At 32.8% G+C, this 122,557-nt stretch overlaps 4 protein-coding genes, 1 long non-coding RNA gene and 22 other non-coding genes across 28 annotated transcripts; 9 read left to right on the forward strand and 18 right to left on the reverse strand.

Annotated features, from left to right (window-relative positions):
• Positions 1-33,116: 33,116 nt before the first annotated feature.
• LOC124457495 lies at positions 33,117-34,095 on the forward strand. Its single transcript, XM_047007734.1, has 4 exons — positions 33,117-33,147; positions 33,218-33,363; positions 33,473-33,664; positions 33,743-34,095. Exons 1-4 carry the CDS (start codon positions 33,137-33,139, stop codon positions 33,892-33,894), a joined length of 501 nt encoding a protein of 166 aa, XP_046863690.1. The 5' UTR covers positions 33,117-33,136; the 3' UTR covers positions 33,895-34,095.
• On the reverse strand, positions 33,668-34,389 carry LOC124457496. Its single transcript, XR_006952629.1, has 2 exons — positions 34,145-34,389; positions 33,668-34,061 (listed from the first exon to the last, which is right to left on the reverse strand). It is a non-coding gene; the product is annotated as an uncharacterized LOC124457496 (long non-coding RNA).
• Positions 34,390-37,920: 3,531 nt separating this feature from the next.
• On the reverse strand, positions 37,921-39,875 carry LOC124458206. 2 transcript variants are annotated; one of them, XM_047008261.1, is made up of 7 exons: positions 39,710-39,875; positions 39,415-39,601; positions 39,224-39,291; positions 38,966-39,137; positions 38,625-38,796; positions 38,361-38,512; positions 37,921-38,289 (listed from the first exon to the last, which is right to left on the reverse strand). In XM_047008261.1, exons 1-7 carry the CDS (start codon positions 39,803-39,805, stop codon positions 37,955-37,957), a joined length of 1,182 nt encoding a protein of 393 aa, XP_046864217.1. In that variant the 5' UTR covers positions 39,806-39,875; the 3' UTR covers positions 37,921-37,954. The 2 variants fall into 2 exon arrangements, with proteins under 2 accessions (XP_046864217.1, XP_046864216.1); XM_047008260.1 differs by having other exon boundaries at positions 39,224-39,601.
• A 4,498-nt stretch (positions 39,876-44,373) lies between these two features.
• On the reverse strand, positions 44,374-44,445 carry Trnah-aug. Its single transcript has one exon. It is a non-coding gene; the product is annotated as a tRNA-His (tRNA).
• A 1,258-nt stretch (positions 44,446-45,703) lies between these two features.
• Trnaq-cug lies at positions 45,704-45,775 on the reverse strand. Its single transcript has one exon. It is a non-coding gene; the product is annotated as a tRNA-Gln (tRNA).
• A 919-nt stretch (positions 45,776-46,694) lies between these two features.
• Trnaq-uug lies at positions 46,695-46,766 on the reverse strand. The gene has a single exon. It is a non-coding gene; the product is annotated as a tRNA-Gln (tRNA).
• Positions 46,767-47,301: 535 nt separating this feature from the next.
• Positions 47,302-47,373, reverse strand: Trnaq-uug. The gene has a single exon. It is a non-coding gene; the product is annotated as a tRNA-Gln (tRNA).
• Positions 47,374-48,256: 883 nt separating this feature from the next.
• On the reverse strand, positions 48,257-48,328 carry Trnaq-cug. The gene has a single exon. It is a non-coding gene; the product is annotated as a tRNA-Gln (tRNA).
• A 920-nt stretch (positions 48,329-49,248) lies between these two features.
• Trnaq-uug lies at positions 49,249-49,320 on the reverse strand. Its single transcript has one exon. It is a non-coding gene; the product is annotated as a tRNA-Gln (tRNA).
• A 533-nt stretch (positions 49,321-49,853) lies between these two features.
• On the reverse strand, positions 49,854-49,925 carry Trnaq-cug. Its single transcript has one exon. It is a non-coding gene; the product is annotated as a tRNA-Gln (tRNA).
• Positions 49,926-50,815: 890 nt separating this feature from the next.
• Trnaq-cug lies at positions 50,816-50,887 on the reverse strand. Its single transcript has one exon. It is a non-coding gene; the product is annotated as a tRNA-Gln (tRNA).
• Positions 50,888-51,804: 917 nt separating this feature from the next.
• Trnaq-uug lies at positions 51,805-51,876 on the reverse strand. Its single transcript has one exon. It is a non-coding gene; the product is annotated as a tRNA-Gln (tRNA).
• A 532-nt stretch (positions 51,877-52,408) lies between these two features.
• Trnaq-cug lies at positions 52,409-52,479 on the reverse strand. The gene has a single exon. It is a non-coding gene; the product is annotated as a tRNA-Gln (tRNA).
• Positions 52,480-53,005: 526 nt separating this feature from the next.
• On the reverse strand, positions 53,006-53,076 carry Trnaq-cug. Its single transcript has one exon. It is a non-coding gene; the product is annotated as a tRNA-Gln (tRNA).
• A 1,513-nt stretch (positions 53,077-54,589) lies between these two features.
• Trnaq-cug lies at positions 54,590-54,660 on the reverse strand. Its single transcript has one exon. It is a non-coding gene; the product is annotated as a tRNA-Gln (tRNA).
• A 2,487-nt stretch (positions 54,661-57,147) lies between these two features.
• On the reverse strand, positions 57,148-58,213 carry LOC124456929. Its single transcript, XM_047007233.1, has 3 exons — positions 57,919-58,213; positions 57,454-57,644; positions 57,148-57,360 (listed from the first exon to the last, which is right to left on the reverse strand). Exons 1-3 carry the CDS (start codon positions 58,088-58,090, stop codon positions 57,148-57,150), a joined length of 576 nt encoding a protein of 191 aa, XP_046863189.1. The 5' UTR covers positions 58,091-58,213.
• Positions 58,214-65,094: 6,881 nt separating this feature from the next.
• Trnaq-cug lies at positions 65,095-65,166 on the reverse strand. The gene has a single exon. It is a non-coding gene; the product is annotated as a tRNA-Gln (tRNA).
• Positions 65,167-65,697: 531 nt separating this feature from the next.
• Positions 65,698-65,769, reverse strand: Trnaq-uug. Its single transcript has one exon. It is a non-coding gene; the product is annotated as a tRNA-Gln (tRNA).
• Positions 65,770-69,306: 3,537 nt separating this feature from the next.
• On the forward strand, positions 69,307-69,379 carry Trnav-aac. Its single transcript has one exon. It is a non-coding gene; the product is annotated as a tRNA-Val (tRNA).
• A 3,757-nt stretch (positions 69,380-73,136) lies between these two features.
• Trnav-aac lies at positions 73,137-73,209 on the forward strand. Its single transcript has one exon. It is a non-coding gene; the product is annotated as a tRNA-Val (tRNA).
• A 5,893-nt stretch (positions 73,210-79,102) lies between these two features.
• Trnav-cac lies at positions 79,103-79,175 on the forward strand. The gene has a single exon. It is a non-coding gene; the product is annotated as a tRNA-Val (tRNA).
• Positions 79,176-81,353: 2,178 nt separating this feature from the next.
• Trnav-aac lies at positions 81,354-81,426 on the forward strand. Its single transcript has one exon. It is a non-coding gene; the product is annotated as a tRNA-Val (tRNA).
• Positions 81,427-87,332: 5,906 nt separating this feature from the next.
• Positions 87,333-87,405, forward strand: Trnav-cac. Its single transcript has one exon. It is a non-coding gene; the product is annotated as a tRNA-Val (tRNA).
• A 3,099-nt stretch (positions 87,406-90,504) lies between these two features.
• Trnav-aac lies at positions 90,505-90,577 on the forward strand. Its single transcript has one exon. It is a non-coding gene; the product is annotated as a tRNA-Val (tRNA).
• Positions 90,578-96,682: 6,105 nt separating this feature from the next.
• On the reverse strand, positions 96,683-97,561 carry LOC124456930 (zinc finger MYM-type protein 1-like). The gene has a single exon (XM_047007234.1). The coding sequence runs from the start codon at positions 97,559-97,561 to the stop codon at positions 96,683-96,685; it is 879 nt and encodes a 292-aa protein (XP_046863190.1).
• Positions 97,562-100,871: 3,310 nt separating this feature from the next.
• On the forward strand, positions 100,872-100,944 carry Trnav-cac. Its single transcript has one exon. It is a non-coding gene; the product is annotated as a tRNA-Val (tRNA).
• A 2,236-nt stretch (positions 100,945-103,180) lies between these two features.
• On the forward strand, positions 103,181-103,253 carry Trnav-aac. Its single transcript has one exon. It is a non-coding gene; the product is annotated as a tRNA-Val (tRNA).
• The last annotated feature ends 19,304 nt before the right edge of the window (positions 103,254-122,557 follow it).

Genomic DNA, 122,557 nt, shown 5'->3' on the forward strand with positions numbered 1-122,557 from the left:
CCCAAGAGGTAAATTAGAACCTGCTGAAATGCCTGATTCTGGTGGGTATTTACTGGGGTATCATCAGATGTGCAAAATGATCTGATTGACTGTTTACAAGACATCATTCAAGTTGCAGTAAATTATGAGATCAGGAATTGTCAGTTCATTAGTACAGACATGCCAAGTCTCACGATTTTATCGTGAGACTCACGATTTTGATGTAAATCTCACGGTCTTACGATTTTTCTCGTATATCTCACGATAAATACAATGGAAATCCTTAAAGAGTCTATAAATTTTTGTAGACAATTATTAGTGTAGCGCCTTTCTGTCAAATCATCAGATAGTATGATCGGATCGTCTCCCTTGATCGCATTGATGAGCCATGCGGCAGCATAATGCATCAAGCTTGGTCATTGCAGGTTTCAGAGTTCAGGGGAGCCTGGGCGCAGCCCAAGCAGGCCACGCTGACGCGTGACGTGCATTTTCGGCGCGTGGTATGGTAATTTACCAAACCAATATGGCGTCCACATCAAAACGATGTGCAGATGAAGTCAAACAGGACGAATCTGACGAGTCAGGCGATGATAGATCTCAAGTTAATCCAGGAGAACTACAAAAACCCAAACGAAAAGGTGCTGCTGTGTACAGGGTACTTTATAAAGCTGAATGGAGTAAGGATTTTCCAGTGCAACGAGTTCCGCACAACAAACATAAATTCCATTGCCTTCCATGTGGTAAAGATGTATCATGTCACCACCAAGGTCTAGCTGATGTAAAGCTTCACTGTGGTAGAGAAATACATAAGAAAAATGTTAGATTATGGAAACAACAGAATACAATTACATTTAGTAATAACCAAGAAACCACACTTTCAAAAAAAGTTATCAAAGCTGAAGTAATCGTTACAAACTTTCTTGTTCAACACAATTTGCCAATAGCAACTGCTGATCATCTTGGACCTCTTTGCAAAGAGATATTTCCTGACAGCACTATCGCATCATCATATTCCTGTGGTAGAACCAAGACTTCTATTATTCTGGATGAAGCTCTTGCTCCTGATTGCCACAAATATATCGTGGAACATTGTAAAACACATCCATATAGAGTTGGCACAGATGGATCAAATGATACAGGCATAGCAAAGATGAACCCTGTAAGCATTAGGATTTTTGATATTAACCAATCCAAGACTGTTACAAACCATTTTTTTGACATGTGCTTGACAGAAGGAGAAATGGAGCTAAAGCTTTCAAAATATTTGAAGCCATAGAAGAGAAGTTCACCAAAGACTTTATGTTATGGTCAAATTGTGTTAGCCTAAGCATTGACAATACGAACACAATGAATGGAGTCAACGATTCTGTAGCTTCACGTCTCCTTAAAAAGAATCCTGAAATTTTTATTGCAGGGTGTCCATGCCATCTAGCACTTATTGCTGCCAGTCATGCTAATGATAGTTTCAGTTGTATTTTAGGACTAAACATCGAAGATGTATGTTTAGATGCTTATTATTGGTTTGATAAAAGCTCCAAGAGGAAAGGCAAACTTCTTGAGTATTTGGAGTTGTGTAACCAAGATTACCAGGCTGTGCTAAAGCACTTGTCTGTCCGATGGTTGTCACTACAAGGATGCATGGAGAGAAGTCTTAAAAAGTTTCCTAGTTTGAAGTCATACTTTTTAAGTGAAAATCGCACTGGTGGTGTACAGCAATTTCAAAGGCTACATGAACGGTTTGATGATCCATTGTTAGAACCTGCTTTGCTTTTCCAAACTGCAGCAATTACACTATTTACAGAATTCAACCTCATTCTACAGAGAGATGAACCAACTATTCATTTGGTAAAGCCAGCAATGGAAAGCCTAGCAAAAAAGCTTGCAAATCAAATTATATTGCCAAGTGTGATGAAAGATGTTGATTCAGCTACAGAACTAAACCTTGATGATGAACATATCTTTAAGGAAAACAAATCAATATTCCTAGGGGGCACCACAAAGTTTACATTCAACAGATTGCTTAACAATGGCACCATTAGTGAAGCTAATTACAAGAAAGTCCACTTGGCTGCTCATTATTTCAAATCTTTAGAATATATACTGAGAAAATTTCCAATTAATAATGTCTTTGGTAATACTGTTTGGGTGAATGTACCATTACAATATCAGGCCAGTTGGGAAAGTGTTGAATTCTTCCTAGAGAAATTTTCATCACTGACCTTGATGGAGAGTATCGATCCTGATAGTCGACATGAAGAATTTGTAGATTATCAGACCATCAGTGATGATTCCATTGGTAATAGTGCATAGGAGCAAGCAAAAGTTGTCGATGGAAACGTGCTGAGGGAAATGAGATTGTTCATCATAGAATTGACATTCTGTGGTGCCACCTTGCCCAACTAAAAGTTCCAGAGGCGGCAGAATCGATTCAAACTCCTACCAAAGATTGCAGAGATTGTTCTTGTTATTCCACATAGTAATGCTGAACAGGAGAGACTTTTAGCATTGTAAACTGCGACCTGTTCTTGAAACAAATTCAGGTTCTGAATTTAACACATTTTAAAACTGTAAAGAAGCTATGGTAGAAGGACAAAAAGGAGGATTTTCAGTTGATAGAATTGGACATAATTTTACATCTAAAATTAAAAAAGCATTAAGTAAAAGACATTTAGTGTTAAAGCATGCAAAAACTGTAAGAGCTATTGGAAAATCAGGAGTACTGGGTTCTAAAGCAAAAAATTTTGTAAATTCCCCTTTAATGTATAAAGCATTTGAAATTGCAAATCAATTTGTTAAAGGTGCATGTAATGATAGTTGCCCCTTATGGGACACCACGAAGCTTGTTGAAGTTAATTATTAGTTCAATAAACAAGTTTACGCGACAGCTCTCGTGCTTTTTGTATTACTTTGCTACATGGTGTCAGAAAATAATTTATCATGGACCACTTAAAACCTCTAGAGCCTCTGATCTTAGATAAAAACACCACAGAAAGATGGCGGAAATGGCAACAAAGATGGGACCTTTACTCGAAAGCAAGCGGTGCCACTTCAAAAGATCAAGACACGCAGTGTGCAATCTTTCTCCACATGATTGGCGAAGATGCCCTAGAGATTTACAATACATTCACCGAAGAAGAAAAAGGTAAAATCGACCCACTTATCGAGAAATTCGAAGAACACTGCTCCCCTAATAAAAATGTCACACGAAAGGTACAAGTTCAACACATGCTCACAAAATGGCCGACCGCTCCACTACTTCCTCGTGGACCTACGAGCCAAAGCCATCAACACCGTCTGAGCAGCGAGACAAGCCATGCACAAGTCAAAAAACAAGAAACAATAATGATAATTTTTCAGATATCCCTGGTGTACTTGCAGTCTTTGACGACATCATCATCGCTGCTAAAGACAAAGAACATGACAAAACCCTCATCAAAGTCCTCGATCATGCCAGAGATCGAAACATCAAGTTCAACAAAGAGAAAATTAAACTACGCGTCAAAGAAGTAAAATATCTGGGCAACATTATAAACGCCAAAGGGTTCCACCCAGATCCAGAAAAAATCAATGCAATCCTAGAGATGCCCAAACCACACAACAAGCAAGATCTACAATGTTTACTAGGTATGGTCAATTTCCTGTCACAATGCATACCCAATCTGTCTGAAATTACAGCCCCATTAAGATCATTGCTTAAGGAAGATATTGCATGGATCTGGCTCGCAGAACATGATGAAGCTGTTACCAAGATAAAGGAAGCACTAACCAGCAGCCCTGTCCTTAAGTTCTTTGACAACGACCAGCCAATAACTCTGCAAGTCGATGCATCGCAAGGGGGCCTTGGAGCTTGTCTGATTCAAAACGAACACCCTGTCATCTATGCATCTAGGTCTCTTAATAATGCAGAAACACAGTATGCACAAATCAAGAAAGAACTTCTCGCCATAGTATTTGCATGCGAACACTTCAACCAATATGTTTATGGACGAGAGATCATAGTAGAAAGCGACCACAAACCACTGGAAGCAATAATGGCTAAGCCACTATGCCAAGCTCCACCCCGGATTCAACACCTCTTAATAAGACTACAGAAGTATCAAGTAACAGTGAAATATGTTCCTGAAAATACATGTTCATAGCTGACACTCTCTCTAGAGCCTATCTCAAGACCGACGGTGAACAACTAGACCTCAATGATCACATCGAAGTCATGGTTCACAGTTTAGTCACCAATATCCCGGCGACATTAGAGAAGATAGCTGAACTCAAAGCTGCTACCAAAGAAGATGAAACCCTTTAAACTCTAAAAGAGACAATCAAGCAAGGTTAGCCAAAACACCGACAATCAGTACCAACATGCATCACACCCTACTGGAATGTAAGATGTGAACTGAGTGAAGCGGAAGGACTCCTATTTAAAGACAACAGACTCATCATCCCATTATCCATGAGGAAAGATATGCTACAATTAATCCATGAAAGCCATCAAGGCATAGAAAAGTGCAAGAATAGAGCTAGATCAGTGATATACTGGCCAGGTATGAATAATGACATCATTACTGTTGTATGAATAATGACATCTAACTGTACCGTTTATGCCACCTTTAGAAGCCAGAACAAAAAGGAACCCATGTTACCACATGAGATACCTGAGCTCCCCTGGCAGAAAGTAGCATCTGATCTATGTGAATACCAAGGTAAAACCTACCTCGTAATTGTAGATTATTTCTCAAAGTACATCGAAGTCAGTCTGTTACCAAATAAAACTGCAAAAACTGTCATCACACACACAAAGTCAATTTTTGCACGTCATGGTATACCACAAGAACTCATATCAGACAACATGCCATTCAACAGCAGAGAATTTAGAGGGTTTGCAGAAAACTGGGGATTCAAAGTCACCACATCTAGTCCCACATACCCACAATCCAATGGGCTTAGCGAAAAAGCTGTGCAGACTGTCAAGAGGATCCTAAAAAAAACCTCAGACCCCTATATTGTCTCCTTGAGTACAGGAACACCCCTGTCACCGGTATGTCATATACACCATCACAACTACTAATGAGTAGAGCAACCAGGTCCAAACTACCTGTATCAAAAGAATTGCTACAACCCAAGCTAGCAACACATGTTACAAAAGAATTGAAGCGATGCCAACAGACAAAACACTATTATGACCAGAACTCCAGACCATTGTCGCCACTCCACGGAGATTGAAGGTATAAGGCTACGTCAGAACAACACTTGGGTCCCAGCCCAAGTACTATACCCACAACAACACCTCGCTCCTACATAGTTGCAACACGAATGGCCAAAAGTATCGGCCAACAGACGACATGTCTTGAAGACTGAGGCAACAGCCGATTTCACCACAACAGCCCTACCTTTGCAAGCATGTGAACACAACCCATCATTGTATGGAGAGTAAACAGATTTGGAGAAAAAAACATAGCTTACTAAAGTGATTGAAACTGCATACTTTATTTGAAACGATTGCTTTTCCATTTGAATAACATTGTAAAATTGTTACCAAATCTCTAAATTTTTTTTCGTAAATGGTATACTCTTGAGCCATTTCTTTTATCTTTTCCTTAAAAACCTATATTGATGTGTCGTCTGAAAGTATATGAAAGCAAATACAAAATATGAAAAAATAAGATGAATATATACCCTACAATTTTATATTTTTACCAAAAAAAAAAATTATTTTACCGAAAAATCAACAATTTTTTTCTTTTTATTCCCATTCCATTTTTGTTATATTAATAAATGGTCTCTTAAAAAATAATTCCTTACAAATATTTTTTTTCTATATATTTTTGTTTATTTATATTCATTTTATGGTTTTTGAGGTATGATTTATAGTTTAAAATAATATGGGGCGCCAAATTGGACTTTATTCTAAACTTACAATACAACTTAACATACTAAAATTATACATGGCAAACTTTATATACTTATCTAAAAATATATGCGAAACTTTTCATATACGTTCAAACTTCTTGTATCGTGTCGTCAAAATTTATAGCGTTCAATTTTCATATACGGTATGGCGAAATTTTACATCGTGTTCCAATTTTTATACGATATGGCGAACTTTTTACATCGTGTTCCAATTTTCATATACGGTATGGCGAACTTTTTACATCGTATTCCAATTTTCATATACGGTATGGCGAACTTTTTACATCGTGTTCCAATTTTCATATACGGTATGGCGAACTTTTTACATCGTATTCCAATTTTCATATACGGTATGGCGAACTTTTTACATCGTGTTGCATAATGCTTTGCGATCCCACTCTGGATTTCATATGAATTTAAATATATTAGTGCCCAGGTCCCAGGTTTTTAAAGAAGTGTATTGTTTTGATTTTGACGCCGCCATATTGACAACATGTTTGCATTCGACATCGTGCTATCTCGACTTTAAACTTAATAATTCAATCAAAATAAACTCTCACTACATGGCTGAAAATACTGGAAACTTTCGGGCTGCTTTATCAAATCTTGCTCAGGAGGCGCTTAATCTTCTGGATAATTTCCATGATAGAAATACTTTGACAATTTCGCTGCTTTAGAAGAATCATATCATTTTACTCTTGTTGTTACGTCATATCTGTTTATGAAAGTACAAATTCAAGATAGCAAAAGCGTTTTGATTGTTGCTTAATAAGTTGTTTTTATTTTAATGTATTTACTTGGAAATTGAAAGAGTTTCCAATGTTTCAAATGTATTCCCTAACATAGATGGCAAACTTAATTTTTGTTGCCAATTCTTACTGTAATAGTCGACATTGTTTGACAAATTGTTGAAATTAGTCTGGCATATCTATGTATATTATTACATGAATATTACAGAGCAATCTTACACATAGTTACTGTGTGACTTGATATATACTTCAATTGCATTGACATGCGTGATCATCAGGGGCGGATTATCTGGGGGTGGCAGGGAACTTTTCATTTTAAAAGCAATTATATATTTTATACCACCACCATTTTCAATCGAGTATTACCATGTGCGTTTTCATGAAAACATTTAAGTTGAAATTAATTACTAAGTGCATGCTCAGACAAAAATCATAAAAAATTTTTTTACAAAGGTAATAACATTTTCTTTATGCTAGTGGTTCACTCTTCTAAAAATTCTTAAAACATTGCGTTAATGGCATTCACAACATGCATGTACGTGTGAACTTTGTCAAATAAGTTGTTGTTTTGACTTGCTAAAGCTGCAATATAGGCAAACTGATCTTCAGTTAAATTTAGTGTTGTTTCAGGTACAACCACATCAGCTACATTTTCAATTACATCACGTGCTTCTATTTCATATGATTCAACTTCATTGCTTGATAGTACATTGTCTAAAGTTGAGTTGCTTTGTGTTTCACATCTTACAATGCTTTCTGACCAAAGTTGCAAAGGCGATAGCCCTCCTTCAGTACTGATTCCATGGTGATTCCATTGATTAACAAACTCTTGTGAGGACTGATTAACGACTGTGACAAAAACAAGCTGTAGTTCAAGGAGATGTACCTCATTGGCAGGATCAAGAAGACCTGAATGTTCCATCATGTTAAATTGATCAATATAAGCCTTTAGAACACCAGTAGTAACATCTCTAGGAAGCCTTTCAACTCGTTGGTTGTGAACAGAAGCACCTGTGATGATACTTCCCCTGTTTGTTCCACGGCACTCCAACATCATTCGAGCAACACCCACGTTTTCAAGTCCATGATCACATCTCACTCTTGAAGGTAATCCATATGAACAACATGCATCTTGGAATAATTCTAAAACTGTGTTTGCTTCGTTGTTAGTTGCACAGCTTAAATATGGTATCAACCTGGAGTAGCCATCAATGGATGTACCACCATTCGCCAGCAAATCATTTTATGGTTCCCATCGATATGCCAAAGAGCTTTTTTACAACCCACATTGTAATTTCTTCTGCGAATTGCTCCCCCGCCAACGAAGTGCTGTTCCAACTGGATCCAATTCACGCATTAATGTCCTCACACGTGACCGTTGGACCCTTATATTTCGGCTCCTCAGTGCACCTACCATACGTGTTTGACCTATTCCTGGAGTAACACTCATTATCTCTTGCATTGTTTCTCTAAGTTCAATGTCACTTATGGTAGACCAAGATTCTTCTACATCAATTTGAAACTCTACACGTCTTCGTTGTAATGTTTTGTTGAGATACCCAATAATTCAGCGATTCTAGTCCAAGAAAAGTGCAATCCCTTAGACATTCTACTAATCTCTTAGATATTTCGAGTCGCGGTTGACCTCTTGTGCCTGTGTACCTTCTATGGCAATTGTAGGTTGGAGTATAAGGTATCTGATTCTGAAGGTCGTTGATAAGGTTCTGAAAGAAACTCTGAAGTCGACTTAAATAGAAGGATAACTGGTGCATGTCATTATAAAACTTCGCCATATCAAAATCATCCATAAGATTTAATGCTCTCTGTTTTAACGTGAATACAGTGTCTCCAGCATCTGAAAGTCGCTCATATGCGCTCTAAACCGTCGATATTGTCAAAAATAGGTGTTCTGAAATGATAAAATGCTCTGCTTCAGCAATAATTGCTTTAGTTCTCTAAAAGAATGAATCAGGGGTGGATCCAGCAATTTTCGTGCCTGATGCAGTACTGCGAGCGCTAAAGGCGCGAGTCCTCTAGGGTCGGGGCATGCTCCCCGAAAATTTGAATTTTAGACCCTCGAAATGTGATTTCCGCATTTTGACGTTAAAATTTGCAAAACCTTGGCTTTACTTAGTTAATTAAGTTTTAAGTAAATTTCAATAATTTAAAATGAAAATTTTCACTATTAAACAATTTCATCTTTATTATCAGCTTTCTCAAGTTTCATACCTTCTCAACAACTTTCAATCACGAGGGTATCATTCCAATACACGAGTGATTTTAAAGGAGAAGCATGGCATATTTTTTGTGAAAAGCAAAGAAACTATTTCACAGCACAAAAATAATCATGAGCCTTCTTATATCAAACAAATGAAGCAAACGTTTTTGACCACATTCTTCTAACAGTAGTAAAAGTGATGTGAAAAGAAGGCAAGGACAACTAATGACGTTATTCTCCTATTTGCATTGATATTTCATAATACCACTCCTCCAACAGCAGCAGGAAAAGGAACGTAGATATAGCATAGAAATGTTCACGATGTAATCGTCGTACTAAAGGCAGGCAACAAGTAATAAGAAATGTTATTCTTCTTATTTCGTTGATAATATCACTCCTCCAACAACAACAGAAAAAGATACGTAGATATAGCAAAGAAATGTTCAAGATGTAATCATCGTACCAAAGGCAGGCAACAAGTGATGATAAATGTCATTCTTCTTCTTTCATTGACAATATCACTCCTCCAACAACAACAGAGAAAAGATACGTAGATATAGCAAAGAAATGTTCAAGATGTAATCATCGTACCAAAGGCAGGCAACAAGTGATGATAAATGTCATTCTTCTTCTTTCATTGACAATATCACTCCTCCAACAACAGCAGGAAAAGATACGTAGATATAGCAAAGAAATGTTCAAGATGTAATCATCGTATTAAAGGCAGGCAACAAGTAATAATAAATGTTATTCTTTTTTTTTCGTTGGTAATACCACTCCTATAATCCAATGCATTGTAAATCACAGCATAGGCATCAAGAATTCCGTCAAGAGATTTTATTCCCTCTACCTAACAAGTTGTGGATGGTGACTTCAACTTTTGAATTTTAAGCCATATTCGATCATTTTTTCGCTAAGATACTGCGAAACCCAACATGTTTTTTACTGGCAAAAGTGAGCAAGCTTTGGCAACCACCAAGATTAGCCGATGACTGGATTAGAAAAGCCAAAGTTATCAATCATCATTTATAACATCACGCAAGATAATTCTCCTTGGATGTTTTTTTGCAAATAAATCGATAACCTCGTCAATATCAAGCGGGATTTCGCGATGGACATTTAACATAGCTAAAGCACTTAATCGACTTTCTGACATGGAATTTCGCAAATATGTTTTAAGTCGTCTTAGGGTAGAAACGGATCGTTCACATGTACAAGTAGTTACTGGAATTGTTGCGAATATTAGAAAACCAGTTAATATGTTAGGAAAAGTGGCCTTGTCTGCAAACTTCAAAACATCGCCGAGGTTAGACGGCAAGCTATCTTTAGATAAACGACATTTTTCAAACCACATTTCAAGCTCGGTGGGAAGAAGACGAGGCTGGGGCAGGTCGTCTTTATATTTGTTAAGAAACTGAGAAAATCTTTCTTTCCATCCCTCTGGATTCTACAAAACATTTTTTGGCATTCCATATGTGGCATCCAAAATGTTTAAGTTTCTTTCAGAAAAGCGTTTTTAATTTCGAAATAAGATGATCCAGGAAAGGAATGGACACAACCCTACGATAATACTCCAAAATGGACTCTGCTGGAGTATTGGGTCTGTGACTCTGTAAACGAGTTGTTCGTGGCTTAGAAGGAAGAGTACCAACAGCTTCAGCAAGGTCAGCAGCATTCTTGAACCACGTTTCATGCTTTCTTTCAATATCAGATCGGAACCTCTCCAACATAACGAACAAAGAGAAACCTTTTCACGAGCTGCATTTGCATCTAGACTAGAATCTTGTAACTGAACAGTAAGTGGTCTGGTTATCTCCAGAAAGCCGGAAACAATTACAAGGACCAAAATAAACTGAAAATTGACGATGCTGTGATAGAGACCGTTAGCTTTTTCAGTTGATCCGTCATTCCAGTGCCCGTCAACATTATCCTTGATTTCGTCTAAACATTGAACAATAGCCGGAAAGCTTCGATAAAATTTAATAAACCGTCAATCCTTGCCACCCACCTGGTCTTACAAACGTCGATAATAACTTTGTGACGGCAGTTGGGCAGTTCTTTCTTAATTATCTTCTTTAGCAAATCAAAACGTTTTGGGGAAAATCGAAAGAACTCGGACGTCACACGAACTGCATCCATCATATTTCGTACGAACTGTTCTTTACAAGATGATGCAATACAAAGATTAAGAATATGCGAATTACAATGCACATACACTGCTTTCTCTTGAATAGCCATTATTCGGGCTGCTGCACCAGAATATTTACCGGCCATGTTCCCTGCTCCATCATAGCCTTGACCACGACAATAATCAATTGACAATTTTAAACGTTTAAGGTGTTTTAAAATTGCATTAGCTACTGCTTCACCAGATAGGCCCTCTGTGCATGGAATAAATCCAAGGAAATCTTCACGAATTAAGAACTGCTTGTCCACAAAGCGAATAACCAAAGACATCTGTTCGATATTTGCACAATCTGTGGCTTCATCCATCAAGATAGAAAAATACTTTGCATGTTTAACCTCTTCAACTATTCTAGATGATAGCATGTCTGCACAAATTTCGATCAACTGATTCTGTGTTGTCTTTGATCTATAAGTCGCATTACGTGGAGCAGCGTCGAGATAATCATTTAAAGAAGAATTTCCACACCTGGCACCATATTTTAAAATTTCTTGGAAGTTACCAGTGTTCACATTGGCCTGTTCAATGAATTTAGAATCATCTCTGTGTCCTCTTAATGCGATGTTTTGCCGACCACAAAGTAAAATAGCATCAACTATAGGTCGCAATCTTTCCCTGTTTTTCTTGATTTGATCATGTCGAATTGAATTAAGCTGACAATCGATGGGCACAGACCTTTGCTCCATTGCCTCTTTAAAATGAGAGAAACGAATGGTGGCTGTTTTGTGTACTTGCGATTTCTTATTATGATCACGAAATCGCTGCAAAGCTACGTTCCATGTTTTAAAAGGTTCTTTAAATAGTTGTTTTAGTTTAGAAGCATTGTGAGTGGACTGGCCCCAAAAGAACACAATTTAAACAGAAAGCACCATCAACTCTGGCAGAGTATGCTAACCACGAAAATTCGGTCATGTTTAACCAGTCATATTGAAACTTTCTTCGACCACTACCTTTAATGATGGTTACAGGGAAATCGTAAGTTGACTCGGGTTTCCAGAGATTACAAATCAAAGCGTATTTATCTTGGTCAGTCAAAGGAGCAGACAAATTCACGAAGTTTGAAATATCGTAGCGATATCCAGTAACAACATCTAAAGCATGGGAGTTTGAAGTGTTTGAGGATACTATTTCCACTACAGAAGGCACAATTCTCCTTTCGAACAGTGTTTTAGTGGTGGGCTCCTCCAATATCTTTCTTCTTTTTGTCATGACTTGGTCAAGAGAAGTTTGCTTGAACTTTTTTTTTGAACTGGCTGGTTTGACACTTATTTGTGTTTCCTTATGTGGTGAGACATCTTGGAAAGCTGACAGGGACTCGTTAGCGTTTTAATGAAACTGGTGGACAAGATTTCAGGAAAATACATATTTAGGAGATAAGGAGTAAAAATAGTGCTTCATCACTAATGCAAATGTTGGATTTTTGCGACAGAGAGGTACATAATGATTGTTTGCTTTTGGGGCATTCTTCTTTTCTAAATAGTCCACTGGTTGAAATGCACAACGAAAGATGTGTATTTTGTCAGTCTCTTTTGCCAATTCAAACATCTCCCTTGGTTGGATAGTGCAATTAAACATAATTGAAAGAGAATCCATAACATCAGAAGAAGAAATGGGATAATAAGACTCAATAGGAAGTCTGATGACGCTTGACAATGACATCAAACACAGGAAAGATGAATAAACTTGATCATTAGCATTTCTACAAAGTTCTTCAAAAATAGCCTTTTCTGATCTTTTTATCAAAACATTCAAGTGCAGCATCAGATAGACACATAGCAAATGCATTTTCCTTACAACTAAACGCACCTTGCTTATGCTGCTGTTCAATCAAAGGATGGGAAGAATAATAAGGTATATTCATAAACAATTCTATGCTTGTAAGGCATCAAAGAGTGGTGGCTAAGGTTTCATCACCACACATTGCAATGGAGCATGAATTATAAAGACAATTACCATCACCAGAAGTCCTATATTTTGATATAACAATGGAATAAGTGCAAATTATCAAATGACATAGAAATAAAACATTATGTTTTACAGAGTTTATAAGTTATGACAGCAATACATTAACTGCAATTATTTTTACAGGGAAGACACATGATATGTATCTGCATCAAAATTACGTCCTTTAAATCTATGCCTGCATTATAAATATAACCACAATCATTACTTAGATTAAAATATCAGCATTTATCTAAATAACCTATCCATATAATAGAAGCCGTAAAGACATAAGCAAATCCAGGAATGAGTCATTTCACATTAAAACTTAAATTTCAAATGCTCTTGGGTTTGTCCATACCACCACCACATATGTGGGAAGTGACAAACAAATGTATTTAAATACAAATGATACAAACCACACAATATAAATAATATTAAATACAACATTAAAGGCATGTGCATTAAGAAGTCATAGAGCCTTTGAGTCTGCAGATTACAGATCTACTGTGCAAATTTATTTGCAAAATTGACACAATAACAATTTATTTGCACAGTTGCATACAGTACATCACAAAGTCTAGTCAATTATAAAATTTGTCGAATTTTTCTAGTGAAATCCAGTGTGGCACGTATTACTTATTAACTTACTAACTTTATTGGGAAGTGATTTATGCAGCGTAATTCCTGACTTCGAGGGAACTGCAGTTTTGAAAATTGACATATATGAACATGCTGTATGTCGCCCACTCTCGTTTTACTCAGTTTGGCTGCAATAATTCTCTCGCATTCTTGCCGAGTGATGAAATCCCACTCATTCTTGCCTTTTCGTCATAGGAAGGCGGTTTATTCAACAAACTGCGCAGTTGCTTTAACGTATCGTAAGATGACATTTTGAATGTTTCCAAATTAGCACAATTAAGTTGTCCATACACAAAAATTAAGTCATAAAAAGCAAATTACGCAATTGTATCGAACTGTTGCCACTGTCACTGTTGCTGTGATTTGTGATATGATTGGTTAAGCAACGCTCGACTGTTGCCACAATTAGCAATGTGATTGGGTTAGCACGTCTGGCTGTAGCCAAAGCTCGCTAAATTAAGCAACAAACTGTTGCCGAAATTAAATGAGATATGATCTTCGCACTTAGCTGGACAATTTAAGCAATCGTCTCAAGACCTGAAAAAATCAGGTGACTCAACGGGATTCGAACCCATGACCTCTGCGGTGCCGGTGCAGTGCTCTGACCACTGAGCTATGAAGTCACACAGTGGTGAGCAGGTCAATATTGTTGGGCTCATGTTTTCTCGTGAAATGAATGTTACATGAATGTTTTTATGCAGTGCGGTGTTTGAAATTAAATGAGATATGATCTTCGCACTTAGCTGGACAATTTAAGCAATGTCTCAAGACCTGAAAAATCAGGTGACTCAAGGATTGAACCCATGACCTCTGCGGTGCCGGTGCAGTGCTCTGACCACTGAGCTATGAAGTCACACAGTGGTGAGCAGGTCAATATTGTTGGGCTCATGTTTTCTCGTGAAATGAAATTTCTCGAAAAAAACATTCATGTAACATTCATTTCACGAGAAAACATGAGCCCAACATGACCTGCTAATACTCAGTCAATCAAGTCTACCTGCTTAAATTGTCCAGTCGATCATATCTCTTCAAACACCGCACTGCATAAAAACATTCAAACTGTTGCCGATTTCATCATAATCCATTCAGTGTGATTTTGAACGATGCGATCGCGTTTAGATGATTTATAGGCACATACTTCATGTTAGTCTTTGTATAACCTTAATTTAACGAAGTACAACTTGCACTACGCATGAATGCCAAATTGCGAACCCGATAAATCGTTTTATGCGATTTTTATGAGACTGATATTTTTTGCAAAATTCTGACTGTTGCCTTTGCAACGTTTGCAACAGTCTAAATCCGCCCTGTGAATAAAGACTGTGTTCGAGCCTCCAATGCCTCCTAAACCCGCCATTTTGAATTTGAGAAAAAGCATAAATCTGTAAACGAAGGGAGATCGCAAAGCATTATGCAACACGATGTAAAAAGTTCGCCATACCGTATATGAAAATTGGAACGCTATAAATTTTGACGATACGATACAAGAAGTTTCGAACGTATATGAAAAGTTTCGCATATATTTTTTAGATTTGTCTCGAAGTATATAAAGTTTGCCATGTATAATTTTAGTATGTTATGTTGTATTGTAAGTTTAGAATAAAGTCCAATTTGGCGCCCCATAAAATAAAATTATAAATTTTTTTTTGATCGGTAATTGTCAATTCGTTAGTCTGATAAAAAGTCAACAATAGAATTTTCAGAAGTTCTTTTAAAAACTTTTTCATGAAGTTGAAACAATTCCGTTAAAATAACAATGAATTATGTCAATCCCATTCATCATCACCACCAAAGCAGATAATTTCTGAAAAAGTGCTCATAGTTCAAGTGCTTGAAATGATGCAAGGTCAACAAATACCTCGCCATGTTTTTCTTTGCCCAGTTTTCGCGCTTTTAAAGCCAGAAAAGAAAAGGACAGGCAAAGTTCATTCTCAAACAGAAGTGCAAATAAAAAGAGAAGAATTGAAAAGAAAGATGAAAGGGATTCATTTTGGACTCACAGCACACAGACCCAAAGGAAATTTTTTGGTTTCATGCAGACACCAAACAACACAGTTCATTGACAACCCTCCATTTTCATGTGTAACAATTACAATCCTAGAAGCATTTTTGTAGTAGGATATAGTTTGATATTGGCATGTAAATAGGCAAAGGAAAATTGTAAAAATGGAAGAAACTCGTACCTTCTTGATTAAACAATGATGACAATGCATTCCATGCATTCACTTTTATATTACGATTGTTGTAATTGGGATCACTGGTATCCCACAAGCATTTTATATTCTCTTAAGCAGCTTGAGACAGCTGCAGGAGAAATTTTTGGAGAAGGACAGAGAATTGTACATGGTGTTTGTAGGTTTGGAGAAGGCGTTTGATAGAGTTCGAGAAAGGTGATCGATACGAGCTGCGTAAGAAAGGTGTGACAGAATATGGTTCGGGCAGTTATGGAGACTTATGAAGGTGTAGAGGCGGTGGTTATGGAGGAAGGTGTTAGATCTGGTGTTTTTGAGGTAAAAGTTGGTGTTCATCAAGGTTCAGTCTTGTCGCCGTTACTGTTTGCTTGTGTGATGGATGTACTGACAGAGGAAGTGAGAAGAAAAGAAGGATGCTGGTGTTTATTGTATGCAGATGACATTGTCTTGGTGGCGGAGTCGAAGCAGAAAGTCATGGAATGGTACCGAGAATGGAAAACAACAATAGAAGTCAAGGGACTGAAAGTGAATGAGGCAAAGACGAAGGGCATGAGATGCTCGAGGCAGGTGGAGGTGAAGGACAGTGATAAATGGCCATGTGGTGTGTGTGGGAAAAGAGTTGGAGTGAATTCAATAATGTGTGGGAAATGCAGTAAGTGGGTTCATGGAAGGATGTTCAGGTGTCCGTGGTGCATTGACAAGAGTAACTGATTTTGAGTGCAGGACGTGTCGAAGTGGTGGGCGAGTCGCGATTGAACGGTTTGAACTGGGTGACGTAAGTTTGGAAGGTGTATCGGAGTTTAAATATCTGGGCGATGTGTTAAATGATGGTGGAGGGTGCGAGCAAGCGGTGAGGAACAGAGTTCAAGCAGCGTGGTGGAGTTTAGAAGTTGTCGGGAATGTTGTGCGGAAAGTTGACCGTTGAAGCAGAAGGGAGAATTGTACAAGGCATGTGTTAGAAGTGTTTTGGGATATGGAGCAGAGTGTTGGGTGCGAAAGCAGAGGACCTGAGAAGATTGGCGTCGACGGAAAGGAGAATGCTTAGGATGATGTGTGGTCTAACGTTGAAGGATAGGATTGAAGTGAAGAGATTAGAAAGAGTTGGCGTTGAGTGTATCGAGAATTGGGTAAGGCGCCAGCGTTTGAGGTGGTTTGGGCATGTGGAAAGGAGGGAAGAAAGTGCTGAAATTCGTAGAACGTTGCATATGAATGTTGATGAAGCCCGCAAACGAGGTACACCGAGAAAGAGATGGATGGATGCTGTGAACAGTGATATGAAGGCGATGGGTATAACGAGAGATATGGCGAGAGATAGAGACGTTTAGCGTAGAAAAGTTCATGGACCGGTCAACCCCCCTGGCGGGGATTAATACAGGCCGGTATACAAATGTTGTTTGTTGTTGTTTGTTTGAATGCTTGGAGAAACATTTCTTTGTCAAAGGTATTGCCTTCCACAGAAAAATTAAACTTTTAAGACTGACTGTCCACTTCTGATGAGTGTGAAAGCTCTGTAATAATTAAGTCAACTTCTGTTGTTTCTTCGTTACTAGTAGCCATGTTGAAATCATTAATATGAACTGCTAGGTTGGCCATGTGCAGTGTTTGCTCATCTCTGATATTTGATTGGCTAAAATTTTGACGATCGTAAAGCGCTTGACGAAAAGTTAAAACAGTTTAAACTTTTGTCAGAATCAAAATCATCAAATATTTCGTCTGAACGAAAAGCTTTTTGCCTCTGCGCATGTGTCGTCGCGAAAATTTAAGACGATCGTCACAAAAATCGTCTAGTGGAGATGCGCCTTTATATTTTATATAATTATAATATGCATTACAAAATTTCATTCCATTACCCTCTAATACATGTCCATAATCTTTATACAAATTATTTTTATTTTCTTCATTGAAATTCATTATTTTTTTCAAATTTTAAGTCCAGAAGTATATCTAGTTCTCTTAATTAATAATATAGTTATCTGAATCATCATACTCCAATTTAAATAATATATAATTTGAAAATGGAATCAAGGCGCTTTTTCATATTCCATTATTTGCATTGATTGTAAATTAAAATTAGCACTAGCATCTAAATTAGATAATCCACAATTTAAATTTTAAAAAAAAATTTGTATAATAATAAAAAAAATGAAAAATTGTTTGGTTTGCTATCGAATTCCTTATACTGTTTGGTAAACAATTTTGCACATTAGTTACTTCACCAAGTTCTGGGTTTTTTTTTTGTACATTTCTATTTCTCGTGAAAGGAATGTCGTATGAATGTTTTATGCAGTGCGGACATGAAAGTTAATTTCAAACACCACACTGCATAAAACATTTCTACTTGTAAAGTCATTAAAATTATATGGAATTGCTGAATAAATATTTGATTTAATACCTCCTATTTTGAAGTTTTTTGGTTTTACACTCTTTATTCGATATAAAAATTATTATTTTTATTAATTCCTGTTAAATTAAATGGATATAATATATTGTTCTCTGTCGTAAAAAAATTTCAAAATGAAGTATCATTATATTGCCGTATTTTAATAGGACGTAATTTAAATTTCCATTTTTTAATCAATTTGACATTCCAACGTTATGTTTCCAGAATCAAATGGAACATAATTATAAAATTAAATTAGACTTACCTGGATGTCGAAGTTTGATTGGAATTCTATCTTGGTCATCAGTCTGGAACAAAGGAGTCACATGAGATGCGCATGCGCATTTGCTGATCAGTTTTCAACGTGAGTAGTGCAGGAAAAAAATTTTAGTAAGATATGGGACCGGGGTATATTGGGCATGTCACTCTTTGTTCGGACTGATGACCAAGATAGAATTGCAATCAAACTTCGACTTCCAGGTAAGTCTTGTTTAATTTTATAATTCTATCTTGTCATCCGTCCTTGTCACGAAGGAATCCCAAATCCCATCACAATTGACAACATTAAAAGAACAGCATGAAGCAATTAAGTACGTCCTAGAAAAAATTTCTTATGACCAACAGAAATGGCTGATTTGCATTGACTTAAAAATGATCAGCTTCTTACTTGGTCAACAGTGTGGATTTAACAAATACCCATGCTTTTTATGCCTCTGGGATAGTAAGGATCATACTCATCTTTACGTGAAAAAAGAATGGCCAGTACGTGAAGAGCTTGCAATTTGTAGAGCAAAAAATATGATAAACAAGCCTCTAGTTAACAGGGGATGTATTTTATTTCCTCTACTGCACATAAAGCTCGGTTTGATAAAGCAATTCACAAAGCTTTGGATAAAGATGGACGGTGTTTTCAGTTTCTGTGTAAAACCTTCCCAATTTGTCAACTGAAAAATTGAAAGCTGGTATTTTGATGGTCCTCAAATTAGGCAGCTGATCAAAACTCTCCGTGTTTGAGGAGACCATGAATCCTGTTGAGCAACAAGCGTGGAATTGCTTTGTTCAGGTCGTGATGAATTTCCTAGGCAACACAAAAGGAGAGAACTATAAAGATCTAGTAGCAAACATGTTAGTGGCCTTTAGGAACCTTGGCTGCAATATGAGCATAAAAATGCACTACCTGCACATGCACATGGACAGCTATTCCGAAATTCTTGGCTCTTTAAGCAATGAGCAAGGAGAGCGCTTTCACCAGGATATAAGAGAAATGGAATCACTTCGAGTTTTTTCCTCAATTTGTTTCCAAAAAAATAAAATATAATGCTTATAAAACTCATGATTTATTTTTTATTGATCTATTGAATCGATAGTTATAAAATTTTTATAAGGACATTTTTTCCAAATGAATTCTGAAAAAAATGTTCATTTTCCAAAACATCGATTCTTGCTTTATATGCTTGATTTAAAGTAATTAGTTCATAATTTTTTTTTTGTAATTCATTAAATCTTGGGACTAAAAGATGATTTTGTGTTGTATTGCTGACCTCGAAGAAGAAAGTCCAGATCGGGATTTTTGCATGTTTTATATTGATTCTCTTTACCATACTACGTTGCGATTTGCTGAAGTATTCGAGCTTGAAGATGCTGTTCTGCAGTTAAACTCAAATGCAAAAGAACTTTTAAATGTCGATGTTCATCATGATATTAATCCATCTTCTTCATTGAACTACCCTCAAGTTTACAGTGGCACACCAGGGCTACCAATGTATGAAGTAAACGAAGATTGACTTTTAGACTACACTTTACATTATAATCATGAGAATAGATCCAAAGTTAATTGATGTATGTTAAAGTCAAAATCTAATTTAATGTTCCAATTCACTAAGGTAAACCAAGAATTTCCACCCACATTTACACAAACTTACGCATGTCATGAAACAGATCAGCAGCAAGTGATTGTTCCAGAAACCAACATTCCATTCAATGAAATAGATCTTAATGAGCTGCAAAGAACCATTAATCCTTTAAGGCCTTCTTATCATAATGGTGCTGACATATACATTGAGGTGCTTCAGTTTGTAAATATCAGACTGCACCAGGAAGATGAGTGACATTGTGAAGTCACAAAACAAGAAAAGTTACTTGACCTGTTGTTCATTGGTGTCAATTCAGATAATACAAAAGAAGATATGTACAGCAAGGAAGGCTACAAATTTTTCATTATGTTGATTATTCAAACATTTTAGCAGAAAACGATTTTTAGCACATAAAGCTCATGCACTGCCAGATCAAAATTGAATGAAACATTAACATATTCACTTTAACTGTAAAAATGATATCCAAAACAAAGAATAATTTCAATTTTGTGCATCATCCATAATAGCTGTAACAAGCTATGTTATTGCTGAAAGACATGTCTTCTTGAACCAAATTGCAAAGCTCTATCTAGTTTAGCTTTCAGTTCATCAAAGTTTTCATAACATGGAAGAACTAACAAATGAAAACAAGTTCTACTTTCTGGCAGCAGATTACAATCTTATAAGACTTACTGTCAACTTTGAGATGCAGGATTGCACCATTTGCAGACAGTAAATCATACCCAGTACAAAAGACAACAGATCTTTAAGATTTGCCCTAGGAAAGGACAGGTATTAAAGTATTAATATAACTAGTACCTCAAACAGTGAAACATTTAACTTTTTTTTTGAGAAAGCAAAGGTCCAATTTAAAAGCAAGAAAATATTTCTGACATTGATATTGTTCTAACAGGTAAAGTTACTGCTGCTCCAACATATAATATATAGTCAGTTGTGCAAATATTAAAAAAGCAAACCATATTCACATATACATAGACCGACTACAACAACTTACAACCTTCCCTGCATCTTTCTACCAAAACACTTACCACTTGTTGTCCCATCAATTAGATCAATGTATAGTTTCTAAAACAATATCAGTTGATTACAATGAAGGCTTTTTTCTTCAATTTCAATAATTCTTTTTAAGTCGTCTTTATTAATAGGAGAAGCTATTGATTGTGGAAAAAGTTGTGGTTGAACAAAATCTTTGAGTTTCTTCAGGAAATCAACCAGTCCAAACTCATTCATTCCATCAGCTAGATCTTGCAACTCTGATTTTCTATGGGTAATGACAGCATGTAACATGATTTGCTGGCAATAAAATGATGATTTGCACCAGAGAATGATGTATCTAAAATTGAAACTTCATCTTTGCACTGAGTTAAAACATCTTTCAATGCATTTCCAGGAGCTTCATCTTTGCTAAGGCTGTTCAACTATGTCATAAAACACATGATTAGCTCAAACAAAATACTGAAAAGCAATACTCAGGTGCAATAAAACTTTTCAAACCTCATTCATTGCAATCCTCAGGTCAATGTCAGTTATATCCACAACTTCTATTAAAGGCATCTCATCTTTGTTACATACCAAATAATCAACAATTACTTCAGAATATCCAAATAGTGGTGATTCAGCATGTAGGAAAGAATGTGCAGTCATTCTTCCAATGCACTTATAGAAGCCTGTACTTCTCAAAAGTGAGTTGGCTACAGGAACTTTATGGTCATTTTCTCCTTAAAAAAGAAGAGTTTTGTGCCTTTCTTCACCATTCAGTGGAAAACCATCAAGAATCATTTTCATTACTAGGCTGAAAAATTCTCGCATTAGACCACTGCCAACTGGTGGGCCCCCAGTTTTGTTACGAATGTCCCGACTAATAATAAAATGGCCGCTTTTGGTTCAATTGCTCGTAACAAAAGGAGTAAAACTTTGTGGAGAAGTTGTTATCAATTCTTAAGATATTTAATGTACATGTAATTTTGATATAAACGTTATAAATGTTTAAGTGTATACATGTAACACCCTTCAACTTAAAAAAAAAGAAAGATTAAAAAGCTTTCTTTAAGATATTAATGTTCTAAGGTCGTGAGAGACAATCAGCAATGAGGTTGTCTCTACCTTTAATGTGTTTGATAACAAGGTTGAATTCGGATAATAATAGACTCCAACGGAGCAAACGTTGATTCTTGTTCTTCATTTTACTGATGCAAACGAGAGGGTTGTGATCGCTAAAACTTTGAGAGGATTTCCACATGAAGAAACATAGACATCAAAGTGTTGTAGGGCCAAGATTAGAGCTAAACATTCCTTTTCAATTGTGGTGTAATTTTGTTGATGAGTATTAAATTTTCTTGAAAAATAACATACTGGGTGATCAACACCATCCTTGTCTTCTTGTATAACAAAACTGCTCCTGCTGCAACATCACTTGCATCAATAGCTAGTTTGAAGTCGGGCGTTGAAAATCTGGAGCGGACAAAACCGGGAATGTTGTAATAGGGCTTTTAACTTGTCAAAAGCATTCTGGCATGAGGTTGTCCAAGTAAAATTGACATTTTCAGTAGCAAATTGGTCAATAGTTCAGTTATTATTGAAAAGGTTGTGCAAAATTTTCGATAATATCCAGCCACACCGAGAAAACCATTAAGTGTTTCTTTGAAGTAGGCTGAGGAGATTTGGAGATCGCTTCGACCTTAGCATTGACTGGTTTTACTTGACCTTGTCGTACTATATGTCCAAAATGTTTCACATGACCACATCCAAATTCGCTTTTCGCAAGATTGATGGTGAGACAAGCCTCACATAACTTTCGAAAAAACTGCTGCATTATTTTCAGAAGTTCTTCCCATGTATCACTATAGATAATTACATCATCAATATATGCTTCACATCCTTTGATGTCCATTATGATGTGATTAATCAAACGTTAGAATGTCGCTGGAGAGTTTTTTATACCAAATGGCATGACTTTATGCTGAAAAAGTCCCTTGGGTGTAACGAATGCAGATATTTCTTTTGCTCTGTCGCTCAATGGTATCTGCCAAAATCCTTTTAGAAGATCGAATTTGAAAACAAACTTTGCATTACCAATTTTGTCAACACAATCATCCATACGTGGAATGGGAAAGGTATTGGTTTTAGTAACAGTGTTTACTTTTCTATAATCTGTGCACATTCCATAAGTGCTATCAGGTTTCGAACAAAATACATGGTGAACACCAGCTGCTGTGGCTGGGTTCAATTATATCGTCTTTCGAGTAGATAGTCCATTTCTTTATTGAGGTATTTTTCTTTTGTGGGGTTAAGGCAGTATGGGTCCTGTTTTATAGGTACTGCATCGCCTACATACACATCGTGTACAATAAGCTGACTTCGGGAGGGCACATCAGGAAATAACTTGAGATGTTGCTTGAGGAGATTTTCTATATCAGCTTTCTGTGTTGGATTAAGATGAGTGAGTTTGGAAAGAATATTCTTCAAGATTTCAGAGTTGCTCAGCTTACTCGCAGTGTCAGTTAAAGTTAAAAGTTCTTCCTCAGATACATTACTTACTACACTTCCTACATTCTCTTTCCTTTCTCTTTTCCTATCGAAATAAGGCTTTAACATATTTACATGGCATAACTGATTTTTCTTACGTCTATCTGGAGTTATGATGACATAATTCAAATCACTCACTTTCTTCTCAATAAAGGCTGAGACACACTGTCGCTGTCGCTATGTCGTTACCGCGCAGCGACGGATTGCGCGGTTACAAAGCCGTGTCGCTTTGTCGTTTCAACACAGCCAGCGAATTCGCTGGAGCACATGAAATCGCTGTGTCACTAGGACAAAATTTTAAAATGGCGTCACTAGAAGAAGCACTTATAAATTCTTTTCGCGTATCCTGCTCTTTACGACATGTCTTTAAAAGACTATAAAGATGAAAAATTGAAGGCAAATATCTGGCAAAAGATAGCCGAAGAAATGCGTGCAATCGGTTTTGATTTCTCAGGTAAATCGTCATTTCAAAACATGTTTTCTTATCTCACAATATTTTTTGTCAGTATCGTCTGACCCAGTCAAATAAATATTTATTTTTCTCTTATTAAGCAAACGAACTAAAAGGTAAATTGAAAAATTTGCGAGACACATATAGGCGATGCAAAAAGAAGCATGATGCAGCTATCAAATCTGGTGCTCCTGCTTCCTCAACACCAAACTGGGAGTTTCGGTCTATTATGACCTGGCTGGATGATTATGCAAAACGACGCCAGTATGTAATTTTTTGAAATTACACTATGACTTTCTAATAACAATGTAGGCAAAAATAAGCTATTTCTATGAGTAATTGATCATTTTATTCATAGGACAATCTTGAATGTTGTTATCCCTGTGGAAGACCAACTTACGTCTTCTCAAATCCAGGAAGACTCTGAGGAGATAGCTGAGAGTGTGCTTGCTGACAGACCATCAAGCCAATCAACAAATTTGTCCAGCACATCTGAAATTGTATGATGCAAGAAGAGGAAGGCTGAAGACATGTCACCATATCAAACAAAGTTGATTGGGTATCTTGAAACTCTTCACAAAAAACAAGTTAAAGAGCCAGAGAGTCAAGATGAATATGACTTTTTCGAAAAGAGTGTTGCTGAGCAAATTAGGAAGCTACCTACTCCATATGCTAGGGCTAAAGCCAAGAAAGACATTCAGGATGTTCTTTTTAAGCTGGAGTTTCCAGAAAATTAGTTTGATGTTTTTAAGTGTTTCTGTTACAATCATTATTTTCAAATAAAAAACTAACAAAATAAACCGACTCTTTTCCAAATATTCTATTTATGATTATGATGTACGAAGGACATAATCCACTTGCCAAGATAACTCTCCTTCCGATGACATAAAATAACATGCAAAATCTTCTCTTACTCTAAGAGCTGCTTTTGTTTGGTTTCTAGAGCTCTGAGCAATGGGTTGAAGAGTAGCTTTTTCCATCTCAGCTTTCCAACTCCCTTCATTTATTTGGCCATTTTCATCCACTGTATCTGTCAAGCCAGGAGGTGTGTAACTTGCTGCAGATTGCTTTCGCAGAAAGTTGTGAAGAACACATATAGCTTTAGCCAATTTGGCCACGTTGTTTGGCTCAGCAACAATAGCAGTTTTCAAGATTCTCCACTTGGAAACCATGATGCCTACAAATATTGACATAATCAAATTATGAAGTATTGATATATACAACAATGTTTTTATTTGAGTTTACCAAATGTATTTTCAATTGTCCTTCTAGCTCTTGATAATCTGTAATTGAATACTTTTTGCTACACAGTCCAAAGATTTACCAGGATATGGTCGCATAATCCATGTCTTCAATGGAAAAGCCTCATCCCCAACAATGCAATATGGCATCTTCTTGCCATCATTTATCAGAGGTCTGGGGTCTGGTAACTGGACTTTTCCTTAAAAATTGCACTTTATGTATATATACAAAATATATATGTTTTGCATTTTAAGATCAATTACATGTGCATACCATTTAGGAATGCTGATCCAAATGTTGTATTTTCGAAGACTCCAGAGTCACTCCACCGCCAGATTCTCCAACATCAACATACACAAACTGATAATGGGCATCACACATTGCCATCAGCACAATGGAATGAAACTTTTTGTAATTGAAGAAGGCTGAGCCAGAGTTTCTAGGAGCCTGAATTGCAATATGTTTCCCATCCAAAGCACCAATACAATTTGGAAAATTCCAGACAGTAGAGAACCTATTTCAATTGAAAACTAGGTCACAAACAGTAAAGAAACTTTGTTTCAAGCTCAGGAACTCACTCCGTGCAATAAATCAACATGATAATGAGATAGAAACTCACCCTTGCTCAATACCCTGCCATTCTAATACACTCGATGGTGCTTCTAAATACATTGGCACAAGTACAGACCACAAAACCTCACATGTATCGTATATTATGCTCCGAACTGTACTTAAACCACGACGATATGCAAAGGCCACTGACTGAGGCGAATCTCCTGTTGTTAGTCTACGCAAAGTGATGGCTAGCCTTTCTCCTGGTGAAACTGACTGCCGCAAATGAGTATTTTGCCTTCTTAATGAAGGACCAACTAAGCTCAAAAGGAAATCAAAGGTCATTTGATTCATTCTGAAGTAAATAAAGAATTGTTCTTCGTCATTCCTCAATTCTTGAACCAAGTTTCCAAAGTCACCTTGTTCGCGTTGTCGTCGGTTGATATCTCTCACCCAGCAGCGCCTCTTACGAACTACCCGTCGGTTTTGTTTGTTTTCTTCCTCGTCCAACTCGTTTAAAACAATTGCTATTAATATGTCTCGTAAGTTCTGGTTCGACGCCATACTGAAATGAACCGCCAAATTCGTATTTCCCGCTAAAATTCTCTCTAGGGGGACTGGTACGTGCTTAAAATCAAGTCGCTTTGCCTGTTGCGCTAGCGACAGTGTGTCTGTTATCATTTTTCGTGTCGCTTCGTCGCTCTGTCGTTTCACCGACCAAGCGACAGCGACAGTGTGTCTCGGGCTTAGCATACGCACCATAATATCTAGCCAGAAGAGGTGTTCCTGGTGTTTTCAGTAACGCAAGTACTTTGTCGCCAACCTTGAAATTCTGTGTAGTTGAATTTTTATTATATTTTTCTTTCATGCAATTTCGCATGCAGTGGTCAACTTATTTCGGAAATCTGAAACATAAGTTAATAAATTCGTTGGATTATTTTCCTCAGTTAAGAGTTTCTCCTTGAGAAGTTTGAGTGGTACTCTGACCGTGTGTCCAAAAACAAGTTCAAATGGGGTGAAATCTAACGATTCCTGGACAGAATCACGAGCTGCAAACAGAAAGAAATGAACACCTTCATCCCAAACTTTTTCTTTATCTTGGCAATACATGCGAATCATATTTTTAAGTGTTTGATGAGAACGTTCTAACGCTCCTTGACTTTCCGGATGATAGGCACTGGATTTGAATTGCGTTATATTTAATTCATGCATGACTTGTTGGAATAAGCCAGACATGAAATTTGAGCCTTGATCTGACTGGATTGATTTTGGAAGTCCAACAAGCGTAAAAAATTTGGTCAAAGCTTTTACGATAGTTTTAGCTCGAATATTTCGCAAAGGAATCGCTTCTGGAAATCTAGTGGAGGTGCAGATGATAGTCAATAGATATTCATTTCCCTTTTTGGTTTTTGGTAGTGGTTCTACGCAATCAATGAGAACTTGACTAAAAGGTTCTTCAAATGCTGGAATTGGCTGTAGAGGTGCTTTTGGAATAGTTTGATTTGGTTTACCCACTACTTCACAGACATGGCAAGTCTTACAAAACTCTGCAACATCCTTCCTTAGTCCTGGCCAATAAAAATGTGTAATGATTTCATTATAAGTCTTATTTATCTCTAAATGTCCTGAAAGTGGGGTTTCATGCACTAGACTAAGAATATCATGATGATTTGCTTGAGGTGCAACTATCTGATATTGATATGCCCATTCATTGTTTACCGAAGTGTGCGGTCGCAATTTCTTCATAAATACACCATTCCTAATATAATAACAAATGGGATCGCTTTTGATGTCTGCTTCTTCCGAAGCCTTGTGATAAAGTGTTGAAATGTTGGGGTCATTTTGTTGTTTCTCGATAAGATCTGACTTAGATATACTGCCTTGCTCTATAAATCTAATTTTTGAAGGTTTTTGGTTTTCAAAAGAAACGTGTTTTCTTTTTGCATGTCATTATTTTCCGTGTTTTTAAGACTTTTATCTTGTTGTTTTTTTAAAGCTCTTGTTATTGCACATGAAGGATATAAATCAGGGACTACTTGCTCAGTGAGGTTGGATTGTTGTGTGAAAACTGGTTTGTTGCTTAAAACGGGACCTGCTTGTACCTATTCCCCTGCCAAATCGTTGCCTAGTAATAGATGAATTCCAGCAAAGGCCAAGGTGTTGATAACACCTATCACAACATCACCTTTTTCTAAGATCAGATTGCAATTTAATATTGTGTAAGGGGATTGATTCGTATTCAGTGGAACTTATGCCACGAATCAACTCATTCTTTCCTGAGTTTGACTGTTCAGAAAATGAAGAAGTATTGCCCAATATTACTGATTGTGAAGCTCCTGTATCTCGGAGTATTTTAATTGGAACATAAACTGGTTGACGGTTGGAGTTAATTGTGACATTATCATCATGAATAAAAGGTTTAAAACTTTTCATATCACTGTCACTGAAATCTTTGTGCTTGGTTGCTATGATATGGTGTAGTGTTTCATGCAATAATGCTTTTTTCGGATTCTCCTGTGCATTTTTACGAGTGGCTTTGTGTACAGATTTATTTGTGTTGTATATATTTTGATCGGATCTTGAAACAATTCCCTTCAGTTTTGATGGTGGTCTGTTCGATTTCAACAAATAACATTCATATTTTGTGTGTCCTTTTCATTTGCAATAATTGCAAATTACTTGTCGAAATGGGGAATTACGGGTGAATATTGCTTTCCTTGGTATTACATGCTTTGGAAATTTTGTTTTGTTTGACTTCCATTGCCTTGTAAGTTTTGTCTGCTTTGTGCGTAATTGTTCCCAAACCGCGATGAAAATCGTGACGAATGTGTTTGTTTTCCATCAAGTGTGTTTTGAGTGTTTCTTTGTGAAAATAGATGTGGGTTAATTTTAACTGCAAATTAATGAGTAAGCGAAAAATTATCAGCAAGATGGGCTGCTTCACTAAGTGTCTTAGGATATTGCTCTTTAAGGAAAATTCGTGTTTTAGAGTGGATACAATTTTTGAATTCTTCCATTAAAATTAACTGCTGTAAAGTTTTAAAATCTTGAACTTTTTCCGATGCTAACCATCGATCGAAAAGTTGAGCTTTTTGTTCAGCAAATTCTAAGTGAGTAATATATATATTTTTGCTAGTAGCACGCATCTTTTACGAAGTCATAATCGCATCTTTTACGAAGTCATAATCAGCAGAATCAATTACAGATATTTGAGAAAAAATTTCTCCAGCTTTTCCTATCAAAACGCTTTGTAAAAGCATGGTCCAACTTTCTTTGGGCCATTTACAATTTTCGGCGACGTTTTCAAAATGCAAAAAGTACTTGTCTGCTTCCGATTCCGGGAACGGTGGAACCATTCTCACATGCTTGGTTATGTCAAAATTTGTTCTGGAATGTTCAGCGTGTGTATTTGTGGCTTGAAGTTTTAATTTTTCTAGTTCTATCTCCTGTTCTCTTAACTTAAACCACAGAATAGATACATACAGAAGCGCCACTCAGCAAAAAATCTGTCGCCTACTTGTACCCAGTTCTTAAGTGCGCATCTTTTGCATCCGCCATTACTCCAGCCAGATAAACTGGCCAGAATGTATATAGATTAGTATTATGGAGAGTTGTTTTTCATAAAATTGATGGGTTTTGATTCACATATGGACAACAATTTTAATGCCTTTAAGCAGGATATAAAGGAAATAAGGTAAGAAATAGTTTTAATAAAATATACGTTCGTCAATCGTATTCTACGGGTATTATAAGTTTCTTTCATTGAATTGTATTGGTTACGAGATCAATGTTTTTACAACGAGTATGCTATTGAAAGGCAATTTGTTGAGTCATGCTCATAAACCACAAAAAACATGTTAAGGAAATAGTATGTGCATAGTTTAGTTTATCAATGTATCCGTTCCCACACGGATAAGAGCCAAGGAACAGTTATTGACGTTAGTTAAATTTCCTTATGTACCATATATAGCTTAAAGTGCCTATGACATGTTTTCGAAACGATGATATTATAATAGTTTAGATGATTTCAAGAACATTTGCAATATATTTTATAATTGAAAAATTTCATCTTTGTGGAGTTTGAGCACCTTAAAGTTGCGGATTTTGAACATTTCTTCATATTGACCGTGAGAGTAAAAAGACTGGTAATTAATAATGACAAATGGCCAGTGTGACGTCACATCGGGAACGCATTTCTGCTATTCTATAACGTTAGTATTATAGCAAACACTAAAAGATATATTTTTTAAGAAGTTTGCTAAAAAAATTTTCCGGTAAGATGCCACACAGATGCTTCGTGTTTGGATGTTCAAACACATCAAATTCGAAGAAGGGGATTGCTCTCCATAGAATCCCATTTGTGAATGATACCAGACCAGAAGCTAAGAAACGTAGAAAAGCTTGGGTTGATTTTGTCAAAAGAAAACGAAAAATTGGGTAACTTCTGTCTTCCGAAGTTTGCTCTAAGCATTTTAAAGAGGATGACTTTGTGTGTCGCTTTACTGGTGAGATGGGAGTGAGTAATTGGATACACCACTGCTTGTAGCTCCCACACTTAAGAGGGATAATATTGGCATATGTGTCTGGCCTTCAAAGCTTAATGAAACAGAAACCGTGTTATCAGAACGAGATCGTCGTCGCATTGTGAGTTTTACATATAAAAAAATCTATTTAAGGTTCTCATTTCATTTATGTGTTGCTAACTTAGGAAGTAATTTCACAAAACTATTGATATAGGTATTTCACGCTCGGTGTGCAAATTACGAAGAGTGCAGCGTGAGTCAAGAAGGAAGCAATTTCCAAAATATAGAATCTTCTCAGCCTTGCACTTCTTTAAATAATGTATCTGCTGAAAATACAGATGAATGTATGCAAACAGACACTATGACTTTCATTGATGAAACTGATAACAGTTTTCATGGACCACTCAAAGATCCTGGCAAATCAGCACATGTAAGTTTGATTAGCTCACTTTGAATGAAATTGAAATGAATAGAGTTACGTCTTCCAACAATGACAATATTTCTTTGCCGAGCAATTTACCCTACATTAATAACTGCTTAGCAAATACACTGATTGGGCTATTATCAATGCTGTTTCATTAGAGCAGTTTACCACAAGTGTAAATTCAAGTTCCCCTCTTAAGAAATATTTAATATTCAAACTAAAAGTATTTTGTAAAAATATTATTATACACCTTGTACTTTAAAATTAAGAAAGTGTGGTTTATTTGAAGGAGTGGGTAAATGCAAATGACAAGTGGATCCAGACATTGCCACTGAAATGTCAAAACTGTGTGAAACTGACTAGCAAGCTGCTCCAAATGAAGAGAAAGATGCTGTTTTATAAAGCTCAAATGAGATTTGGTATGCTATTGTATAATGTAATCAATATTAGGTGAAAAATAGAATAAATTGTATCAGTTAGGGAATACTGATCAAATTTAATGAGCTAATATATAAACTCAAATGATTATGTAAATTGGCGAATTAAGTTATTTTTCAGATCATGTTCCAGAAAATAACATCTATGATTCTGCTCATCATTCTGATATAATTGATGAAGATAATGCGGAGCACATGGATAGTGACTCTGGGGATCAAGAATCACAAGATTCCAATACAGATGAGGAAACTGAGGATGAACTTTCAGCAAATGTAACATCAAGTGAAGAAGGCAGTGATACAGATTATTCAGATGGAAAATGGTAAAACTCTTTATGTTACTACATGCTAGATAGCAGTCCTCATTGATATATGATAAGGGTTGTTTCTGTTGCAGTGTTTATGCAGCAAGTGATAGCAACCTAAGGAAGCAACCAAAATACATAGTTTTTCTGTCACAACTAATGAAACTGTTTGAGGTTTGCCCATCCTGTAAAGTGCCTGACGTCCTTATGGAAATGAAAGAATTTGGAACAATGATTCAAGTAGAGACAACTTGCAACAATGTCCATTGCAAACAACGGAGTAGTATTTGGTCTAGCCAACCCAACATTAGGATTGCAACGTCAACAATTCCTGCTGGAAACCTACTTCTTTCATTTGGAATTTTGAGTGGAGGTGGATCTGCCAGCAAAACTTTAAAAATATTCCAGCACATGGGATTGCGGTGCATTTCATTGCGATCTTTTTTCCGACATCAAAATGTATGTGTGCAGTTTTTTCAAATATGAATGCAAAAATTTGCATCCATTGTTTGTTAATGAACATGTGCTTTTTCTAGGATTAATTTTTTCATAGGTTTCTAATTTTTTTCAGACCAAGCTGTTTCCAAGCATTCATTTACATTGGAAAAAGTACAAAGAATCATGGAATTCAACATTAAAGAAAATGCAAGACATAGTTCTTGCTGGTGATGGGCGCCATGACAGTATGGGCCATAGTGCAAAATACTGTGCATACAGTATGTTCTGCTGCAATGGACCCATAAGTAAAATTGTAGATTTTTGTTTAGTGCAGGTATGTAAAAGTAATTTAAGAATACCTTTTCCAAAGCACTGATCATTTTTTTATATTGTTTAATTTTTTACGACTCTTAGAGAAATGAAGCTGGTAGCAGCCCAGCAATGGAGTATCTGGCATTCACAAAGGCATTGGAAGGGCTTTTACAGGATGGTTTGAGTGTGTCAACCTTTATTTCAGATCGTCACACTTCTATTTCAAAACACATGAAGGAGAAGCTTCCTAAAATAACCCACTACATTGACTTGTGGCACTTGGCAAAGAGTAAGTAATAACTGTGTTTATAATTTTATGTGTCTGGCTTAGCTTTAAAGATATGTGCATTTTTTTCTTGTTTTAAATCAGAAGTCAATAAAATTCTTAAAAAAATTGGGACAGAAAAAGATTGTCAGGAGCTCCTTCCTTGGGTGAAGCCATGCGTGAATCATTTGTATTGGAGTGCAATGTCAACGGAAGATGGTAATGGACAGGTCATATGGGCTAAGTTTTCATCATTCTTGGAACATATGGCCAATGTTCATTCCAATTTCTCCAATCCAATTTTTAATGCATGTGCTCATAGTGATGACATTGAGGAAAGGATGTGGCTTGATAAAGGTATGACCTTAAAACAATGAACATGATCACTGCTTAAAATGCTTTTGACATCTTAATGCAAAATGTTTTTGTATAAATTTTCTAGAATCAGTTGTGTATGAGAAAACACAAGCTGCTCTATTGAATAGCACGCTAAAAGGGTATTTCTCAAGCATCACCACTTTTACAGACCAGCTGCTTGGAAGGTTTTCACTCAGTGTTAAACCATTTCTCCAAAATGATTTCATACTCATTTGCAGGAATGTATTGCAGGTATGCAAATAAATTAAGAGTACATAAATGGTAAATACATAACTTTATTCTTTGAGTTTTTCCTGTCTAGACACATTTTGGCTGTTTTGCATTTCAATGATAACTTGAGGAGGGATGAGCTGGTGATGAAAGGCAAGAAACAACTTAAAGTGGTATATCCAAAATTTAAAAATGGTGAAGCTACTGTGAGAAGTGTCAGAGTTCATCAAAATTTTGGTGAGATATGATTTCAAATACTACTCAAGTAAATAAATACAGTTGTAGTAGAGTTTTAGAGGTGTTAAAAATGCAATTTCTGTTCCAAAAATTGTGCATCTTTGTCTAGATTATATTAATGAACTTTATAAAACAATGATGAGTGCTACCAAAGAACAATTTCAAAAGGCATCTGAAGAACTGTCAAATATGTCTCCTGCACCAATGCATACCATGTTTGTTAGACAATCAAAAGCAGAGGCAATTAAAAAAAAGATCAATCGTCAAAAAATGGTAGTTGAAAATGTACCACCCACCAACGGTATGACTAAAACATACTTTATTAATTACTTACAGTTATGATGTCTAATATTACAATCTCAAAATTATAATATTTTAGTCCCATTAACAATGTCAGAAAATACCATTAATATAACAAGAACTCGTCCACACTGTCGAACTTGTGGGAAACCAATGAAAGGTCACCAACAGGTCCTGGACTGTCCACAAAACAAGAATCAAAATGAGGGTGAATCATTGGCATATAAGTAGTAAATTATTTATCCTCAAATTCTTCATCATCATAACCCTGAAAATCTTTTCCCACAAATCGAGTCCTTATTGCATGATAGGCACAAGCAGGTAGTGGTATCCGTTTATTCCCTAAGTAGCCATGCACCAGCTGGGTAAATTCTCGATATGCAACACTTCTCAAATATCTAAATTTGCAAAATAAATCTTTGTCATAAGTTATTACATGAAACAATTTAATTGAACTAAATGAAAGCATACAGGTATGTACCTGTTCTCATCATCATGCTTCACATATTTTCTTCCATCTATTTTTCTGAATTTTGGGCCTGACATTCTTAATGACCAAATATCCAGACACACTGAATTGAATGCTGGATGAAGTGTAATGCATTTTGGGACAATTTTCAATTCATCCAGCACCATTTCATTCTTTAAGGACTCTATGCATTCGTCGAGCTCTTGGCAACATTGACTTTCTTTCTCATTTTGAAGCAGATTAGTTCTGCACTTACCACAAATGCACCTACAAATACAAAGTAGCATTTGTTCATGTTGCAATATAACTACTAGTTTAAATTGACAATGCTAACAAAAAACGCAGCACAATAATCGCTGACTTTGTGTGAAGTGAATTATGGCCCGTAACTTGTAAATATTTTAAAAAGGAATAAATACACTCACCACTGCTCCAAAGTCACACGATTGTTGAATCTACTACGCAGAGTTTCCAACAAATTTTGACGTTCACGTAATCCGTCATGATAATTTTGAACCCATTCTTCATCAGCAACAGGTTCATCTTGATAAGGCAGCATTTGTGATTCAATAGACTGTTCAGAGACATCAAGAGAGTCACTTTGATTATCCGTGGTAATCAAACTTTCTTCAGATTCCATCATGTAGTTTAACATTGAATCATTATCTGATTCATTTTGTGTTTCAATGGAATCAGAAGAGCTCGAGGCCATTTTTAATATTCCTGATGCACAATTTAAAACACTTTTGTTCGACTCAAGTTGTAATAAATTTCGAATCCGTAGTATTATATACTATAATGTGTTTTCTTTGTTCGGGAAAAGCGTGTTCCCGATGTGACGTCAGATCCGGCGTTTTTCCAAGTTCTCGCCCTAGGTCTTTTGACATCACGGACAAGCAATAAATAACCAACTTAGAGCCATCCAAAATTCACGAAGATGAAATTTTTCAATTATAAAATATATTGCAAATGTTCTTAAAATCATCTAAACTATTATAATATTGCGTTTTTGAAAACATGTCATAGGCACTTTAAACAGAGGAACTACTCCTACCAATAATAATATTTGTTGTTTGTAATAAAGACTATAAATACTGCTCTGTAAAATAATGAAAATCAGTTCTATCATTAAGTTCACTCGTGGTTGTTACTGAAGGTATAGAGTATACTAAGAAAGAGATATGGCGAATAACTCGAACTCAACATAATTTCCCTGTAGATTTGTCGTTTAGGACTAATAAAGGTATTTTTTAATGTATTTTGCCTTATTATTTTTCTTTTTATTTTCTACAAGAGATTTTCTTAATAGAATGGTCAATGATATATAACTAAATAGCAGAAATTACACGACCTACTGTACACGAAGAATGCTGTTGTGATGAAGACGCAGCTATTTTAGAATATGGATGACTATCTTTATAAAACATTAAAGTACTTTGATGTTTGAATTCAAGTTTTTTGACTTGTTATTTTGCATTGCATCTGCATCATTGTAAATGAAACTTTGTAATTTCATCTTGTTTGTTAAATCTGTATATGTTTAACAATAAAGTTGTTTTTTAACTCATTTTTTAATAGAAAACTTGGAAAGTTTTTGCTGTGCAAATTTGCATGTTTAATTAGTAACCAGGACCATCATTCATTTTGTGCTGGAAAGCTATACAGTTATTGCAAGGTTTTTATGTGCTACTCTCTGTGTGTCATTCATACACATATATTTCATGGCAAAAGAGAAGAAACTAAAAGGTGGATCAAGAACTCATTGTGCTGCCATCAACTGCACACAAAGCAAACAAACTTGTCCTGATTTAAGTTTTTTTCGTTTTCCAAAGGATATGGAGAGGTAAGGGTATTTTTTGTTTGCAAGTCTTATGGATGTTTTATTTAATGCGGCATGGGCAATAAAGTTTTTAAGCATTTCTTTGTATTTTAGATCAAAGGAATGAGTAAACAATTGTCGTCGTGAAGATCTTTTGGGCAAAAGTGCAGAATATCTTTACAAGAATTGAAAACTGTGTGCAGATCATTTTGAGGACTGCATGTTCACCAGCATGGAAAAGAAGAGATTAAATCCTCAGAGTAAGCCAACTCTATTCAAAATTCCCAATCCTCCACCCCAAATTGGGAAAAAACGAAGGGCAATTGAAAGAAAAGAAATTCAATATGTTCCATCAGGTAAATAAGTAATTTTTCACATTTTATTTTCCAATAGATTTCAAGTAAGTTTAAATAAAACAATGAAACACTATTTTTACAAAAAAATGAGGAAAAGAATTCTTAAAAATTATTCACATAATTCACTTGGCAAGCAACATAGAATGAAGTAGAATTGCGACAACCCCACACCAATACAGTTCACAAGAGCATTTCGAAAGTTGTTTTTTAGTGCGTTTCTTAGTTGTTTTTTAGCACGCATTGAAGGCGGCTACGCAACAGTGCACAAAGCAGATGATAACTTTGCAAGCTGGCTTGATGAGACACACATGGAGGTGTGACCATACGAAACTACTACTAGTGCGCTTCTTACATCATCAAAAGCCAACTGTGCTAAAGATATGGATGCCCTCTTGGTTCAATGCACAACAGCAAATATATCAAAGCCAAAACATGTAGAGAACGTGCCACAATCCCATCCGAGAATTCTTTCAATTGGACCAGCAGATTATAGAGAACAGAATGTGACTTCTAACATCATTCAAGATAATGCTGTAGCTTATGTTGCTGGCTACTTGCTGAAAAAATCATTCAAGATGCACAGCTGTGATGAATGCAAGAGAATTTTGACATCAAATGATTTTGACAGTGATCAACAGCTTTTCTGCTAGTTCAAAGCATATGATAGTAAGAATTTTGGTGGGTTGAATGTCCCAGCTAGAAGATACCTGGAATACATAAAGACACTGGAAGATACTTTCGTCAATTGCTTTTCTGCTACAACGAAAAATTCCAACGTTGGGGCAAATATATTAAAAGTCCTCCAGGCAATTCCACCAGTTGATGTATGTACAGAGTTCCCACATGATTATTTGTTAAAGCTTTTTGTCGGAATGCGTATCTATTACGCGATCAAATTTGCAAATCGTGACTTTACCACCACCAAAAGGAAATGTCGGAAATATATAAAAGTCAAACATCTTTAAACTAAACGAAATTGAAGAATTTAATGCAGAGCAATTTTATTCACAGTCCAAGAAAAAACATAGACAAATAAACTGACCCTTACCTCCAGAACTTTGATGAACAGCCAGGACAGACGACATGTCGTCCGTATTCAAGTTCTACTTTGAATTTTTTTACAAACACTCAAACACTTATTTTTCAAATATGATATCGAATTGACTGGTAAGACATAGAAGACTCGCTGCGATTTACTGTCTCTACTCGAAAAACGCAAAAAACTGCCAATGTGCCGAACTATTTTAGTTTTTGGTTAAAAACTTGTCCTTGGCACTATAAATTACATTGCGATCTGGCTGCATTTATCTGGCCTGAAACATGGCCGCTGTGTAAAGTTCCCGGATGCTGGGGACACGAACATCAAAGGTTCCGACATCGAGTGGCGCTTCAAGAAAACAGTCCGTTAGGTGATGACGAACTTGCAGTCATACAAAAAATATACCGTCATGTTGCGTATTGAAGATGTTCGAGATGGATTTTCCATATTCTTGGCAAGAAATGTCGAAGGCCATTTCCATCTTGCATGTACAAATGCATACGAGGGAAGTATTGGTCATCTGATGCACTTTACACTCATTTCAAATATGCCAAGTAAATTGAAATTGGATTTGAGGTATTTGCGATTTCAAGGCTTTTAAATTTTCATCATATATTGTTGCATTTCATGGTTTGGCAACCACAACTTTCCGTACATGGACGATTCTTATTCCTACAATAACATTGGCTTGTAGCACATTTTCCCTTGCAAAGACATACTTTGTCATTTATTTTATCGTCGGGCAAAGCAGGCGTTGTAAATCTACTGTGTCTGCGAAGAATGACTTCATTTTTTGGCTGCCTTTGCTTCCCACACAAGTATGTTTCCACAAGTGAGGGAGGTTCTTTCGTAAGCAATGTTTTTGCATTCTCCAATGCTATTTTTGTGGTGTTGAAATCTTTGCGAAGTCTCAGACACTCAGTCAGAACATCTTGCACATAATCTGAAAATTTTAAATGTATTTTGCATTAACATTTTGTCATTAATGATTCTAATTTGTCTATTAATTCTTACTGTAGGTAGGACAGTCGCTTATTGGTTTGGCCACAGCTTTTTCTCCTTTGTGAGCTTTAGGGTATGCAACTGACCATCTTTTATCACCTTTTTGTGTTGTTGCTTGGGGTCTATTAGCATTTTCATTATAATGTAAATTTGCACAAAATAACCTGAAAAATTCACAATGGGTAACTGTATAGGCTAGAATAACACATTACTCTTTATTGGTCAAAGCAACCCTTTTTTAAAGTAAAATATGTGAGAAAAAATGCATGTTTTCACCTGGCCATGATTGAGTGATATGGATAGTATGTATTTTTTGATGCAAAAAGATTATCAAGTGAATGCTTTGCCTCCAAGCCTGATGTTTGTTGGTGACTTGACAACTTTCTAACTGCACTTATCAATCTTGGTCTTGAAATAAGTTCAGTTAGTTTCTTATGAGCTGCACTACCTTAAAAAGTATAAAGAGGTCAGTCTTATGAATAGATTGATAGGAAGCAAGATTATAATATACATGCAAATGCTTGAGACCTGTTAAAGAACAGGTGCCCGTGCACTTATTTTTTGTGTATAGTGATGAAGTCTCCATGAATGAATTGGAGCTAGATACTACCCTTTACCTTTTTTTAACCATTGCCGTTTAGTAGCTTCATGCAAGCATTTGGTAAACACCTTGTTGTCTTCATGAGTATGAATATCAGCAATGTGATTTGCCAAACTTTTCCACTTTTCTTCTTTTTCAATTTCAGTGCTGCTGGAGCTTGCCACCCAATACAAATGATTTATGATGGACTGTTAGATAAAGTTTAAGATATAGCTACAAGTATCACTCATACTTCTCTGGAATGGCATGATATACATTTTTTAAATGTAGTTACCCCAATCCAAGGCTTAATTGCACAAAATTTCTTCTTTTTTGCAAGTTTAAGTAACCTCTTTTTCTCTCCTAAAAGGTTCAATTTAAATACATCATACTTAATCACATGATTCACAATTCCAGTGATTTGATCCACAACTGATGCACTTATATTTGAGTGATTAATACTTGCAAACAGAGAATTAGCTGCACCTTTGGCCACATGCCAAACATCATAAACATGTTCTATTTCTGGCTTCTCCTTAGCCATGTAAGATGTAACTTGGATGTGTCTGTCAGTCACAAGCTTGGTAATTTTAACATCACCATTTTCGAGGTATGCAAGTTGACGCTTGATGGATTCTAGCTCCATGGCGTTGGAATTCTTGACTTCAGTGCTCTGAGTATTGATAAAGTATAGAGAAATATCATACGAAAGAAGACTATATTATATCAACGGAATATTTTCAGACGATCATTATAATATGTTAATAACCTCTGTCATTACCTTTATGATCTGTGTATCAAGTATGACATTGTTATCGACGTCCAAAGAACTCCCGGAACCAAACAACCCGCTGTGACCTGGGCTATCTACTCGCATATCTGACGCAATACAGCAAGTTTGTCCTTTTAGTTTTTGTAACAATCTCTTTTTCTCACCACCCCAAACATTGAACATGGCAGGTATAACATACGCCGATTGCAATGTTGAAAATTCACGACGTGTGAAACATTTTATTTTCAATGCACTGAGAAGTCGAAGAACCTTAGCCCACTTGCGGTCTTGGGTTTATTTAATGTGGGTATAGCATCACCCTTTAGCATGGCTTTCTTTTTCCCCGAAAAGTTAATTGAATTTAGAAAAGATGGCGAACAGGATGGTATATAGGCATCGTTCTCAAAATGCAGAGAGCAAATAGTCGAGTTCTTTGTAGGTTTGTAACCCTTTCTTTTACAAAATTCAATCCAAATTTTTTCTCGTTTTTTTTCATCTGTATTTTTTACGCCGTTTGGGAAAGTGAAAAAATGAATAGAATTGTCAGAATTATTTTTGCTGTTACTGTAACATCCATATACTGCGCAGTACATGATCGCTGAAATCTTTCGCACAATCTGCCTTCTGCAATACGACTCTAATTCATCAAATTTGTATGACCAGTTCATACACCAATAACAACAACTTTTCCGAACTCCCGAACCAACGCTTGCAAGCTATATTTATGTATAATTTTCGGAAGTGGTTTTTGGGCGTCCACATATGACGCACAAGTTTACCATCCCGTTTCTACCTACATCCTACCGCAATGACGCATTGCGGTGAGGAAGTGTTCTCTTAACATGACTATACTATTTTACATCAACATAATATCCGTTATATCTTATAATCTATAATATGACACAGTCACACACTACACAACATAACATTACAATTTACAACAAAATCTGCTGTCTACAAAAATACAATTCTTAAAACTTTCTTCTATTTGTAATCATCTCTCAGACTTTGGCGAATATGTTTCATGAAGCTTTAGCTGTCATATTTGTTGATGTTTTTAATCGTCTACGATTTCCTACGAGTGGAAATGAACATGGACACGAACAAGCTCTGATACAACCATACAAAATGTATACTGAATATATAAATATATAACTTATTTTTCTTTATTTATTTCATTATATATATTGCATGTACATGATGTAAAAAAAAGTGTGAAAAAACGTTTTTTTAAGAATAATTCACAATGACTTCATCAAAACACATATAAAAGTATATTGTGTTACCAGATATGCCTCCCAGTTGTGACGTCATTGCATAAATCTGCATATCACATTATATTCAAAACAAATCAAAATGGCCGCGGAACTTTTAAATTGGAGTCAGAAAAACCTTTGTTACATGAAGACAAAAACTTTGGTTGAACTAACAAAGGTATATTATAAGTCTATGCGATATTTCCCGTTAATTAAGCCTAACTTAAAATATACGTCCCATGTCCTTTAACCCACACAAGACAAAGCATGTTTTGTCCGTTTTGTGGAAAGGAGTTGCTCGAATCTTATGCTTTTTGCGCAAATTGTGGCAAAAAATCAAACTATCTGGACTGCAAGTTTATCAGAGAAACCGCTTCATGAAAAGGAACGTATTCCGGTTACTTTCAATTATTTTAAGAAAAGAAAAGAAGATGAAAGAGCGAGGCACTTCAGACCATCGACTAGTGGCAGTGGCTACAAAGGGAAAGCAAAAAGGGCAAAAAGCACTGATGAAGATCTTAATGAAACTGTTTGGATAAATGTCGGCATTATGCTTTATGATCGTGAAAAATTAAAGATTCAGCGTGGGAAATCTTTAGTTCTATCCATACAAATATCTGCTAATGCTGAAAGCTTATTACAGGCAGCTCTAAACAAACATATGGCACATTCAAAAAATATAATTAAGCCTATGACGAAGTATGTGATGCTATACTCAGATGCATCAAAAGTAGCAAAGCTAAAAGAGAGTGAGGAAGATTTTGTTTTGCATAAATACAAGGAAGAATGTAATAAGCCATATCACAGAATTAATTTCTTCCTTTGCCCTGACATTGACTATTCTCTATCAAAATTAAAAGGATGCTTGAAGGATGATAACAGTAGCAGTGATGATACAGATGACGTTGAAGTAAGTAAAGAACAGTCTTACAAGTTAAACAACAACCATAGTGATCGTGAAAATAACTCAGTACCCATCCTAGTGAATGATGAACAGTATTTCAATGATAATGTAAATAGCAGTAACAATGTTGAGGATGTTGAACACTAACCAAAAGCCATAGTGATGGTGAAAATGTGCCAATAACATACAGTAATGATATGCTAGCAATGAAGTCACCGCCTATACCAATACATGATAATCAGCATGGGGGTGAAAAACTAAACAGTTTGACTTATGGTACTTTAAGTGAAATGTTTCCACAAATAAATGATCAAATTATACAAGAGGCTTTGCATAACAGTGAAAATGATTTCGAAATGGCTATAGCTTATATTCTTGAACTACAAAATCAGGAAACAACAGCACATCAAGTGTATGCTTCATTTGGATTCTGTAATAACATTAATGATGATACAGATTTTCAAGATAATGAAGCATCTCTATCTGATAACACGCAGGTTACAAAACCTGAGGAAAGGCAAGAAAGCATAACTACCAAGGAGTCTCTTTCTGGCATTGTCAAGAAATTTTCAAAAGATAAGATAAAAATTGATTCTACTCTTAGGATCAAGGTATGTTTTTCACCATGTGCCCAATTCATTCAACTTATTAAAATATTGTATGCACATTTATTGAACCTTATTTGATAATTTTTATCACCAGATGTTGGGCTTTAATGTGTTAAATCAAGGCATAAATTTTATTTGACCAGAATGGTCTAAGATATGAATATTACAGTTGTGATAGAAAGTTAATTATGTCTTAAAATTTAACATGACAGTGTCTTCTTTAATACATTATGCAGTTAAGATTGAAATATGTTCAAAAACCCATTTATTGTGTGCAGTAGTGCTTATGTAACATGCATGAATTGCTTACATCTTAATCATGTTAACGAGTGATAACTTTCCCGCGTAAAGTTTACTAACAGGTCGTTGATTGGGTGATGATGTAATTTAATTATGTTAATTATTTTAGAGGTGATATAAACACATTGACATTGTTGATTTATAGATGTAGAAGCACATATATTTTACTTTTGTATTTTGTTCATTAAACGTTTAAGCATATATCGCTTTCGTCTGCTCGGTGGGTGAATGTTTAATAGGTTATGGGCCCAGGACGTGTATGATTGAATAAAACGTGTATTTATGTCCTGTTGGTGAATATTTAAACGAAATACATCCAGATCGAAATGGCGACCGAGATAACGAGGATTGATAAACTGAATGGCAGTAACTATCAATCATGGAAATACAATGTAAAACTGGTGCTTATGTAAAACAGCTGAGGAAAAGCACTTTCGTTTTTTTGTAGTTCAGTAATATAACACCCTTTTCCTGAATTGCTTTATTGCTATAAATACTAACAATACAATTACTCAAAAGATTCTCTCTATTAGGACACTCATTCTAAAAATGTGAAAAAGGTGAAATTTTAAATCAGTTATATTAGTTCTTTATTACATATGGTTCTGCTGAGATTTGAACTCACATTTTTGGATTCAAAGTCCAAAGTGCTTACCATTACACTACAGTGCCTTACAATTGCTTCAGTTAAATTTTATTAATCAAATTTTTTATTTCTAAAGACTTTGACTTTGATTACCTTTTTTAGGGTTTTCATGTCATCTTATATTATTAGACAAATAAGATAAATATAGGGTAATTTCAGAATATTTTGTTTGTTTTTTTTTGTAAAATTAACTATTCGTTGTTGACGAATTTTTCTTTTTTTTAACAATTTATGTATAAAGTATTGTAACAGCTTAAAATCACTATTGATAATGCACATTAAATGAATTTAATTTTTTTTTAAATAAACATGTTTCAAAATTTCATGATGTTATCTAAAATCATGATGTTAACTATTGCAAATTTGTTGAAAAATTTTATTACATATGTTAAAAAGCATTTTAGTTTATTCCAAGTTTAATAATATAACACTTGTTTCCTGAATGGCTTTATTGCTACAAAACTAACAATACAATTACTCAAAATTTCTCTCTATTAGGACACTCATTCTAAAAATGTGAAAAAGGTGAAATTTTAAATCAGTTATTGTAGATTATTTTATTTGTTTTTTTTTCTAAAAATTAACTATTCGTTGTAGACGAATTTTTCTTTTTTTAAAAATTTAAATATAAAGCATTGGAACAGTGTAAAAGCACTATTGATAATGCACATTTAATGAATACAAGGTTTCTTAAAATAAACATATTTCAAAACTTCATGATGTTATCTAAAATCATGGTGTTAACTATTGCAAATTTCTTAAAAAATCTTATTACAGCTGATAAAAAGCACTTTCGCTTTTTACAAGTTTAGTAATATAACACTTGTTTCCTGAAAGGTTTTATTGCTACAAAACTAACAATACAATTACTCAAAATTTCTCTCTATTAGGGGACACTCATTCTAAAAATGTGAAAAAGGTGACATTTTAAATCAGTTATTTTAGTTCTTTATTACAAATGATTCTGCTGAGATTTGAACTCACGTTCTTGGATTCATAGTCCAAAGTGCTTACCATTACACTACAGAGCCTTACAGAAGCTTCAGTTAAATTTTATTAATCAAATTTTTTATTTCTAAAGACTTTGACTTTGATTACCTCTTTTAGGGTTTTGATGTCCTCTTATATTATTAGATAAATATAGAGTAATTTCAGATTATTTTGTTTGTTTATTTTGTAAAATTAACTATTCATTGTTGACGAATTTTTCTTTTTTTTAAAAAATTTATATATAAAGCATTGTAACAGCGTAAAATCACTATTGATAATGCACATTAAATGAATTTAATTTTTTTTTAAATAACATGTTTCAAAATTTCATGATGTTATCTGAAATGATGTTAACTATTGCAAATTTGTTCAAAAATTTTATTACATATGTTAAAAAGCATTTTAGTTTTTTCCAAGTTCAATAATGTAACACTTCTTTCCTGAATGGCTTTATTGCTATAAAAACTAACAATACAATTACTCAAAAGATCCTCTCTATTAGGACACTCATTCTAAAAATGTGAAAAAGGTGAAATTTTAAATCAGTTATTGTAGATTATTTTGTTAGTTTTTTTTAGTAAAAATTAACTATTCATTGCACACAAATTTTTCTTTTTTTAAAAAATTTAAATATAAAGCATTGTAACAGCGTAAAAGCACGATTGATAATGCACATTTAATGAATACAAGGTTTTTTAAACATATAACAAGGTTTAACATATATAACATATATATATAACATATATACATGTATGTATATATGTTATACATGTATACATGTATACATGTTATATGTATACATGTATACATGTATGTATACATATATAACATATGTAACATATATACATAACATAACATACATAACATAACATATATACATAACATAACATAACATAACATATATACATAACATAATATATGTAACATATATACATGTATGTATATATGTTATACATGTATACATGTATACATGTTATATGTATACATGTATACATGTATGTATACATATATAACATATATACAAGGTTTTTAATAAACATATTTCAAAACTTCATGATGTTATATGAAATCATTATGTAAACTATTGCAAATTTCTTAAAAAATTTTATTACAGCTGATAAAAAGCTCTTTCGTTTTTTTCTAGTTTAGTAATATAACACTCGTTTCCTGAATGGCTTTCTTGCTATTATTACTAACAATACAATTACTCAAAAGATTCTCTCTATTAGGACACTCATTCTAAAAATGTGAAAAGGGTGAAATTTTAAATCAGTTATTTTAGTTCTTCTTTATTACATATGGTTCTGCTGAGATTTGAACTCAGATTCTTGGATTCAGAGTCCAAAGTGCTTACCATTACACTACAGAGTCTTACAGAAGCTTCAGTTAAATTTTATTAATCAAATTATTTATTTCTAAAGACTTTGACTTTGATTACCTCTTAGGGTTTTGATGTCCTCTTATATTATTAGATAAATATAGAGTAATTTCAGATTATTATTATTTTTTTTTAAATTAACTATTCATTGTTGACAATTTTTTTTTTAAAAAAAAAATTATATATAAAGCATTGTAACAGCTTAAAATCACTATTGATAATGCACATTAAATGAATTTAATTTTTTTTTTAATAAAAATGTTTCAAAATTTCATGATGTTATCTGAAATCATGATGTTAACTATTGCAAATTTGTTGAAAAATTTTATTACATATGTTAAAATGCATTTTAGTTTTTCCCAAGTTCAATAATATAACACTTGTTTCCTGAATGAATTTATTGCTATAAAAACTAACAATACAATTACTCAAAAGATCCTGTCTATTAGGACTCACATTCTAAAAATGTGAAAAAGGTGAAATTTTAAATCAGTTATTGTAGATTATTTTGTTTGTTTTTTTTTCTTGTAAAAATTAACTATTCGTTCTAGACGAATTTTTCTTTTTTTTAAAAATTGAAATATAAAGCATTGGAGCAGTGTAAAAGCACGATTGATAATGCACATTTAATGAATTCAAGGTTTTTTAAAATATGCATATTTCAAAACTTCATGATGTTATCTGAAATCATGATGTTAACTATTGCAAATTTGTTGAAAAATTATATTACAGATGATAAAAAGCATTTTAGTTTTTTCCAAGTTTTTTAATATAACACTTGTTTCCTAAATGGCTTTATTGCTACAAAAGTAACAATACAATTACTCAAAATTTCTCTCTATTAGGACACTCATTCTAAAAATGTGAAAAAGGTGAAATTTTAAATCAGTTATTTTAGTTCTTTATTACATATGGTTCTGCTGAGATTTGAACTCAGATTCTTGGATTCAAAGTCCAAAGTGCTAACCATTACACTACAGAGCCTTACAGAAGCTTCAGTTAAATTTTATTAATCAAATTTTTTATTTCTAAAGACTTTGACTTTGATTACCTTTTTTTGGGTTTTGATGTCATCTTATATTATTAGATAAATATAAAGTAATTTTAGATTATTTTGTTCGTTTTTTTTGTAAAAATTAACTATTCGTTGTTAACAAATTTTTCTTCTTTTTAAAAATTTATATATAAACCATTGTAACAGCGTAAAAGCACGATTGATAATGCCATTTAATGAATACAATTTTTTTTAAATAAACATATTTCAAAACTTCATTATCTTATCTGAAATCATGATCTTGACTATTGCAAATTTCTTAAAAAATTTTATTACAGCTGACGAAAAGCACTTTCGTTTTTTTCTAGTTTATAGTAATATAACACTTGTTTCCTGAATGGCTTTCTTGCTATAAATACTAACAATACAATTACTCATAAGATTCTCTCTATTAGGACATTCATTCTAAAAATGTGAAAAGGGTGAAATTTTAAATCAGTTATTTTAGTTCTTCTTTATTACATATGGTTCTGCTGAGATTTGAACTCAGATTCTTGGATTCAAAGTCCAAAGTGCTAACCATTACACTACAGAGCCTTACAGAAGCTTCAGTTAAATTTTATTAATCAAATTTTTTATTTCTAAAGACTTTGACTTTGATTACCTTTTTTTGGGTTTTGATGTCATCTTATATTATTAGATAAATATAGAGTAATTTCAGATTATTATTTTTTTAAATTAACTATTCATTGTTGACGAATTTTTCTTTTTTTAAAAAATTTATATATAAAGCATTGTAACAGCGTAAAATCACTAATTTTAAATAAACATGTTTCAAAATTTCATGATGTTATCTAAAATCATGATGTTAACTATTGCAAATTTGTTGAAAAATTTTTTTACAGATGATAAAAAGCATTTTAGTTTTTTCCAAGTTTAGTAATATAACACGTGTTTCCTGAATGGCTTTATTGCTACAAAACTAACAATACAATTACTCAAAATTTCTCTCTATTAGGACACTCATTCTAAAAATGTGAAAAAGGTGAAATTTTAAATCAGTTATTGTAGATTATTTTATTTGTTTTTTTCTAAAATTAACTATTCGTTGTAGACGAATTTTTCTTTTTTTTAAAAATTTAAATATAAAGCATTGGAACAGTGTAAAAGCACTATTGATAATGCACATTTAATGAATACAAGGTTTCTTAAAATAAACATATTTCAAAACTTCATGATGTTATCTAAAATCATGGTGTTAACTATTGCAAATTTCTTAAAAAATTTTATTACAGCAGATAAAAAGCTCTTTCGTTTTTTTCTAGTTTAGTAATATAACACTCGTTTCCTGAATGGCTTTCTTGCTATAAATACTAACAATACAATTACTCAAAAGATTCTCTCTATTAGGACACTCATTCTAAAAATGTGAAAAGGGTGAAATTTTAAATCAGTTATTTTAGTTCTTCTTTATTACATATGGTTCTGCTGAGATTTGAACTCAGATTCTTGGATTCAGAGTCCAAAGTGCTTACCATTACACTACAGAGCCTTACAGAAGCTTCAGTTAAATTTTATTAATCAAATTATTTATTTCTAAAGACTTTGACTTTGATTACCTCTTAGGGTTTTGATGTCCTCTTATATTATTAGATAAATATAGAGTAATTTCAGATTATTATTATTTTTTTTTAAATTAACTATTCATTGTTGACAAATTTTTTTTTTTAAAAAAAATTTTATATAAAGCATTGTAACAGCTTAAAATCACTATTGATAATGCACATTAAATGAATTTAATTTTTTTTTTAATAAACATGTTTCAAAATTTCATGATGTTATCTGAAATCATGATGTTAACTATTGCAAATTTGTTGAAAAATTTTATTACATATGTTAAAAAGCATTTTAGTTTTTCCCAAGTTCAATAATATAACACTTGTTTCCTGAATGACTTTATTGCTATAAAAACTAACAATACAATTACTCAAAAGATCCTGTCTATTAGGACTCACATTCTAAAAATGTGAAAAAGGTGAAATTTTAAATCAGTTATTGTAGATTATTTTGTTTGTTTTTTTTTTCTTGTAAAAATTAACTATTCGTTCTAGACGAATTTTTCTTTTTTTTAAAAATTGAAATATAAAGCATTGGAGCCGTGTAAAAGCACGATTGATAATGCACATTTAATGAATTCAAGGTTTTTTAAAATATGCATATTTCAAAACTTCATGATGTTATCTGAAATCATGATGTTAACTATTGCAAATTTGTTGAAAAATTATATTACAGATGATAAAAAGCATTTTAGTTTTTTCCAAGTTTTTTAATATAACACTTGTTTCCTAAATGGCTTTATTGCTACAAAAGTAACAATACAATTACTCAAAATTTCTCTCTATTAGGACACTCATTCTAAAAATGTGAAAAAGGTGAAATTTTAAATCAGTTATTTTAGTTCTTTATTACATATGGTTCTGCTGAGATTTGAACTCAGATTCTTGGATTCAAAGTCCAAAGTGCTAACCATTACACTACAGAGCCTTACAGAAGCTTCAGTTAAATTTTATTAATCAAATTTTTTATTTCTAAAGACTTTGACTTTGATTACCTTTTTTTGGGTTTTGATGTCATCTTATATTATTAGATAAATATAAAGTAATTTTAGATTATTTTGTTCGTTTTTTTTGTAAAAATTAACTATTCGTTGTTAACAAATTTTTCTTCTTTTTAAAAATTTATATATAAACCATTGTAACAGCGTAAAAGCACGATTGATAATGCCATTTAATGAATACAATTTTTTTTAAATAAACATATTTCAAAACTTCATTATCTTATCTGAAATCATGATGTTGACTATTGCAAATTTCTTAAAAAATTTTATTACAGCTGAGGAAAAGCACTTTCGTTTTTTTCTAGTTTAGTAATATAACACTTGTTTCCTGAATGGCTTTCTTGCTATAAATACTGACAATACAATTACTCATAAGATTCTCTCTATTAGGACACTCATTCTAAAAATGTGAAAAGGGTGAAATTTTAAATCAGTTATTTTAGTTCTTCTTTATTACATATGGTTCTGCTGAGATTTGAACTCAGATTCTTGGATTCAGAGTCCAAAGTGCTTACCATTACACTACAGAGCCTTACAGAAGCTTCAGTAAAATTTTATTAATCAAATTTTCTATTTCTAAAGACTTTGACTTTGATTACCTCTTTTAGGGTTTTGATGTCCTCTTATATTATTAGATAAATATAGAGTAATTTCAGATTATTATTTTTTTTTTAAAATTAACTATTCATTGTTGACGAATTTTTCTTTTTTTAAAAAATTTATATATAAAGCATTGTAACAGCGTAAAATCACTAATTTTAAATAAACATGTTTCAAAATTTCATGATGTTATCTAAAATCATGATGTTAACTATTGCAAATTTGTTGAAAAATTTTATTACAGATGATAAAAAGCATTTTAGTTTTTTCCAAGTTTAGTAATATAACACGTGTTTCCTGAATGGCTTTATTGCTACAAAACTAACAATACAATTACTCAAAATTTCTCTCTATTAGGACACTCATTCTAAAAATGTGAAAAAGGTGAAATTTTAAATCAGTTATTGTAGATTATTTTATTTGTTTTTTTTTCTAAAAATTAACTATTCGTTGTAGACGAATTTTTCTTTTTTTTAAAAATTTAAATATAAAGCATTGGAACAGTGTAAAAGCACTATTGATAATGCACATTTAATGAATACAAGGTTTCTTAAAATAAACATATTTCAAAACTTCATGATGTTATCTAAAATCATGGTGTTAACTATTGCAAATTTCTTAAAAAATTTTATTACAGCAGATAAAAAGCTCTTTCGTTTTTTTCTAGTTTAGTAATATAACACTCGTTTCCTGAATGGCTTTCTTGCTATAAATACTAACAATACAATTACTCAAAAGATTCTCTCTATTAGGACACTCATTCTAAAAATGTGAAAAGGGTGAAATTTTAAATCAGTTGTTTTAGTTCTTCTTTATTACATATGGTTCTGCTGAGATTTGAACTCAGATTCTTGGATTCAGAGTCCAAAGTGCTTACCATTACACTACAGAGCCTTACAGAAGCTTCAGTTAAATTTTATTAATCAAATTATTTATTTCTAAAGACTTTGACTTTGATTACCTCTTAGGGTTTTGATGTCCTCTTATATTATTAGATAAATATAGAGTAATTTCAGATTATTATTATTTTTTTTTAAATTAACTATTCATTGTTGACAAATTTTTTTTTTAAAAAAAAATTTTATATAAAGCATTGTAACAGCTTAAAATCACTATTGATAATGCACATTAAATAAATTTAATTTTTTTTTTAATAAACATGTTTCAAAATTTCATGATGTTATCTGAAATCATGATGTTAACTATTGCAAATTTGTTGAAAAATTTTATTACATATGTTAAAAAGCATTTTAGTTTTTCCCAAGTTCAATAATATAACACTTGTTTCCTGAATGACTTTATTGCTATAAAAACTAACAATACAATTACTCAAAAGATCCTGTCTATTAGGACTCACATTCTAAAAATGTGAAAAAGGTGAAATTTTAAATCAGTTATTGTAGATTACTTTGTTTGTTGTTTTTTTTCTTGTAAAAATTAACTATTCGTTCTAGACGAATTTTTCTTTTTTTTAAAAATTGAAATATAAAGCATTGGAGCAGTGTAAAAGCACGATTGATAATGCACATTTAATGAATTCAAGGTTTTTTAAAATATGCATATTTCAAAACTTCATGATGTTATCTGAAATCATGATGTTAACTATTGCAAATTTGTTGAAAAATTATATTACAGATGATAAAAGCATTTTAGTTTTTCCAAGTTTTTATATAACACTTGTTTCCTAAATGGCTTTATTGCTACAAAAGTAACAATACAATTACTCAAAATTTCTCTCTATTAGGACACTCATTCTAAAAATGTGAAAAAGGTGAAATTTTAAATCAGTTATTTTAGTTCTTTATTACATATGGTTCTGCTGAGATTTGAACTCAGATTCTTGGATTCAAAGTCCAAAGTGCTAACCATTACACTACAGAGCCTTACAGAAGCTTCAGTTAAATTTTATTAATCAAATTTTTTATTTCTAAAGACTTTGACTTTGATTACCTTTTTTTGGGTTTTTAAGTCATCTTATATTATTAGATAAATATAAAGTAATTTTAGATTATTTTGTTCGTTTTTTTTGTAAAAATTAACCATTCGTTGTTGACAAATTTTTCTTCTTTTTAAAAATTTATATATAAAGCATTGTAACAGCGTAAAAGCACGATTGATAATGCCATTTAATGAATACAATTTTTTTTAAATAAACATATTTCAAAACTTCATTATCTTATCTAAAATCATGATGTTGACTATTGCAAATTTCTTAAAAAATTTTATTACAGCTGAGGAAAAGCACTTTCGTTTTTTTCTAGTTTAGTAATATAACACTTGTTTCCTGAATGGCTTTCTTGCTATAAATACTAACAATACAATTACTCATAAGATTCTCTCTATTAGGACACTCATTCTAAAATGTGAAAAGGGTGAAATTTTAATTCAGTTATTTTAGTTCTTCTTTATTACATATGGTTCTGCTGAGATTTGAACTCAGATTCTTGGATTCAGAGTCCAAAGTGCTTACCATTACACTACAGAGCGTTACACAAACTTCAGCTAAATTTTATTAATCAGATTTTTTATGTCTAAAGACTTTGACTTTGATTACCTCTTTAAGAATTTTGATGTCCTCTTATATTATTAGATAAATATAGAGTAATTTCAGATTATTATTATTTTTTAAATTAACTATTCATTGTTGACAAATTTTTCTTTTTTAAAAAATTTATATGTAAAGCATTGTAACAGCGTAAAAGCACTATTAATAATGCACATTTAATGAATACAATTTTTTTTAAAATAAACATATTTCAAAACTTCATGATGTTATCTGAAATCATGATGTTCACTATTGCAAATTTCTTAAAAAATTTTATTACAGCTGAAGAAAAGCACTTTCGTTTTTTTCTAGTTTAGTAATATAACACTTGTTTCCTGAATGGCTTTCTTGCTATAAATACTAACAATACAATTACTCATAAGATTCTCTCTATTAGGACACTCATTCTAAAAATGTGAAAAGGGTGAAATTTTAATTCAGTTATTTTAGTTCTTCTTTATTACATATGGTTCTGCTGAGATTTGAACTCAGATTCTTGGATTCAGAGTCCAAAGTGCTTACCATTACACTACAGAGCGTTACACAAACTTCAGCTAAATTTTATTAATCAGATTTTTTATGTCTAAAGACTTTGACTTTGATTACCTCTTTAAGGATTTTGATGTCCTCTTATATTATTAGATAAATATAGAGTAATTTCAGATTATTATTATTTTTAAATTAACTATTCATTGTTGACAATTTTTTTTTTTTAAAAATTTATATGTAAAGCATTGTAACAGCTAAAAGCACTATTAATAATGCACATTTAATGAATACAATTTTTTAAAATAAACATATTTCAAAACTTCATGATGTTATCTGAAATCATGATGTTCACTATTGCAAATTTCTTAAAAAATTTTATTACAGCTGAAGAAAAGCACTTTCGTTTTTTTCTAGTTTAGTAATATAACACCCTTTTCCTGAATTGCTTTATTGGTATAAATACTAACAATACAAATACTTAAAAGATTCTCTCTATTAGGACACTCATTCTAAAAATGTGAAAAGGTGAAACTTTAAATCAGTTATTGTAGATTATTTTGTTTGTTTTTTTGTAAAATTAACTATTCATAGTAGATGAATTTTTCTTTTTTTAAAAATTTAAATATAAAGCATTGGAACAGTGTAAAAGCTCGATTGATAATGCACATTTAATGAATACAAGGTTTTTTACAATAAACATATTTCAAAACTTCATGATGTTATCTGAAATCATTATGTTAACTATTGCAAATTTCTTAAAAAAATTTATTACAGCTGATAAAAAGCTCTTTTGTTTTTATCTAGTTTAGTAATATAGCACTTGTTTCCTGAATGGCTTTATTGCTACAAAAACTAACAATACGTTTACTCAAAAGATTCTCTCTATTAGGACACTCATTCTAAAAATGTGAAAAAGGTGAAATTTTAAATCAGTTATTTTAGTTCTTCTTTATTACATGATTCTGCTTAGATTTGAACTCAGATTCTTGGATTCAAAGTCGAAAGTGCTTACCATTACACTACAGAGCCTTACAGAAGCTTCAGTTAAATTTTATTAATCAAATTTTTTATTTCTAAAGACTTTGACTTTGATTACCTTTTTTTGGGTTTTTAAGTCATCTTATATTATTAGATAAATATAAAGTAATTTTAGATTATTTTGTTCGTTTTTTTTGTAAAAATTAACCATTCGTTGTTGACAAATTTTTCTTCTTTTTAAAAATTTATATATAAAGCATTGTAACAGCGTAAAAGCACGATTGATAATGCCATTTAATGAATACAATTTTTTTTAAATAAACATATTTCAAAACTTCATTATCTTATCTAAAATCATGATGTTGACTATTGCAAATTTCTTAAAAAATTTTATTACAGCTGAGGAAAAGCACTTTCGTTTTTTTCTAGTTTAGTAATATAACACTTGTTTCCTGAATGGCTTTCTTGCTATAAATACTAACAATACAATTACTCATAAGATTCTCTCTATTAGGACACTCATTCTAAAAATGTGAAAAGGGTGAAATTTTAATTCAGTTATTTTAGTTCTTCTTTATTACATATGGTTCTGCTGAGATTTGAACTCAGATTCTTGGATTCAGAGTCCAAAGTGCTTACCATTACACTACAGAGCGTTACACAAACTTCAGCTAAATTTTATTAATCAGATTTTTTATGTCTAAAGACTTTGACTTTGATTACCTCTTTAAGGATTTTGATGTCCTCTTATATTATTAGATAAATATAGAGTAATTTCAGATTATTATTTTTTAAATTAACTATTCATTGTTGACAAATTTTTCTTTTTTAAAAAATTTATATGTAAAGCATTGTAACAGCGTAAAAGCACTATTAATAATGCACATTTAATGAATACAATTTTTTTTAAAATAAACATATTTCAAAACTTCATGATGTTATCTGAAATCATGATGTTCACTATTGCAAATTTCTTAAAAAATTTTATTACAGCTGAAGAAAAGCACTTTCGTTTTTTTCTAGTTTAGTAATATAACACCCTTTTCCTGAATTGCTTTATTGGTATAAATACTAACAATACAAATACTTAAAAGATTCTCTCTATTAGGACACTCATTCTAAAAATGTGAAAAAGGTGAAACTTTAAATCAGTTATTGTAGATTATTTTGTTTGTTTTTTTTTGTAAAAATTAACTATTCATAGTAGATGAATTTTTCTTTTTTTAAAAATTTAAATATAAAGCATTGGAACAGTGTAAAAGCTCGATTGATAATGCACATTTAATGAATACAAGTTTTTTTACAATAAACATATTTCAAAACTTCATGATGTTATCTGAAATCATTATGTTAACTATTGCAAATTTCTTAAAAAAATTTATTACAGCTGATAAAAAGCTCTTTTGTTTTTATCTAGTTTAGTAATATAGCACTTGTTTCCTGAATGGCTTTATTGCTACAAAAACTAACAATACGTTTACTCAAAAGATTCTCTCTATTAGGACACTCATTCTAAAAATGTGAAAAAGGTGAAATTTTAAATCAGTTATTTTAGTTCTTCTTTATTACATATGATTCTGCTTAGATTTGAACTCAGATTCTTGGATTCAAAGTCGAAAGTGCTTACCATTACACTACAGTGCCTTACAGATGCTTCAGTTGAATTTTATTAATCAAATTTTTTATTTCTAAAGACTTTGATTACCTTTTTTAGGGTTTTCATGTCATCTTATATTATTAGATAAATATAAAGTAATTTTAGATTATTTTGTTCGTTTGTTTTGTAAAAATTAACTATTCGTTGTTGACAAATTTTTCTTCTTTTAAAAATTTATATATAAAGCATTGTAACAGCGTAAAAGCACAATTGATAATGCCATTTAATGAATACAATTTTTTTTAAATAAACATACTTCAAAACTTCATTATGTTATCTGAAATCATGATGTTGACTATTGCAAATTTCTTAAAAAATTTTATTACAGCTGAGGAAAAGCACTTTCGTTTTTTTCTAGTTTAGTAATATAACACTTGTTTCCTGAATGGCTTTCTTGCTACAAATACTAACAATACAATTACTCATAAGATTCTCTCTATTAGGACACTCATTCTAAAAATGTGAAAAGGGTGAAATTTTAAATCAGTTAGTTTAGTTCTTCTTTATTACATATGGTTCTGCTTAGATTTGAACTCAGATTCTTGGATTCAGAGTCCAAAGTGCTTACCATTACACTACAGAGCCTTACAGAAGCTTCAGTTAAATTTTATTAATCAAATTTTTTATTTCTAAAGACTTTGACTTTGATTACCTCTTTTAGGGTTTTGATGTCCTCTTATATTATTAGATAAATATAGAGTAATTTCAGATTATTTTGTTTGTTTTTTTTTGTAATATGAACTATTCGTTGTTGACGAATTTTTCTTTTTGAAAAAATTTATATGTAAAGCATTGTAACAGCGTAAAAGCACTATTAATAATGCACATTTAATGAATACAATTTTTTTTAAAATAAACATATTTCAAAACTTCATGATGTTATCTGAAATCATGATGTTCACTATTGCAAATTTCTTAAAAAATTTTATTACAGCTGAGGAAAAGCACTTTCATTTTTTTCTAGTTTAGTAATATAACACCCTTTTCCTGAATTGCTTTATTGGTATAAATACTAACAATACAAATACTTAAAAGATTCTCTCTATTAGGACACTCATTCTAAAAATGTGAAAAAGGTGAAACTTTAAATCAGTTATTGTAGATTATTTTGTTTGTTTTTTTTGTAAAATTAACTATTCATAGTAGATGAATTTTTCTTTTTTTAAAAATTTAAATATAAAGCATTGGAACAGTGTAAAAGCTCGATTGATAATGCACATTTAATGAATACAAGGTTTTTTACAATAAACATATTTCAAAACTTCATGATGTTATCTGAAATCATTATGTTAACTATTGCAAATTTCTTAAAAAAATTTATTACAGCTGATAAAAAGCTCTTTTGTTTTTATCTAGTTTAGTAATATAGCACTTGTTTCCTGAATGGCTTTATTGCTACAAAAACTAACAATACGTTTACTCAAAAGATTCTCTCTATTAGGACACTCATTCTAAAAATGTGAAAAAGGTGAAATTTTAAATCAGTTATTTTAGTTCTTCTTTATTACATATGATTTTGCTTAGATTTGAACTCAGTGCTTTTGTGGCTCTTGATTCCTTGTCTGAGACATTAATTGGGCGCTTTGTGGAAGATGTGGTTGAAACATTTTGATCTAGTTCATTGTTATCATCTTTTTGTTCTTGCTCTTCTTCAAGAAAAGTAGAGTTGCTAGTGTTGCTATTTTTACTTGATCTCTCCTATATAAAAGAGAAAAATAAATTACTTCAAAGTAAACCCTAAACATACATGTTGCATTAGCTCAAACTAAGTTCTCAAACAAGACAACATACTTTATCAAGATTGCAGCGAGATGATCTACATTCCACATGATCTTTTAAAAACAAAAGCAGTGTCAAATATTGCCATTTGGACTTTGGTGTGACATCATCTGTGGCAGAACCACTTTTGGGTTTGGTGCCTTTGGCAATTTCTTTGCAGAACTGACTTCTAAGGTTTTTGATTTTGCAAGAAACATCCATTGCTATAAAGCGGAAAATACATGAGACATATTTTCCCTTTCAAACAGGCTGAAAAACTGAATGTAATAAAACAGTGGCTGACTGCTGAAAGCCTGAAACATGTTGAAATAAATTGTCATTCTGCAATAGTTGGAAAATCGTTTATAACAATAGAAATCAGCCCTATTCTTTATTATCGTCATTTAAATGCACATAAATTTTTACTTCATAAGTATTACAACGTAATGGGATTCGGTATACTTATCAATCTGAATTCAGTAAAAAATGCTTACTCACCACTCATTTCTAAAGCATTCGCTATCTCCGCAATTGCATTCCTCCTAGCCACTCTATCATGATAGTCAGGGAGCGTTGTATTATACAATACTGGTTTAGCCTCCCACAACTCTGCCAAACGTTCAACTTTATCCCTTGTCCATTCGACCGCCATCTTGTTTTTCTGTCTCATACCACGTGACTTTAATTGTGATATTTAATTGGCCGAAAGTTTTTTGTCCCGGAGACTTGTCTCTGGAATTAGAACACGTTTCTATTTCGGAGACCTAATCTCAAAAAATCTCCGAAACAAAAAGTGTCCGAAACCTAGATGACACATTGCGAAACTTTGTGTCGGAGACCAGGTCTCGAAACAAAGTCTCAGAGACCACGTCGTGTGTCACAGGCTTTACACGCTCTGCTCTCGGGCATCGAGCACTGTTTTATACGGAAAATCATAAATTATAAACTTCCTATTACGCTCCAAGATAAATTTTTGTTGAGCACTCTACGATAATCCGCAATGGAGAAATTCAACTTCAACTACAGCATCAAGAACATTCCTCTACCATCACCGAATGAATACTTACAACGACTTATTGAAAAATCTGAGACCTTCCTTCGTAATATGCGCTGGAAAGCTTACTTCTTCCTTAACCCGAATACTACCACCGATTATAAAGATACCTATGGCTTCAAGACAGGGGCGGATCTAGAGTATGTCAAATCCGTCGCGCGACTGATGTTTGAAATTCAAAAATTACCTATTCATATTAATTAAAAATTCATTAATTATTCTTACTTTATTATCGCATTTACTTCGTAATAAAAATCCAGCTTTATTTATTATTGAAAACTAATGACTAATGCGATGAATATCTCCTTGGTAACCAGATCAGTTGAATTTTAATTGACCTGGAAAAACCGACTGATAAGCGGGGTGGCTTGACTGGTTCGACTTATAAAGGAGTCTATGAACGCCAGAAACGCTATTTTATTGGTCAATGGCCAGATCAGTGGACAGTCTGGAATAATCTCGACCGATAATAGGGTGGCCGGACCTATAAGGAGTCCAATTGCTATCTTACAATTGGTTCATTTGAATTTTTGTCTTACTGTGATTGGTTTGACCGATTTCGACTGATAGCCAACTGAACTAACATAGTCAAGCTCAATGTCTGAATTAAATGTTTGATCGTTCATAGTAATTTTCTGAAGCATGATAGAAACTAAACTACAATCAGATGGAATTTATGGAAATCTTTTACAAATTCATATATTGACATGAATGCTGCTTTCCAAACTGGGAATTTTTTCAAGAGGGTGAAAAATTTATGGATGAATTGTAAATGCTTGGCAAAGACGATCTCGCGAGCGACATTTCAGTCATTGATGTTCAAAAGAAAGCCAACATTGTTTTGAGTTTTATCAGCAGAAATTTACATCGAAAATCGTAAGTAAAAGACAAGTGAAGTGTATGCATGAATGCAATATATCAAAGTCAATTTATGCGAGTGTGTGATGCAATTTATGTTAATATGGCGTATGGTAAGCAGATTGATGCTTCTAAAATTGTTGTTGCCGAAGGACTTTTAGCTATGATTTCTTTAATGCTTGGGGAATCGTGGCGTTATATGGCAGCGAAATCCTACATTTCTGCAAATATATTTCAATGGACAAAAAAATCTGTAGCCATAAGGTGCCATACTATTATTTACTTTATCATAAACAAATGTTTGTGGCTTTTCAGTTTATGATCATTGATCATTCAATCATTGGACAGTTATACTACATATTGTTTAAGATTTGAGAAAACTAACATTGATTACATGAGAAGCTGTTTACTATAACCTGTGATTTTGAGTCTTATGATCCATGAAGCTTTTTTATTTTGACAATTTGACTGGAATGGTATTAAACCTGAGTATTTCACATACATGAAATGTTGTCCCATGTCACATATTGTCCCCTTTTCTAACTGAACACCTCATGTAGAGATGTAAAGGTGTGTTAATCTACGGCTCATACCAGATTGTTGCCATAAATTCCAAAGGGCTATTGATGTATGAAAAGCATTTTCTATAAAGTAAAAATGTCTTCCTATGTATGCAGATAAACCTTGAAATTTGGCAAGACAGCAAAGTATTTTTCATGATCACTAGGTAATTTTTCTGATGATCATTATAATTTCTAAACTAAATTATTTTAGATTTACATTTAAACAAGCTTTGATCATATGAAAAGATATTTATCACAACCAGTAAGCATGACACATAAACCATTTTTAACATTCATGTAATTATATAATTAAAGACATGTTGGTTACATTCTGTTTGTATTTGATAATACAATGCTACTAGTGATTGCTATATAGCACACCTTGCAGAAGATAATAGTCTAGTGAAATGCCTAATAAACATTTATGGCATTAAGCTAACCTTAACTGCAAATTTTCACTCTGATAATTTTTGCTTAATCTTTGGCAGAAAAAAATTTTGAGTTTTTCTCAAAGGGTGAATTTGCTGGCACTGATGTGGAGATGGGTAAAGAGTTACAATAAACTTGCATGGTTTGAAGTCTGAGCTTTTCTATATCTATGAACTGTCACTTGTAGTACTAAATTTCTAACTTAACTTATTACATAGAGGTTTGAATGGGGGTCTCTAGGGGGGTCTATGCCTGACAACTTGGTAGAAATTTTAAAGAATATATCTGTTTTTGAATAGCGTTATTGTAAAATAAATCTTACGTTCCTAGACATGCTAATGAGCCATATATTTGGCATGATAATGAGCCTAAATATTTGGCAAAACATTCAAGTATTGTTCACTTTATTTTTTTTTTGAAAAAAAACGTAAGAAAAATGTGTTGTTTTTACGCAAAAACGATGCCCACAAAATACATTTTGTATTGCTCTAAAATGCTGAAAATGGCATTTTCAAGACTCTGAAATTCAAAATTTCTCAGGGGAGAATGCCTCAGACCCCCCCAGGTGCGGAGCGCCTTCGACGTTTTATGACTGATGTTTGAAAAATCCTAGATCCGCCCCTGCTTCAAGAGTAGTAAAAACCCTCCACCGATCGACGACCTAAAAGATTTCGAGAAAGACATGACGAAAATGATACAATCGATAAAGTTTAAAGACGTGAACAGCACATTCCTTAACAAAATGAAAGACCACACCACTACCATGAAACACGAAACGAAGCTACTAATCGCTGCCGACAAAACAAAAATATCACATCACGACTGGGTATATCTGACAGAGTAGAAGCCACTGCCCATAAAAATGCATTCATAACACTCAAAGACCATAAACCAAACTTTACGTACAAACCAGCCTGCCGACTTATCAACCCAACAAAATCTGAAGTTGGTAAAATTAGCAAGAAAATACTCGACAGAATTAACAACAACATCATAAAAACAACCTCATACAACCAATGGAAAAACTCATCATCTGTGATCCAGTGGTTCAAATCTATCAAACACAAAAAAAACGTCACCTTCATATCCTTCGACATCGTAGACTTTTATCCATCCATTAATCAAGACCTACTAAACAAAGCACTGGATTTTGCCTCAACCTACGACAACATCACAAATGCCGAAAAAAACATCATTATACACACTAAGAATTCATTCCTTATACACAACCAACAACCCTGGCAAAAGAAATATAACTCAACATTCGACGTCACAATGGGTAGCTTCGACGGAGCTGAGACATGCGAACTCGTAGGAAGCTACCTCCTTTCTCAACTACAAAACACCACAACAGACATAGGACTTTATCGAGACGACGGACTTGCCATTTCAAACACCACACCACGAGAAACAGAGAACATTAAAAAGGAAATATGTCGGATATTCAACAACAATGGACTACGCATAACTATCGAACCAAACAAAAAAATCATCGACTTTCTTGACATCACCTTCAATCTTAACAATTTTTCATATCGCCCTCACACAAAACCCAACACTTCTCTGCAATACGTCCACAGCGAAAGCAACCATCCACCAACCATAACGAAGAACATACCCGACGCCATCAACAAACGTCTATCTTCACTATCATCCGACAAAGCATCATTTGGCCAAATAACTGCACCATACCAAAAAGCACTCGACGAAAACGGATACCGATACACACTAAAATTCGACTCAGACGCTACTACCAAACGGAAAAACAGACTTCGACAAAATATACTTTGGTACAACCCTCCATTCAGCAAAAACGTCTACACGAACATTGGCCACAAATTCCTTTCATTAATCGACAAACACTTCCCCATAGACCATAAACTCAGGAAAATATTCAACCGTAACACCATCAAACTCAGCTACAGCTGCATGAACAATATCGAACAAATAATCAACAACCATAACAAACATATACTGAGAACATCAGACAAAACTAACGACAACACCGCGAACAAAAAGACACTTACAAAACATGCAACTGCCGACAAAAACAAAACTGCCCACTTAACGGAAACTGCCTGCAGTCATCCGTTGTTTACCAAGCTATTGTAAAACGCAAAGACAATAACACAACTGAGACGTACATTGGACTTACAGAAAACGAATTTAAGACTAGACATAGAAATCACACTGCCTCTTTCCGCCACAAAAAACTACGAAACTCGACCGAGCTCAGTAAGCACATTTGGACCCTTAAAGACAGCAATATCGACCACGACATCTCATGGAACATCATCACACACAGCAAACCATACAACAGCACCAGTAAAAGATGCGACCTTTGCCTTAAAGAAAAATTCTTCATCCTCTACCAACCATCCAAATTATCCCTCAATAAACGCAACGAACTTGTTTCCTCTTGTCGCCATAGATCCAAAACACTCCTATGTAATTTGTAACCATACACCTTAATTAATACTCTAACTTCCGTCATCTAACTTGAAACTATACACCTTGATTAATACACTATCTTCCGTCATCTAACTTGAAACTATACACCTTGATTAATACACTAACTTCCGTCATCTTGTATATATATTTTAAGCATTTAAGTATTTTATTCATTAAATCCCCTGAAGAGTGAGCAATCACGAAACAGGCTTGTTGGGATGAATCTGTAGTTTTGTGATTTTTCTCTACACCACTACACATATTTACGCTCTGCTCTCGGGCATCGAGCACTGTTTTATACGGAAAATCATAAATTATAAACTTCCTATATGTATATATATCTATATATATATATATATATATCCTGTGGTGACTCTACAATATATATATACATAAAAGATAAAAGTTTCTCCTGATTTTAAGTGATTTTTATTGAGCTTTCGACTCGTTGCTTCGAGCCTTCATCAGAATGAGCATATTTATTTACACGTGCTTTTAGCTTGGAGACATTTAGAGCGTCTAATTGGATTAGTGGGTGGATTAATGTGATTGGATGTGGTGAAATGCGTTACACTACAGAGCCTTACAGAAGCTTCAGTTAAATTTTATTAATGAAATTTTTTATTTCTAAAGACTTTGACTTTGATTGCCTTTTGTTGGGTTTTGATGTCATCTTATATTATTAGATAAATATAAAGTAATTTTAGATTATTTTGTTCGTTTTTTTTGTAAAAATTAACTATTCGTTGTTGACAAATTTTTCTTTTTTAAAAAATTTATATATAAGGCATTGTAACAGTGTAAAAGAATTATTAATAATGCACATTTAATGAATACAATTTTTTTTTGAAATAAACATATTTCAAAACTTCATGATGTTATCTGAAATCATGATGTTCACTATTGCAAATTTCTTAAAAAATTTTATTACAGCTGATAAAAAGCTCTTTCGTTTTTTTCTAGTTTAGTAATATAACACTCGTTTCCTGAATGGCTTTCTTGCTATTATTACTAACAATACAATTACTCAAAAGATTCTCTCTATTAGGACACTCATTCTAAAAATGTGAAAAGGGTGAAATTTTAAATCAGTTATTTTAGTTCTTCTTTATTACATATGGTTCTTCTGAGATTTGAACTCAGATTCTTGGATTCAGAGTCAAAGTGCTTACCACTACACTACACAGCCTTACAGAAGCTTCAGTTAAATTTTATTAATCAAATATTTTATTTCTATAGACTCTGACTTTGATTACCTCCTTTACGGCTTTGATGTCCTCTTATATTATTAGATAAATATAGAGTAATTTCAGATTATTATTATTTTTTTTTAAATTAACTATTCATTGTTGACGAATTTTTCTTTTTTAAAAAAATTTATTTATAAAGCATTGTAACCGCTTAAAATCACTATTGATAATGAACATTAAATGAATTTAATTTTTTTTAAATAAACATGTTTCAAAATTTCATGATGTTATCTGAAATCATGATGTTAACTATTGCAAATTTGTTGAAAAATTATATTACAGATGATAAAAAGCATTTTAGTTTTTTCCAAGTTTTTTAATATAACACTTGTTTCCTAAATGGCTTTATTGCTACAAAAGTAACAATACAATTACTCAAAATTTCTCTCTATTAGGACACTCATTCTAAAAATGTGAAAAAGGTGAAATTTTAAGTCAGTTATTTTAGTTCTTTATTACATATGGTTCTGCTGAGATTTGAACTCAGATTCTTGGATTCAAAGTCGAAAGTGCTAACCATTACACTACAGAGCCTTACAGAAGCTTCGGTTAAATTTTATTAATCAAATTTTTTATTTCTAAAGACTTTGACTTTGATTACCTTTTTTAGGGTTTTGATGTCATCTTATATTATTAGATAAATATAAAGTAATTTTAGATTATTTTGTTCGTTTTTTTTTGTAAAAATTAACTATTCGTTGTTGACAAATTTTTCTTTTTTAAAAAACTTATATATAAAGCATTGTAACAGTGTAAAAGCACTATTAATAATGCACATTTAATGAATACAAATTTTTTTGAAATAAACATATTTCAAAACTTCATGATGTTATCTGAAATCATGATGTTCACTATTGCAAATTTCTTAAAAAATTTTATTACAGCAGATAAAAAGCTCTTTCGTTTTTTTCTAGTTTAGTAATATAACACTCATTTCCTGAATGGCTTTCTTGCTATAAATACTAACAATACAATTACTCAAAAGATTCTCTCTATTAGGACACTCATTCTAAAAATGTGAAAAGGGTGAAATTTTAAATCAGTTATTTTAGTTCTTCTTTATTACATATGGTTCTGCTGAGATTTGAACTCAGATTCTTGGATTCAGAGTCCAAAGTGCTTACCATTACACTACAGAGCCTTACAGGAGCTTCAGCTAAATTTTATTAATCAAATTTTTTATTTTTAAAGACTTTGACTTTGATTACTTCTTTTAGGGTTTTGATGTCCTCTTATATTATTAGATAAATATAGAGTAATTTCAGATAATTTGTTTGTTTTTTTTTGTAATATTAACTAGTCATTGTTGACAAATTTTTCTTTTTTAAAAAAATTTATATATACAGCATTGTAACAGCGTAAAATCACTATTGATAATGCACATTAAATGAATTTAATTTTTTTTTAAATAAACATGTTTCAAAATTTCATGATGTTATCTGAAATGATGTTAACTATTGCAAATTTGTTGAAAAATTTTATTACATATGTTAAAAAGCATTTTAGTTTTTCCCAAGTTCAATAATATAACACTTGTTTCCTGAATGGCTTTATTGCTACAGAAACTAACAATACAATTACCCAAAAGATTCTCTGTATTAGGACACTCATTCTAAAAATGTGAAAAAGGTGAAATTTTAAATCAGTTATTTTAGTTCTTCTTTATTACATATGGTTCTGCCGAGATTTGAACTCAGATTCTTGGATTCAAAGTCCAAAGTGCTTACCATTACACTACAGAGCCTTACAGAAGCTTCAGTTAAATTTTATTAATGAAATTTTTTATTTCTAAAGACTTTGACTTTGATTGCCTTTTGTTGGGTTTTGATGTCATCTTATATTATTAGATAAATATAAAGTAATTTTAGATTATTTTGTTCGTTTTTTTTGTAAAAATTAACTATTCGTTGTTGACAAATTTTTCTTTTTTAAAAAATTTATATATAAGGCATTGTAACAGTGTAAAAGCACTATTAATAATGCACATTTAATGAATACAAATTTTTTTGAAATAAACATATTTCAAAACTTCATGATGTTATCTGAAATCATGATGTTCACTATTGCAAATTTCTTAAAAAATTTTATTACAGCTGAGGAAAAGCACTTTCGTTTTTTTCTAGTTTAGTAATATAACACCGTTTTCCTGAATTGCTTTATTGGTAAAAATACTAACAATACAATTACTCAAAAGATTCTCTCTATTAGGACACTCATTCTAAAAATGTGAAAAGGGTGAAATTTTAAATCAGTTATTTTAGTTCTTCTTTATTACATATGGTTCTTCTGAGATTTGAACTCAGATTCTTGGATTCAGAGTCGAAAGTGCTTACCACTACACTACACAGCCTTACAGAAGCTTCAGTTAAATTTTATTAATCAAATATTTTATTTCTATAGACTCTGACTTTGATTACCTCCTTTACGGCTTTGATGTCCTCTTATATTATTAGATAAATATAGAGTAATTTCAGATTATTATTATTTTTTTTTAAATTAACTATTCATTGTTGACGAATTTTTCTTTTTTAAAAAAATTTATTTATAAAGCATTGTAACCGCTTAAAATCACTATTGATAATGAACATTAAATGAATTTAATTTTTTTTAAATAAACATGTTTCAAAATTTCATGATGTTATCTGAAATCATGATGTTAACTATTGCAAATTTGTTGAAAAATTATATTACAGATGATAAAAAGCATTTTAGTTTTTTCCAAGTTTTTTAATATAACACTTGTTTCCTAAATGGCTTTATTGCTACAAAAGTAACAATACAATTACTCAAAATTTCTCTTTATTAGGACACTCATTCTAAAAATGTGGAAAAGGTGAAATTTTAAGTCAGTTATTTTAGTTCTTTATTACATATGGTTCTGCTGAGATTTGAACTCAGATTCTTGGATTCAAAGTCGAAAGTGCTAACCATTACACTACAGAGCCTTACAGAAGCTTCGGTTAAATTTTATTAATCAAATTTTTTATTTCTAAAGACTTTGACTTTGATTACCTTTTTTAGGGTTTTGATGTCATCTTATATTATTAGATAAATATAAAGTAATTTTAGATTATTTTGTTCGTTTTTTTTTGTAAAAATTAACTATTCGTTGTTGACAAATTTTTCTTTTTTAAAAAATTTATATATAAAGCATTGTAACAGTGTAAAAGCACTATTAATAATGCACATTTAATGAATACAAATTTTTTTGAAATAAACATATTTCAAAACTTCATGATGTTATCTGAAATCATGATGTTCACTATTGCAAATTTCTTAAAAAATTTTATTACAGCTGAGGAAAAGCACTTTCGTTTTTTTCTAGTTTAGTAATATAACCGTTTTCCTGAATTGCTTTATTGGTAAAAATACTAACAATACAATTACTCAAAAGATTCTCTCTATTAGGACACTCATTCTAAAAATGTGAAAAGGGTGAAATTTTATATCAGTTATTTTAGTTCTTCTTTATTACATATGGTTCTTCTGAGATTTGAACTCAGATTCTTGGATTCAGAGTCGAAAGTGCTTACCACTACACTACACAGCCTTACAGAAGCTTCAGTTAAATTTTATTAATCAAATATTTTATTTCTATAGACTCTGACTTTGATTACCTCTTTTACGGCTTTGATGTCCTCTTATATTATTAGATAAATATAGAGTAATTTCAGATTATTATTATTTTTCTTTTAAATTAACTATTCATTGTTGACGAGTTTTTCTTTTTTAAAAAAATTTATTTATAAAGCATTGTAACCGCTTAAAATCACTATTGATAATGAACATTAAATGAATTTAATTTTTTTTTAAATAAACATGTTTCAAAATTTCATGATGTTATCTGAAATCATGAGGTTAACTATTGCAAATTTGTTGAAAAATTTTATTACATATGTTAAAAAGCATTTTAGTTTTTCCCAAGTTCAATAATATAACACTTGTTTCCTCAATGACTTTATTGCTATAAAAACTAACAATACAATTACTCAAAAGATCCTGTCTATTAGGACTCACATTCTAAAAATGTGAAAAAGGTGAAATTTTAAATTAGTTATTGTAGATTATTTTGTTTGTTTTTTTTTTCTTGTAAAAATTAACTATTTGTTTGAGTTTAATATTTCCTTTTTTAAAGTTTAAATATAAAGCATTGGAACAGTGTAAAAGCACAATTGATAATGCACATTTAATGAATACAAGGTTTTTTAAAATAAACATATTTCAAAACTTCATGATGTTATCTGAAATCATTATGTTAACTATTGCAAATTTCTTAAAAAATTTTATTACAGCTGATAAAAAGCTCTTTTGTTTTTTTCAAGTTTAGTATTATAGCACTTGTTTCCTGAATGGCTTTATTGCTACAAAAACTAACAATACGTTTACTAAGCTTTTAAAATGAGTATTTGTTTATTTTTGGAGCTTAAAATTTATTTTATATTTGACATAGTGTTTATGGCGTGTTACAAAATGAGAATGAAATCAAACAAATATATTACACAATTTAATATGAAAATAAAATTTTACGTTACTTGGAAATCATTTATAAATGATTAATTTGTCTTCACTTAAACATTGACAAAATCCATTAATAGATTGAGTTGCATTATTACGTGAATACAATATATCTTCATTAAGGAAAAAATGTTACGTCTATTTATATCTTTTAAACAATGTACTGTTAATTTATTGTTGTAGCTACAAACTTTAATGAGAAATAAATTTTACAAGTGAACATTTTAACTTCTCAGCATATAACAGACTAACCACACTTCAAATCTGATTTTTCTGTACACTTGTTGTTCTTTGTGAAGCTTAAATCCTTTAAGTGTTGGAAAACATACAATTTTAATTCTGTTGCTTTTGCATTATAAGTGATGTCACAGGTGTCTTACATGTCAAAGATTGTCACTGCATTGTGATTAAGTCAAGTATATTTCAATTTGTTCATTTATTTATAACTTAAATGATGACATATGTATTGTATTTGCATAAAACTTAAAAAAACATTTTGCTCTATTTATTGTTTAATAAAGAAAAAACATTGAATTTATTTTTATACATTATTGTATGAATTATACATAAATAGTGACATGTGTTTTACTTTTGTATTAAAAAATTGGCTAAAGTTTTTAAAACTGATTGGAAATAACTAAAATACATGTGATATCACATAAAGAAGAAGAAACTCTGTATTAAATTATATTCTTTCTAAAATATATTTGCAACATTAATAACTCTTATATGATACGTTTCTTTTTTAGTAGATAAAAATACAGTTGTTTCTGTGGTGTAGTGGTTATCACATGTGTTTAACATGCACAAGGCCCTCAAATCGATCCTGAGCAGAAACAATGTATAACAAATGCAAGTAATTTGTAATAATAAGAACAGAACTAATGGCCATTCCGAAGATTGACAAACTAATTCTAAATAATTACTGAATTCATGCCAAATAGAACAAGAACAATTTACCCTTTAATTTAAATTATGAATGTAAATTAAAATAATGAGTTTATAAATAATTTTCCAATTGTTTTTGCCCATTTTGTAAGTCAAAACTAATTTAGGTATAAATTTTATGTGATTTAATGTTAGAGAAAGTTTTTGTTGCATGTTAGAAAAGCAGAAACCAAATAAGCTAAGATATTACATAATTTCATATGGAAAGAAATATTGATGTTATTCGTCAAACACTTAAAAATGATTCTATTTGTTTTATATAAACATTGACAAATCCGATAGTAGCTTTAGCAATTTTATTAAGTAAATATCACATATATTCGAGAAATGAAAAAAACATTTAGTCCATATTTAAATATTAATCAGTGTACTTTTAATTTATGGCTGTAACTACAAATTTGAGGAGGAAAAAGTTATGGAATTAGACAATTTTAATGAAATAACCAAGCATTTAATCTAATAACTGCATTTTAAAACTTATTTTTCAGTATACATAGTGCTCTTAATTAATCTTACTTCTTTTAAGTATGGGAAAACATACATCTTTGAATATAATTTTTCTATATTTGAACGGCTATCACCACGGGCGGATTTGGAGTATGTCAAATCTGTCGTGTGACTGATGTTTCAAATTCAAAAATTACCTATTCATATTAATTAAAAATTCATTAAATATTCTTACTTTGTTATCCCATTTACTTCGTGATAAGAGTCCAGCTTTATTTATTATTGAAAACTAATGACTAATCCAATGAATATCTCGTTGGTAACCAGATCAGTTGAATTTTAATTGACCTGGAATAACCGACTGATAAGCGTGGTGGCTTGAATGGTTTGAATGATAAAGGCGTCTATGAACGCCAAAAACGCTTATTTTATTGGTCAATGGCCAGGTCAGTGGACAGTCTGGAATGGTCTCGACCGATAAGAGGGGTGGCGAACGTATGAGGGAGTCCAATTGCTATCTTACAATTGGTTCATTTGAATTTTTGTTTTATTGTGATTGGTTTGACGGATTTCGACGGATAGCCAACTGAACTGACAAAGACAAGCTCACTGTCTGAATTGAATGTTTGATCGTTTCATAGTAATATTTGTAAACATGATAGGAACTAAACTACAATTAGATGAAATTTATGGAAATCTTTTACAAATTCATATATTGACATGAATGCTGCTCTCGAAACTGCAAATTTTTTCAAGAGAGTGAAAAATTTATGGATAAATTGTAAATGCTTGGCAAAGACGATCTCGCGAGCGACATTTGAGTCATTGATGTTCAAAAGAAAGGCAAAATTGTTTTGAGTTTTATCAGCAGAAATTTACATCCAAAATTGTAAGTAAAGGACAAGTGAACTGTATGCATGAATGTAATATATCAAAGTCAATTTAAGCGAATATATGATGCGATTTATGTCAATATGGCGTATGCTAAGGAGATTGATGATTCTAAAATTGTTGTTGCCGACGGACGTTTAGGTATGATTTCTTTAGTGATTTCTTTGATTACATGAGAAGCTGTTTACTATAACATGTGATTTTGAGTCTTCTGATCCATGAAGCTTTTTATTTTGACAATTTGACTGGAATGGTATTAAACCTGAGTATTTCACATACATGAAATGTTGTCCCATGTCACATATTGTCCCCTTTTCTAACTGAACACCTCATGTAGAGATGTAAAGGTGTGTTAATCTACGGCTCATACCAGATTGTTTGCCATAAATTCCAAAGGGCTATTGATGTATGATAAGCATTTTCTATAAAGTAAAAATGTCTTCCTATGTATGCAGATGAACCTTGAAATTTGGCAAAACAGCAAAGTATTTTTCATAATCACTAGGTAATTTTTCTGATGATCATTATAATTTCTAAACTAAATTATTTCAGATTTACATTTAAACAAGCTTTGATCATATGAAAAGATATTTATCATAACCAGTAAGCATGACACATGAACCAATTTTAACATTCATGTAATTATATAATTAGACATGTTGGTTACATTCTGTTTGTATTTGCAAATACAATGCAACTAGTGATTGTTAAATAGAACGCCTTGCAGAAAATAATAGTCTAGTGAAAGGCCTAATAAACATGCAAACTGTTTTCAGTGCATTGTTATTAAGTCAAGCATATTAAAATTTGTTCATTTATTTATAACTTAAATTATGACATAAGTTATGTCTTTGCACAAAATCTGGAAAAAAACATATTCCATTTATAGTTTGTTGAAAAAGTAGTTTTAAATTATTTTTGTATGCATATTTGTATATAGTATATATAAGTTATGAGATGTATTTTGTACTTGCAAATAAAATGACTAAAAAGTTTGAAAGCTTATTGTAGATATTTAAACATAGGTAATATTACAATTAAAAAGAAACTTAGTATAAAATAATGTTAACTCTAAAATATATGTGCGAAATGAAATATTTTTATGTTATTTATTTCTTTTTTAATAGGTAATATAAAACACTCCAAGAAGTCATTTATGTGGTGTAGCAGTTATCCCATGTGTGTTTAACATGAAAAAGCCTTCAGTTGTATATTGAGAAAAAAACAACTTATAGCAAGTTTTGTACTTTTGGTCATTGCAAGTAATTTGGATTGAATGAAACATGACTTATGCCAATAGAGAACACTGACAGTTTAATATTAAATAAATATGAATTAATGGCAATGCAAAAAATTGCACTGTACTATTGAATTTATATTATAATATTATTTGAATATTATGCATATATAAATAGCTTTTAAGATGATTATTTGTTTGTTTTTTGAGCTTAAAACTTTTTTTACATTGTTTGACATAGTTTTTATGACGTGTTACAAAATGAGAATGAAATCAAACAAATATATTACACAATTTAATATGAAAATAAAATTTTACGTTACTTGGAAATCATTTATAAATGATTAATTTGTCTTCACTTAAACATTGACAAAATCCATTAATAGATTGAGTTGCATTATTACGTGAATACCATATATCTTCATTAAGGAAAAAATGTTAAGTCCATTTATATCTTTTAAAAAATGTACTGTTAATTTATTGTTGTAGCTACCAACTTCAATGAGAAATAAATTTTAGAAGTGAACATTTTAACTTCTCAGCATATAACAGAGTAACGACACTTCAAATCTGATTTTTTCTGTACACATATTGTTCTTTGTGAAGCTCAAATCCTTTAAGTGGTGGAAAACATACAATTTAATTATGTTGCTTGTGCATTATTAGTGATGTCACAGATGTCTTACATGTCAAAGATTGTCACTGCATTGTGATTAAGTCAAGTATATTTCAATTTGTTCATTTATTTATAACTTAAATGATGACATATGTATTGTATTTGCATAAAACTTAAAAAAACATTTTGCTCTATTTATTGTTTAATAAAGAAAAAACATTGAATTTATTTTTATACATTATTGTATGAATTATACATAAATAGTGAAATGTGTTTTATTTTGTATTACAAAATTGGCTAAAAGTTTTTAAAACTGATTGGAAATAACTAAAATACATGTGATATCACATAAAGAAGAAGAAACTCTGTATTAAATTATATTCTTTCTAAAATATATTTGCAACATTAATAACTCTTATATGATACGTTTCTTTTTTTAGTAGATAAAAATACAGTTGTTTCTGTGGTGTAGTGGTTATCACATGTGTTTAACATGCACAAGGCCCTCAGTTCGATCCTGAGCAGAAACAATGTATAACAAATGCAAGTAATTTGTAATAATAAAAACAAAACTAATGGTCATTCCGAAGATTGACAAACTAATTCTAAATAATTACTGAATTCATACCAAATAGAACAAGAACAATTTACCCTTTAATTTAAATTATGAATGTAAATTAAACTAATGAGTTTATAAATAATTTTCCAATTGTTTTTTGCCCATTTTGTAACTCAAAACTAATTTAGCTAAATTTTATGTGATTTAATGTTGGAGAAAGTTTTTGTTGCATGTTAGAAAAGCAGAAACCAAATAAGCTAAGATATTACACAATTTCATATGGAAAGAAATATTGATGTTATTCGTCAATCACTTAAAAATGATTCTATTTGTTTTATATAAACATTGACAAATCCGATAGTAGCTTTAGCAAATTTAATAAGTAAATATCACATATATTCGAGAAATGAAAAAAACATTTAGTCCATATTTAAATATTAATCAGTGTACTTTTAATTTATGGCTGTAACTACAAATTTGAGGAGGAAAAAGTTATGGAATTAGACAATTTTAATGAAATAACCAAGCATTTAATCTAACAACTGCATTTTAAAACTTATTTTTCAGTATACATAGTGTGCTCTTAATTAATCTTACTTCTTTTAAGTATGGGAAAACATACATCTTTGAATATAATTTTTCTATATTTGAACGGCTATCACCACGGGCGGATTTGGAGTATGTCAAATCTGTCGTGTGACTGATGTTTCAAATTCAAAAATTACCTATTCATATTAATTAAAAATTCATTAAATATTCTTACTTTGTTATCCCATTTACTTCGTGATAAGAGTCCAGCTTTATTTATTATTGAAAACTAATGACTAATCCAATGAATATCTCGTTGGTAACCAGATCAGTTGAATTTTAATTGACCTGGAATAACCGACTGATAAGCGTGGTGGCTTGAATGGTTTGAATGATAAAGGCGTCTATGAACGCCAAAAACGCTTATTTTATTGGTCAATGGCCAGGTCAGTGGACAGTCTGGAATGGTCTCGACCGATAAGAGGGGTGGCGAACGTATGAGGGAGTCCAATTGCTATCTTACAATTGGTTCATTTGAATTTTTGTTTTATTGTGATTGGTTTGACGGATTTCGACGGATAGCCAACTGAACTGACAAAGACAAGCTCACTGTCTGAATTGAATGTTTGATCGTTTCATAGTAATATTTGTAAACATGATAGGAACTAAACTACAATTAGATGAAATTTATGGAAATCTTTTACAAATTCATATATTGACATGAATGCTGCTCTCGAAACTGCAAATTTTTTCAAGAGAGTGAAAAATTTATGGATAAATTGTAAATGCTTGGCAAAGACGATCTCGCGAGCGACATTTGAGTCATTGATGTTCAAAAGAAAGGCAAAATTGTTTTGAGTTTTATCAGCAGAAATTTACATCCAAAATTGTAAGTAAAGGACAAGTGAACTGTATGCATGAATGTAATATATCAAAGTCAATTTAAGCGAATATATGATGCGATTTATGTCAATATGGCGTATGCTAAGCAGATTGATGATTCTAAAATTGTTGTTGCCGACGGACGTTTAGGTATGATTTCTTTAGTGATTTCTTTGATTACATGAGAAGCTGTTTACTATAACATGTGATTTTGAGTCTTCTGATCCATGAAGCTTTTTATTTTGACAATTTGACTGGAATGGTATTAAACCTGAGTATTTCACATACATGAAATGTTGTCCCATGTCACATATTGTCCCTTTTCTAACTGAACACCTCATGTAGAGATGTAAAGGTGTGTTAATCTACGGCTCATACCAGATTGTTTGCCATAAATTCCAAAGGGCTATTGATGTATGAAAAGCATTTTCTATAAAGTAAAAATGTCTTCCTATGTATGCAGATGAATCTTGAAATTTGGCAAAACAGCAAAGTATTTTTCATAATCACTAGGTAATTTTTCTGATGATCATTATAATTTCTAAATTATTTCAGATTTACATTTAAACAAGCTTTGATCATATGAAAAGATATTTATCATAACCAGTAAGCATGACACATGAACCAATTTTAACATTCATGTAATTATATAATTAAAGACATGATGGTTACATTCTGTTTGTATTTGCAAATACAATGCAACTAGTGATTGTTAAATAGAACGCCTTGCAGAAAATAATAGTCTAGTGACAGGCCTAATAAACATGCAAACTGTTTTCAGTGCATTGTTATTAAGTCAAGCATATTAAAATTTGTTCATTTATTTATAACTTAAATTATGACATAAGTTATGTCTTTGCACAAAATCTGGAAAAAAACATATTCCATTTATAGTTTGTTAAAAAAGTAATTTTAAATTATTTTTGTATGCATATTTGTAAATAGTATATATAAGTTATGAGATGTATTTTGTACTTGCAAGTAAAATGACTAAAAAGTTTTAAAGCTTATTGTAGATATTTAAACATAGGTAATATTACAATTAAAAAGAAACTTGGTATAAAATAATGTTAACTCTAAAATATATGTGCGAAATGAAATATTTTTATGTTATTTCTTTTTTAATAGGTAATATAAAACACTCCAAGAAGTCATTTATGTGGTGTAGCAGTTATCCCATGTGTGTTTAACATGAAAAAGCCTTCAGTTGTATACTGAGAAAAAACTAGGTCATTTCGGTTTGCCATCTAGAGTTCGAAGTGACCACGGTTTGGAGAATCTGGAAGTTGCTCATTTTATGCTCGAGAATCGAGGCTTAGGAAGAGGGAGCATTATAACTGGTAGTTATGTGCATAACACCAGGGTCGAAAGGCTTCATCGAGATACATATTCTGGTGTTCTCAGCTTTTTGGCAAAGGCATTCTGTGAGTTAGAGGATTCTAGAGAGTTCGATCCTTTAAATGAAATCCATATTTTTGCCTTACATTTTGTTTACATCCACGGATAAACAAATGTTTAAAGAGTTCATTTCACAATGGCAAAACCATCCCTTGTCTTCAGAGAACAACATGACACCATTGCAGCTCTTTACCTCTGGTGTTCTGCTGAATATAAATTCAGAATACTCAGGAATCGATGGCGTTATGAATAAGGCTGAAATACAAAACTAAGGAATTGATATAGATGCGCCACTACCGAATTGACGAGAGCCATTATCAAGTTAATATTCCTCCTATATCGATCAATATGACAGCAGAACAAAGATCATTCCTTGAAGAAAACTGTGATCGTTAAGTTGGGAATGGAAAAGAAACTTTTATGTTATGTTGTTAGTTATTGTTGTCATTCAACATTTAAAAGCTAAATAAACTAAGTAAAACAACAGGAAAATCACTTTTATTAACACCACATGTTCACGAAACTCTCGTTATGCAACTTGCAAAAAGAAAAGGCTTAGCACCCCAAATCTTTCACACAGAAAACTGTAATTAAGAGTTCTTAAGAAAGTATTTTAGCCAAGTATCCATATTAGGCTGTTACAAAGACCAGGCTGCGAGTGAAGAATGTTTGTGAATTCTTCTACAAGCTCGTTGTATGTTTGGTACGTTGACAACAACTCCAATAGCGGTCCACACGTATGAGCTACAATGCCACGCAAATGACCATCGTTGGAATTGAACGACAATGTGATCTTTGCGACAGTAATAATATCGCTGCCAGTGACAAACTGGAGAAACCCTGCCAACATGTTATCATCTAATGATTTGATGAATCTATTGAGATGTTCCACACAGGTGCGCTCTGCCTCTGATTTTGGATCAGCTTCTATAAGCTTGATAATACGTTTGGATGATGCTCTCTTTTCAGAGTAGATGCTGGAGAAGCTTGAAAAACTACTGAATTGATTAAAGCCACTCAACAATTGCAACTCTTTGCTCCAACAATTAGCAACGAAGCGGGGATTTTGGATTAGCTCTTGATGGGCCAATTCTTCAAAAATAACGTGAATGTTTTCTTTCGATGGATTTCTGTAGCAATGATAGCTGCTCAGAAGCTCCATGACGTCATCGTCTTTTGGACTAAGTTCATTCTCCAGACATTTCATCATTATATCTTTTTCATCCTTTGAAATGTACTCTTTGAATGAATCAAGCAAGGAATCAGCTGTTAACTTGTCGTCAGCAAATATGCAGCTTGCAATAAATAAGAGGAAAATATCTTTCTTCCTTATAGCAATAAACTAAAATTCTTGAAACGGATCGCCACTCAATAATTTGGTAATCATGGCGAATGCACGGAAATTTTTCTGATGCACCAATAGACAGTGCAACAGAAAATTTTCGCCAGAAAAGGCTTAAAACTTCCCGTGTAACTCCTGCGCCTTTCCCATCTTCTAGAACTCCGTTATTCCCCATGAAAACAAACACCAAAACGAATTTGTGAATTTTGTGATCTTCAAATTCAGATATTAGAGATTTCACTATGTCACTTCTTTTCACCACGATTTCACGTATGGGAACAGTTTCCGACTGGTTTTGAACATCAATTACTTCATCTAAATAAAATTTAAATATGAGGGTGAAAAAATTGAGCAGTGTTTAAAAAATAAGCATTATGCTTAAGTTTACTACCAGTGCCAGCAGAAATGTTTTCCTGGACAATTATCTCATCTTCACAAATTGAAGCATTGGGTAGGTGTTCTGTACTTGGTTCGTTTTGATTGTCTAAATCAAATAAATACGCACTTATGTCAAGAAAAAACTTAACATCAATTTGTGCGTCATATCTAATTTGCAGGTACAATATCATTGCGTCGTGAAAAATGTATTGCATAGTTCAAACTTTCTTATATTCATTTTACTTTCTTAAACAAGCAATAGAACTTCAAACAAAGAAGCAACAAAGCAACAAGCAAGTACACTGTAGTCTGTAGCCAATACCTTGAAAATCACCAGTGTAGCTTTCTTGTAAAATTTTATCATCACTTTCATCATCAATAGAATTGTATTCTTCCAACAATCGCACGTAAACACAGCCCTGCACTGCCATTTTTAATACTAACACACCGGTCAATTCAACCCCACTTGCAAATTTGGGTGAGATAAGTTCTCCATAGCATGCCTACAGTTATATCGATTGAAGTAAATTCTCATAACATTTTAACAGACAAAGCACAAAAAACAGTTTATTGTAAAATTGCACTAACAAAATAGAACAAATTCATAAGAAACATATTGTTTAACGTACTTTTACTATAATTTGTCAAATGGAAATTCTGAAACCACTAGCCCTTTTTTTTCAATTCAACACGATTCTGGTAAGTTGGCACTCTGGAGGTTTGGGGATCTGGAATTATGACAACATCTTTGTAAGCAATAGATTTATTGGCTGGCCTTCCTCGCTTTACCAAGGATGATACGAATCGAGTGGGTGTGCGTCGTCTTTTTGACAAACTTTGACCGCCAACTGATCGTGAACGATGTGGCATACCATTCCTTAGAGTTGGGAAACGCTGCGAAAGTTCTTCCCGTAACAGTGAAACTGAGTTGTAAGAATTCCTCGACGTAGTAGTTTGAGGTGACGATGATGACAGTGAAGCAAGACATTGAATATCAGTAGTATTAAGCGTCTGCAAAGTACGCAAAGCTTCTGCAGCACGCTGAACGGTCGATGAAGTAACATTTTCCTCCGCCATTTTGCTGTTGTGAAATATGAAATTTCATATTAATTCACAGTAAACAAAGTTTCCCAATTGGAAGCAACATTCGAGAAGTGCAAACAAATAAATTCGGAAAGTGTGAATAAATAAATTCCAAGTGAGAATAAATAAATTCCAAGTGAGAATAAATAAATTGATCTACTAATAAACTAATTAACAGAATAATGACATGATCGGCTAGTCAATAATAACTCTTATACGATTTGCTCCTTTTTTAGTAGAAAACAATACAGTCGTTTCTGTGGTGTAGTGGTTATCACATGTGTTTCACATGCACAAGGCCCTCAGTTCGATCCTGAGCAGAAACAATGTATAGCAAATTTTTGGACTTTTGCACAATGCAAGTAATTTGAATTAATAGAAACAGAACTAAATGGCAATGCAAACGATTGACAAACAAATTTTAATTAATTATTGAATTTATGCCAATGCAGAACAAGGACAATTTAACATTTAATTTAAATTATGGATGAAAATAAAAATAATCGATTTATAAATAATTTTCCAAATGTTTTTTTTTTGTATATTTTGTAACTCAAAACTCATTTAGGTATAAATTTTGTGTGATTTAATGTTGTACAATGTTTTTGTTGGTTGTTAGAAAAGCAGAAACCAAATAAGCTAAGATATTACACAATTTCAAATTTGGCAAAACAGCAAAGTATTTTTCATAATCACTAGGTAATTTTTCTGATGATCATTATAATTTCTAAACTAAATTATTTCAGATTTACATTTAAACAAGCTTTGATCATATGAAAAGATATTTATCATAACCAGTAAGCATGACACATGAACCAATTTTAACATTCATGTAATTATATAATTAAAGACATGTTGGTTACATTCTGTTTGTATTTGCAAATACAATGCAACTAGTGATTGTTAAATAGAACGCCTTGCAGAAAATAATAGTCTAGTGAAAGGCCTAATAAACATGCAAACTGTTTTCAGTGCATTGTTATTAAGTCAAGCATATTAAAATTTGTTCATTTATTTATAACTTAAATTATGACATAAGTTATGTCTTTGCACAAAATCTGGAAAAAAACATATTCCATTTATAGTTTGTTAAAAAAGTAGTTTTAAATTATTTTTGTATGCATATTTGTATATAGTATATATAAGATATGAGATGTATTTTGTACTTGCAAATAAAATGACTAAAAAGTTTGAAAGCTTATTGTAGATATTTAAACATAGGTAATATTACAATTAAAAAGAAACTTAGTATAAAATAATGTTAACTCTAAAATATATGTGCGAAATGAAATATTTTTATGTTATTTATTTCTTTTTTAATAGGTAATATAAAACACTCCAAGAAGTCATTTATGTGGTGTAGCAGTTATCCCATGTGTGTTTAACATGAAAAAGCCTTCAGTTGTATATTGAGAAAAAACAACTTATAGCAAGTTTTGTACTTTTGGTCAATGCAGTAATTTGGATTGAATGAAACATGACTTATGCCAATAGAGAACACTGACAGTTTAATATTAAATAAATATGAATTAATGGCAATGCAAAAAATTGCACTGTACTATTGAATTTATATTATAATATTATTTGAATATTATGCATATATAAATAGCTTTTAAGATGATTATTTGTTTGTTTTTTGAGCTTAAAACTTTTTTTACATTGTTTGACATAGTTTTTATGACGTGTTACAAAATGAGAATGAAATCAAACAAATATATTACACAATTTAATATGAAAATAAAATTTTACGTTACTTGGAAATCATTTATAAATGATTAATTTGTCTTCACTTAAACATTGACAAAATCCATTAATAGATTGAGTTGCATTATTACGTGAATACCATATATCTTCATTAAGGAAAAAATGTTAAGTCCATTTATATCTTTTAAAAAATGTACTGTTAATTTATTGTTGTAGCTACCAACTTCAATGAGAAATAAATTTTAGAAGTGAACATTTTAACTTCTCAGCATATAACAGAGTAACGACACTTCAAATCTGATTTTTTCTGTACACATATTGTTCTTTGTGAAGCTCAAATCCTTTAAGTGGTGGAAAACATACAATTTAATTATGTTGCTTGTGCATTATTAGTGATGTCACAGATGTCTTACATGTCAAAGATTGTCACTGCATTGTGATTAAGTCAAGTATATTTCAATTTGTTCATTTATTTATAACTTAAATGATGACATATGTATTGTATTTGCATAAAACTTAAAAAAACATTTTGCTCTATTTATTGTTTAATAAAGAAAAAACATTGAATTTATTTTTATACATTATTGTATGAATTATACATAAATAGTGAAATGTGTTTTATTTTTGTATTACAAAATTGGCTAAAAGTTTTTAAAACTGATTGGAAATAACTAAAATACATGTGATATCACATAAAGAAGAAGAAACTCTGTATTAAATTATATTCTTTCTAAAATATATTTGCAACATTAATAACTCTTATATGATACGTTTCTTTTTTAGTAGATAAAAATACAGTTGTTTCTGTGGTGTAGTGGTTATCACATGTGTTTAACATGCACAAGGCCCTCAGTTCGATCCTGAGCAGAAACAATGTATAACAAATGCAAGTAATTTGTAATAATAAAAACAAAACTAATGGTCATTCCGAAGATTGACAAACTAATTCTAAATAATTACTGAATTCATACCAAATAGAACAAGAACAATTTACCCTTTAATTTAAATTATGAATGTAAATTAAACTAATGAGTTTATAAATAATTTTCCAATTGTTTTTTGCCCATTTTGTAACTCAAAACTAATTTAGCTAAATTTTATGTGATTTAATGTTGGAGAAAGTTTTTGTTGCATGTTAGAAAAGCAGAAACCAAATAAGCTAAGATATTACACAATTTCATATGGAAAGAAATATTGATGTTATTCGTCAATCACTTAAAATGATTCTATTTGTTTTATATAAACATTGACAAATCCGATAGTAGCTTTAGCAAATTTAATAAGTAAATATCACATATATTCGAGAAATGAAAAAAACATTTAGTCCATATTTAAATATTAATCAGTGTACTTTTAATTTATGGCTGTAACTACAAATTTGAGGAGGAAAAAGTTATGGAATTAGACAATTTTAATGAAATAACCAAGCATTTAATCTAACAACTGCATTTTAAAACTTATTTTTCAGTATACATAGTGTGCTCTTAATTAATCTTACTTCTTTTAAGTATGGGAAAACATACATCTTTGAATATAATTTTTCTATATTTGAACGGCTATCACCACGGGCGGATTTGGAGTATGTCAAATCTGTCGTGTGACTGATGTTTCAAATTCAAAAATTACCTATTCATATTAATTAAAAATTCATTAAATATTCTTACTTTGTTATCCCATTTACTTCGTGATAAGAGTCCAGCTTTATTTATTATTGAAAACTAATGACTAATCCAATGAATATCTCGTTGGTAACCAGATCAGTTGAATTTTAATTGACCTGGAATAACCGACTGATAAGCGTGGTGGCTTGAATGGTTTGAATGATAAAGGCGTCTATGAACGCCAAAACGCTTATTTTATTGGTCAATGGCCAGGTCAGTGGACAGTCTGGAATGGTCTCGACCGATAAGAGGGTGGCGAACGTATGAGGGAGTCCAATTGCTATCTTACAATTGGTTCATTTGAATTTTGTTTTATTGTGATTGGTTTGACGGATTTCGACGGATAGCCAACTGAACTGACAAAGACAAGCTCACTGTCTGAATTGAATGTTTGATCGTTTCATAGTAATATTTGTAAACATGATAGGAACTAAACTACAATTAGATGAAATTTATGGAAATCTTTTACAAATTCATATATTGACATGAATGCTGCTCTCGAAACTGCAAATTTTTTCAAGAGAGTGAAAAATTTATGGATAAATTGTAAATGCTTGGCAAAGACGATCTCATGGCGACATTTGAGTCATTGATGTTCAAAAGAAAGGCAAAATTGTTTTGAGTTTTATCAGCAGAAATTTACATCCAAAATTGTAAGTAAAGGACAAGTGAACTGTATGCATGAATGTAATATATCAAAGTCAATTTAAGCGAATATATGATGCGATTTATGTCAATATGGCGTATGCTAAGCAGATTGATGATTCTAAAATTGTTGTTGCCGACGGACGTTTAGGTATGATTTCTTTAGTGATTTCTTTGATTACATGAGAAGCTGTTTACTATAACATGTGATTTTGAGTCTTCTGATCCATGAAGCTTTTTATTTTGACAATTTGACTGGAATGGTATTAAACCTGAGTATTTCACATACATGAAATGTTGTCCCATGTCACATATTGTCCCCTTTTCTAACTGAACACCTCATGTAGAGATGTAAAGGTGTGTTAATCTACGGCTCATACCAGATTGTTTGCCATAAATTCCAAAGGGCTATTGATGTATGAAAAGCATTTTCTATAAAGTAAAAATGTCTTCCTATGTATGCAGATGAATCTTGAAATTTGGCAAAACAGCAAAGTATTTTTCATAATCACTAGGTAATTTTTCTGATGATCATTATAATTTCTAAATTATTTCAGATTTACATTTAAACAAGCTTTGATCATATGAAAAGATATTTATCATAACCAGTAAGCATGACACATGAACCAATTTTAACATTCATGTAATTATATAATTAAAGACATGATGGTTACATTCTGTTTGTATTTGCAAATACAATGCAACTAGTGATTGTTAAATAGAACGCTTTGCAGAAAATAATAGTCTAGTGACAGGCCTAATAAACATGCAAACTGTTTTCAGTGCATTGTTATTAAGTCAAGCATATTAAAATTTGTTCATTTATTTATAACTTAAATTATGACATAAGTTATGTCTTTGCACAAAATCTGGAAAAAAACATATTCCATTTATAGTTTGTTAAAAAAGTAATTTTAAATTATTTTTGTATGCATATTTGTAAATAGTATATATAAGTTATGAGATGTATTTTGTACTTGCAAGTAAAATGACTAAAAAGTTTTAAAGCTTATTGTAGATATTTAAACATAGGTAATATTACAATTAAAAAGAAACTTAGTATAAAATAATGTTAACTCTAAAATATATGTGAAATGAAATATTTTTATGTTATTTCTTTTTTAATAGGTAATATAAAACACTCCAAGAAGTCATTTATGTGGTGTAGCAGTTATCCCATGTGTGTTTAACATGAAAAAGCCTTCAGTTGTATACTGAGAAAAAACTAGGTCATTTCGGTTTGCCATCTAGAGTTCGAAGTGACCACGGTTTGGAGAATCTGGAAGTTGCTCATTTTATGCTCGAGAATCGAGGCTTAGGAAGAGGGAGCATTATAACTGGTAGTTATGTGCATAACACCAGGGTCGAAAGGCTTCATCGAGATACATATTCTGGTGTTCTCAGCTTTTTGGCAAAGGCATTCTGTGAGTTAGAGGATTCTAGAGAGTTCGATCCTTTAAATGAAATCCATATTTTTGCCTTACATTTTGTTTACATCCACGGATAAACAAATGTTTAAAAGAGTTCATTTCACAATGGCAAAACCATCCCTTGTCTTCAGAGAACAACATGACACCATTGCAGCTCTTTACCTCTGGTGTTCTGCTGAATATAAATTCAGAATACTCAGGAATCGATGGCGTTATGAATAAGGCTGAAATACAAAACTAAGGAATTGATATAGATGCGCCACTACCGAATTGACGAGAGCCATTATCAAGTTAATATTCCTCCTATATCGATCAATATGACAGCAGAACAAAGATCATTCCTTGAAGAAAACTGTGATCGTTAAGTTGGGAATGGAAAAGAAACTTTTATGTTATGTTGTTAGTTATTGTTGTCATTCAACATTTAAAAGCTAAATAAACTAAGTAAAAACAACAGGAAAATCACTTTTATTAACACCACATGTTCACGAAACTCTCGTTATGCAACTTGCAAAAAGAAAAGGCTTAGCACCCCAAATCTTTCACACAGAAAACTGTAATTAAGAGTTCTTAAGAAAGTATTTTAGCCAAGTATCCATATTAGGCTGTTACAAAAGACCAGGCTGCCGAGTTTCGAAGAATGTTTGTGAATTCTTCTACAAGCTCGTTGTATGTTTGGTACGTTGACAACAACTCCAATAGCGGTCCACACGTATGAGCTACAATGCCACGCAAATGACCATCGTTGGAATTGAACGACAATGTGATCTTTGCGACAGTAATAATATCGCTGCCAGTGACAAACTGGAGAAACCCTGCCAACATGTTATCATCTAATGATTTGATGAATCTATTGAGATGTTCCACACAGGTGCGCTCTGCCTCTGATTTTGGATCAGCTTCTATAAGCTTGATAATACGTTTGGATGATGCTCTCTTTTCAGAGTAGATGCTGGAGAAGCTTGAAAAACTACTGAATTGATTAAAGCCACTCAACAATTGCAACTCTTTGCTCCAACAATTAGCAACGAAGCGGGGATTTTGGATTAGCTCTTGATGGGCCAATTCTTCAAAAATAACGTGAATGTTTTCTTTCGATGGATTTCTGTAGCAATGATAGCTGCTCAGAAGCTCCATGACGTCATCGTCTTTTGGACTAAGTTCATTCTCCAGACATTTCATCATTATATCTTTTTCATCCTTTGAAATGTACTCTTTGAATGAATCAAGCAAGGAATCAGCTGTTAACTTGTCGTCAGCAAATATGCAGCTTGCAATAAATACCTTTGATAAAAAAGAGGAAAATATCTTTCTTCCTTATAGCAATAAACTAAAATTCTTGAAACGGATCGCCACTCAATAATTTGGTAATCATGGCGAATGCACGGAAATTTTTCTGATGCACCAATAGACAGTGCAACAGAAAATTTTCGCCAGAAAAGGCTTAAAACTTCCCGTGTAACTCCTGCGCCTTTCCCATCTTCTAGAACTCCGTTATTCCCCATGAAAACAAACACCAAAACGAATTTGTGAATTTTGTGATCTTCAAATTCAGATATTAGAGATTTCACTATGTCACTTCTTTTCACCACGATTTCACGTATGGGAACAGTTTCCGACTGGTTTTGAACATCAATTACTTCATCTAAATAAAATTTAAATATGAGGGTGAAAAAATTGAGCAGTGTTTAAAAAATAAGCATTATGCTTAAGTTTACTACCAGTGCCAGCAGAAATGTTTTCCTGGACAATTATCTCATCTTCACAAATTGAAGCATTGGGTAGGTGTTCTGTACTTGGTTCGTTTTGATTGTCTAAATCAAATAAATACGCACTTATGTCAAGAAAAAACTTAACATCAATTTGTGCGTCATATCTAATTTGCAGGTACAATATCATTGCGTCGTGAAAAATGTATTGCATAGTTCAAACTTTCTTATATTCATTTTACTTTCTTAAACAAGCAATAGAACTTCAAACAAAGAAGCAACAAAGCAACAAGCAAGTACACTGTAGTCTGTAGCCAATACCTTGAAAATCACCAGTGTAGCTTTCTTGTAAAATTTTATCATCACTTTCATCATCAATAGAATTGTATTCTTCCAACAATCGCACGTAAACACAGCCCTGCACTGCCATTTTTAATACTAACACACGGTCAATTCAACCCCACTTGCAAATTTGGGTGAGATAAGTTCTCCATAGCATGCCTACAGTTATATCGATTGAAGTAAATTCTCATAACATTTTAACAGACAAAGCACAAAAAACAGTTTATTGTAAAATTGCACTAACAAAATAGAACAAATTCATAAGAAACATATTGTTTAACGTACTTTTACTATAATTTGTCAAATGGAAATTCTGAAACCACTAGCCCTTTTTTTTCAATTCAACACGATTCTGGTAAGTTGGCACTCTGGAGGTTTGGGGATCTGGAATTATGACAACATCTTTGTAAGCAATAGATTTATTGGCTGGCCTTCCTCGCTTTACCAAGGATGATACGAATCGAGTGGGTGTGCGTCGTCTTTTTGACAAACTTTGACCGCCAACTGATCGTGAACGATGTGGCATACCATTCCTTAGAGTTGGGAAACGCTGCGAAAGTTCTTCCCGTAACAGTGAAACTGAGTTGTAAGAATTCCTCGACGTAGTAGTTTGAGGTGACGATGATGACAGTGAAGCAAGACATTGAATATCAGTAGTATTAAGCGTCTGCAAAGTACGCAAAGCTTCTGCAGCACGCTGAACGGTCGATGAAGTAACATTTTCCTCCGCCATTTTGCTGTTGTGAAATATGAAATTTCATATTAATTCACAGTAAACAAAGTTTCCCAATTGGAAGCAACATTCGAGAAGTGCAAACAAATAAATTCGGAAAGTGTGAATAAATAAATTCCAAGTGAGAATAAATAAATTCCAAGTGAGAATAAATAAATTGATCTACTAATAAACTAATTAACAGAATAATGACATGATCGGCTAGTCAATAATAACTCTTATACGATTTGCTCCTTTTTTAGTAGAAAACAATACAGTCGTTTCTGTGGTGTAGTGGTTATCACATGTGTTTCACATGCACAAGGCCCTCAGTTCGATCCTGAGCAGAAACAATGTATAGCAAATTTTTGGACTTTTGCACAATGCAAGTAATTTGAATTAATAGAAACAGAACTAAATGGCAATGCAAACGATTGACAAACAAATTTTAATTAATTATTGAATTTATGCCAATGCAGAACAAGGACAATTTAACATTTAATTTAAATTATGGATGAAAATAAAATAATCGATTTATAAATAATTTTCCAAATGTTTTTTTTTTGTATATTTTGTAACTCAAAACTCATTTAGGTATAAATTTTGTGTGATTTAATGTTGTACAATGTTTTTGTTGGTTGTTAGAAAAGCAGAAACCAAATAAGCTAAGATATTACACAATTTCATATGCAAAGAAATATTTAGGTTATTCGTCAATCACTTAAAAATGATTATATTTTCTTTATATTAACATTGACAAACCCAATAGTAGATTTAGTTTTATTATAAAGTGAGTATCATATATTCGACAAAAGAAAAAAACATTTAGACCTTATATAATAATTAAGCAGCGTACTTTTACTTTATCATTCTAACTACTAAATTGAAGAAGAAAAAAGTTATAGAATCAGACAATTTAATTGACATAACATGCATTTAATGGAGTAATTGCAATTCATAACTGATTTTTCAGTATACATAGTGCTCTTAGTTAATCTTACTTCTTTAAAGTAAGGGAAAACATACATCTTTGAATATATTATTTCTATATTTAAACGGCTGTCACCACGGGCGTTTATGATAAAGAGTCAAAACATATTTAAATTGTTTGTTTTATTTCTAACTTAAATTATGACATATGTATTGTATTTGCAAAAAATCTGGATAAAACACATATTCCAATTATAGTTTGTTAAAGAAAGTAGTTTTAATTTATTTTTGTATGCATATTTGTATATAGTATATAAAGTTATGACATGTATTTTATACTTGCAAAGAAATGAGCTGAAAATTTTAAAGCTTGTTGTAGATATTTAAAACATTGGTAATAATTAAGAAGAAATAATGTTAACTCTAAAATATATGTGAAAAATGAATTGTTCTTATATTATTTTTCTTTTTTAATAGGCAATATAAAACACCCCAAGAAGTCATTTATGTGGTGTAATGGTTGTTTTGCATGTGTGGTTTACATGAAAAATGCCTTCAGCTGTATACTGAGAAAAAACAACTTATGGCAAGTTTTTGTACTTTTGGTCAATGAAAGTAATTTGGATTGAATGAAACATGACTTATGCCAATAGAGAACACTTACAGTTTAATATTAAATAAATATGAATTAATGGCAATGCAGAAAAATGGCAGTGTAGTATTTAATATATACTTTATAATTTCTAAACTAAATTATTTCAGATTTACATTTAAACGAGCTTTGATCATATGAAAAGATATTTATCATAACCAGTAAGCATGACACATGAACCAATGTTAACATTCATGTAATTATATAATTAAAGACATGTTGGTTACATTCTGTTTGTATTTGCAAATACAATGCAACTAGTGATTGTTAAATAGAACGCCTTGCAGAAAGTAATAGTCTAGTGAAAGGCCTAATAAACATGCAAACTGTTTTCAGTGCATTGTTATTAAGTCAAGCATATTAAAATTTGTTCATTTATTTATAACTTAAATTATGACATAAGTTATGTCTTTGCGCAAAATCTGGAAAAAAACATATTCCATTTATAGTTTGTTAAAAAAGTAGTTTTAAATTATTTTTGTATGCATATTTCTATATAGTATATATAAGATATGAGATGTATTTTGTACTTGCAAATAAAATAACTAAAAAGTTTGAAAGCTTATTGTAGATATTTAAACATAGGTAATATTACAATTAAAAAGAAACTTAGTATAAAATAATGTTAACTCTAAAATATATGTGCGAAATGAAATATTTTAATGTTATTTATTTCTTTTTTAATAGGTAATATAAAACACTCCAAGAAGTCATTTATGTGGTGTAGCAGTTATCCCATGTGTGTTTAACATGAAAAAGCCTTCAGTTGTATATTGAGAAAAAACAACTTATAGCAAGTTTTTGTACTTTTGGTCAATGCGAGTAATTTGGATTGAATGAAACATGACTTATGCCAATAGAGAACACTGACAGTTTAATATTAAATAAATATGAATTAATGGCAATGCAAAAAATTGCACTGTACTATTGAATTTATATTATAATATTATTTGAATATTATGCATATATAAATAGCTTTTAAGATGATTATTTGTTTGTTTTTTGAGCTTAAAACTTTTTTTACATTGTTTGACATAGTTTTTATGACGTGTTACAAAATGAGAATGAAATCAAACAAATATATTACACAATTTAATATGAAAATAAAATTTTACGTTACTTGGAAATCATTTATAAATGATTAATTTGTCTTCACTTAAACATTGACAAAATCCATTAATAGATTGAGTTGCATTATTATGTGAATACCATATATCTTCATTAAGGAAAAAATGTTAAGTCCATTTATATCTTTTAAAAAATGTACTGTTAATTTATTGTTGTAGCTACCAACTTCAATGAGAAATAAATTTTAGAAGTGAACATTTTAACTTCTCAGCATATAACAGAGTAACGACACTTCAAATCTGATTTTTTCTGTACACATATTGTTCTTTGTGAAGCTCAAATCCTTTAAGTGGTGGAAAACATACAATTTAATTATGTTGCTTGTGCATTATAAGTGATGTCACAGATGTCTTACATGTCAAAGATTGTCACTGCATTGTGATTAAGTCAAGTATATTTCAATTTGTTCATTTATTTATAACTTAAATGATGACATATGTATTGTATTTGCATAAAACTTAAAAAAACATTTTGCTCTATTTATTGTTTAATAAAGAAAAAACATTGAATTTATTTTTATACATTATTGTATGAATTATACATAAATAGTGAAATGTGTTTTATTTTTGTATTAAAAAATTGGCTAAAAGTTTTTAAAACTGATTGGAAATAACTAAAATACATGTGATATCACATAAAGAAGAAGAAACTCTGTATTAAATTATATTCTTTCTAAAATATATTTGCAACATTAATAACTCTTATATGATACGTTTCTTTTTTACTAGATAAAAATACAGTTGTTTCTGTGGTGTAGTGGTTATCACATGTGTTTAACATGCACAAGGCCCTCAGTTCGATCCTGAGCAGAAACAATGTATAACAAATGCAAGTAATTTGTAATAATAAAAACAAAACTAATGGTCATTCCGAAGATTGACAAACTAATTCTAAATAATTACTGAATTCATACCAAATAGAACAAGAACAATTTACCCTTTAATTTAAATTATGAATGTAAATTAAACTAATGAGTTTATAAATAATTTTCCAATTGTTTTTTGCCCATTTTGTAACTCAAAACTAATTTAGCTAAATTTTATGTGATTTAATGTTGGAGAAAGTTTTTGTTGCATGTTAGAAAAGCAGAAACCAAATAAGCTAAGATATTACACAATTTCATATGGAAAGAAATATTGATGTTATTCGTCAATCACTTAAAAATGATTCTATTTGTTTTATATAAACATTGACAAATCCGATAGTAGCTTTAGCAAATTTAATAAGTAAATATCACATATATTCGAGAAATGAAAAAAACATTTAGTCCATATTTAAATATTAATCAGTGTACTTTTAATTTATGGCTGTAACTACAAATTTGAGGAGGAAAAAGTTATGGAATTAGACAATTTTAATGAAATAACCAAGCATTTAATCTAACAACTGCATTTTAAAACTTATTTTTCAGTATACATAGTGTGCTCTTAATTAATCTTACTTCTTTTAAGTATGGGAAAACATACATCTTTGAATATAATTTTTCTATATTTGTATGTCAAATCTGTCGTGTGACTGATGTTTCAAATTCAAAAATTACCTATTCATATTAATTAAAAATTCATTAAATATTATTACTTTGTTATCCCATTTACTTCGTGATAAGAGTCCAGCTTTATTTATTATTGAAAACTAATGACTAATGCAATGAATATCTCGTTGGTAACCAGATCAGTTGAATTTTAATTGACCTGGAATAACCGACTGATAAGCGTGGTGGCTTGAATGGTTTGAATGATAAAGGCGTCTATGAACGCCAAAAACGCTTATTTTATTGGTCAATGGCCAGGTCAGTGGACAGTCTGGAATGGTCTCGACCGATAAGAGGGGTGGCGGACGTATGAGGGAGTCCAATTGCTATCTTACAATTGGTTCATTTGAATTTTTGTTTTATTGTGATTGGTTTGACGGATTTCGACGGATAGCCAACTGAACTGACAAAGACAAGCTCACTGTCTGAATTGAATGTTTGATCGTTTCATAGTAATATTTGTAAACATGATAGAAACTAAACTACAATTAGATGAAATTTATGGAAATCTTTTACAAATTCATATATTGACATGAATGCTGCTCTCGAAACTGCAAATTTTTTCAAGAGAGTGAAAAATTTATGGATAAATTGTAAATGCTTGGCAGGATCTCAGCGACATTTGAGTCATTGATGTTCAAAAGAAAGGCAAAATTGTTTTGAGTTTTATCAGCAGAAATTTACATCCAAAATTGTAAGTAAAGGACAAGTGAACTGTATGCATGAATGTAATATATCAAAGTCAATTTAAGCGAATATATGATGCGATTTATGTCAATATGGGTATGCTAAGCAGATTGATGATTCTAAAATTGTTGTTGCCGACGGACGTTTAGGTATGATTTCTTTAGTGATTTCTTTGATTACATGAGAAGCTGTTTACTATAACATGTGATTTTGAGTCTTCTGATCCATGAAGCTTTTTATTTTGACAATTTGACTGGAATGGTATTAAACCTGAGTATTTCACATACATGAAATGTTGTCCCATGTCACATATTGTCCCCTTTTCTAACTGAACACCTCATGTAGAGATGTAAAGGTGTGTTAATCTATGGCTCATACCAGATTGTTTGCCATAAATTCCAAAGGGCTATTGATGTATGAAAAGCATTTTCTATAAAGTAAAAATGTCTTCCTATGTATGCAGATGAACCTTGAAATTTGGCAAAACAGCAAAGTATTTTTCATAATCACTAGGTAATTTTTCTGATGATCATTATAATTTCTAAACTAAATTATTTCAGATTTACATTTAAACAAGCTTTGATCATATGAAAAGATATTTATCATAACCAGTAAGCATGACACATGAACCAATTTTAACATTCATGTAATTATATAATTAAAGACATGTTGGTTACATTCTGTTTGTATTTGCAAATACAATGCAACTAGTGATTGTTAAATAGAACGCCTTGCAGAAAATAATAGTCTAGTGAAAGGCCTAATAAACATGCAAACTGTTTTCAGTGCATTGTTATTAAGTCAAGCATATTAAAATTTGTTCATTTATTTATAACTTAAATTATGACATAAGTTATGTCTTTGCACAAAATCTGGAAAAAAACATATTCCATTTATAGTTTGTTAAAAAAGTAGTTTTAAATTATTTTTGTATGCATATTTGTATATAGTATATATAAGTTATGAGGTGTATTTTGTACTTGCAAATAAAATGACTAAAAAGTTTGAAAGCTTATTGTAGATATTTAAACATACGTAATATTACAATTAAAAAGAAACTTAGTATAAAATAATGTTAACTCTAAAATATATGTGCGAAATGAAATATTTTTATGTTATTTATTTCTTTTTTAATAGGTAATATAAAACACTCCAAGAAGTCATTTATGTGGTGTAGCAGTTATCCCATGTGTGTTTAACATGAAAAAGCCTTCAGTTGTATACTGAGAAAAAACTAGGTCATTTCGGTTTGCCATCTAGAGTTCGAAGTGACCACGGTTTGGAGAATATGGAAGTTGCTCATTTTATGCTCGAGAATCGAGGCTTGGGAAGAGGGAGCATTATAACTGGTAGTTCTGTGCATAACACCAGGGTCGAAAGGCTTCATCGAGATATATATTCTGGTGTTCTCAGCTTTTTGGCAAAGGCATTCTGTGAGTTAGAGGATTCTGGAGAGTTTGATCCTTTAAATGAAATCCATATTTTTGGATCAGCTTCTATAAGCTTGATAATACGTTTGGATGATGCTCTCTTTTCAGAGTAGATGCTGGAGAAGCTTGAAAAACTACTGAATTGATTAAAGCCACTCAACTCTTTGCTCCAACAATTAGCAACGAAGCGGGGATTTTGGATTAGCTCTTGATGGGCCAATTCTTCAAAAATAACGTGAATGTTTTCTTTCGTTGGATTTCTGTAGCAATAGGGAGTTTTAGCAGAGCCTACAAGTACGACTACGAGTACGATTCACGTCAATTTGGCGCGAAAACATTGTTGCGACAACAAAAACACGTAGCCGTCATCAATCTGAGTACGATGTTTTGTAAAAAATTCGTAGTCGCGACTACGATGTCTTTTTAAGCAAAGAAAGTAGGTATATTTCTTCATTCTGTAAGAAATTAGTTTACAGTACTATTTTCGAGCATCCAGGCTTTAATTTAGAACCCTTTTTGAGCGCAGATGTACATTAAAAAGAAAAATATGACCTGCAAAACTTTCATGTATTTCGTACGCAAAGTGAAAGGTAAACAACAATAAAATAGTACAAATATATCGTACATAAAACTTAAAATAGTGAAGATTTTTCAGTCTAAAGAGTCCTATACTCTCGCAAAACCAGTATTATCGATTCTTTGATATCATTATTGACAAATAGAGCCGTAGCTGCTTCGCAAACGTCGGTGTTTTACACAATAAATAGGCTCGTTCTATTGTTTACAACTAAAGCAAAATTTTGACGAAGCGACAACGACAACAAACTTCCTCGTGCCATTCCCTTACACGGTCAAATTTCGTACTCGTTCTCGTAGTCGTACTCTTGCTAAAACTCCCTAATGATAGCTGCTCAGAAGCTCCAAGACGTCATCGTCTTTTGGACTAAGTTCATTCTCCAGACATTTCATCATTATATCTTTTTCATCCTTTGAAATGTACTCTTTGAATGAATCAAGCAAGGAATCAGCTGTTACCTTGTCGTCTGCAAATATGCAGCTTGCAATAAATACTTTTGATAAAAAAGAGGAAAATATCTTTCTTCCTTATAGCCATAAACTAAAATTCTTGAAACGGATCGCCACTCAATAATTTGGTAATCATGGCGAATGCACGGAAATTTTTCTGATGCACCAATAGACTGTGCAACAGAAAATTTTCGCCAGAAAAGGCTTAAAACTTCCCGTGTAACTCCTGCGCCTTTCCCATCTTCTAGAACTCCGTTATTCCCCATGAAAACAAACACCAAAACGAATTTGTGAATTTTGTGATCTTCAAATTCAGATATTAGAGATTTCACTATGTCACTTCTTTTCACCACGATTTCACGTATGGGAACAGTTTCCGACTGGTTTTGAACATCAATTACTTCATCTAAATAAAATTTAAATATGAGGGTGAAAAAATTGAGCAGTGTTTAAAAAATAAGCATTATGCTTAAGTTTACTACCAGTGCCAGCAGAAATGTTTTCCTGGACAATTATCTCATCTTCACAAATTGAAGCATTGGGTAGGTGTTCTGTACTTGGTTTGTTTTGATTGTCTAAATCAAATAAATACGCACTTATGTCAAGAAAAAACTTAACATCAATTTGTGCGTCATATCTAATTTGCAGGTACAATATCATTGCATCGTGAAAAATGTATTGCATAGTTCAAACTTTCTTATACTCATTTTACTTTCTTAAACAAACAATAAAACTTCAAACAAAGAAGCAACAAAGCAACAAGCAAGTACACTGTAGTCTGTAGCAGTGGCGGATACAGGCCAATCGTTTACCTCCCTCAAAGTAGCATTACTATGAGTGCTCGTTTTAGTACCGCAGCGCGGTAACAGGGGGCGGCGCTTAAAAGAAGCAGTGGCAAAACAAGGATGTCGGATTAAAGAAGCACTTAATATAATCAATAATTCTGACTGTTTCGCTCAATATCAGAGCTCATCAGCATGCCTAGGCATGCTTCTAAAAAGCAGCCAGACATGGACAGTCAACTTGACTGCCATTTAGTTAAATGTTTGCGAAACTTTGCCTTAATGATGCTATTATTTTAAGTTTCTTGTTTTCATGTTTGATGTTTGATTGTTGTTAATAATGACTATACGAACTTTAATCTTGTGTTATCCATAGCAAATCTGTCGATAACTTCTGACGTTTTGGGCACAATTTCTTGACGAACTCTCATCATGGCCAAACCGTTTAGACGCTCTGAAACCATCGTACTTCGCTTATAATTTTTCAATTCGCGCAAAACTGAGAAAGAGCGTTCGCATTCGCAAGATGTGATAGTAAGGGTTCCAAGAATACGAAGAATAATTTTGATGTTTTCAAAGCCTTCAAATTTTAAAGCTTTTAAAGTTGCTGAAATTGAGTCTGGAATGGTTCCTTCGTAATCAACCCAATAAGTTTCCCAAAGCAAAATCTCTGAGTCCAAAGCCAATGGATTGGGTAGGTCATCGTGATAAAAATTGGAAACAACTTTGAATTTTTCTTTCCAATTCATGCCATTGTTAAGAAGAGAAATCATTTTATATGGTACAATGCTAAGCCCATTGTACACATTAACGCTATCAGTATTGAAACGAGCTTTCAACGCAGAGTTTGGCAGATGAAGCAAAGCCAAGGACAGTGGTCAACAAGTGGAATAGAAAAAATTCTTTTATAGTACTCAGATGTAGTTTTATAGGGGACATTAGCTCGTGTTGTCTGTCTTCCCACTGTCCTTGGCTTTGCTTCATCAATATCTAATTCTCGAGCCAGTGCGAGAGACTCTTCAGACCATGTATCGTGATACTTATCAATGGAATTCCTAACATTAACAACAAAAGTTTTCAACGATGTAATAAGATGTAAACCATCCATAATGTCAATACTCTTCCCTTGAAGAAGCTGAGTAACACCAATTGTAGAATCAAACACATTTCTACAAATAACCAGGGCAACAACAAAATCAAACTTTTCCAAAAGATCAAGAAGTTCAGAGGCATCCGAAGAAACATTGAGACTGTGATCTTTATCTACATTTTTCTTCATTTCTCTCAACGTTTTAAAAAACAGGAATAAGAAGCTGCTGGAAAGTATCTAAGCCGTCGATTCTCTCAACCCACCTAGTTCGACACACATCTATTAATTTCTTTTTCCTACCGGCTGATAAAGAACCATGAAGGTCAATATTCTTTTCTAAAGGTATTTGTCGTGTAGGGGAAATATTAAAAAAATCAGAAACTTTTTTTAACTCTATTGAGCATCGATTTTACATCCATTATATTAATAGACTCACAAATCGCTAAATTTAATCTGTGGCTGTAGCAATGGGTAAAAAGAGCCTTATCATTCAAACGACGCAAATGAGCAGCCATCCCATTAATATGACCAGCAACAGCACCTGCCCCATCATATCCCTGTCCTCTACAATCAGCAATAGAAAGACCAAGGTTGCCTAAAGCATCAAGAACAACCTTAGCAAGCTGCTCACCTTTTAAGCCCCATTTACAAGGAAGAAATACAACAAACTCCTCCCTAATATCCATATTTTGGTCGATAAAGCATAAAACAAGAGACATCTGTTCAGTATTTGAGATGTCTCGAGCCTCATCAGCAATTACAGAGTAGAACCTGCTTGCTTTTAAGTCAGAAATGATTTTATCTGTTATTTCTTCACCACAGCATTTAATAAGCTTGTTCTGGGAAGTTTTAGAAATGTACGTCTGATTCCTACCACATGAATTCAGATGGTTCTCTAACACCTTGTCCCCAGCACGCACTCTAAAATTAAGAAGTTCAACAAAATTCCCAACACCACCTACAGAAAAATTACCAGTTTCAGGATGATAGTGCCCATCATCACGATGACCTCTAAAGGCTAAGCCCAAACGACCACATGTTAAGACCGTATCGGTAATTGAACTTAATTTAGCCCGGTTACCTTCAACTTCTTTCTTAACCTTAGAATCAATAATAACATTAATGCCTTTTGTTTTACCAGACATGTTAGATTTGAAGGCAGAATAAACTGGAAAAGTAGAAGCATGCAAACCATTCAAACCATGAAAACTCATTTTGCCATCACTCTCTTTGCCATCATGACGTTTTAGCATTTTGGATGCATCTGTCCAACGACGAAGTGGCTGAGAGAATAGGTTGGAAATTTTGAGGCCTTATCTTTAAAATTATCACCAAAAGGACACATGGCAAACAAAAACCCCCATCCAAGGATGGAGAATAACGTAACCATTCATACCTTTCTAACCAATCATAACGAAAAGATCTTCCATTCGTTTTTGGGAATTCAAAATTTTCATCTGGTCTATAAACATTTACTATGCGATTGTAAATTTCCCCATCGCTCATGCCTTTTCTTTTTTCTCTGAAAGTTGCAACATCAAAATTAAGGGGAATATGACAGTCAACAAGAGAAGAAGCCTCACTAAATGACACTATTTTATCAGAAGGGGGTTTTTTGTAGCAAGTTGCATCAAGAGAAGAAGACTTGTCAATTTGTCAATAGATAAGGTGCTAAGGCTAGACTTATCAGTTTTAAAATTACTGTTAGAAGGTTTATCAATGCAAGACAGCTGGAAGAATCGCTTAATATCTTGGTGTTCTTGTAGAGAAGAGTTGTCAGGATGCTTGCGCTTTTTGTTACACACTTTATGTTTTCATTTTTGTTGAGCAAAGAAGAGGAACATAATGGTTTGGCAAAAGCTCGCCAGACTTAACCTTGCCTTCATAGCAGAATAATATGTGAACAGCAACATCCTTCACAATTGCTTCATTTGCCAAGCGAGGGTTTACATGTCTATTAAAAGTAATTTGGGTCTTATGTCCCCACAATCTGGATAATAAGTAAATATTTCATTACCAATAACTGATGATAAGCCCAGAATACACAAGAAAGGTGACCAGGTACCATCATAACAATTTAAAATAGCTTCTTGCTTAATTAAATCCTCATTCTTTAAGCGGAATCTAAACATGAGGCCAATACTGATAATGGCAAAAGATTAACAAGACTAAGGTCATGGTGCTCAGTCACTGCCAAAGAAAATGCAGGATGTTTATTGTAAAAATCACAATGAAGGTATAGCTCAAGGGAAGTCAGTATTCTTAAAATACTTACTAAGCTGTTGTCTCCTACAAGCAGCAAAGATACTGAGCTGTAAAGACAATTCCCTGATGCTTGAGATCTACAAGGTTCAAAATAATCCCTCTTTAGTTTAAATTTCTTTTGTGTTGTACTAAACAGCGTAACTTTAAATATTAAACATCCAATAATGTTATATTACGTATTTAAAAACAGCTAAGCACATGTAACATTGCCATATAAAGTTATTCATTCAGATTCTTAATTTTCCTTACATAAATAGTATACCAGTATTTCAGTTAAATTTATAAGTTATTATTTGCTTATTTAATTATTCGAATAAAATACAAACTTCGATTGGTAAACGAAGGATTTCTGCACTGGCAAGTAATGCAAAATATAATTACAAAACATCAGATATTGACAAGCTTATTAAAAATTCAGATAAAGCATCGTAATCGGACAGAAGTAGAATAAAAGCTAAATTGAACAGCCATATCAACACATCGTTACCTGAATGCAGTGTAGATCTTTCCCTGCGATTTCATACTGCTTGGAATATATGTCTCAGCGACAATATGCCGGTACAGTGAATTGCCCAGTTTTGATCGAAGCAAGTAAGATGAACATCTTGGCTTTGAATTCAACTGCCCGCGTAGCTCGTTGTACAGAAGCAACAGAGCTTCTTTGTTGTTGCTGTTCATTGCCTCTTGGGCTTCTAGAAAACAATCTCTATCCATTTTCAGAAGAAATTGCGTGCGGTAAATGTTAACTAAACTAGTATCTCGAAAGTCGAAAGTCGAAAATAGTGAGGTACGCTTGCTGTACTTGAGGGAGTTGATAAAATGCACCAATAAAATGCACTGTTAGAATAAACATGGAACATCGTAACCAATCATAGACATTATTCCAAACAAAGTTCAAGGTCAAAAACCAGCTAGTGCCTCAAAATATTCTCCTTATGCCTCAAAATTTTCCTTGGTACTTCAAAATTTCCTCAAGTCCTTCAGAAACCATGGTAACTGCAAGTTTTAGCCAATCAAAATGCTCATTCAAGCTTGGGTACCTCAGTAGCCGCTGACAAGTACCTCAAAAAAATCGCTTTGCTTCAAAAAGCAAACTATAAAAACTGGAATCAGATTTGAGTATTTTGCGATCACATACTGAACGCTGATCGCAAATAGTAACTTAACTCAGTTAACTGGACTAAAACCTATGATCTCAATTATTACGTAATTCCTTGAAAATTTTATGTACCTCGCGTGAGGGTCTTGAGGTACCCTAGATCCGCCACTGGTCTGTAGCCAATACCTTGAAAATCACCCATGTAGCTTTCTTGTAACATTTCATCATCACTTTCATCATCAATAGAATTGTATTCTTCCAACAATCGCACGTAAACACAGCCCTGCACTGCCATTTTTAATACTAACACACCGGTCAATTCAACCCCACTTGCAAATTTGGGTGAGATAAGTTCTCCATAGCATGCCTACAGTTATATCGATTAAAGTAAATTCTCATAACATTTTAACAGACAAAGCACAAAAAACAGTTTATTGTAAAATTGCACTAACAAAATAGAACAAATTCATAAGAAACATATTGTTTAACGTACTTTTACTATAATTTGTCAAATGGAAATTCTGAAACCACTAGCCCTTTTTTTTCAATTCAACACGATTCTTGTAAGTTGGCACTCTGGAGGTTTGGGGATCTGGAATTATGACAACATCTTTGTAAGCAATAGATCTATTTGCTGGCCTTCCTCGCTTTACCAAGAATGATACGAATCGAGTGGGTGTGCGTCGTCTTTTTGACAAACTTTGACCGCCAACTGATCGTGAACGATGTGGCATACCATTCCTCAGAGTTGGGAAACGCTGCGAAAGTTCTTCTCGTAACAGTGAAACTGAGTTGTAAGAATTCCTCGACGTAGTAGTTTGAGGTGACGATGATGACAGTGAAGCAAGACATTGAATATCAGTAGTATTAAGCGTCTGCAAAGTACGCAAAGCTTCTGCAGCACGCTGAACGGTCGATGAAGTAACATTTTCCTCTGCCATTTTGCTGTTGTGAATTATAAAATTTCATATTATTTCACAGTAAACAAAGTTTCCCAAATGGAAGCAACATTCGAGAAGTGCGAACAAATAAATTCGGAAAGTGTGAATAAATAAATTCCAAGTGAGAATAAATAAATTCCAAGTGAGAATAAATAAATTGATCTACTAATAAACTAATTAACAGAATAATGACATGATCGGCTAGTCAATAATAACTCTTATACGATTTGCTCCTTTTTTAGTAGAAACAATACAGTCGTTTCTGTGGTGTAGTGGTTATCACATGTGTTTCACATGCACAAGGCCCTCAGTTCGATCCTGAGCAGAAACAATGTATAGCAAATTTTTGGACTTTTGTACAATGCAAGTAATTTGAATTAATAGAAACAGAACTAAATGGCAATGCAAAAGATTGACAAACAAATTTTAATTAATTATTGAATTTATGCCAATGCAGAACAAGGACAATTTAACATTTAATTTAAATTATGGATGAAAATAAAAATAATCGATTTATAAATAATTTTCCAAATGTTTTTTTTTTGTATATTTTGTAACTCAAAACTCATTTAGGTATAAATTTTATGTGATTTAATGTTGTACAATGTTTTTGTTGGTTGTTAGAAAAGCAGAAACCAAATAAGCTAAGATATTACACAATTTCATATGCAAAGAAATATTTAGGTTATTCGTCAATCACTTAAAAATGATTATATTTTCTTTATATTAACATTGACAAACCCAATAGTAGATTTAGTTTTATTATAAAGTGAGTATCACATATATTCGACAAAAGAAAAAAACATTTAGACCTTATATAATAATTAAGCAGCGTACTTTTACTTTATCATTCTAACTACTAAATTGAAGAAGAAAAAAGTTATAGAATCAGACAATTTAATTGACATAATATGCATTTAATGGAGTAATTGCATTTCATAACTGATTTTCAGTATGCATAGTGCTCTTAGTTAATCTTACTTCTTTCAAGTAAGGGAAAACATACATCTTTGAATATATTATTTCTATATTTAAACGGCTGTCACCACGGGCGTTTATGATAAAGAGTCAAAACATCTATAGTTAAATTGTTTGTTTTATTTCTAACTTAAATTATGACATATGTATTGTATTTGCAAAAAATCTGGATAAAACACATATTCCAATTATAGTTTGTTAAAGAAAGTAGTTTTAATTTATTTTTGTATGCATATTTGTATATAGTATATAAAGTTATGACATGTATTTTATACTTGCAAAGAAATGAGCTGAAAATTTTAAAGCTTGTTGTAGATATTTAAAACATTGGTAATAATTAAGAAGAAATAATGTTAACTCTAAAATATATGTGAAAAATGAATTGTTCTTATATTATTTTTCTTTTTTAATAGGCAATATAAAAAGAAGTCATTTATGTGGTGTAATGGTTTTTTGCATGTGTGGTTTACATGAAAAACGCCTTCAGCTGTATACTGAGAAAAAACAACTTATAGCAAGTTTTTGTACTTTTGGTCAATGCAAGTAATTTGGATTGAATGAAACATGACTTATGCCAATAGAGAACACTTACAGTTTAATATTAAATAAATATGAATCAATGGCAATGCAGAAAAATGGCAGTGTAGTATTTAATATATATTATAATATTATTTGAAGATTATGCATTTACAAATAGCTTTTAAAATGAGTATTTGTTTATTTTTTGAGCTTAAAAGTTATTTTATATTGTTTGACATAGTGTTCATGGCGTCTTACAAAATGAGAATGAAATCAAACAAGTATATTACACAATTTAATACATAAATAAAATTTTACGTTACTTGGAAATCGTTTATAAATGATTAATTTGTCTTCACTTAAACATTGACAAAATCCATTAATAGATTGAGTTGCATTATTACATGAATACCATATATCTTCATTAAGGAAAAAATGTTAAGTCCATTTATATCTTTTAAACAATGTACTGTTAATTTATTGTTGTAGCTACAAACTTTAATGAGAAATAAATTTTAGAAGTGAACATTTTAACTTCTCAGCATATAACAGAGTAACCACAATTCAAATCTGATTTTTTCTGTACACATGTTGTTCTTTGTGAAGCTCAAATCCTTTAAGTGTTGGAAAACATACAATTTTAATTGTGTTGCTTTTGCATTATAAGTGATGTCACAGGTGTCTTACATGTCAAAGATTGTCACTGCATTGTGATTAAGTCAAGTATATTTAAATTTGTTCATTTATTTATAACTTAAATGATGACATATGTATTGTATTTGCATAAAACTTAAAAAAGCATTTTGCTCCATTTATTGTTTAATAAAGAAAAAACATTGAATTTATTTTTATACATTATTGTATGAATTATACATAAATAGTGACATGTGTTTTACTTTTGTATTAAAAAATTGGATAAAAATTTTTAAAACTGATTGGAAATAACTAAAATACATGTGATATCACATAAAGAAGAAACTCTGTATTAAATTATATTCTTTCTAAAATATATTTGCAACATTAATAACTCTTATATGATACATTTCTTTTTTAGTAGATAAAAATCAGTTGTTTCTGTGGTGTAGTGGTTATCACATGTGTTTAACATGCACAAGGCCCTCAGTTCAATCCTGAGCAGAAACAATGTATAACAAATGCAAGTAATTTGTAATAATAAAAACAGAACATTCTGTCCATCTAACTCTCATAAATAGTGGTAGCTTACGATTTAATTCGCATAGGGTGTTCATATGGTCCAGCTCGCTTTCATATTCTGGCCACATAGTAGCAAGGGTTCTGTTTGCCACTTCCAGATGTCGAGTTAACTCCAACAAACTTGGTCCATCTGCTTGCTTCAATAGTGCCAAATTCATCAACTTTAGAACATGAGCCTTTGCAATTATGCGCGGTTTGCCAAAATTTTCTTACAATGTGTTCTTCGAGATATTATAACGTTCCTGGGCAGGTATGTTAACACAACTCTCAATACCATCACATGCTTTACCAGTGCAATGTATTAGGAGTTGAAGTCTAGTAGAATTATCTGGATTGTCCTTTTCTAAGCAAGTCTCAAAATTATGCATGAAGGAGGCATAATTTAATGCATCACCCTCAAAGTGCATATATTTGATTTTTGGCATGGAAACTACTTGTCTCAAGGCTTTTACTATCTCGTCTCCTCCTCCTCCTTCCTTAAATTGGATCTGTTCGGCCTTTTGTTAAATTAAGTTTGTCATAGGAGCTGATTGTGATTCGCCTTCCGACGATCTTACAGTCTGATCTGGATTAGTTTGAGTTTTCTGCGTTGGTACCTCCGACTGTTTTATTTGTGGTTCGGAATGATCTACTTCAATGATTTTCTCAAAGTCCCCTACATTCCCTGGCTGGGAGAGCATGCCTTTTGTTTGTACTAGCGAACTTTTCAGAACATACGCCTTTGCAAACGGTGACAGGTTTTTGTTAGTTTTGATACCGCTACCGCTGTGGTCTTACCGTGGTCTTCTTTGAGTTTGATCTCTGCTTCTTCGCAGCAAGTGTTAAGGCTCACCAACGCTCGCTCTTCTTCCATTTTGGCTTCCATAGTTCATGTTGTTTCGCTAACTGATCTCTCTTCAGCTGTGCATGGGCTAACTTTTCTTTCCTTCTGGACACTGTTGAAGACTTGGAACTATGGCTCCTTGACTTACTTGCTGAGCTTCTACTTGTTATTAATGAAGGCGAACTAACCTCTTCTTCTCTTTGCTTTGCTTCTAATTCGGCATTCCTTTGCCAAGATCTGACCATTTCGTCCAGATGCACCTTTTTTGCCATCTGTTCTTTGTAGCTACGACTTGCTATTTCTCTTTCTTCATCCTGGACGATTAATTCAAGGTATTCTTCGTGAATGTCAACAAACGCCTTCCAATTATCATCATATTGTTTTTTGCATCTCTTGATTTCGTCCAATGTTGCACCAGCGTGAATGCCTTCTTGTAACCATCCCTGATTGGTTATTAAAGTGTTTAGTAACCCGATACGAGTCGTAAACAAAACGTTGATTGTTTCGTTTCCGGTCTTTCCTATATTTGATTCCGATGTTGGAGTATTTAGTTCGTTGTCAAATGCTGTAAAACGTACGTGTCCGAAGCCACTCTCAGATCTTGTTTTCTGTTCGACAATCAGCTCATCTTGCAACACTATTGGCAAAGATTTTACTGACATAATCGAACTCCCAAAATAGAAATAACTTCGCAAGCTGCCCTAGCAATTGTCAATCATTCCAAATAATAATCCCAATGTTTTGTTGCAATATCCCGTCCGAATAAGCAAAAATATTCAGATTGCTGTTTCCTTTGAGCAGTAAGATATGTTGTCTGTAACGAGCGAACATAAATGAAAAACACCGTCCCTGACGCGAGAATATAGTTGAGATACACAATTATAGATGAGATTCACCTTTCCTGACAAGCGAATATAGATGAAATACACGAATATAGATGAGATTCACCGTCCCTGACAAGAAAATATAGATGAAATACACGAATATAGATGAGATTCACCGTCCCTGACAAGCAAATATAGATGAAATACACGAATATAGATGAGATTCACCGTCCCTGACAAGCGAATATGGATGAAATATACCGTCCCTGACGCCCGAATATATTGTTTACATATTAACAATCGTGGTGTTTAGGTCCTTAACTGTTACTATCAAGTCGTCATACAACTTGGGAATAAACCAAATTACAATTTTATTATTTTGAAATTACTGTCTTTAATTTGCTTTAAGGACCGTTTGGTCCCACGTACAAGATTCAACTACAACAATTTGTCTTTTTCTGTTATTAAACAACAAACCCTTTTAAACGTCACTTCCTGCTCCCCATTCCGTCCAAAGCAGCAATTCATACGGTAGCCACACAAGGTGTTGATTAAATGAAAAGGAATTTCATAAATAAATTATCTCTAATATGCCATTTTTAAAAGTGCTCATACATAGATGAAACTACAAAAGTCTGATATTTATCATCTTGACTAAAAACTTCACATACTTGGTTTCATGCTGAATCTTTTTTTGAACTTATGACTAACACAAGTACTTTAACACAGTATATTTACAAAAAAGCCTCAAGGAAGTATCCAACCTAAAAATAGTTTAAACACCATTTTTTGAATTGCACTTTAAAATACCCTTTATGTATCAACAAGCCCCTTCATGGAGAAAGAAGTCTTTAAAGTATCCCTTATCATTTTGGCATCCTTTGTTACATTTTGCCCAGTGACTGCACAGATAAGGGTAGACTCAGATGTACCATGTTGTCTCCAATGACCATTCTTCACACGTTCATCACTAGATTCTGTGTCTAACAAGCCATTTTGACAGTACATATTTTTTGATGAAGACTTGCTTAGGTAATTGTGAAGAACCAGAGCTGCCACAACCAAGGATTCAACTGAACTTGGATTCAAGTGCAAAAAGGTTCTAAATAATCTCCACTTGTTTGCAAGTATCCCAAAGAGATTTTCAGAAATTATTAGCCCAGCTGTGTCTGTAATTGTAGACTTTTTTGTCAACATTAAGACCAGTCTGAGCATATGGCTTCATCCTGTTTTTCTTTAAAGCAAAGTTATCATCACCAACAAAAACATGAGGGACTTCAGCTACTCCAAATGGTAGACACGTTGGTGGAGGTAAAGAAATACTTCCTTCTTTTAGTCCTTGAGACAAGCTACACTTGTCCCAGACTCCATCAGAAATTCTTCCATTTGTACCCACATCTGTATAAATGCAGTCATAGTCAGGGCCAACTAGGGCCATGAGAACAATTAAATTGGTGTGCTTGTAATTATATAATAAGACCAAGCATTACCAGGAGGCTGGATAACAATGTGCTTACCATCAATAGCACCTACACAATTTAGAAAGTGCCGACGCAGTTCAAATTGATCCAATATGTTGGACCCTTCTTCATCAGTGGATAGAAACTTTAGACAAATTGGGCCAACACACTTCATTCACTATATATGAGATAGCAGATTTGGAGATACGGAATTGAAAGCTCATAGATCTATATGACTTGCCAGTTGCAAGAAAGCAAATGGTTAATGTCAGTTGTTCTACAGCCTTTATGACCTTATGACCACCAGTATGTTGATAACAGGTTATATCTAACAGCTCCTAAACGATATTGTTGAAATATCTTTTCTGTTCCCTTCTCCTTATCCAGCTCCTGGTCTTTCCTCGTTTACCTTCTTTTCCCCTTCATCTTCTAACAATTAAACAACCAATACAGCGCCACACACTATCTTAATTTACGACGTTTGGTGTTACATTCTGCCATAATGCAAAAATTTGGCTTTTACATAAAACTTGTTTTTCGATATTTTATGCCGTTTGGCCACCCTTTAAAACATATTGATGTTTTGTCGTAAAACATGTTGTAACATGTTTTAAGGAAAAACATTTACTGTTTGGACAGGGCTTTAGGTTTTGTTTCGATTACTGACTTATGTGGTCATTTTGGGAAATACTTTTTTTTGTTGTTGAAAACTTGAAATTTCAGACTCTAAGTCGGATCAGAAGTTGAATGTTTCTCAGTATGATTTTGAGGACGATTTAAACGCTTAATGATCACCAGTTTATATATCGGAGACAAGACAAGCTGTAGAAGCAACAAGCATTGTAGTTCAAAAAGCTTTGCCAGCATCTAACTCATCTCAAACTGAAGTAAGCTTTTTTCCATTTGTTTAGTCTTATGTAATATGAATGTTTGAATATATTCCGTACATTGACTTAGTATTTCTGCTTTTCAGTTTTGCAAATGTAAAAATAGTTGCAGCAAACGAAGCAGGAGAAAACAAAAACGTTGTCCATGCCAAGACGAAGACTTGAAATGTTCAGATGGCTTTTTTGTAAAAATAATGTAAAAATAATGCACATCAACTTGAGGAAGGACTTAATAGTAATACTGGAAAAAAGTGCATTTCAGCATCATGAAATTGCTGTGGTGAAGCCAAGAAAAAGCTTACTGTAAGTCATCTATACCATTTGTTTGTGTGATATAAGTAATTATAAATTATACATAACATAGTAATACAGTGCATATTTTATAAATGGTTGAATATTTGTAGGATTTTATTGTAACACTGACAAATGACCAGAAGAATAAATAGCTGCTCGAGCTTCTTGCCATGGGGAAGGGTAGTTTTGGCTGCTGAAAATTTTGTGGAGTTTGGTGGAAACAACACTGCTGTTTCTTATACAAGTATGAGACTGCCTTGTGTATATGTGGAGTATGCAGATCTATGCCAACTGAGGAGGAAAATGTATGTTGCAAGAAAAGCAAATGTGTAACATCATATGTAATTTTCCAAAATGTATGTACTGACAGAGATGTATTAATTATGACTGTTCAAGCTAGATGTGAGCCGATGAAATGGGCTATTCCATGAAAAGTTTTCGAAAAGCATAATATTGACAGTACATGTTATGGTGATACAAGAAATTGGGTAAACGAAACAGAAGGGTAGTTCCATCTTGTGTGGTTTTGACTGTAAGACATGTTTATCCTGCAGATGACTGTTTTTACATGGGCTTCAAAAGAGCACCATATATGAAACTAGTAATAATTACCAGTATATATATAAAACAGTTTGCTCAAATATGTTAGACTGTTTTGGTAACCTTTGGTTGTATTTCATCTTCACTAAACCCAGTAATAGGGGTGTGAGAGGGCTGTCTACTCGAAGATATAGGCACCAGTCTCAGACAATTGCCTAACCCACTTCTTTGAATGTTAAAGCCACCAGCATGTTTCAATTTGAGATAAATTGTTCTAACTTTTCTTTGACTTCTACAGAGCTATCGTTATGACAAAATGTAATCTTTTTTCTTCTCAATCCAGCAGATTGTAACTCTAGTTTCTGTGCTTTGCTAGGAGCATCTCTTTGGTCTGGATGACTCACACATAAAAATTCATGGGTCCATGTGTCCTTGAGTTTGTTATATGGCATATGACGACGGCCTTTATAACTTGGTCTAATAGACTTTGTACATGCAGAATATGATGATCTTATGTAAGATGAGTACGGTGCAAACAGATTAAGGAATTCACTTTCTGCTGTATTTTCAGTGTTTGCTATGGATGAAGGTCTTGCTGGAGAAACTGTTATTACTTCAGAATTCAAAACAGTGTGAGCATTGACATTTAAGGCTGTCCACAAGATGCTTGGCAAATTTGAAGCAACTTTTACAATTTGGGGCAACTTCAGAAAATTCAAGCAACTTTTATTGTTATGCGCATCTTGGTAGAATTCAAAACAATAAATTGACTACATAGTGTGAATAAACGGATAAGGCAATTTAAAAGCTTAAATGTTGCTTATTTTTCTGGCCATTGTAGGTGTGAGTATTGAAACAGAGGTAGAAAAAGTGAAATGATGGTCTGATAATGAGGTTGCTCCTCATAGTTTGTTAAGAAAATCCTACTAGTCCACCTAGCTGTGCCTCCGCTGAGCGAGTTTCAGTTTACTTAATAATTCATTTAATAAACAGCAAGAGACTACATTAGAAGAAACTTTCGAGGTCTCTGTCATGCTGAAATATAATAACCAAGATCACTAACATGTGATCTGTAAGAAAAATCTCAAAGCAAAGACAAATTATTCTCTTAAATTCTGTTAATACTTATTGTTGAGTAGTATGTCTTAAAAATGTTTTTAACTTAAGCGTTAGAAACATTGACTAATTGTTACAATAGGTTGTATCATAAATATTTAGTAAATATATGAAGGAACTATTTGAAAACCGATGTTGAATTATGGACCAACTTGTGGGTAACTTGTCAAATTCTCCAGCAACTTTTGGGCAACTTTTTGGAAAATTTTGAGCAACTTTTTATAAAAATTGGAGGTAATTTCCATCGGCACATAATCGTTGAAGCACAATCTTATACAAAAATATGAACCGCAAAACAATACAGCCCAAACATACTCTTGTATGATAATGCAGGGGTTGTCAATAATTGATTGCAATGAAATTGGTCTGCCCAATCAATTAATTGAATTTGGGAATTTTGCCCAATCAATTAATTTTAATTGATGCTTTGTCCAATCAATTAATTGGTTACAAATAATTGCAATTAATTGAGACTCGATTAATTTGTGACAACCCTTGTATACTTTGTCTACATATCTTTTTAGTACTAGAACGCACACTAACGCTAATATCCTATAGAAATAGGTAGGTCTATTGCACAGGCAATAGCAATAGGTATAGCAACAGTAAATATATTTCACTTTTTTCTCTATGTCATAGGCCACACATTTAGGTTCTATAAGTTTTCGGATTCCCATTAAGAATGAAAAAGCGAAGAAGAAAATAAAAAATGTAATGTCAACATGGCATAATTCGAGTTTTTCGAAAGTGTAGGCCTACAAAAAAACAAATTTAGAAATCTAACAAGAATACAAATACAATCACATAAATTATGTGATTGTCAAAAAGGCAAAAAGGGTTGCAACCAAGTGTTCATCACATGCTAACAAAAGCCTCCACAACAGACTGTGCATCGGGCCACCAGCTTTGTTAAGTTTTAGAAAGAGTTGCATCTCTAAATTCATAGGCAGCAGTTTTTGCCTGGATTCACTGAAACAATTGCCAGCGGTAGAAAAGAAGCGCTCAACGATGTTGCTTGTGGGCAGAATGAATCTGCAATCCAGGTATTTGGAATCAGTTGTCTTGCACTTCTTTAAAAGGGAAATAGCAAAGTCATGCACCAGTTCAGACTCACTAGCAGTTGCAGAGTCGGAAATCTTTAGACTCTCGACAGCATTTCTCTCCAGAGGAGTCAAAGAACTGTCTTTCGTTTCCACGATCTTTCTGGCTCCATTTACGAATTCCATCGAGTGGATAATCTTGGCATCAGGTCCGAGGAAACTTGCCGTCTCCGGATGACGTCGAATCACTTCGTCAAACACACCGGACGTCAGCCAAGTCCACATCGCTTCGTTGTAACGCTTTCGTAACCGAGTCCAGTTCAGAGAAAACTTTTTTGAGCTCCTGTAATTGAGTATTCTCTCTTGGAGTTGGCATGAGATCCAATAACTCCAAATTTTCTTTGAAATTGAAAAGATGAGGCATAAGCTCAAAGTATCTGTTCAGCATATTCGCAGTTGAGCTCCATCGGGCAGGGAGTCAAAAAAACGTATGCTTCCGCAGTTCGCCGGCCAATTTCAAACTTTTGAGTTTCACCATCAAAGAATTAACTTTCTCCAATGCATCCCTCGAACCTTCCATGAATTTCATCATAGCAAGATGGAAGCGGTGCGAAGCGCAGCCGACAAATGGCTTGCCACAAAAGTTGCTCAAAGCTTTGTTTGTCTCACAATTGTCTCCGATAATGCAAACGATATTTTCCAGTGATTTTCGATTAACAGAAAGGACCCAATCCAGAAAGTCTTTGTGAACTTGAGCGGTAAATCCAGTTTCTTCGCCCATTGGACTGAAAGCCAGTAAAGCCGTCGAATATCCCTCTGTTGCTTTCGCGTCAGGATAGCTGGCGAAAATAGAAACAAACTGAGTGCTCTTTTCCGTCCACCCGTCGATAACGAGAGCAAATTTATCAAGGAATGTATCGCACAGCTTCCGTTCAACATATTTCACAACCACTTCCATGTACTTCTTCAGCGTGTTGGTGGATATCGGATTTAGGGTTGTGTATTTACGGGTCAATGGGTCTGTCACAAACGAAAAAGGTTTCAGGCACATACATACCCATTCCAGCCACGAATAGATATTCCTGGATGTAGTAGTGGTGGTGGAGGTTGAAGTTTCGAGCGTCGTCTGTCCTTTTTCTAGCTTCCAATCCAGATGCTGAGAATTCAGATGGTTCGCCAGATTTGTCCATCCGGTGCCCTTCTTTTGTTTTAACGTCTTTCCACAAGTGCACTCCCATTCTCCAGGCTTTGCTTCTTTAAAGTATGTTTGTATCTTTGCCTTACTGGCCATATTTCGTCCTAATGAATTCAACCAACACTGTCACCAGCAACGAATTACAATGATCAAAAAGCAACTGACTCGGCGATTACGTTACAGGAAAGGGTATCAATTTCAATCGATATTTGCTTTTCGCAGCTAGCGCTTTAGAAATGCCTAACAGGAAGCTATAGAATGAGTCAGTTCTCGGCTCGGTGTCTTATGTTTCGCTAACGCAAGCAGCGAGATGGCAGGATCGAATCGAGTCAGCTGACTTTTGAGCTGTGACCATTGACCTTTGATGGAGCAGCTGTGACAAGACAAAAGTAGTTTCAATGTAAAAAAAAGAAAAAAGCAGTCAATGCCAATCAATTAATTTTAATTGGAGGTGCGCCCAATCAATTAATTGGTTACAAATAATTGCAATTAATTGAAACTCAATTAATTTGTGATAATGTATTGCCAATGCCTTGTGTCATATACTATACGGAAATTAGCATGAGCTTGATTGATCTGTTGACCAAAATTATAAATGTAGTTAAAACTTAAAAGCTCAAAATATTTTACCAATGCAAGCTTTGCATGTGACCACAAATATCAATCATATTTACATTTTGTTTGAGTGAACTATATGAGTCTTTCGTACTCGAGTTATCAGTAATTAATTTCATTGCAATTGTTTATTTATATTCATTCTGTTTATTCTGGTCACCGTAGTCTGCTGGTCAATTGAATGAAAAGCTGAGAGTGAATGACATTATTTTTCTCTCTAGTCTTATGAATTACAAATATGTTTTTGTTAATGAATTTATATAATGTCAAAATAACAACGAACATCAACACGCGTGTCATACATGATCATTCAGCTGAGGAAATACTGTTGCAATAAACCTAATGGCTAATCGCTTTCACGTTTTGAGCATTATTTGCGATCGGCAAATGCGTAATATTCGGACAGACCGTTCTTTAAGAATTTTATGACAAAATAAAACAACAAATCACACGGCCGTATATGAGGCGTAGATGGGAGTATTCATAAGTCGCTTTTGCATAGTCAGGTAAAATTTCTGTAGTTTGTTGCTTGAGCTTGTCAGTTGAATTTTTTTATATCTGTTGAAATCCTTAAGATATGTTGATAAACCTAATTAAAATGACCATGAATAGTTAAAATAAGGATTAGTGTTTTCAAGTGGCGTTTTAAGGTTTGGAAACCAATCTACCTTATTGTCAAAGGTTATATAAAAAATTTGATGATAATAAGGTCTTTTCAATGCTTTCAAGGTTTTCAATTGAAGTAAATATCGCTAGTCTTTAAAAATTTTTATGTCTTCAATTATTATATTTCTTTCTGATTTGTCGGTATTCAGTTAATTATAAAACTTAATTGTGGTTAGTCGGCAAACCCCATTGAGACCCTCATATATATGTAAGTCAATACTAGTTCGTACTCCAAATGCATGTTGACAAAATGTAATGGTGATTAATAATGGTGACAGTTTTCACTATAAAAGCTCGAGCAGATTGATCTCTTACTATGTAAGCGATACGATCACTCTCGTGCAAAATAAGTACTTTATATTCAGCAACAGAAATTATATGAAGAGTTGCTAAACATAAAAATGGGTGCTTCCTGGTAAGTATTTTGATATTTTTATGGATAAACAACATGACCACCGCGCAACACGCCTTTCTGCCCTTCAGCAATGCCAAAACGTTTGACATGGCGTTTTTATTCACATTTGCTGCCTATTTTAAGGATCCTGTTAAGGCTGAGGAAGCCATTGAAGAATATCATGCAGGCATTGAAAATAATCAGGCAGAGCAAACGGCACAAGTAGGCGCTATAGCAGGCTCTTCAGTCTACCTTGCCCAGTCTAAGTGGAAAACAAGGGCTACTAGTAAGGGTAAGACAACTAGTATTGCAAAGTCAGCTAAGCGGGGCAAAAAGAATAACACAGCACCCCTCAATTTGGATTTAGTGATGTTCACTCAGGTTATGACCATCTTGATACCAGTTGTGTACCTCTCCCATTTACACCATCAAGAGCACCTGGTATTCATTGCCAGGGTTGCTTACTTCGTAGCATAAACACTGAGATAGAATTTTTTCGTCTTTTTTTTACAAATCAAATGCTTGAGCAAATATGTAAACATACAAATGCATATGCAGACATTTGTGCCAGGTGAAGGATTGAACTTATTCTATATGGATCAGTATAGAGCTTGGGCTGGTGTTAGTGTGCAGGAACTAGAGCATCTCATAGCTTTGCAGATATACATGGGCCTTGTAGATGTAGGGTCCATTGAAAACTACTGGAGCACACATACTTTATATCATGGTTTTTGGGCTAGGAGGATGATTACCCATGATAGGTTAAAACGATAATGGCTTTTCTTCACATAGTAGATCCTGTAAGTGAGGACCCAGACCCATCATATAAGATGCGAAAAGTTGATGCATTTGTTGAAATGTTCAAGGAGCGCTGTAAACTTTTGTGCCAACCCACTCAAAATATTGCAATGGATGCGCGGATGATCAAATCTAAGCATAGCTCAGGCATAACGCAATATATGAAGGATAAGCCAACCAAGTTTGGAATAAAGCTTTGGGTTGTTGGTAGTGCAAATGGATACACCTTGCATTTTGATATATACATGGTTAAATAAGGCTGGCAATTCATCTTCCCATTGGCTGGGTTATGAAGTTGTCATGAAGCTACTTGAGCCGTATTTTGGTCAGGGTTGTCATGTATTCTTTGATAATTATTTTTATACTTCTCCTAGGTTAGTGATTGATCTCTTTTTGAAAGGTTGCCCTCTTTTGGCACATGCCGGGTAAATAAGACTGACTTCCCTAATAGTTTAAAAAACTTGAAGGACTTTGAAAGATCTGAGAGAGGGTTCCATTAGGTGGTCTCGTGGCAATAATGTGCTGGCTCTCCAATGGCTTTAGAATAATGGAGTTTCCCTGCTTACAACCATTGACAATGCTAATTATGTGGTTTCTGCATCTAGGAGGTTTGTTACCAGAGATAAACGATTTATAAGATTAGCAATCCAACAACCTTAGGCTATAAGTAACTACAATAAATACATGAATGCAGTCGATACATCTGACTGGCTTATGTCATTGCATAATTTATTGAGAAAATGCTACATGTGGTGGAAGGTTATATACTTTCATCTCATTGATATAGCTATTGTAAATGTTTATATACTTTTTCAGCAGCAGAGGAAGGAGGTAGGTGGTGATTCATCGAAACGGTCTGCTAAATATGGTTTGAGGGAGTTTAAAGCAAATTTGGTTCAGCAAATTTTGGGTCTGTCTGATAAAGAAGCGCCTCCAGTGTACCTCCACCTGCAAAGCCAAAGATCGTCCATGATTGTTATAGTGCTCATGTACCAAAAACTGAGAATTGTATACAAAAATACTGTGTGGTCTACTATAAGTTTGGTCGGGTTGAGAAGCAGGTCAGTTTTTTTTGTGATGCTCTTCAATGCCAAAAGTACATGCATGTTGGTCATGCTGAATACAACTGCTTTGCCATTTATCATAGCTCAGCTTATGATAAACATAGATAATTTTATGTTGGATGTTCTAGTGCTTAGATGCGTTTATGCTTTATACCTCCATGCTTGACGCTTTTTTCAATTGTAGTTCAGAGTGTGATCAGAATATATAAATAAAAAGAAAGAAAATGCAGGAACTAGGTTCCTATAGGCAAGACAAGGTTCCTATAAGTTAGGTTCTAAGTTAGGTTGTAGGTTCGGTAGGTAGGTATGGAGCAACATCCATGTTGTGGTGTGTCCATACTTACTACTACAATAAGTGACTATAAATTATCAAACATCAAATCCAATCTTGTCATTCACTACACTCTTGTTGTTGTGAATTGGTTTAAGTGAGCAGAAATTGGTTTACATATTTTTATTCTTTTTTTATTTTTTGTTTTGAATAAAAAATAAATTGTCATGCATGCACATATGTTGTGTCATATTTTTTGTGTAATTTAGTCCTCATGCCTCATCTATGTTTGTGGTGAGATCTTGAAGCTCTTCCTTGCTATCTCCTATAAGGTCGATATCATCAGCGAATCGAAGATTGCTAAGTGGTCTACCATTGATGCTTATTGATGGATGGAATTCAGATAGTGTCTCTGTCATGATGTTTTCTAGGAAGATGTTGAACAGAACCGGAGAGAGCAGGCATCCTTGACAAACCATAACTGTTGTCCTGAATCATTCTCCAGTCTCGTTATTCAGAACTGCACTACTTGAATCATCATAAAGAGCCTTTAAGCCTTCTGTCGATGTTGTAATTCCTTAGGACTTAGGACTTTCCACGAACCATCATGCCACACACGATCAAAAGCCTTAGATTAAAATCGATGAAGTTGTGAAACAGTTCATGCTGGTGTTGCATGTGCTTCTCTATGAGAATTCTGATGTTGAATATCTGCTCGACTGTGCTTCTATTAGGTGCTTCTATTAGACCTCACCACAAAACTTGAAGAAGCAGCAAAAGCGTTTGGAATGGAAATCAGTGCAGAGAAAAGTAAGGTTCTTGTCAGCAGCATCAGTAAGGAAGGACCAACCAACATCACATTGAATGGACAAGCTTTAGAGGAGGTAGACAGTTTCAAATACCTGGGGTCCATCATCACTACGTATGGCAGTTCAACAAAAGAGATCAAAACAAGACTTGGCACAGCTACAGCAGCAATGACTAGACTCGGCACCATTTGGAAGAGCACAAACATCAGCCTCCCTGTTAACATCAAGTTGTACAAATCACTGATGATTTCCATCCTCTTATATGGATGTGAAAGCTGGACGTTGAATGCAGAAACTGAAAGGTGGATCCAGGCATTTGTGAACAAGTGCTACAGAAAACTACTAGGCATCCATTACTCAGAGCACAAGACTAACCAGTATGTCAGGCAACAAAGTGATGATGCTGCAGGGAAACAACAACAGCTCCTAGCCATTGTAAAGCAACGGAAACTTGCATGGTTTGGCCATGTTCATCGCCACAATTCCCTGGCTAAGACCATACTCCAGGGAACTGTAGAAGGAGGACGTTGAAGAGGCTGCCAACGAAAAACCTGGTTCAACAATGTTAAAGAGTGGACTGGACACACACTAAGCAAATTGCTGAGAATGACAAAAGACCAAAGACAATTGAGATCCCTGACTGCAGTCTTTATTATGACACCCCTACCACATGAAAATGTCATGGGACTGACATGACATGACTCATCTATGAATGTGTAAGTAATGGTACGTCAGTACAAATTAAATTCTCATAAAGAAAACTACCCAAATCATTTGGTCGAATGCTGGCAATTTACTTACAGGTAAAAACCGAAATTTAAACAGTTAATCTTATATCTTGTTGTGGCTTGATTGCTAATGCTCAAAATGGAATATAGTATGTCAATGAAAAGTTTAGAGTTAATTCATTCAACACCTTTGCGCAAACGTTCACATTCTTAGCTTATTATACTTATGAGCCAAACTTTTAGCATTAGTCTGAAATTGAATACTGCTCTATACAAAGATGTCTTTTTAGAATTGTTATGGCCCGTGATTTCTTCAGATATTTAGATAATGCAATGTGCATTTGAAACTGTTGTCTAAATCTGATGCTGCATTATACAATGATGCTTCATTGTGCCATAAACAGACTACTTTTGCATCTGAAAACCTATATTTGATAAATTTATAGCAAATAAAATTATTTTTATCGTCATTTACTCGGATTTTTCATAGTTTGAATATTGGATTTCATTTTTATATAATCAACATTTGGAAATATTTTTCAAAACTTCTGCTTGCGCAGTCTCCTCTTAGTCGTTAACAATAGCTTTGTGCCTTAAAATTGATAACAAACTGAAGCAAATTTTATGGTCTATCGTTTGCTGTAGTTTGTTTTATAATAAGTGAAGCATTTAGCGAGATATTGCCAATCAAACGAACTTGTCAATAAATGCGCGGAAATATTGCATAATAATCTGTCGCCAAAGAGTTAAACCAAACAACTTTTTATTATTCTCACATACGTCAGAAAATTCTTTTTGAAAAACAATCAAGTTGATATAATGAAGTATTTTATATCAAAAATGGTTTTGCGCCTCATATATTATGATAATGTTAAGGATTGTCTGGATTTTTATTTTGAAATTTTTATTAAGCTTTCAACTCGGTGCTTCGAGCCTATGTCAGAATGTAAGAATATATTATTTACAAAGATTTTGTAGGCGTTTGAAGCGTCTGATTGGTTGGTTAGTAGTTGAGTTGATATTATTGGATGGTATAAGATGCGTAATCATGGTTTCGGATGTATGGATTGCATTAATGAAATTCGAGTGTTTTATTTTAGTCGTTGTGTTATTAGTTTGTTGTTTTGGTTTTGTCTTTAGTTGTGAATAGATGATGGGGATGTCGATATGTCTGTTTATTGTGTTGTTGTCTTTGCTGTACCATGCCTCTTTGAATTCTCGTGCGTGTTTTGTCTGTGCGCGTCCAAGAAGTTGTGTTTTTGTCCAGTCAAATGTGTGGTTGGTATCGTAGGTATGTTCTGCTGGTAGTGATTTTGGGTCACATCGTTTGATGGCATTCTTGTGTTCAGTGAGTCTTGTTTTAATTTTCTTGGATGTTTGTCCTATGTACTGTTTGGAGCAATCTTTACATGGTATCATGTAGATCGCGTTGGTTGTGTCAAATGTCGTTGTTCGGTCTTTATGTTTAGTGAAGTATGATTTGAGTTTGTGTGTTGGTTTATGTGTGATGTTTATTTTGAATGGTCGGAGTAGTCTTGATGTCATTTCTGATGTTCCATTTATATATGGTAATGTCACTATTATAACTGGTTTGTTTGTATCTTCGTTAGGTTTTTCAGTTTGTGGTTTGTTGTGTATTTTGTTTAATACTTTGTTGATAAAGTTTTGTGGGTAATTGTTGTTTATGAATGTTGAGTATAAGTAGTTGCTTTTATTCTTCTTGGCTTCTTCTGTATTGCAGTGTGTTTTAATCCTGTTAAAGAGAATTCGTATGCAACTAATTTTGTGTTGTGTTGGGTGATTGCTATTAAAGTTGAGTATTTGGTCTGTGAGTGTATTTTTGCGGAATATTTGTGTGTTTAATGTGCCGTCATGTGGTCTGGTAAGTAGAATATCTAGGAAGGTAAGTTGTTTCTTTTGTTCTTTGTCCATGGTGAAGGTTATGTTCTGTATTGTGTTGTTTATTGTGTGTAGAATGTGTTTTGTTTTGTCTTTTTCGTCGATAGCAAAGATGTCATCAACAAATCTTCTCCATAGTCTGATGTGTGTGTTGTTGGTGACTGACTGCTTTTCAAGGTGTTGCATAACAGCTTCTGCAAGGAAGGTGGATAAAGGAGAACCCATTGGTGTTCCTGAGATTTTTGGGTAATATGAATTTTGGAAGGTGAATTCAGTGGAGAGGCAGAGCTCGAGCAGGTCGATGATATCGTCTTGGTCTAGTTCGGTTGTGATTCTCCACGAGTTGTTGTTAGTAAGTAGTTTGTTTGTGACTTGTTTGGCTATGTTTCTTGGTATGGATGTGAAAAGTGATTCTTAATCATAAGATATGATTTCGTTTGGTTTTAGTTTTACATTTTTAATATTGGTGAGGAAAGTGGTGGCATTTTTGATAGTATGATGTGATGATTTGACTGGTGGGTGCAGAATATTAGAAAGATATTTTGATAGTTCATACGTAGGTGATCCAGGAAGAGATACAATTGGTCGTAGCGAGTTGTTTTCTTTGTGAATTTTTGGTAGTCCATAGAATTTGGCGGTGGAGGAGTTATTGCGTCGGATTCTTTTGTAGAGGGTTTCGTTAGGTTTCTTTTTGTCTTTTAGTTGTTTTAATTTCTTAACATATGGTATCTATTAACATATGGGATGGATACTCTCAGAATAACTAGAAAGTGGGAATTATTCGCACGCAAAGAAATATCGACATTGGAGCAACTATGCTTCCTACACAACTGCAAACAACAGCGAATTCTACCGAACAGTATCAACTACCAACCACCAACAAAAACGAATTATGACCAACAAATAGCACAATCAAATGGCCGACGTATGCTGAACATCCTCATATCTGACGCTCACAACCGCTTACGAATCTACAAACGAAAATTAAACCAACATCGAGAAACTGTTACAAATCACATCACACAAACAGATGCCAAATCCAATGACGAAACCATCAAAGAAACAACAAACGCGTATTGAACAAAACTACAAAAATCGAGATCATTTAAGGAAATTAACACCAACACGCATTCATGGGTCAAGAACATATCAAGCAAACCACTCACAGTACAGCAGACTAAAATTTTAAGCAAAGGCTTAAATTACAACATCAAAGACACCGACAAACTAGACTTCTTGCCGATCTAGAATCCACACTGAAATTCACCAACTAAAGGATGAAATCAAAAACATTCTCCACAAAGTAACAACAAACCTCTGCCTCAAAAGACCAGTCACACTTAACAACGAAGAACAAAAAGCTATCAGAAACTTACGAAACGACGAAGACATAGTCATACTACTAACCGACAAAGGACACAAAACTGTAATCATGGACAAATCAGACTACATCAACAATGCAAAGACTCTCTTACAAGACCCCAACCTGTATGAACCTCTACAAACAGACCCCAACAAAACCACTACCAACCGCATCAACAAGAAATTAAAACAACTAAAAGACAAAAAGAAACTTAACGAAACCGTCTACAAAAGAATCCGACCCAACGACTCCTCCACTGCCAAATTCTATGGACTACCAAAAATTCACAAAGAACCAATTGTATCTCTTCCTGGATCCCCTATGTATGAACTATCGAAATATCTTTCTAATATTCTGCAAGCACTAGTCAAATCATCACATCATACTATCAAAAATGCCACCACTTTCCTCACCAATATTAAAAAAGTAAAACTAAAACCAAACGAAATCATGATATCTTATGATGTAGTGTCACTTTACACAACCATACCACTAAACATAGCCAAACAAGTCACAACAAACTACTTACTAACAACAACTCATGGAAAATCACAACCAAACTAGACCAAGACTATATCATCGACCTGCTCGAGCTCTGCCTCTCCACTGAATTGTCCTTCCAAAGTTCATATTACTGACAAATCTCAGGAACACCAATGGGTTCTCCTTTATCCACCTAACTTGCAGAAGCTGTTATGCAACACCTTGAAAAGCAGTCAGTCACCAACAACACACACATAAGACTATGGAGAAGATTTGTTGATGACATCTTTGCTATCGACGAAAAAGACAAAACAAAACACATTCTACACACAATAAACAACACAACACAGAACGTAACCTTCACCATGGACGAAGAACAAAACAAACAACTTACCTTCCTAGATATTCTACTTACCAGATCACATGACGGCACATTAAACACACAAGTATTTCGCAAAAATACACTCACAGACCAAATACTCAACTTTAATAGCAATCACCCAACACAACACCAAATTAGTTGCATACGAATTCTCTTTAACAGGATTAAAACACACTAGAATACAGAAGAAGCCAAGAAGAATGAAAGCAACTACTTATACTTTACATTCATAAACAACAATTACCCACGAAACTTTATCCACAAAGTATTAAACAAAATACACAACAAACCACAAACTGAAAAACCTTACGAAGATACAAACAAACCAGTAAAAATAGTGACATTACCATATATAAACGGAACATCAGAAATGACATCAAGACTACCAAGACCATTCAAAATAAACATCGCACATAAACCAACACACAAACTCAAATCATACTTCAATAAACATAAAGACCGAACAACGACATTTGACACAACCAACGCGATCTACATGATACCAAGTAAAGATTGCCCCAAACAGTACATAGGACAAACATCCAAGAAAATTGAAACAAGAGTCACTGAACACAAGAATGCCATCAAACGATGTGACCCAAAATCACTACCAGCAGAACATAATTAATGGACTCCGTCGATTTGACGTATGAGGGTTCCACAAAGTGGAACATCCTGGTCACTTATAGTGAAGGCAGCTGACCAGACTACAATCACTCGTACCCTTCACGCAACCACAACGCTGATATCAGCGTGACACAGTGTGACAAGGCTGCAACATTGCAGATGCAGATACAGTCCATCCGAGGACATAGTTTCCTTACCAAATTTCCCTCGCATGGCTTTGGTCAATCCGGGCTAGGTTTACAGACACATTGCCAAATGTGCCACGAGCCACGAGACACATCGACATCCCCATCAACTATTCACAACTAAAGACAAAACCAAAACAACGAACTAATAACACAACGACTAAAATAAAACACTCGAATTTCATTAATGCAATCCATACACCTGAAACCATGACAACACATCTTATACCATCCAATAATATCAACTCAACTACTAACCAACCAATCAGATGCTCCAAACACCTACATAATCTTTGTAAATAATATATTCTTACATTCCGACATAGGCTTGAAGCACCAAGTTGAAAGCTTAATAAAAATTTCAAAATAAAAATCCAGAGAATCCTTAATATTATCATAATATGCCTGGGTTACCAATTTTCAAATATATATATATGTGTATGTGACTTGTTAAGTGTATGAAATTACAGAATTTGTGTTAGATATTATATTACAGGTTAAATATTGTATTAATGCGGTATATTTGTTTGTTGAGGTCTGGTTTGAGCTTTTTATTGTAGAGCACTTCTTTCAGTTTAAAAAAATCTAGCTAAAAAATTTGAATCAAAAGCTCCATCCTCTTTTGGCAAATGCTTCAAATACAATTGCTGCTTTTACTGCAAGTATAATGGAGAGCCTGCTACTATAGGAGAGTATGTGCCTGGTGAGTTTCACAAGATGGTCAATGATGATGGTCAATGTATTCATCCTCCAGATGAAGCCAGTGAGA

The sequence above is a fragment of the Xenia sp. Carnegie-2017 genome, unplaced genomic scaffold, assembly GCF_021976095.1.
Source record: "Xenia sp. Carnegie-2017 unplaced genomic scaffold, XeniaSp_v1 HiC_scaffold_6, whole genome shotgun sequence".
In the NCBI taxonomy this organism is placed as follows: Eukaryota; Metazoa; Cnidaria; class Anthozoa; order Malacalcyonacea; family Xeniidae; genus Xenia; species Xenia sp. Carnegie-2017.

Bases quoted from the DNA above. Each gene is read 5' to 3' on its own strand.
- LOC124457495 (XM_047007734.1), top strand. The intron at 33,364-33,472 runs GTGAGATATGAT...ATCTTTGTCTAG, and splicing joins CAGAGTTCATCAAAATTTTG to ATTATATTAATGAACTTTAT. The intron at 33,665-33,742 runs GTATGACTAAAA...ATAATATTTTAG, and splicing joins AAATGTACCACCCACCAACG to TCCCATTAACAATGTCAGAA.
- LOC124458206 (XM_047008260.1), bottom strand. From the start codon at position 39,805: ATGCGAGTAGATAGCCCAGGTCACAGCGGGTTGTTTGGTTCCGGGAGT. The intron at 39,602-39,709 runs GTAATGACAGAG...ATCAATACTCAG, and splicing joins TTGATACACAGATCATAAAG to AGCACTGAAGTCAAGAATTC. The intron at 39,138-39,223 runs GTAACTACATTT...TTTATCTAACAG, and splicing joins CAATTAAGCCTTGGATTGGG to TCCATCATAAATCATTTGTA.
- LOC124456929 (XM_047007233.1), bottom strand. From the start codon at position 58,090: ATGAGACAGAAAAACAAGATGGCGGTCGAATGGACAAGGGATAAAGTT. The intron at 57,645-57,918 runs GTGAGTAAGCAT...TCCGCTTTATAG, and splicing joins GAATGCTTTAGAAATGAGTG to CAATGGATGTTTCTTGCAAA. The intron at 57,361-57,453 runs GTATGTTGTCTT...TCTTTTATATAG, and splicing joins CTCGCTGCAATCTTGATAAA to GAGAGATCAAGTAAAAATAG.
- LOC124456930 (XM_047007234.1), bottom strand. From the start codon at position 97,561: ATGCTAAAACGTCATGATGGCAAAGAGAGTGATGGCAAAATGAGTTTT.